Here is a 144179-nt window from a genome sequence, read left to right on the forward strand (position 1 = left end):
AGGTAGTTCCTCAGGAGGAATTAGGGAAGGGGAACTGAGTACCATCAGCATCTTCAGGACAGAGATTGTTCTTCATCTTCATATCCCTCGAGTCCAGGAGAGGGCTTGGTACATGGTTCATATTTTAAAGTCTGTATTAAGCATTAAGAAACCATTTCCTTAAAAGCATACAGTGATAGAGCAGTTTATATACCTGCATGACTGACAAATGCATTAAAATAGAATTGAGGGATTTCTGACCAAGTAAGATGAAGTAAATATATTCCATCCTGTCTACACCTTGGAAAGAATGCATAAAGCAGCTATTTGTGGACTCTCAAATGTAAGTAGCAATAGGCAGACTAAGAAGAAGACCAGAGTTCAAAATACCATCAAATCAATGATGAGTTGAAGTTAAAATTTATATTTCCTCCAGTATCCATTGGCTTAAATCCAGTATACCAGAAATGAGTACCGAGGTGCAGAGAGAGCTCCAAGAGAAACTCTCTAGATCTGGCTCAAGGAGAGGGAAAGGGAAATTCTAATACACTATCACGTAGAAATCTACCCTTTGTTTTCCCCTCTCTTTTGTTTTCCCATGCCATAGACGCCAATCAGTCCTGTGTTGGCGGTAGCAGTCTGCAACAAGGTAAACGTGTAGGATCTAAAACTCTCCTGGAAGGGGGCCTTCCTCTCCATTCAGTGTAGCTGTGGTCCCAAGAGTGTAGAGCCAACTCCCACAGCTTTTACTCTCTGTTCTCCTGCCACTTGGCCCTAGATATGGGCACAGTGGAGAAGGGTAACTAATGCTCTACCTTTCTGGTTGGAGGGCCAAAAAGAGGAGGCTCCAGAGATCCAAAAGTAGTAGGGATTTTGCAGAGAGAGGGAAACCAGAGAAAGCAAAATCATAAAGGTGTTTATGAACTCCAGGGCTCACCATCTGAGCCATACACACATGAATTTGATCTGATTCAGCAAATATTTTGAGAACTGAACTAACAGATAAAACCACAGACTGCATTGCAGACTGTCTGCTGGGAAGGCTCACACGTGAGACAGATCTGATACTGCAAAGGCTCAGACAATTGAACTACATTGGATTCACAACCAACAGCGTGCATATTGGAACTTGCAACCTGACCCTACAATCTTTTTTTATAAGATATAAACAGGTCCCAAAGTTTCAAAATATTCCAAATGACTATGGCACAATGCAAAATTTCTCAGCAGACAAAGAACCAGAAAACCCTCAACTTACCTGGGAAAAGACAATCAACAGATGCCAATGGCACAATGGCAAAATTAGTGGAAATATCTATTGAAGCCTTTAAAGAAGCTCTTATACAAATGGTCCAGAAAGCAACTGAAAACTCTAATTTTTCCATTCTCAAAATGAATAGAAAAATTAAAATTTCAGCAAATAAAGATACAAGAACAAACTGGAAAAAAAAAATAGAACTGGGAAACAAAATGACTGGTGGGCTCAACCATAGAGAAGCAGAGTAGGAGGAAAAAAATCGGTAAACTTGAATATAGGTGAATATAAATGACCAGTCTGTAAAACAGAGAGAAAAAGATTGAAATAAAAATGTGCAGAGCCTTAGGGACCTGTGAGTCAGTAACTAAAGATTTAATATTTGTGTTACCCAGAAGGGAAGGAAAATAATTCAGCTACTAAAAAATTTGAAGAAATAATGGCTGAAGACTCTCCACATTTGGCAGACATAGATTATAGAAAGAGGTAAGAAATAGGAATAAACAGAATAAACAGAAAATAAAACAATAAAAATTAAATAGAAAAAAATGGAGGGAATAAACAGAAAACAAATACTAGAACTAAATATATCATTAATTGCATTAAATGAAAATGGCTTAAATGTATCAATTAAAAGAGCTTGGCAAATGAAATTTTTTTAAAAAAATAAACTGCTTATAAGAAACTAATTTCAAATATAGCACTATAGTTAGGTTAAAAGCTAAAGGATGAAAAATACCATGCACTATACCAAACAATGGGGCTTCCCAGGTGCCTCAATGGTATAGACTCCACCTAATAATGCAGGAGACACAAGACATGTGAGTTTGATCCCTGAGTCAGGAGGATCCCCTGGAGGAGGAAATGGCAACCCACTCCAGTATTCTTTTCTGGAAAACTCCATGGACAGAGGAGTCTGGTGGGTCATAGTCCATGAGGTTGTAAAGAGACAGACACAACTGAATGACTAAGCATGCTTGCATACCAAACACTAGTTAAATGAAACTGGAGTGGCTATATTAATTATATCAGACAGAGTAGAATTCTGAAAACAAAATTGAAAGCAAAAAGAAGAGTTACATAAAAATATTTTTAAATTCACCAAGTGAAAAATAACAGTCATAAATCTTTGTGAGCTTAACAATAGAGCTTTAAAAAATGAAGCAAAAACTGACAGAATTGAAAAGAAATAGAGAAATTCACAATTACTGCTAGACACTTTAATACTCTTCTCTCAGTAATAGAAATCCCAAAGGGAAATATTTAGGGGTATAGTTAAAAGAATGTCTAGAGAAAATTTTTAAGGCTGCAAATGTTTATATATTTTTAGAATTCTCAAAGCAGCTATCTAATCTTTCAGCTTAAGAAATTAGAAAAAGCAGCAAAATATATCTAAAGAGAACAGAATGAAGAAAACAAAAAAAGGTAGAGCAGAGATCAATAAGATAGAAAATAGGAGTAAAAAGAGAAAAATTAATAAAATAGACAGTTATTTCTTTACAAAGATTAAAAGAATCGACAAACCACCAGCAAGAACAACAAGAGGAAAAAGAAGGAAGAAATTACCAATATTAAGAATTAAAAATAAAATAATAATTTCAGACTCCACAAATATTGAAAGGGTAATAAAGGGATACTTTGAGTGACTCTATGCACACAAATTCAATTTGAGACCAAATGAATCAATTTCTTGAAAAACAAATACTACCAAAAGTAGCCCAAGATAAAAATAGATAATATAAATAAGTCTATAACTCTATATTCTTATAACCATATACATAAAATGAACTTAGTTTTTATATAAGGTATAAGGTATATACATAATTTGAAACAGATTATAGATCTTCAGGTAATACATACAGCTATAACACTTTTTTTTGTTTTAATTTTAAAATCTTTAATTCTTACATGCGTTCCCAACATGAACCCCCCTCCCACCTCCCTCCCCATAACATCTCTGTGGGTCATCCCCATGCACCAGCCCCAAGCATGCTGTATCCTGCGTCAGACATAGACTGGTGATTCAATTCTTACATGATAGTATACATGTTAGAATGCCATTCTCCCAAATCATCCCACCCTCTCCCTCTCCCTCTCCCTCTGAGTCCAAAAGTCCATTATACATATCTGTGTCTTTTTTCCTGTCTTGCATACAGGGTCGTCATTGCCATCTTTCTAAATTCCATATATATGTGTTAGTATACTGTATTGGTGTTTTTCTTTCTGACTTACTTCACTCTGTATAATCGGCTCCAGTTTCATTCATCTCATCAGAACTGATTCAAATGAATTCTTTTTAACAGCTGAGTAATACTCCATTGTGTATATGTACCACAGCTTTCTTATCCATTCATCTGCTGATGGACATCTAGGTTGTTTCCATGTCCTGGCTAGTATAAACAGTGCTGCAATGAACATTGGGGTACATGTGTCTCTTTCAATTCTGGTTTCCTTGGTGTGTATGCCCAGAAGTGGGATTGCTGGGTCATAAGGTAGTTCTATTTGCAATTTTTTAAGAAATCTCCACACTGTTCTCCATAGTGGCTGTACTAGTTTGCATTCCCACCAACAGTGTAGGAGGGTTCCCTTTTCTCCACACCCTCTCCAGCATTTATTGCTTGCAGATTTTTGGATCGCAGCCATTCTGACTGGTGTGAAGTGGTACCTCATTGTGGTTTTGATTTGCATTTCTCTAATAATGAGTGATGTTGAGCATCTTTTCATGTGTTTGTTAGCCATCCGAATGTCTTCTTTGGAGAAATGTCTATTTAGTTCTTTGGCCCATTTTTTGATTGGGTCGTTTATTTTTCTGGAATTGAGCTGCATAAGTTGCTTGTATATTTTTGAGATTAGTTGTTTGTCAGTTGCTTCATTTGCTATTATTTTCTCCCATTCAGAAGGCTGTCTTTTCACCTTGCTTATATTTTCCTTTGTTGTGCAGAAGCTTTTAATTTTAATTAGATCCCATTTGTTTATTTTTGCTTTTATTTCCAGAATTCTGGGGGGTGGATCATAGAGGATCCTGCTGTGATTTATGTCTGAGAGTGTTTTGCCTATGTTCTCCTCTAGGAGTTTTATAGTTTCTGGTCTTACATTTAGATCTTTAATCCATTTTGAGTTTATTTTTGTGTGTGGTGTTAGAAAGTGATCTAGTTTCATTCTTTTACAAGTGGTTGACCAGTTTTCCCAGCACCACTTGTTAAAGAGATTGTCTTTTCTCCATTGTATATTCTTGCCTCCTTTGTCAAAGATAAGGTTTCCATATGTGTGTGGATTTATCTCTGGGCTTTCTAGTTTGTTCCATTGATCTATATGTCTGTCTTTGTGCCAGTACCATACTGTCTTGATGACTGTGGCTTTGTAGTAGAGCCTGAAGTCAGGCAAGTTGATTCCTCCAGTTCCATTCTTCTTTCTCAAGATTGCTTTGGAAATTCGAGGGTTTTTGTATTTCCATACAAATCTTGAAATTATTTGTTCTAGTTCTGTGAAAAATATGGCTGGTAGCTTGATAGGGATTGCACCGAATTTGTAAATTGCTTTGGGTAGTATACTCATTTTCACTATATTGATTCTTCCGATCCATGAACATGGTATATTTCTCCATCTATTAGTGTCCTCTTTGATTTCTTTCATCAGTGCTTTATAGTTTTCTATATATAGGTCTTTAGTTTCTTTAGGTAGATATATTCCTAAGTATTTTATTCTTTTCGTTGCAGTGGTGAATGGAATTGTTTCCTTAATTTCTTTTTCTACTTTCTCATTATTCGTGTATAGGAATGCAAGGGATTTCTGTGTGTTGATTTTATATCCTGCAACTTTACTATATTCATTGATTAGCTTTAGTAATTTTCTGGTGGAGTCTTTAGGGTTTTCCATGTAGAGGATCATGTCATCTGCAAACAGTGAGAGTTTTACTTCTTCTTTTCCAATTTGGATTCCTTTTATTTCTTTTTCTGCTCTGATTGCTGTGGCCAAAACTTCCAGAACTATGTTGAATAGTAGCGGTGAAAATGGACATCCTTGTCTTGTTCCTGACTTTAGGGGAAATGCTTTCAATTTTTCACCATTGAGGATAATGTTTGCTGTGGGTTTGTCATAGATAGCTTTTATTATGTTGAGGTATGTTCCTTCTATTCCTGCTTTCTGGAGAGTTTTTATCATAAATGGATGTTGAATTTTGTCAAAGGCCTTCTCTGCATCTATTGAGATAATCATATGGTTTTTATTTTTCAATTTGTTAATGTGGTGAATTACATTGATTGATTTGCGGATATTGAAGAATTCTTGCATCCCTGGGATAAAGCCCACTTGGTCATGGTGTGTGATCTTTTTAATGTGTTGTTGGATTCTGATTGCTAGAATTTTGTTGAGGATTTTTGCATCTATGTTCATCAGTGATATTGGCCTGTAGTTTTCTTTTTTTGTGACATCGTTGTCAGGTTTTGGTATTAGGGTGATGGTGGCCTCATAGAATGAGTTTGGAAGTTTACCTTCCTCTGCAATTTTCTGGAAGAGTTTGAGTAGGATAGGTGTTAGCTCTTCTCAAAATTTTTGGTAGAATTCAGCTGTGAAGCCATCTGGACCTGGGCTTTTGTTTGCTGGAAGATTTCTGATTAGTTTCAATTTCCGTGCTTGTGATGGGTCTGTTAAGATTTTCTATTTCTTCCTGGTTCAATTTTGGAAAATTGTACTTTTCTAAGAATTTGTCCATTTCTTCCACGTTGTCCATTTTATTGGCATACAACTGCTGATAGTAGTCTCTTATGATCCTTTGTATTTCTGTGAGCTATAACACTTTTAGAAGAAAACAAGGGATAAAATATTTGGGGCCTGGCATTAGGCAGGGAGTTCTTACACATTATACCAAAGAAGTTTCCATAAAGGAAAAAAAAAAAAAGGTAAATTAAACTTTATAAAAGTTAGATACCTTTGCTCTCTGAAAGGAAAAAAAAAAAAAACAAGTTATAAGCTGGGAGAAAACATCTGCAAACCAAATATTTGGTAAAGGACTTTGTCTAGTATACTTTTTTAAAAACCTCAAAACTCAATAGTAAGAAAAAAACTTCCAGTTAAAAGATGGAACATTTTACCAACAGTGGCAGCAAATAAGTATATGAAAAATGCTCAGCATCATAAACCATTCAGTTCAGTTCAGTTCAGTTCAGTCACTCAGTCATGTTCAACTCTGCGACCCCATGAGTCGCAGCACTCCAGGCCTCCCTGTCCATCACCAACTCCTGGAGTTCACTCAGACTCACATCCATCAAGTCGGTGATGCCATCCAGCCATCTCATCTTCTGTCGTCCCCTTCTCCTCCTGCCCCCAATCTCTCCCAGCATCAAAGTCTTTTCCAATGAGTCAACTCTTCGCATAAGGTGGCCAAAGTACTGGAGTTTCAGCTTTAGCATCATTCCTTCCAAAGAAATCCCAGGGCTGATATCCTTCAGAATGGACTGGTTGGATCTCCTTGCAGCCCCAAATTCAAATTAAAACTGTGGTGAGGTACCATGAACATCTACTAGAAGGTATACAATTTTAAAAACAAGGAGTTGAACTGCTGGTAGATAAAAGCGGAGTCATCTGACACCCTAAGTACCCTAAAAAAAATGGAATTTGACTTTGACTAATCTCATTGGATGGCTTTCAGATGAATCGAGTGGTAAAGAACCCATCTGCCAATGCAAGAGACATAAGAGATGTGGGTTTGATCCCTGTGTCGGGAAGATCTCTTGAAGGAGGGCATAGCAACACAGACCAGTGTTCTTTCCTGGAGAATCCCATGGACAGAGGAGTCTGGTAGGCTATGGTCCACGGGGTCACAAAGAGCTGGACACGACTGAAGCAACTGAGCACGCACAAATGTAATCTCAATGGATAGTTACCAGGGGAAAAAAAAGAGCCATTTAGTCTTCCCCCCTTGAGACCCAGCTGAATGTAGTATTGATGCTCATTGAAGGTGAGTAGGAATTTAGGAACTACGCACAAAATAGGTAATCCACCCAAATACTTAAAGCCCAGGTTTGCCACATTCTGTATTTTAGTCAAGGCATGGGTATCTGAATTCAGGCTGGTGCATTATAATTAGGTTGTAACTGTCACCTTCATAAATAAAACCAAGGTGTTTCAACTATTTTCATAGTTGAATGTAATATTTCAAAAGCAATGTTCTTGGGGAAGGACTGTAGAGAAAGGCAGATCATTGTGACACCTGTCCCAGGGACCATTATCAAGGCATTCATCCATAAAGAGGAACTAAATATGAGCCCTGCTAGATTTTAATCATACCCAAGTCTGAAGACAAATAAGAAACGTTAAACACACAAAAGAAGCACTACAATAGCTTGGAGTATGACTTAGGAAACAAATTAATACATACAAATTGATTTACATGAAAATATTTCATCTCCTCCAAAACAGGCAAAATATGGGGCAGAAACTGACAAAATAACTGACCTAAAACCCACATGGAGTCACAAAGAGTCGGACACGACTGAGCGACTGAACTGAACTGAAAACCCACATACATCCAAAGTAGAATGTAGTTAAAGACTATAGAATCTAGAGAAGCATTTACAGACAGGAGTGTCTGCTATACCTAAGCTACATCCTGGCTCCAGCACTAACTTGCTGTCCAACCTGGGAAAACAATTTAAGTTTTTTGAGGATCGGTTTCATAACATCTATAAAATGGCATTTTAAAAGTAACTATTTAATTTGGTCATTTGGGTTAAATGAGAAAAAGCATGAGAAACACAACTTAAAATAGCTCCTGGCACACAGCAAGGACTGAAAAGATATTAGCTATTGATTTTATCTTCATCGTCATAGAAGAAACATGCTGATAGCCTTCCAACATCCAAGCTTTAGGAAAGGTTTACAATTTGCAGAACCTCAAAGCTCTAAAAGAACATATATAAATCACTGATTGTTCAGTCCCACTGGGAAGGGTCCACTTTCCTGTGACATTGTACAAGAAACTCTGCCCAGGTGTTAGGAGTTCAGAATAGCTGGCCTGGTTTTGTCACCAGTTGGCTGGGGGACTTTGAAGTAGTCACCTCCCCTTTCTGGACTTCAGTCCATGCCTGCAAATGGTTGAGTTGGCCTCAGTCCTCTCTCTTGTCCTGTACAACACTCACATTTTATTAAATCTGCTATGATGTGCCACAGGCTCCATGTGGTCATCTTACCACCTACTAACCCATCCTTCATTGTTATAGCCCAGCCACACACATCAACTCAAAGGAGTGGGTGCTGCAGCTCAGACACATTCCAGCTTTGTCTTCCTCAGTAACAAAACAGAAGAAACCTGACATCTCCCGTCCCCAGATTAATGACACCCCAGAGGGTATCTGTGAGATTCCTCCAGGTGCTCTGCCGGCTGGTCTTTTGTGCTGGTAATGCTTTTAGTATGACAATGTCTTTACTTTTGTTTCTGGCAAGAATTAATAAATTACTTATGATATTTAATAAGAAGCAGATGCTCCCAATGAGAATGGGGCCTGGTTGCCCATTAATTCTGGTTGGATTTTTCTTGCCATGGTGAATGGAAGCAGACAGAGTAGGTGATCCACACGATATTTTGCAAGACCAAAGTTGTCTGCAGACAGTAGAGCTGAGAACAATTGCTCTGTATAATTCAAAATGGATGGAACAATGATGTGATGTTTAAAATGAGAAAGAGCATTTGGTTTCTATAGTTAAAACTAATGGGCCCTATGGCCCTGAAACTGTTCCAGATGCTAAGAAGTGATATTCTGTAACAGAGATGGTAAAGGTAATGAGTCAATAGTTATTAAAAAGCTGCTCTGAACCACACTTTATCTTAGGATTATAGATGGTACAATGTGAAAAGAATAATATTTATTAGGCACTAACACTGTGTCGAGCACATATTCAGAATAATAAATCCATGGGCCTTGACTCACATATATTAATTTGTCAAATATTTACCTGGTTCAGTTTGATTCTGGTATTTGAATTCTTGTAGATCAACAACGTGTGTGTATGAAGTTTTGTTTTATGTGTTTTGCTTTGTTCTATCTATAAAGCCTTAACCTTCAGGGATGTTACACTCCAGTTAGACAAGTGAAACAAGATGACAGTTTACAACTGTACCTGTAAGTGTTCAAATACAAATAGTAAATGGTATACATAAGCCACTGTGGTAGATAAAATTGCAATTCCAAGCAGTGAATCGATGCCTCCACAACAGGAGTATACATCCCTGTCTCACTGATGTTTGGCCACATGACATGCGTTGGCCTTCTGATACGTGCAAAGTACTTTGCTGAACCTTGACTTTGGGACTGGCCATGTGACTCTGCTTGGCTAATGGAACTTTAACAGACACGTTACTGGCAGAGAACTGATACGCTCAGGGGGTAAGCCTTCTTTCTTGCGCCTATGTGGTTGCCACCAGAAGAGCTTCCTTCCCTGGTATTTGAGTCTTTTGAGACTGGAGCCCAGAATGCACACATGTGCAGCAGACCTGAGCCCAGCCAAGAGCAATGGGACAAGCCCAGCTGGGCCCATAGCTTGAAACAGAGACGTAGAGCAGCCTCACATGAATGAGGATAAATGTTGCTGGGTAAAACCATTCAGTTCAGGTAGCCTATTTGACAGCAATAGCCTTTGCAGCCACCGCAAGGGGAAACTCTGACATAATGGGGAATAGAGTTGTTCTCTGCTCCAACTATAAAATCAATACCATTTGAATTAGAGCAAAAATATTCAAAGTTCCCCTAATGGAAAGAGTGACTTTCAGATCAGACTAATACTTGACAAACAGAATTAATCCTCTAAGGCAATCGGAAGGAGCTGGGTTAAGTTTGAAAGACTCAAGAAAAGATTCAGAGAAGTCTGTGTTGGCAGAATTCACCCCAGGACAGTCGAGGGGAGAGATCCACCCCACACATCCCAGTTTCTACAGGAATTACATCCTTGTTGGGATGAATGCACATCATAACCCTAGAGGGATTCAACAACTGATAACACTTGTCTGGTACAGGGCTCAGCAAACATCCCTCATCCTTCCTGTGGGGATGCAGCTTCCCGTGACCAATGGCCAATGGGGAGAAAATGAACTATTGTGTCAACTGGAGTCTTCAGGTCTGAGAAACATAGCAACAGTTTTGTGGTCAGTGTATATTAACATGTCAGCATTTTGGTAACATGGCAGTCTGCAAATCTAGTTAGTAAGAATCTGACCTTGAAAAACACATCTACTCTCTGTGTGCTGACAAAGTTAAGTTTAACAGACAGAAAAGTAGTGACCAGACTAAGGCAAAATCCACAGGGCAAACCTACTAGTGGCTACTGATGTCTTCTGGAGATATCATGACCTCATCAGCAGGGTCCTTCCCCATTTAAAATGCTATTACAGCTTGGCATATATCCAGAGAAAAATATAATTCAAAAAAGCAAAGGTACCGCAATGTTCATTATGGCACTATTTACAATAGCTAGGACATGGAAGCAAGCTAAATGTACATCAACAGAGGAATGGATAAAGAAGATATGGTACTCACACACACACACACACACACACACACAAACACACACACAATAAAATATTACTCAGCCATATAAAGGAATGAAGCTGAATCATTTGTAGAGATGTGCATGGACCTAGAGTCAGTCATACAGAATGAAGTAAGTCAGAAAGAGAAAACTACTGTATATAAATGCATATGTGTAGGATCTAGAAAAATGGTATCAGTTCAGTTCAGTCGCTCAGTCATGTCCGACTCTTTGCGACCCCATGAATCGCAGCACTCCAGGCCTCCCTGTCCACCACCAACTCCCGGAGTTCACTCAGACTCACGTCCATCGAGTCAGTGATGCCATCCAGACATCTCATCCTCTGTCGTCCCCTGCTCCTCCTGCCCCCAATCCCTCCCAGCATCAGAGTCTTTTCCAATGAGTCAACTCTTCGCATGAGGTGGCCAAAGTACTGGAGTTTCAGCTTTAGCATCATTCCTTCCAAAGAAATCCCAGGGCTGATCTCCTTCAGAATGGACTGGTTGGATCTCCTTGCAGTTCAAGGGACACTCAAGAGTCTTCTCCAACACCAGATCTTATTTACAAAACAGGAATAGAGAAACAGATGTATAGAGAAAACATATGGATACCAAGGGAGGATATGGGGGGGGGGGCGGTTGGGATGAATTGGGATTGACATACATACATTATTGATATTTTGTAAAAAATAGATAATTAATGAGAACCTACTGTATAGGGAACTCTACTCAATGCTCTGTGGTAACCTAAATAGGAAGGAAATCCAGAAAAGAGGGTATATATTTATACACATAGCTGATTCACTTTGCTGTATAGTAGAAACTAATACCACATTGTAAAGCAACTATACTCTAGTAAAATTTTTTTTAAAATGCTAGTACAGCTGGCAAGAAGAAATGCTCATTTAAACATGTTTAATTTTGAAATTTTATGAGTCATCAATATAATTATTGCAAAATAAGTTGTACAGTTAATAAGGGCCAAGCAAATTAGAATATGGAGGATTATTATGACCTGAGGAATCAGGGAAGACTATTTCACAGGAAATGGGAAGACCCACTTGGTAGATGGGTTAAAAATGTGACAAGATAATGGATTCAACATTATGGAGAAAAGTGTGAACTTGGAATCTGGTTTCTTTGTAAATATTTAATGACAAAGGAATCCTACTCATTAGACATGGTAGGAAGTTTCTCTGGAAAGAAAGAAACTCATGAAGGAACTGACAGTAAAAATGAAAAGCTATATGATCAATGCAATATATACATAATATACCTAAAACTTTTCAGAGCATAGAAGTAAATATTCTAGGGAGAAACAGCTGTGGGTGTTCTAAGGGTATATAAAGTGCTTAATGAGAGGTAGGTTCTCACAAAACATTTCTTAGAGCTATTGTTTTCAAATATGCATCCTTTTATGAGGAGACTAAGCTTACATTTTTGGGCCAGACTGGTTAATAAGTAGACATGTATATACTAAATTTGGGGACTTAATCCCCATCATTAATCATAGAAGACTTCCAATTAGTTGGTGTGATTAATATTATAACCCTTCCCTGAGAACCTTCAAATACTTTTGCATCTATTACTTCAATCTGCCATCTTAAAAATTAGCAGACTTATAATTAACTTTATTTTAGAGGTGTGAAACTCAAACATGAAAGAGGGTAAGACTTATTCAAGATTTCTCAGCTAACTAGTCAGAGATAAAGTTAACTAGTAAGTGCTTTCCTGGAACAAGCTCCTGAGAATCTACTTGTGTGCACCTCTTCTCAACTCTGCATTCAGCCATGCGACATTGGTGGCTTGAGACTGGCCACCATGGGAGTATTTACACATCAGTTCATTTACACATCATTTCAGTCGCTCACTAGTGTCCGACTCTTTGCGATCCCATGAATCCCAGCACGCCAGGCCTCCATGTCCATCACCAACTCCCGGAGTTCACTCAAATCACATCCATCAAGTCGGTGATGCCATCCAGCCATCCCATCCTCGGTTGTCCCCTTCTCCTCCTGCCCCCAATCCCTCCCAGATCAGTCTTTTCCAATGAGTCAACTCTTCGCATGAGGTGGCCAAAGTACTGGAATTTCAGCTTTAGCATCATTCCTTCCAAAGAAATCCCAGGGTTGATCTCCTTCAGAATGGACTGGTTGGATCGCCTTGCAGTCCAAGGGACTCTCAAGAGTCTTCTCCAACACCACAGTTCAAAAGCATCTATTCTTCAGTGCTCAGCCTTCTTCACAGTCCAACTCTCACATCCATACTTTACCACTGGAAAAACCATAGCTTTGACTAGACAGACCTTTGTTGGCAAAGCAATGTCTCTGCTTTTGAATATGCTATCTAGGTTGGTCATAACTTTCCTTCCAAGGAGAAAGTATCTTTTAATTTCATGGCTGCAGTCACCATCTGCAGTGATTTTGGAGCCCCCCAAAATAAAGTCTGACACTGTTTCCACTATTTCCCCATCTATTTGCCATGAAGTGATGGGACCAGATGCCATGATCTTTGTTTTCTGAATGTTGAGCTTTAAGCCAACGTTTTCACTCTCCTCTTTCACTTTCACCAAGAGGCTTTTTAATTCCTCTTCACTTTCTGCTATCAGGGTGGTATCATTTGCATATCTGAGATTATTGATATTTCTGCCAGCAATTTTGATTCCAGCTTGTGCTTCTTTCAGCCCAGTGTTTCTCATGATGTACTCGGCATAGAAGTTAAATAAGCAGGGTGACAATATACAGTCTTGATGTACTCCTTTTCCTATTTGGAACCAGTTTGTTGTTCCATGTCCAGTTCTAACTGTTGCTTCCTGACCTGCATATAGGTTTCTCAAGAGGCAGGTCAGGTGGTTTGGTATTCCCATCTCTTTCAGAATTTTCCAGTTTATTGTGATTCACACAGTCAAAGGCTTTGGCATAGTCAATAAAGCAGAAAAACATGTATTTACACATAGAAATAAGCAAATAAACCATACAAATCATGGATTATGCCCCTCTCCTTGAGAGGAGGTTGTTAAACATTTTACCACCCATCATTAACTAGAATACTAGTTGTGTAGACAAATGTTCCATCCTGTCTACCTAAGAGCATCAACGGGCCAAATCTTGTTCTGGTAAAATGCTTCTATCCTGCTGACCCTCTCTCACAGGGGCACTTACAAGAGCCCGCAAATGAACAAGCAGTACCTCTAGGCTAATCTGTAACTCTTTACAGAAATTTAGTGTTACCACTATTCTGTTAATTAATATGAAGACATGCTTTGGGAGGAGGGAATAAAACATTTAGACTTTGTAATTTCATAAAAGTCAAATACCTTGTGGAGCTATAAATTTGGGCTTCCCTGGTAGCTCAGTGGCAAAGAATTTGCCTGCCACCCAGGAGACTTGGGTTCAATCCCTGGGTTGGGAAGAATACCTGGAGAAAGAAATGGCAAACCACTTTAGTATTCTTGCGGGGAAATCCCATGTACAGAGGAGTCTGGTGGGCTGTAGTCCATGGGGTTGCAAAGAGTTGGACCTGACTTAGCGACTTTAAACCTTTGGTTTGCCCACATAGTATAATGAACCTTAACATGTTTGAATCCTGGAGTTGATGACCAAATATTCCAGTCAGGTAAACAGATAAGCATATCATGCTTGGATATTGAATAATTATAATTTTATTCACCTATCATTGTAAGGAGGTAATTGTATTTAAAATATTAATGTCAATTTACTATAAGCCAACGTTTCTCAAAGCTATGCTTTTCCAGCAGTCATGTATGGATGTGAGCTGCTAAGCTGCTAAGTCGCTTTAGTCGTGTCCGACTCTGTTCAACCCCATAGATGGCAGCCCACCAGGCTCCGCCCTCCCTGGGATTCTCCAGGCAAGAACACTGGAGTGGGTTGCTATTTCCTTCTCCAATGCATGAAAGTGAAAAGTGAAAGTGAAGCCGCTCAGTCGTGCCCGACTCTTAGCGACCCCATGGACTGCAGCCTACCAGGCTCCTTCGTCCATGGGATTTTCCAGGCAAGAGTACTGGAGTGGGTTGCCATTGCCTTCTCCGATGGATGTGAGAGTTGGTCCATAAAGAAAGCTGAGTGCCGAAGAATTGATGCTTTTAAACTGTGGTGTTGGAGAAGACTCTTGAGAGTCACTTGGAAAGCAAGGAGATACAACCAGTCAATCCTAAAGGAAATCAGTCCTGAATATTCATTGGAAGGACTGATGCTGAAGTTGAAACTCCAATACTTTGGCCACCTGGTGTGAAGAGCTGACTCATTTGAAAAGACCCTAGTGCTGGGAAAGATTGAAGGTGGGAGAAGAAAGGGATAACAGAGAATGAGATGGTTGGATGGCATCACTGACCCAATGGACATGCTGCTGCTGCTAAGTCGCTTCAGTTGTGTCCGACTCTGTGTGACCCCATAGATGGCAGCCCTGTCCCTGGGATTCTCCAGGCAAGAACACTGGAGTGGGTTGCCATTTCCTTCTCCAATGCATGAATGTGAAAAGTGAAAGGGAAGCTGCTCAGTCATGTCCAACTCTTAGCGACCCCATGGACTGCAGCCTACCAGGCTCCTCCATCAATGGGATTTTCCAGGTAAGAGTACTGGAGTGGGTTGCCATTGCCTTCTCCCAAATGGACGTGAGTTTGAGTAAACTCCAGGAGTTGGTGATGGACAGGGAGGCCTGGCGTGCTGCAGTCGATGGGGTTATAAAGAGTCAGACATGACTGAGTGACTGAACTGAACTGAACTGAATGTTTCTCAAATACTTTAGGCATTTTACTTTTGTCTGCATTGTAAAAACTACAGAGTGAATACTATTTTTCAAAGCATTTATCACAAATGCCACATGGCTAAGTAATAGAATAAAGATAAACTTGTAAATTCAGGTTATTATAATCCTCTGATCCTCCACCATTCAATCTTTAATTGACCATGTCTCTTTCTTCTGCAAAGACTTTATGTAGCCAAAGAGAGTCAACAAAAACACCATCAGTATCAAAAAAAAAAAAAAGAAAGAAAAAGAAAGGAAGCCAGTAAGAAAAGCAGATTGCAGTAGGAATGGAAAGATCTGGAAGTCACAATAATTACATTTTTACTTTAACTTAGTGAGTGCTAAAGAAAACAATATTGCTTGGCCTGGCTGCAAAGCTCACTATATTTTACACAGAAATTGGAAGATAGAGGATTTCCTTTTTAAGCATGTATCCAAGGATTACACCATTATGACAAGGCCTAACTTGCTCTCAAAGAGGGCAAATGATGAGATGAAACTCATCAATTACCTCTTCAATGGTAAGCTGATTCTATATGAAAAAGAAATGAGTAACAAATGTTCAATTCTCAGTGAATGTTCTCTCAAGGCCTCAAATGATGCAGTCTTTCACTGGGCCACCCTCTTTCTTGCCCTTGAGTATGACCTTAGAGGATTCAAGTCACTTGGGAGCATACCCTCATTGTAGAATGCCGGACTTTTAACCATGAAACCTATATGAGGCAAATGAAGGTAAGTCCAGGAGCCACTCTGCCATGTACTAGAGGTCCCCAACATCCAGGTCACAGGATTCATACCTCCTGTCAGATCAGCAGTGGCATTAGGTTAGAAATAAAATGCATAATAAATGCAATATGCTTGCATCATCCAGAAACCAACCCTTCCCCTGTCCATGGGAAAATTGTCTTCCACAAAAACAGTCCCTGGTCCCAAGAAAATTGGGGACTGCTAAGAGGCTTAGAAACAGCCTCAAGCTCTGTAAGATAAGCCAAGGGAGTTTGTAATCAGCATCCCAGGTGAAATGGAGTTGAAGTTAGTTTTGAGCAGCAGTGGTTTAGATGACATGTCTGCCGTGATTGCGTGATAGGTAGGAATCAAGGATTTTGATGTTTAAATCACTAAAATTCCTTCCTTCCATGGGTAGATTGCAGTTTGGATCAGGAACCCTAGTAGAACTGTATCCTTTTTCCAAGGGGAAAGGGATAAAAGAGAAAGAAGTGAGGGAAAAGGAAAAGCAGGTGGTAGAGAAAGGAAGAGGGGTGAGAGAAAGAGAGAAGTTGTATTACGTTCTTTCAGGCACTAGACAACTGCTGCCACTAAGTGGCTTGAGTCATCCCTATGGACCGTAGCTCTCCAGGCTCCTCTGTCCATGGGATTCTCCAGGCACGAGTACTGAAGTGGATTGCCATGCCCTCCACCATGGGCTCTTCCCAACCCAGGGATCAAACCCACGTCTCTTACATCTTCTGCATTGGCAGGCAGGTTCTTTATCACTAATGCCACCTGGGAAGCTAGACAACTAATCCAACCCTAACAAGGGAAGAGTCAGCTCAAATGAGGGGGTTTTCTTTATGCTATAAGACCTAGCTTGGATACCTTAACCTTAACTCTATTTTTAGGACCAATTATTGGCATCTCCAGCAAGTAACTTATACTTATAAGCATCTCTGCATTGTTGTGAGTGAGAAGATATTAATATAAGGGTGAGTCAACTCAATAGACATGAATATCAGCAAACTCTGGGAGATAGTGAAACACAGGGAAGCTGACACGCTGCAGTCCAGGCAGCTGCAGAGTTGGACACGACTGAGTGAATGAACTGAACTGAGCCCCAGTAGAACCATTATCTAAATTCTGTGCCGTTGTTGTATGTACCCTCAATAAGTGACGTATAACCTGGTTATGGCACAAAGTGAAAATTACAGCTTACACTTCATGCTGAAGCTAAACTCCTCAACTAAGAAGAAATAAATTCCATTCTAAACATTGACACTAGGTTAGAATTGCAAAGTGGGGAAAGAAATAAAAGAAGAAATTTAGTTGAGCCCCAGTAAAAAATTTATCCCAGTGACCATGAACAAAAACAGGAGAGAGTGGGGGAAATAAAATCCTCTTTTCTGATGTAATAGCTTTAGTTAATTTTACTGTGCTAAGTAATCTGATTTCCTATAAATTAGCTGCTCTTTTAGCCAAGGCTCACTTTAAAATTAAAAAAAAGGCAAGATAATAAAATGTACAGCATTTATTGTGCAGGCAGCACATCCAGGATTCATGACTTGGAACTCCAAATCAGAACGAGGAATTTGGAACACAAAACATAGATATGTGCAGCATGGCATTACATGGAGCCCAGCCGTGAGAATGCACAGAAACCAAGTACAGTTGGCACTTTATAATTACAAGTGGCACAACACTGTGGCAGAGATCTAGTGTTTTTTAATGCATGTGACTCAATATGGAATGTTTCTGTTCGTGGTGTATAACTACCGACATTGACAACTGGCCAGTTGCTGTATGTGTACTGAATTAGCAGAGGTTGGGGATAGATGTACCTAAGCAATACACAGACACACCTTGCATGGCCAAGAACGGCAAGGTACTGGGATGTCAATTTGCATTTGTATACAAGAGCACACAAACACCTATATATTCAGTTTCATAAAGACAGATACGTCTATATATTTATGTATGTCTGTCTTTACGAAACCATATCTTTTTGAAAAATGTCTCTGCCTTTATGAAATATATATTGTATACACATATTATATATATAGAGAGAGAGAGAAAGAAAGGGAGAACACATTTGTTAGGAGTGATATACTGTGCAGCAAGCAGCGCTTAATTGAAAACGTAATTTTGAGAGCCATTAGGAACAAGGTAGCTGAGTAAAGAAACAGATAAGGCAGTTGAATAAAGAAACAGCAATCCTTTTATCCTCTTTTTTTTTTCTCTCCTATTTCCCTTCAACTTAGTTCTAAGTTCTTGTGACAATAGGTAACTAAACGAGCTTTAGGGTTTTATGGGCAAAATATGAAAGTGTTTCTCCCCTTGGTTCTTTCAGAGTTAATCTACCTAGTAGAGTGGAGGACCAGATTCTGTCCTTGTGTTTCCATAAATCTGAGGCTTTGTAGGTGTTAATCATGAGCACAGACAGTATCAGTCTAAGAAAAAAACATTTGGACTATTTCGTTTACTAATCAAATAAAAATAGTGGAACTGTGATTGGCTTTGAGTTAAATACATAAAATAATTTTGAAACAATATTTTCAGAATATTTAAGTTTTTATCAAATGAACACTGTATCTCTCTCTCCCTCAGAAAGATCTTATAATTTTGTATCTAGTACACAACTTTCTGTACTTCACATTTCTTGTTAGAATTATGAAGAACTTTATGGGAAAATATTTTGGAATTTTAGACATATTTAAAATGTTGTCTCTTATTTTTCTACTTTGTTATATGTTTCAGTGGCCAGAATTCAGAACAGTGTTACATATAAATGGGAATAGCAGACATCTTTAATCCATATCTCCTTATTTTAAAAGGAGTGTTTTCAGTATTTTATTTAAAAAATGCTATTTAATATAAATGTTCTCTACCACATTAGGTAAGTATCTTTCTAATCCCAGTTGCTGAAGTTATTTTTTTCCACACTGTGTTGGGTATTTAATTTTATTAAACGCCATTAAAGAATCTTCTGCGATTATACACGAGGCTTTTCTCATTGGACCTTGGTTGTACTGTGTGCAACATGAAGAAATGTCCTAATGTTTAGCTCCCACCCATTCCTGCATTAACATTCTTGGCAGAAGCAGATTTTTTCTTTTACTAGATATAGTTTAATTCGTTTGCTAATATTTTATTGTTTATAATTTTCTTATGCTATTTCTATCAGGGTTTTATTATAGTTTATAAAATTATCTGGATAGGGCTTCCTTGGTGGCTCAGCGGTAAAGAATCTGCCTGCCAGTGCAGGAGACACAGGTTTGATCCTTGATCCTGGAAGATTCCACATGTTGTGGAGCAACTAAGTCCATGCGCCACAACTATTGAGCCTGGGGCTCTAGAGCCCAGGCTGTTAAACAGGAGAGGACACTGCAACGAGAAGACTTCGGACCACAACTAGAGAGTAGCCCCCTGCTTGCCACAACTAGAGAAAAGCCGGAGCAACGGTGAAGACCCAGAACAGCCGTTAGAAAAAATAAAAGATCTGGGCAGCTTTTCAAACTCTCTCCATGTTCTGGAACAATTTATTAAGTTTATTCTTTAAAACCTTGATTGACAAATCCCAGAGTCTTGAGTAGAAATAATTCCTTGCTAAGTTGGTTTTTTTTTTTTTTTTTCAGTTTTTCTCTAGGTCCACATATTCTGGCTTTTAAATTTTAAGTTTTCCTCACTTACTGTTTTAAACAGTAAATGATTCTGTCTACTAAAATTCTCACATTTGTAAGCATACTTATAGTAGCATTTTTATCACTGTCTGTATTTTTAAAAGTATTATCTGCATTTGTTATATGACCTATATCCATTGCAGCTTTTTCCATATTTTATTTCTATTTTGTAAAAATTAAAATTACTAAAAGCTTATCCTTTTTTCCTTCCCTCTATCCTATAGATGTATTGATGGTTTACTTTTATTATTTTCCTCCGGATATGTTTAATTTTTTGTCATTTCTCCAACTTCTGGGATTGAAAGCTTAGTTCATTTATTTTCATTCTTTCATGTTTAAGTAAGCATAATTAAGGCCATAAATTTAAGCCTACTGTGTTACTTGCCGGAGTTTTTTTTTTTTTTAATTTTCATTGTTTCTAAATCATCATTGTTCATTTATTATATGATTTTTCACTCAGCACCTATCATGTACCAAGCATTGTCATCTTTAAGAAAAAACCTAATACGCCATTTAAATTTTTCTTAGAACAATGAATTTTAAGAAAATTTACCGGTTGTTTAAATTTGTGTTAATAGATGTTAGTCATGTTTCATTACTCAGAAGAATCTATAAAATATTCTAATGGGAAACTTCCTCAGTTTTTTCTTTTGTGGCTAAATATATGATGAACATTTGTATTTCACAGGTGACCAAAAAGAGGATAAAATTTATTAATTATAGTGGTCAGCCATTAATTGATTTTTCAAAGGACAAGAAATGTTAGAACATAGTTAACCATTATGAATCTGACCAATGTGTTCTTTTAAATATTTGTTGCTACATTTTAAGGCACATTATATTATAATTCTAAATTACACTCAGCAATATAGAACAATAGCCTTCATTCCATATTTTTTGGTTAAAACAATGTTTCCTAAAATTAGTATTATCAAATATTTTCTGAGAAGTTCATACCAATCAAGTTATTTTTCACATGTGAATAAATAATAGTAGATCAATGAGACATTTAGAGATAGAACACCACCTCTGTAAGATCCTGCATGGGGTTGTCCCAATTTCTGGCTCTTAATGAGCCTGGGTTTCTGAGTTAGTGGGTAATGGATAAAACTTCTTGTTTACATCATTCTGGAAGGTAGCACTGTTCTGTTTCATTACACAAAAACATAGGCAATCCACTAATTTTCTTTCTCAGCCCAGTTCCTTTTACCTTATTGATGGGGAAGTACGCCTAGACTCTGGCATTAAACAGTTGGTCACTCAACACCCAATTGTTGGTTAAGACTCTGCAATCTCAATGCAGGGGCATGGGTTTGATCCCTGGTTGGGGAAGTAGGATCCCGCATCCCACACAGTGCAGCACCCCCCAAAAAAATGTTGGTCACTCTTAGTTTTCAGGCTGGTGATTTTTCAGTACTTTCCATGCTATCCACAGGAACTGTATCAGGGGCTGCTAATCAGAAGCTATTTTAAAGCTCAGTGAGGGTTAGGCTCAGGTCCTGACATGAAAATTGCATAAATGCTGTGCAAAATAAATGTAACATGATCTGGTTATATTTTGATAATACTATTTCTAATGATCTTGGTATAATCTGAGTTTCAATTTAAAGAGTGAAAAAGTCATTAAGAATGTTACCTGCAAAATCCCTCCACAGAACATTCTTTTCAATTCCAGACAACTTATTAAAAAAAATGAACATAAGGGTTTTCATGTATTCCTAAGAGGAATAATTAGTATATCACTTCAAAATTTAAAATTTATAGAAGGTAAGTAGGAAGACATTTGAAGAGTAACAGTTTATATCCTGTCCAACAGAACCAGAAGTCTGACACACTGCTCAGAGTGACACTAATATTCTAGCCATTTGCTAAATGTCTCATTGACTCATCATATATGAGTGCTAACTCCAACCTGTAGTCAAATAATCCAGACTCTTGTCATAAAACAAATCAAAGGGAATGTGAAATACATTGTAATACCTTGCAGTGATTTTTTCAATTGTTCTAAGTGGATTCTTTACTTTAGTTCTTTAGAAAGATTTTTAGAAATGTTAGAGTAACCCTTAGTAGCTGCAAGGAACATGAGCTCTATTTTTCCCAAATAGTTACAGAGGACTGACTTTCTGAATGCTGTAGATCAACAACTTAGACAAGGAGTGTAGTCAAAGGCCCCACTCACTCAGGCAGAATTGTGTAGTTCTCTCTGATCTCGAAGTGGCTTGAATTATTTCAGAAATTTGGTAAATTGCATGTCAGCAAAATCACAAGCCAGTGAAGTCTTGGCTGGGTTTTGGGGGATGTGTGTGTGTGTGTGTGTGTGTGTGTGTGTGTGTGTGTGTGTATGGCAGGTAGGCAGGCGGGTATGTACAGAGACCAAGCCTCTCCTTCCTCCTTCTTCCTTCCTCTGAGTGGTGGTCACTCAGAGAGAGGAAGAGGCAGAAAGAAGAGTGGTAGATAGAAAACCATGGACAGAAAGTTGAGAGACTGGTGAAACTGGTGAAGGACAGGCATACGCTGGTATGCTCCTTTGTTGAGGGGTGTATTAAGGGTGATGAACAGACAAGTTATACAGTCTGTGTGGAAGGTTCACCTACCCCTGAATATCCAAAGTGGTCAAATAGGCCAAATTCAAAAGTGATGACATGGCCAGGTTGATCCATATGTGGCCAATCTTAATCAAAAGAATGAGTGGCATCTCTAAGAGCATCACTAGGAAGGGGTCTCTAGCTAGACCCTGAAAGAAACAACACTCATTGAAAAGAGTTGTCAAAATGTAGATGGTCATCCATCTTCCAGCCAAAGAATCATGGTCCTGGGAGCAGTTTTCCTAGAGCAGATCTTTTCCACATGTAGACTGTGAAAAAAAGACAAATTTTGAAGTCCTCCAGATCAAACTCACAACCACTGTTCTCTGTGGAGATAAGATGAATGACCTCATGGGAGTTTTTGTGAAATTCATAAATTTCCAAAAATCTTCTCTTTATAGTAATCTATACAAGTCACTATAAGTAATCACTTGCCTCCAAGTTCTCAAACTGACTTAGAAGCATAAATAACTATATGTTGCCTTTAAAGCAATTTTTTCACTGTTTTACTGCTTACAAGATAAAATATGGAAGTTTTTAGAAAATTTAAAAATATAGGAAAGAAAAAAAAGTCTCAAGGCTCTAACCACCAAGAGTCAGCTACTGTCAAAGATTTGATGGACACCCTTCCAAAGCTTGCTCTATAATATATGCATATATATGTATGACCATATATGTATATAATTTGCACATAAATGGGATCAACATATACATGCTGTTTTACAAGCTGTTTTTTTCCAACAATATGTCAAAGAGATTTTTTTTAAGATATGGTACAGACAGATACACACACACACACAGTCCTGTTTAAGACCATGTAGTAATCTATTGTGTGAGATTTTTCATGGTATATTCAACCAGTTTCCTATTGACAAGCAACTGGATTTTGTCCACCTTTCATTATTATAACAATGTGATGACATCTCCTTATAAATACATATTACATACTTGTCTGAGTAGATCCTTTTGAAAGATTTCTAAAAATCGGTTTGCTAAATCAAAGGGCAGCACATACAGCATTTTGGTATTCCAGAAGAGTTTTTTCTCAACACAATTCCTTTGACCTTATTGATAGGGAAGTGTGCCCAGATTCTGGCATTAAATTGCTAGCCACTCTTAAGTTTTCACACTGGTGATTTTTCTGTGTTTTCAGAACATTGAATTAATTTTCATTTATTCATTCATTATTTCTTTTATATCCATGAATGATCACACACTATTTTTGGAAGTAAGGACTCTGAAGTAGTGAAAAAAGAAATAGCCTCTTGACAAATAGTTGACATAGAAGTAAACAGATAATTAACATGCAATATGCTGATGGCCATAATAAGAGTACGAACAGACGTTTAAACTTGAATCTGATAGGCAAAAAGACAAAGACATTTTCCAGGTGGAGAAGGAGGAGCAAAGTGGAACAGCAAGTAACAACAAGTGAAGTGAAGTGAAAGTCTCTCAGTCGTGTCCGACTCTTGGCGACCCCATGGACTGAATAGTCCATGGAATTCTCCAGGCCAGAATACTGGAATGGGTAGCCTTTCCTTTCTCCATGGGATCTTCCCAACCCAGGGATCGAACCTAGATCTCCTGCATTGCAGGTGGATTCTTTTACTAGCTGAGCCACAGGGGAAGCCCAAGAATACTGGAGTGGGTGGCCTATCCCTTCTCCAGTGGATCTTCCCAACCCAGGAATCAAATTGGGGTCTCCTGCATTGCAGCCAGATTCTTTACCAACTGAGCTATGAGGGAAACAACAAGTGGCAGACACTAAAATCTTTTGGAGAAGAATAACATTTCAGTGGGGTGGGGCAGAAGTCGCCTATATGTCCACGTTTCAAAAATGTGTACAATGGTACAGAATCCCTGGAAGAGATGCTCTTGGGAGGAAATAGTCCCACAGACAAATGTGTTTGGGAAATGCAACATATCACATTGGTTCATAATCCTTTACACACAATTCCAAGATCCAAACATGTTTCGTAATTAACTAAGTTGCAAAACCTCACATGAACTTACAAGGTTATTTTTATTATTTATTATTATTTTATTATTTATTATTATTATTATTATAGCCTTGAATTTATCACATTTAATGTGATCACCATATATTTTGAAATAGAAACATCAATATGATTGCTAGGATATCTTATATAATATTTGCTATATGTACCTTATTACCTTTCTAAATGTCCAGTTCCAAGAATCTTTGAATCAGAGTCTGTGGACCTGTATAATCTCCTTTTAGAGAGTCACATGAACATTAACAGTTTCTAAAAAGTTCTCCAGCCAGGAAATTAAATTTCTTTCACCTAGTATTTCCCACATAGATTTCACTTTTCAACACTTAACCCTTCCCATTTTGCTTACAAACAATCTACTAACATCCCAAAGAAAAATTATAATTAATATTTCAAGGAAGGCATTTTGGGAAACATGAGGACAACTGATTCCTACTACAAGTTAGCAGGCTTCTACTGAAATGCAAGCAAGGAATGATATAATCTTGCGCTAGGTATTCCAAATGGCAATATATTAAAGTGTACAGATCCAAATACGGAGATCAATTCAAGGTTCAATTGATAGCCCTTTGGATTTGACAAGATGTAGAATGGAAAGAGAAGAAAGAGGAGACAGCAATTCTAGGTTTTCTGAATTGAGGGAATGGGTGACTGATGGTGTTATCAGTTAGGTTAAGAACCATGAGAGAATCTATCAGTGTACAAGGAGAGATGGCTCTTGAGAGGTAAAATCCCAGGTTTCTCTAAAGTATATGCGCTAAAGCATAGATATCCACTAGGCTAAAGGGATTCAGGCTGTGCTTCTCAGAGAAATATTTGACTTGGAGATATAGATTTAGGACCCATCAAAAACTAGGATGAAAAAGTATAAGAGTCTAAAATGTCACCCTAGGGGACATGCAGAGTATTAGAACCAAGATTAGAATACTGATAAAATGTCAGGATATTAAAAAGCAGAGACCCTACTTTGTCAGCAAAGGTCTGTCTAGTCAAGGCTGTGGTTTTTCCAGTAGTCATGTATGGATGTGAGAGTGGGACTATAAAGAAAGCTGAGTGCCGAAGAATCGATGCTTTTGAACTGTGGGGTTGGAGAAGACTCTTGAGAGTGCCTTGGACTTCAAGGAAATCAGTCCTGGATGTTCATTGGAAGGACTGATGTTGAAGTTAAAACTCCAATACTTTGGCCACCTGATGTGAAGAGCTGACTCATTTGAAAAGACTCTGATGCTGGGAAAGATTGAGGGCAGGAGGAGAAGGGGACGACACAGGATGAGATGGCTGGATGGCATCACTGACTCAATGGTTATGAGTTTGGGTAAACTCTGGGAGTTGGTGATGGACAGGGTGTCCTGCTGTGCTGTTCCTGGGGTCACAAAGAGTCAGATACAACTGAGCGACTGAACTGAAACTGAAACTGAAAAATGTCAGTATTGGCAAGAGGGGAGGACTAGGAGGAAGAGTTACTTAAGGAGAAAAGAATGTTTAGAGCAGAGTTAGGAGAAGCAGAAGAGAGCTGCAAGGGGTGGTTAAGAGCATTCCTCACTGTGTGCGTCAAGGAGGAAGAAGCGTGAAACCAGGTCCTGGCCTTGAAAAATTATGGGAAGCTGCCTCTGCGGTGTAACTGACCCCAAAACTAGATACAAGTGAGTTGCCTAGTGTCTTAGTCCAAGTTGACTTGGACTGTAGCAAATTTGACTTGACTGTATTTGACTTGACAGTAGCAAATACCACAGACTGGGGGATCAAACAATAAAAATTTAGTTTCTTATTTTGGGAGGTTAGAAAGTCCATGATCAAAGTCCAGTAGGCTTTTGTTGATGGAAGCCCTTCTTCCTGACTTTCAGACCATCGTCTCATCATTGTGCCTCTCTTTGGTGCATGTGTGTGTGGTGGGAAAGACTAGATTGCTCTTCCTTTTCCTCTTTTTTATAAGGCCACAAACCCTATAGGATTTGGGCCCCACCCTTACGACCTCACTTAACCTTCATTACCTCTTTAAAGTCGTGTCTCCATATATAGTCACATTGGAGGTTAGAGCTTCATTGTGTAAAATTTTGGCTGGTGGAAGACACAATTCAGTCCATAGCAAGGAGTGAGGAAGTTGAGGTAACAGATCCTGATTATGCAAATAAAGATGAAGAAAAGAGATATTATCTAGTGTAAATATTTCAAAATTACATTTTACTACAATAGAAATGAGCTGAGGAAAGGGGAGAATGGAGAGGGAGAGGCAAACCCCACAGAGGCACAAGCTGGGGAGTGGGAGGCAGTTCTGAGATGGGCTGTATTGGACGAGTGCAGGGATTGGCCTTGGGAATGCAGCAATGTGACAGTTTCTGAGAGGGAAGCGGAGAACCAATGTGGCTCTGTTCTATGTGGCCTAGAAGTGAAGTGGACAGAAAATGAGCTCATTTTTCTTCAACAGCAGCAGTTTCCTTGAACTTGAGGTTTTAGTGAACCTATACTGAATAAGTCAACAGATGACACTTATGTTTTCCTTTCATGTTTTGGAGTGGTTGCCACTATTTCAGAAAGTGAAGAGACAGTGTCTCCAGTATATGGTGGTAGTTCAACTGGCCTGTGCATCCACAGATAATATATATCACTTAAACATTTAAATAGACTTCTCATCAGTCTAACAAACAGATACAGAATGCTGCAAGATTTAAAAGTTACCCCATCATCAACTCAACAGAATGGTCAATATCAACAGATCTACAAATAATAAATGCTGGGGAGGGTATTAGGAAAGGAAACCCTCCTATACCATATGGTTGAAATATAAATTGGTACAGCCACTATGGAGAACAGGAAGGAGGCCCCTTAAAAAATTAAAAATAGAGTTATTATTTACTATAATAGGCTTCCCTGGTGGCTCAGATGGTAAAGAATTTGCCTGCCAATGCAGGAGACCCAGGTTTGATCCCTGGGTTGGGAAGATCCCCTGGAAAAGGAAATATCTACCCTCTCCAGTATTCTTGTCTGGAAAATTTCATGGACAGAGCCTGGGAGCCTACAGTCCATGGGGTCACACAGTCCAACATGAGTGAGAGACTAACACTTTCACTTTCCACTTTCAGAGTTACCATATGGTCCAGAAATCCTGCTCCTGAGCATGCATGTGGAAAAAATGAAAACTCTAATTTGAAAAGATACATGCACCACAAAGTTCATAGCAGCACTGCTTACAATAACCAAGACATAGAAACAACGTAAATGTCCATTGACAGATGAAGAGATAAAAAAAGATATGGTACATATATCCAATGGAATAATACTCAGTCATAAAAAATAATAAAATAATGCCATTTGCAGCAACATGGATGGACCTAGAGATTACTATGTGATGTAAGTCAGAGAAAGACAAATACCGTGTATCACTTATGTGTGGAATCTTAACAAAATGATACAAATGGACTTATTTATAAAATAGAAGTAGACTCACAGACATAAAAAACAAAGGAAAAAAGATGGAGGAGAGAAAAATTAGGAGTCTGGGATTAACAGACATACACTATTTTTCAGTTCAGTTGCTCAGTCATGTTCAACTCTGCGATCCCATGGACTGCAGCATGCCACGCTTCCCTGTCCATCACCAACTCCCAGAGCTTCAAACTCATGTCCATCAAGTCGGTGATGCCATCCAACCATCTCATCCTCTGTCATCCCCTTCTCCTCCTACCTTCAATCTTTCCCAGCATCAGTGTCTTTTCTAATGAGTCAGTTCTTCACATCAGCTGGCCAAAGTATTGGAGTTTCAGCTATTTTTAAAACAGATAAACAGCAAGGACCTGTATAGCGCAGGGAAATATACTGAATATCTCATAATGATCTATAAAGAAAAAGAATCAGAAAAAGAGTATATATATCTTATATAAATATATATAATATATATATGTGTATAGCTGAATCACATGTGTTATACACCTCAAAGTAATACAACATTGTAAATCAACCACACTTCAATAGAAAAAAATTTACTCCACTGCCATAATTTTTAAGAGGAGAGATTATAACAGCATTTCATGGCCTCACATCCCACAATGATCCTGAAGTTATTTCATATCTCTACAGTGGGTCACATCTGAATGGACAGTACCAGCTACCCCAATCCTTATCCTTCTTCAGTGATGAGGTTGGCAGAGAACCAGTCCTTCAGCAAGAGCAAGTGTGAGCATAACTCAGCTACATGGATGGAAAAGCACCTGAGCAGTTGTGTAAGATGTCATGAACAATGGGAACTTTAAGCAGAAAGGAAGGAAGAAAAGTAAACATAAAAAGTAAACGCATTTAGAAGAATCTTTGGAACCACACACCCTTGCTGAGCGGCTCCCTGTCCAGGTGAGAAACAAGACTCACCAGTTCTTCATTCTCTCATTCAGCTCATCATCCATGCAACTAACATTAACTGTGTACCCAGGGCTTGAAAGCACGATGGTGGACACTGGGAAGACAGTGGCAACAAGGTGGATGCTGACTCTGGTCCATAGCTCTCGGAGCAGGCAAGACTGCTATAAACTATGTAGTCACAACAAAATGAGATGTTATGATAAGGATGCCTGGGTATTATGAAAGCATAGAAGAGGGAGATTTAAATAGGATGTGGCATTTAGAATCCAGAGGATAAACATTAGTTAATTAGAAGAAGAGAAAAAGGAAGCCTTCCAGAAATACAGAAGAGCAAATAGAAGCCCAGAAGTGTGAACAACAGAAAGAGTTCACTACCTCTAAGGGGGGAAAAAGAATCTCCAAAACCAAAAACAGCTGGGCCCAATTGTGAGAGAAAGTGAGCAAAGCTGAGACAAGCGAAGCTGGCAACAGCCAGGTCAGAATGACTTTGTTAAAAGAAGGTATTTGAACCGCATCCTACAGATGGTGAGACGGTAAGCACTATGAACTCCTCTGTGCATGTGTGTTTGTATATGTGGGTGGGTGGTGATGCATAAGGAACAGGTAGGGAGGTAGAAGTGTCAGATTTGCTTGGACAAGCTTAGAACTTTATTTTAGGAAAATATCTACCTGCAGCATTTAGGATGCACTGGAATTGAGGAGACCAACCCTAGAGTGAAGGCAGTAGAGAGCTGGGGTGATGTAGAAGATACGATGCAGAATGCTTCAGAGCAAGCAAGTTGTGCCTACTTGTGTAGATCAGGATCCAATGCCAAGACAGATGAAGTGTCCTCTAGACCCATGGCCCTTCTCCTGGGGTCTTACTGGTTCATGGACAGTGCAGGGAGGAGTCTGGAACCCCCTCTGAAGTCCCAATGGCACACTGCTATAGCATCTGTCTCCCTCTGCCCTGCATGTTGTGTGGTCTGGGTGGGTATCTGTTAGTGCGGTTTTCTCTCTCTCCTGCAAATGTTACAGTCTGTTTTGTACCATTAGAAACTTAGTGTGGCTTTAGAGATAGACTCAGAAACAGAGCCTGGGGAGCTACCAAGCTTCAGCCCCCATTTCAACAGAACAGAGCCATCAATAACCTGGCTGGCCAACAGGAGGAAATGCATGACCAGGGCCTGGTTCTGAGCTGGAGTCTTGGTGAAAGAGAGCTGACAGATGCCACTGCTTTCTGCCAAAGACCCATTCCAACCCCATTAGTGCATCCTGCAGGGATGAGCGTGCAAGAATCATGAGGAAAACAAAGGCATTTGGAGGGTTGCCTGCAGGCTGGTGCATGGCTGTGCTTGCTAGGGGCTGGGCTGGGAAGTCTGGTCTGCTCCGGGCTGGCCTCACACCCTCCTGTCCCTCTGCAGGGGCCCTGCAGCTGGCCTGCCTCTTTTGGAGGACAGTGCGAGGATGATCAGGCACTTGGCCTTAGAGACAGAGGCTCTGCAAACAAGTGTACCCCAGGGAAGGGGCAGAGTGATGGAGATTATTCATAGGAGCCAGGAAAAGGCCAGTCCATCTAAATCTGCAAGTGTTTAAACAGAGATACAGAACACATCAGGTTGCCATGAAAAAGAGGGATATTAAAAGCAACTTTATGTTTGACTATTTCAAATTCCCTACTATCACCAGCAGCTGACTTGCTGGTGGCCCTCCCAGGCAGCTTATCCCCATGTAGCCCAGGGGTGGGAGTTATTAGAGGCAAAGTGGAAGGCTTTCATCTTCCAAGACTATTTATTAACACATGGTTAGTACCCTGTAGCCCACTTGCATGGGCTCTCTGGTCCCAAATAGAGGGCAGATGGCATGCCACTGCCCAAGGGACTCCAGGTTTCACCTCACTCAGATTTATCCATAAATTCTGGGATGTGAGGAGTCTGTGGTGCTCTGATAGCATTCCTCAGGGAGGTGCTGGGAAGCAGTCCTGAAAGTCTTACACAGCAACCTGTTAAGAGGCAGGGCTGAGCTCTCCCTGGAAGGAATGATGTTCCAGATCTACTGCCTGCCTTGGAGCCTGTCCCCAGCCATAGAGGGAGGTGGAGGGGCAGGGAGCGGGGAAGGAGGGCTGCCGCAAGCCGGTGCCAGGCTTGGGTGGGGAGAGAGCCTGTCTGCCAAAGGCAGTCCAGCTGCCTGGCCCTCTGCCGGCTGGGGGGCGTTCCCCAGACCTGCTAAGCTCTCTGCTGCCCTATCAGTACTGCCTTGCAGTAAGAGATAGTGGAGAAGGGGCAATCAGGATGCTGATAGCAAAGCAAGGACATCAGGGTCACCACAAATTACGCAGAGGTGTGACAGCATGACCTGGAAGGAGGCTGAAAACAGGGCAGATAAGAGCCTGAGCAAACCCCGCGGATGCCAGCAGCTCCAGCAAACATCATCAGGCCACATGGTCCCAGCAGACACCCACTCTCATGTACAGTGGCCAGTTAGGATTTGGGGGTTTCCTAAAGAGGGTAGGGCCTTGAAAGAATGCTGATAATGGGCCTATCATCAAGCAACAGGGAAGGTCATTTAGTTTAGGCCTCCCATTTAGACTTTAGATGTGTGATTTTATCTCCAAAGGAACCTCTTCATCTAGTCACTGAGATACAATGACCAAGTTGAAAGATGTTTTCTAAAATTCATCCCATTAACAGTCTCTCTCTATTTATAAATATACACATATATAGCTCTTCCAGTGCATGCAAGGTCAATATTTTCATAAGTCTTGGACTAAGTTATACATAACATGCTTCATTTCATTCTTTGAAATGACTCATTTCCCAGTGTAAGTGTGGAAAATGGACTGCAGTTTTTACAATACTCTGTTGGTATATCTTCCTATTTGAATATACCTGGTGTGTCAACAAAGCGGAACTTACCAATGTCTTTCTTGGATTCAGAGATCCTAATAATTCCTCCTTCCCACTCCCCACCCCAAATAAATTAGACATTTTTCACTGTATTCAAAATGAAGGCAATGTCCACCTACATTTAGCACTAACCAACTGATGCCCTAGTTGTGAATCTGAAAACACCAATTTGTGACCAACTTAGCACAGAGCTGCACCTATCCCTCTATAGTGTGGTGGGAAGATGGCTGGAAATAGAAACAAGACACAGCTGTTCTGGCCCTGGCTTTGCCAGCTACCCAGGTGTTTGTCTAGGTGACGCCTTCATGCTTCCCTGGCCCTATGTTTCTCACCTATAAGGTGATGTTGCAAGTGTACCACAGGGAAGGATGAAATTAACTATGTGGAACTCCTTGCACAGGACTGGGCACACAGATGTTAGTATCCCACCCACCCCACCTCCCTTTTCTATTTCTGAAACTCGGTTTTCTATAAGAGGATGGCTTTTCAAACTTTAACACGCTTCTATTTTAACTGATAATTGATTTTCATCCATTTTAATTAGCATGAGAAATACCAAAAGGAAATCCAACTGCAGTGCTTGCTGTGATCTTTTTTTCCCCTCTGTGCCATACATGATGCTATCTATCCATTGTTCTCTAAAGACAGGGAATTTCTGATGGAGATCCTGATCTATGAAATTACAGCCCCAGCCCATACATCAAAGGCAGAATGACCCTCTCATACAGGGACCAATCCCCAGAGGCCGCTCTCATCGGAAAACATGTTCTCACCAAGTCCTCTTGCCACCGACCTCACCTGGCAAAGTCCTGGGTAGTTTTCAAGACATCCCTCAGAAGGTTCCTTCTGTCGTGAGCCTTTGGGCTCACCCGGTTCAGAAACAAATGCCCTCCCCTTCAAAATGGTAGCACCCTACAGATTATCACTGGTGACAGCCAGTGATGACAGGCAGGATCAAGCTGGTGCAGGTGAGTGCCTTGAAGAGGCCAACCAGAATGCACCTCGGTTCCTGTGGCAACTTCTCCTTTCTTCCCCTCCACACTGCAGGCTGCCCCTCCTCCTCCAGTCCACCTCCAAGGACTGGTTTTCTCCAGGACTGCAGACCATGTGAAACACAATGAGGGTGACAGAAAGGAAACCACATACTTTTCTCAGCTGTACTAGGGTATACCTGACAAATAAACTTGTAAGATATTTAAAGTGTACAGAATGGTGATTTGACATACGTAACCATTGTGGAAGGATTCCCACTAGTCAATTAACTAGTTACATCCATCACCTAACATTTCTTTATTTATTTTGGTAAGAACATTTATGTTCTACTGTCTTAACAAATTTCAATTATGTAACAGTGTTTTCAACTAGAGTCACCATGTTACCCCTTACATCCTCAGAACTTCATCTTATAACTGCAAGTGTGTATCCTTTCACCAACCTCTCCCTTTTTTCCTGACCTCCCAGCACCTGGCAAATACTTTTAAATCCCCGTTTCTCTTAATTTGATTTTTCTTTTTAGATTCCACATATAAGCAATATCACACAACATTTATCTTTCTCAGTGTGGCAATATATGTAATTTAAGCATACGCAATGTCATGGTTTATTTGGATACAGGATAAATATGATGTAATAAGCTTTTCTACAACGATGTACAAACAAACTATTGATAGCAGGTGAAAGGGAAAGAATATTTTCTGTTTGTAGGTTCAACACTAAAGAGGCCAAGATAGATTATAAACTCTACATGTATTTTTTAAGAGTGCAAGGTGTTAATTAAAAGCACTATTGTGTAAATGGCTAGAATAAATGAAACATTTCAAGTATGGAAGATAAATGAATGAAGGAGAGGCGGCTGAGATTGCAACAGAGGGACATATATAATTTACTGACATAAAAGATACTCACTGAATAAAGCCAAACCTTTCCACTTTTGTGTTTATAAAAGAGGGTAGAAGCCAGAAATGGACATATGGTGTCCCCAAGGAGGAAAGGAGACAGATGCAAAATAAGTTATGTTCTTGCCACAACAGGTGATCAAGAAATTTATAATTTTTGAATTAATAACCAAGACAACTCCAAGGCCAGAGAGAGAAGAATTGCAGTATTTTGAAGGCAATGGCAAAAGAAAAAAGACTGTCAATGCTTATGAGAAAAAGTCAAAGTTTAACACCTGGAAAAAACATCGCTCCTTTAACCCTGAAGGCGCAGCTGACTTTGTCAAAAAAAGCCCCTTCGGGGTACAGAGTCTTGTACCCCTTCCTCTGTTTCTCTAGTCAAGAGACCAGAGGCGATTCTTAAAGGACTTGAAGACCAGCCAAACTGTCATTGGACCATGGTGAGAGGGAATGAGGGCGGGCTGGGGTGGGGCCATGGCAGCGAGGGACTGTCCCAGGGTTTAAGGAAGATTGAAAAGACAAACAGGAGACAGGGCTGAGGAAAGCGGAAGAGAGAGCCTTTGGGAAGAATGGAATTGACTGGGAAAGTGAAATGCTTTGCTACACGCCTTCCTGAGAATGCAGAGCACAAAATAAAACACAAGTATTTACATTAAAAACAACATGTAACATTTCTATCAGTTACCCGAAATGCATGCCACAACCATTTTAAGAAACATCTGTCGTTTAAAAGTTACCTAAGACTGCTTGAGAGGCCCCTGGGACTGAGCACAGAGTATATGGCCCTCCAGTCTTCAACCCACCTCCAGGAGCAGGGAGTCTTGCTCATTCCCATTTTCCAGATGCAAAGTAAGACTTTTTCTTGCCAGAGAAGGCCATCAAATATTAAGAGGAGAAAATTCCTAAAATGTTTTTCTGTGTCATTTGGAGTTTACTGGACATTCATTCAAAGCCCCAGAAAACAGTGTGACCCCAGGACCCAGTTTACCTTCAGAATCCGCATATCTGGGGCACTGCTTCTTATGGGCGACATCCAGCCTGTGTACTTCTGGGCAGTGAGAGGTTATGCACCCACATTTGAGTGCTCTAAGGTGAAATATCACCAGTTTTAAGGTGATACTTAAACTCCCCTTTCCCTGTTCTTACCTGAATTTCCAAAGGCACTAAGAGAAGCAGGTTAAGTAAGCGCTTCCTACCTTGTAGGAAAGTAGTTCTCTGCCTGGCAATCATTGGAATCCCTACCAGGAATATAAACACCCCAGATTTCCAGGCCCTCATACAGAAGCTCAGAGGGACCAAGTTAGGGCTGCTAAGGCAAGCAATGTGTATTCTGCAGAGCACCCTGGGTGATTCTGCCACTGAGTCACATTTGTTAACTAAACCACAGGCCTGAGGGCAAGGTGAGAAAAATCTTAATTTCACGGAAATTAAACAACAACAAAAACAGTGTTTTTTTTAAACTGAGCATGACCCATAGCATCAAAGGGGAAAGTAAGAGCTGCCATCTCTCAGTTCTTACCTTCAGTACATTCAAGGCACTAAGGTAAGCATTTATATAGATTACCTCATGGAATTGTGATGATAAATTTATGAGGTACTACAATTATTATCCCTCTTGTATCAGTGATGAAATTGGGTCTTAGAGAAGTTAAGTAATTTGGCCAAGGTTACCATTAATTACACACTCAAAATATTCAAGGGAATAGAAATAAAACCTGAAAGGGACTAGTAAAGTATTTATGAAATTGAGACTGTATCTTCCATTAGTTTGAGTTTTTGAGGCACATTCTTGAGCTCTAGTTATTGAAGCTAACCTAAGTTTGTATATCTCCGTTTATAAACTGGATGCAGAATGACCTCATTCTCTGGAATAGGCCTGCCTATTTGAGATGGTTCAGAAGTGTGTAGGGTATACTTTATGCTGTTTGAAAAGCATTTATGCAAAAACCTGGTCTGAAGTCCAGTAAATTTCATCCAAGAACACCGTCAGTTTAAATGAAAGCAAAGGAACCACAACATTGATCTTTTGGGAGGACTTGTTAGATCATCACGCTGGCAATGTTTTGATGACTTTAAAAAAAGATAACAGAACCAATACCTAGTTGGCCAACTGCATTTTTATCCTGTTAGATATAAGTGGGTTTTAAAGGCTTGAAAACAAGTGTTTCCTAGCTGAAAATTGTCCTTGGAGAGGGTGGTCTTAGCAATGAGAAGATTTCCTAATGTAACCCCAGATCTATAAAGCTGTAAATAAATCATGCCTTAATACCACCAGGCCTTTGGTATTATAATACCAAAGTGCTTATAATATTTACCATAGGTCAATTTCCAAGCACTGGTAAATAGAACAGCAACCCCTCCACACTTGTGTGGTATCTCCTTAGGAATTCCAATGGCCTCTCATCCATCCACATTGGCTAAGAATGCCATCTTTCATGGTAGAGTTTTGACAGCTGGAACACAGTCAGTGAATACTTGTAATAGTCCATTTCAGAGAGCAGATGGAAGCTAAAATTTGTAGGAAGCTTCCTCGGGATAGACAAATCCTTTAAAAAGGTAAAACTAGTCCAATAAAAGATAAAATCATAAACAATACTACTTCGGTTAAACTAAGGCAGAGCAGAAGGCTTTCTGGAGTCCCTAGAAGCCTGGAAATGTTGACTGACACCAGGGACCCTGAGGATTTTTCAAGAGATAAGCCCAAGGATGAATCTCCTGCCGTGGTATTTACTCCTATTTATTGTATTAAAAAAACAAAAACAACAAAAAACAAAAAACAAAACAAAAAAAAAACCTTTTCATTCCCAGGTGACTAACAGCAATCCCAGGGATATGTAATGTTAGAGATGGTATCATTTTTGCAACATTGTGGTAGAGAAACATAAGCATTGAAATCAAGTAAATGTATCTGTTTTGCTTGATTTTGCTCCTGAGAAACATCATGTTTTGCTTCAGAAAAACATCTACTTCTGCTTTATTGGCTATGCCAAAGCTGATTGTGTGGATCACAACAAATTGTGGAATATTTTTAGAGAGACAGGAATATCAGACCGCCTTACCTGCCTCCTGAGAAATCTGTATGCAGGCCAGGAAGCAACAGTTAGAACTGGACATGGAACAACAGACTGGTTCCAAATTGGGAAAGGAGTATGTCAATGCTGCATATTGTCACCCTGCTTATTTAACTTATATGCAGAGTACATCATGAGAAACGTTGGGCTGGAGGAAGCACAAGCTAGAATCAAGATTTCTGGGAGAAATATCAATAACCTCACATATGCAGATGACACCACTCTTATGGCAGAAAGCAAAGAAGAACTAAAGAGCCTCTTGATGAAAGTGAAAGAAGAGAGTGAAAAAGCTGGGTTAAAACTCAACATTCAGAAAACTAAGATCATAGCATCTGGTCCCATCACTTCATGGCAAATAGACGGGGAAATAATGGAAACAGTGACATACTTTATTTTGGGGGGCTCCAAAATCACTGTAGATGGTGATTACAGTCTTGAAATTAAAAGACACTTGCTCCTTGGAAGAAAAGTTATGACCAACCTAGACAGCATATTAAAATACAGAGACACTACTTTGTCAATGAAGGTCCATCTAGTCAAGGCTATGGTTTTCCCAGTAGTCATGTATGGATGTGAAAATTAGACCATAAAGAAAGCTGAGTGATGAAGAACTGATGCTTTTGAACTGTGGAGTTGGATAAGACTCTTGAGAGTGTCTTAGACTGCAAGGAGATCCAACCAGTCAATCCTAAAGGAAATCAGTCCTGAATATTCATTGAAAAGACTGATGCTGAAGCTGAAACTCCAATACTTTGACCAGCTGATGTGAAGAACTGACTCATTGGAAAAGACCCTGATGCTGGAAAAGATTGAAGGTGGGAGGAGAAGGGCATGATGATTGGATGGCATCACTGACTCGATGGACATGAGTTTGACTAAGCTCTGGGAGTTGGTGATGGACAGGGAAGCCTAGCATATTGCAGTTCATGGGACTACAAAGAGTCGGACATGACTGAGCAACTGAAATGAACTGAAACATATCTGCTTCTTTTAATTCTAGATTTTATCCCTTCATAAGCATATATGCTTATGGCTATTTTTCTAATCATTAGTCATTTGTTCTGTGGAAACAGAGACAATAATACAGTTATTGAAAGTTCTGATGCAGCGGTGCCTGTGACATGGGCAAATGTTGTTGGCAATTAGTAGATACTCAACTAACATCAGTGCCTTCCTTGGTTTCCTTAGATGCTTCCTATTCTATTCTAACAATGTTAGTGCCCCCACCCCAGATAGATACAACATCTGAGGGATCTAAAAACAAAAAAAGAACTACATATGCTCCTGAGGCTTCAGGGTTCTGGAAACAGTAATAGAATTAAATGAGGTGACAAATTTGAACTGAGACTGAGTGAAAATACTCTCCTACAAAAGCTTCCATTCCATTTTTCTCCAATCTCAAATTACTCAAAAAAGTTGACTTTGGTTAATGTATAACACTTGGAATTTTTCTTTAACATTTAATGTTTCGTTGACACTCAGCCATTTTCAGTCATCTCTGGAATAAATACATATATATTTTCAAGTATTTTAAAATCTGATACACTTTACTTCTCACAACAACTTTTAACATATGTTATTCAACTTTGCTTTCACAATTCATCTTCTTCTAAAAAAGAGAAGAAACAAAATTACCTTAGGACTGAGACAAGACAAGGAAAACTTCCACTCTGGGAAAATAATATTAGCTTTGACATAAATTAGATGCTTGCCAGTAACTCAACTACACCTGTCAAATAAGACATTAAAATATGAAATAGAATATTAACAAAAGTCAATTTCACTAGTGATTAAGCATAAGATTTAACTGTGCTATAAAAGAAAGGAAGGGGAGTCTGAAGGCAGATCTGCTTTAGTTGTAAAAATATATATTCCTCTTATAAAGAGATTTACCAATGGAATTTTCAGTTTTTTTCCTCCAAAGTGCCCTTGGAAGTAAAGAAAAAATGGAGCTCATTTTCCTTAAAAAAGAAAAATGACCATTTAGTTTACAGTACTCTTCCTTAGAAACACCCCTCAAAAATTATTGAGTACAGAAGAATAAAAACAAGAAAATAATCCTAACAGAATGTGATAAGGGTTTCTGTCATTTTATCTGTGCTCTGTTGGGATTAGCTCCAAGGACACCTGACCCTGAGCACAGTGAGAATTGGAATATTTCAGGTGTCACTTTCAAACATAATTTTTTTTACCCGATTTTGAGAATTTTATTAATAAGCTGCAAAAAAAGAGAGAGCGAGAGAAAGAAAGCATACACTGGAATGATTTAGCATTTCCCCTCCTTGGTCTTCCACTGCAGCTTTGTCTCACAATTTTTATTATTAATAATTTTTATTGGAGTATAGTTGCTTTACAGTGTGTTAGTTTCTACTGTACGGCAAAGTGAATTAGCAATACATATACACACATCCTGTATTTTTTTAATTTTCTTTCCATTTAGGTCACCAGATAGCACTGAGTAATGGGCTTCCCTGATAGGTCAGGTAGTAAAGAATCCACCTGCAATGCAGTAGACCCAGGTTTGATTCCTGGGTTGGGAAGATCTGCTTGAAAAGTGAAGGGCTTCCCTCTCCAGAATTCTTAGGCTTTCCTTGTGGCTCAGCTGGTAAAGAATCCGCCCTCAATACAGGAGGCCCGGGTTTGATTCCTGGGTTGGGAAGATCCCCTGGAGAAGGGAAATGCTACCCACTCTAGTATTCTGGCCTGGAGAATTCCATGGTCTGTATCGTCCATGGGGTTGCAAAGAGTTGGACACTACCGAGTGGCTTTCACTTTCACTTTTCACTTTCCTAGCACTAAGTGGAGTTTCCTGTGCTGTACACTAGTTATCTATTTCATGCATAGTATCACTAGTGTGTGTATGTGATTCCCAATCTCTGAATTTACCCCACCTCTTTTTCCCCTTTGGTATCTGTATGTTTGTTCTCTTCCTCTGTCCAAATATATTTTTGTTTTTCTTGAATTTGGGCTTCATTCCCCTAGGACATACAACCAGTGTTTCTCAGATTCCAATGGGCATATGAATCACCTGGGGATCTTGTTAATATGCAAATTCTGATTCCATATGTCTGGGTGGAACCTGAAGTTTTGCATTTCTTTTATTTTATATTGGAGTATAGTTGGCTACCAAAGTTATGTTACTTTTAGGAGTACGGGAAAGTGATTTAGTTATACATATTCATGGATCTGGGCTTCCCTGGTGGCTCAGTTGGTAAAGAATCTGCCCGCAATGCTGCAGACCTGGGTTCAATCCGTGGGTTGTGAAGATCCCCTGGAGAAGGGAAAGGCTACCCACTCCAGTATTCTGGCCTGGAGAATTCCATGGATCGTATAGTCATTGGGGTCGTAAAGAGTCGGACACAACTGAGCAACTCTCACTTCACTTCATACACACATCTATTCTTTTTCAAGTTCTTTTTCCATTTAGTTATTATAGAATATCCAGCAGCCTCCCCTGTGCTATACAGTAGGTCCTGGTTGGTTATCTACTTTCAATACATGGTGTGTGTATGTCAATCCCGATCTCCCGATATAACCATTTCTTATTAGCTGCCCAGTGATGCTGATGCCTCTGCTTTCCTGACCCCTGCTAAGGGCTGTAAACTACACTGCTGACTTTTGCCTGATGTTAAAGTCCCCAAAGCTTTGTATAGAGCTTAGCATATAATAGTGGAGAAGGAAATGGCAATCCACTCCAGTATTATTGCCTGGAAAATCCCACGGACACAGGACCCTGGAAGGCTACAGTCCATGGGGTCGCAGAAAAGTTTGTCAGATATAAGCAGGCTTGTGTGTGTAAATAAGTCTTAGTAATATTAACATTTGGGAAAAAATATGCTATTCATTTATTTTTCTCCTTGTATCTACAAATATAGTTGTTGTTCTGTTGCTCAGTGGTGTCCAACTCTTTGTGACCCCATGGACTGCAGCATGCCAGGCTTTCCTGTCCTTCACTATCTCCCAGAGTTTGCTCAAACTCACATCCATTGAGTTGGTGATGCCATCCAACCATCTTGTCCTCTGTTGTCCCCTTCTTTTCCTGTCCTCAATCTTTCCCAGCATCAGGGTCTTTTTCAATGAGTCAGTTCTTCACATCAGGTGGCCAAAGTATTGGAGCTTCAGCTTCAGCATTATCTACAAATGTATGACCTTCAGATATAGGAGGCAAGTTGGCCAAGTGAACTACGTTGTTTTTAACCAGGGTTTTTACTCCTTCGGGTTTTTACTTCAAGTCAGATGTACTGTGCCTGGCGTTATTTTTCTCAGAAGATTTCCCTCTTTGTGCTGGGATGACAAGCCAGATTTGCTTTAAAATATTAAGTAAAAGCTACAGTAAGTGTTGACTTTAAGAAAACAGTGGGATTTACTGAAATGAAGCCTCAATACCTCTTTGGAAGGAGATATATAAACAGATACAATGCTTTTGTAGAGTCATCTGGCAATATATCTTATAAGCCACACAAAATTTTTACCTTTAACCATAGTAATGTGTACTAAAGAAATCCTAAAATAAAGGGGAAAGCTTTATACACAAAAAAAATGTTCATCGTAATGGTATTATTACTCATAGCAGAAATTTGGAAATATGCCAAAGTTTGAAAAATTATGTAATGGTGAAATGTGATTTCATACAACCACTTAAAAGAATATTATTAATATTTGGTCTCTGAAAAATGTTTTATTTTATTTATTTATATTGGCCATGCTGCATGGTATGTGGGATCTTAGTTCCCAGACTAGGGGTCAAACCCGCACCCCCCTGCATTGGAAGCATGTAGTCTTAACCACTGGGCTTCCAGGGAATTCCCCGAAAAATGTTTTAGAAGCAGTTCTTAACAATGTGTAAGATACTCACAATATCACGTTAAGTAAATCGCAGTGTCATGCAGGCAGCTTTCAGTTATGAGTAAAGAAAATATGCCCATGTATGTATTCTCTGTGGTATGTGGTGCAGCTTTATTGCACGACCCCCCAGAACACGGATCACGCAGGACTTTATGTGGATGGTGCTTCCTGGGGTGACACAGTGTGCTCCTTGCACAACTGAGTGTAGCGACCTGGGAAGGGTCTGAAATGAGCACACCAGGTGTCAGCAATCTTTTGCCTTTGGAAGATAATATGATGGCTTTTTTTTTTTGCCTCATTTTTCCAAACTTTTCTGTAAAGAGGGAGAAAGCCCCAGAACCAGGAGACTTGGAGAGCAATTTAGGTCTGCCCACTGGGGGACCCTGAACTAGTCACTCTGCTGATCCAGGCCTCAGTTTCCTCATCTGCAGAGCAGTCTAAGTCATCAAGACTAAGAGTTCAGTGTTCGCTTCATGGTCTGCTCATGCTTGCCTTTCTGGCTGTCCAGCTGTGTTATATGGGGATCATCACCAAATAATCTGGGGCACAGTTGGTAGAGCTCACATGCTAGTTGTGAGAGCTTTCAAATACCAGTGATGTTTCTAGTAGAATTAGTTATATGGGAAAAGGTATAAACTCACTTTCCCCAGATAGAACATTTTGGTATCTAATGATCTCAAGGGATCAGAAGGAGTTAGTGGGATCCACTAACTCCAAGCTAAATTAATCTCTGCTTTTTGGTAGGGAAGGAAGCCACTGGTCACAGAAGGAGAGGATGCTGTAGCGTGGGGGCTAGGGGATGGGGCAGGTGTTCCAGGTCCTTAGATAGAGGCAGCCATTAAGGAAGAATGAAAAGAGAAAGTTTTTACTTTGACCCAAGGAAAGGGTCAGAATAGAAGAGGGATTTTTATATAGTGGAGTAGCCCGGGCAGATAGGAAAGGAGGAAGCAGGGTAAGAGCTTTCAGAAAGGAAGGAGGTATAAGACTGTGAGCTTCCTGAGAGCAGGAATGCTTTTTGCCCACCAGGATGGAAGAGCCTGCACCACAGCACACAGAAGTATTGGTCCAGTGAATGAAGATGATCGAGAGGACACTGAACATATGCATAACCCCTTAAAAAACTATAAAATGCTCTCTTGCAATCAAGATAGATATAGAAACAGAAAAAACAAATTGGGGACAGTAAGGAAGAAAATTCTAACATCTTCAATGATCAGAAAAGGTAACGAAGGTAAGTTCCCTAAGATCAGAAAGACTATAGAACAGGAAGTCACAGATAAATCCCCTTGTTCCCCTATATGGATTGATTGGATATTTCTCTCTTTATTGTCTGGAAGAGGCAGAAACTTTTGGCAGAACAGAGGATAATCAAAGTCCCAAGAGAAAGTTATGCTCCACGATGCCTCCATCAAACCCAGTACATCTGAACCTCCCTGGTCTCCTTTCACAAACCTATTTCTATTGGTGAGAGTCTGAGCACTGAAATTGGCAGGATTTCAGAAATTGAAGGGCTAGAGTGGGCAGGGCATACTTTTAGAAGACTTAAATGACCCATAAAAACTTTGTAGTGAGTCCACTTCTTTTCATCTCAAAGACCAAGTCATGATTGCTCTAGTTTCTTGAATGAGATCTTACCTGTATCTATGAATTTTATGAATTCTTATTGGTTGGCCAGCAAGAGGAATCCTCTATAACTTAAGATGCATATTTTCAACTGCCTTTTTATGATTAGAGTATCACCATAAAATGTTCCTATTCCATTTTGCTTAAAAAGTTAAACAAAATGCTCCTTAAAAAATATTCCTTAAGCACTTTTTTCTCTTAAAATAGCTCTGATATTTATTTCTTTATATTAAGTGAAATGATTTGAATAAATCTTAAAATTTAACTTGTAAACCTGAATTTAAGCTCAAATTCAAATTTAAAACAGCACATCTCAGTTTTTTATTAGCACATAGACAATTTGTGAGTTTCAAAATCCAGTTTTATTTTCTTTTTATCAGCTACATTCTTAAAAAAAAAAAAGAAACAAAATACAGAAAATTTGCTCAAGTCCATAGCTCTGTCCTTCTGATTTCTAAATCTAGCTGCTGGTTTTAGAAGAATTTGCATACTCTTGAATAAATGCCAGTGAAAGGGGAAAGTGGTTTAGTAAAACTACTTATAGGCAGGGCCCCTCCTAAAGTGCCCTGTGAATAGCTTTTATTAAGCAAGATTAAAATTGCTCATTATCCCAAAATAACTCCGGTGCATGTGATGTTATAAAAAAAGCACACACCGTAATCAGTTTGACATTTTTGGAATTTCGAAAGGTAATTAGGCTCTCCTTCTTGAAAAAAAAAATCTGCTATTGTGAGCATTTCTAGTGAAGCATAATTCTGGTTTTCATAGATCTTGAAGCTTGCATTAGTTTATCTCTAAAGTCACTGACACCAGTATATGGTCAGATATAGGGGAATTCACCTAAAAGGGAAGACTGATGATATAAACTAGAAGGATATTTGAAGACAGACACTTGAGAGATTTAGTGCAGATGCCACTCACTGATCTATCCCAGGATATTGTGACTAAATGTTGGCTTTGGAGTCCAACACTCCTGGAATCAGATCTAGTCTATGTACTAGAATATAGCCTCTGGAAAGCTATTTTGCTTCTCTTGTGTCAGTTTTCTCCTCTGTAAGAGAAGGATGATAACTAAAAGTGTCATACATCCCACTGTGCCCTTGAGAGTCTCGTTTATGTCTGTTTATATCCCATAGACAGAGGAGCCTGGCAGGCCACAGTCCACAGGGTTTCAAAGAGTTGGACATGACTGAGCAACTAACACTACTTTCACTTTCCAGGTCTAATTATTAGTAGTGTTGCTTTCAAGTCTGAAGAGCGTCCCAGTCTGCATGATAAGCTAGTAGCCAACTCTAATGCAAACCTTGGTGACTATCAGGAGGATTTGCTCAGCATGGGTCCTGGCACATAATTATTGTTTTACATATCCTATGAAATAGGGACCCTCATACCAGCCTCCCTCCTAAAACCATTGTGAGGACCAAAATGATATTCCATAAAAAGAACTAGCATGTGGCATATTATAAGTACTCAATAAATAGTAGTAGTACTCATATTGTAGGATTTTACCTATCTTGAAATAACTATGAGTATGGAGTTCACACATAGCTAGAAAACTGGAATTAGTCATAAAGGCTTAGAGATGTAATTACAGATGAGGTGTGCACCCATTCCGAGGTCCAGCAAGTTCACGACAAATGGGCATCTTTAGCTGGATAGAGCATACAGAGCCTGAACCAAATGTTAAAAATGCCCACTGCTGGGCATACACACCGAGGAAACCAGAACTGAAAGAGACACGTGTACCCCAATGTCCATCGCAGCACTGTTTATAATAGCCAGGACATGGAAGCAACCTAGATGTCCATCAGCAGACGAATGGATAAGAAAGCTGCGGTACATATACACAATGGTGTATTACTCAGCCATTAAAAAGAATACATTTGAATCAGTTCCAATAAGGTGGATGAAACTGGAGCCGATTATACAGAGTGAAGTAAGTCAGAAAGAAAAACACCAATACAGTATACTAACGCATATATATGGAATTTAGAAAGATGGTAACAATAACCCTGTATGCGAGACAGCAAAAGAGACACAGATGTATAGAACAGTCTTTTGGACTCTGTGGGAGAGGGAGAGGTTGGGCTGATTTGGGAGAATGGCATTGAAACATGTATAATATCATATATGAAAAGAATCGCCAGTCCAGGTTTGATGCAGGATACAAGATGCCTGGGGCTGGTGCACTGAGACAACCCAGAGGGATGGTATGGGGAAGGAGGAGGGAGGGGGGTTCAGGATGGGGAACACGTGTATACCTGTGGCGGATACATGTTGATGTATGGCAAAACCAATACAGTTTTGTAAAGTAATTAACCTCCAATTAAAATAAATAAATTTATATTTAAAAATGCCTTATATCTAAAGTTAAGAAATTAGATTTGCTCTATGTCTCCTTTGTAGATCTGAATGGCGAAGTGGTTGGTCCTGACTCATAGACTCAAACAGAATATTTCAAAGAAGAAACTCAGCTCTTTGGATCATAACCTAGGTGTTTTTCCCACTGGTCATCATTGTGCTGATGAATTTACATATCTTTAAATAAAATAATTTTTAAAGATCGCAGCTGAAAAATCACTGCATGAACTCTTTCAGTCTCTGGTCCAGCACGTAAGAGGAGCAAAGGAAGTCACTACTCCATCCTAACTATAGGTTAAAAAAAAAAACCCCAAAACCTTGAAAGAACTGATAGATCATTAACTCCTTTTAGACACTTCCCTCTTCCCTGCTGGTACAGTGTTTAAGATTTCATTCATCCAATGCAGGGGGTGCAGGTTTGATCCCTAGTCAGGGAACTAAGATCCCACATGCCATGCAGCATGGCAAAAAAGTAAAAAAATAAAAAATAAATTGGTTCCTCTTCTTAGATCAAATACCAAAACACAATGGAAAAAAAAAAGTCAGTTGCCAACAACATTTTTAAAAGATAAATAAAAAACAACTCCTTTCAGGTCCATCAAACAAGGCAGGTCACAGGGAAAACCACTGCCCCTCCAATTAGACACAAAGAGGAGGACAGAGAGAATCACAACTAGTCAGAGCAGAAAGCCACGAGCAGGAGCCGCCGTAGGAACCAGTCTTGGAGGAAGAGGTCCTGGGATGTAACTGAGGAGGTGCTGGAGGCTCAGGCTGGACATTTGTGAGTTTTAAACTCCAGTGGGAGTTTATGTAAAATGTATGACTGTAAAACCCCTAGAATATAACAGGAAGAAACCTAGATGACTTGGGGGTATGGTGATGACTCTTCTATACAACACCAAAGGCACCATCCATAAGAGAAATAATTTGTAAACTAGACTTCATAAAATGAAAACTTCTGCTCCATGAAGCACAACTGTGAAGGGAATGGGAAGGGAAGCTCTGGATTGGGAAAAAAATATTTGCAGAACACATATTTGGGCAAGAACACTTTTCCAAAATACATAAAGAACTCTTCAATTCAACTTATTCTTACAATATGAAAGTTAAAAGTTTGTATTTTACCATCACTTATACCTTCTTAGGGCTTCCCAGGTGGCTCAGACAGTTAAGAGTCTGCTTGCAGTGCAGGAGACCCTCTCTGAGTCAGGGAGACCCCTTGGAGAAGGAAATGGCAACCCACTCCAGCATTCTTGCCTGGAAAATCCCATGGATGGAGGAGCCCAGCAGGCTACAGTCCATGGGGTTGCAAAGAGTCAGATGCAACTGAGCGACTTCACTTTCTTTCTATACCATCTCAGACACTTTTTCTTTTTTTTCATGAGGATCCAAGTTTTTGATGTCATTTTCCTTCTCTCTGAAGACCTTCTTGTAGCATTTCTTGAAAACCAAGTCTCCTAGCGACAAATTCCTTCAATTTTTATCAACAAATATGGAAAGTCTTTATTTGCTCTTCACTTTTGATGATAATTTCTCAGGGTATGGAAATTTAGTTGGTTGTTTTTTGCTTTGGTTTTTTTACTCAATACTTTATTAATTTCACTCCAATCTGTTCTTTCTTGCATGGTTTTTCATGAGAAGTCGGATGTAATTCTAATCTTTGTTCCTCAGTGGGTAAGGTACTTTCTTTTCTGACTTCTTTCAAGATTATATTTCTTTATATTTGATTTTCTAAAGTTTAAATATGATACGTCTATGTTTTCTGTGTGTCCTCTGAGGTTCCTGGAACTATGGTTTGGTGTCTGACGTTAACCCTCCATCATTATTGCTTTAAATATCTCTTCTGCAACTTTCTCTTCTCCTGCTTGTACTCACATTACACATACATTATAGCTTCTATAGCTGTCCCACAGTTCTTAGATATCCTATACCATTGCCTTTTAAACTTCTTTTTTTCTCTGTGTGTTTCCATTTCCCAGGCCTGACATAGCCAAGTAATACAGAATGAGGAAGGGATTATTCCAAGTTTGGAATCCTCCACCTAGAGGTGTGGGATGAAACACCAGGAAATCAACAGTAAGGAGGCTTGGGGGATTCTCGCATTGATGGAGAGCGTCATGACAGACAGTAAAAAAATACAACTCAGATCACAAAGATCAATGAGCAATATCCAGTCACTCCTGTCCCTCATCATCCCCAAATACTCATATATCTTCTATAATTAACTTCAGCCAAAATATATATGGACATGTGTTCTCACATTAATACAGCCATCACCAATGAACTTGCTTAATTCTTTTCAAAATACCAAGCATAAACTCACCAATGTAAAGTTATTCAGCTTCCCCCCTTTTAATTTGTTTTTAGTGAAGACTGCTGCTGCTGGTGATGCTAAGTCGCTTCAGTCGTGTCTGACTCTGTGAGACCCCATAGACGGCAGCCCGCCAGGCTCCCCCATCCCTGAGATTCTCCAGGCAAGAACACTGGTGTGGGTTGCCATTTCCTTCTCCAGTGCACGAAAGTGAAAAATGAAAGTGAAGTCACTCAGTCATGCCCAACTCTTCGTGACCCCATGGACTGCAGCCTACCAGGCTCTGCCGTCCATGGGAGTTTCCAGGCAAGAGTATTGGAGTGGGTTGCCATTTCCTTCTCAGTAGTGAAGACTAGATAAGAATAATTTGAATTCTCTGGGCTATGAAGTTGAGTCTATCTTTGAGACAAGGAAACTAAATCCCCAAGGTTAAGTTTGATGCACAAGATCATGAACCTGGTTAGTTATAGCTGGGACCAAATGTACAGATCCTGACTCTCAATCGAGATGCCTTTTTCCTGCACCAAAAATTGCTTTAACTCCTCACCACACATTGCCTACTGACAGAGCCAAACATTATATTACCATTCAGAAAATGAGATGCTAATATTCTCAAGGATCTCATTCAACAAGCAATACTTTTTTTTTTTTAAGTACCAGCTGATGTGACTTATTGTAATTAGTTAATGAATCTGAGCCTGTAATTCCTCTGTCAGGCCCTCAGGCTGAACTGTTTGTGTTTTCAAGTTTTATCACACAGACCTGTTCTACAGGAATTGTATGTTTCATGGGAGGGATAGGTTTTTGTTTTCATGAGGAGAAAGTAGGATGATTTTTCTCTCTCAGCATCCCAGTAACAGAGGCATGTTGCCAAGTGGAGCAGAGGCAGCACGAAGGGTAGGGATTGCTGGAGGAGCTGGAGCGCAGGAGGCAAAACTGAAGGACTTGGAGAGAGTCTATTTTCTCTTCTAAAGGGGAGAGCTATGTTTTACATTTCCACGTGATTTTTAATCGTGCAAATTTTGTGGGTTGACTTTTTCTTCTTCTTTTTGGAAATCACCAGTTAATTTCATTAAGCTCTTAATGGACACCTTGAGGGTTGTGAGCATGTTTTGGAAGGTAAGATGTATTCTAAGCTATGTATTTTGTAGAGAGCAGCTCAAGTTGTAAAACTGGAAAGGTCAATGATCCTTCGTCTAATTTCCACACTCTGTTTTGGTGTCATGAGCCCTTTGCAAATACTTAGGAGGCATCTGCGTGTCAGATACCACATGGTAGGTGAACATTCTAGACCTCAACAAAGACATCAAATTCAACATTGAGGTGAAGTCACTCAGTCGTGTCCGACTCTTTGTGACCCCGTGGACTGTAGCCCACCAAGCTCCTCTGTCCATGGGATTCTCCAGGCAACAGTACTGGAGTGGGTTGCCATTTCCTTCTCCAGGGGATCTTCCAGACCCAGGGATTGAACCCAGGTCTCCCACATTTCGGGCAGATGCTTTAACCTCTGAGCCAGCAGGGAAGCTAATTCAACATTATTTCTTCCCAAATCTATTCTTTGCCCATTTTTGGTGTTTTCATAAATAGCATTACCAGTTACCCATTGCCTAAGCCAGAATCTCCCATTGAGTGGGGTATTTGACTCTCATTCTTCTCATCAATGATCAAGTCCCTAGGTTCTATCACCTAAATAATCCTCAATTCCATCCAATCATCTCCTTCTCCACTGTCTCACCCTCCTTGTGAGCCAAGATGATCTCTTCCTTGTTTTGCAAAATAACCAAGGCCAATGTCATGTTCAGCCCTCATTGGTTACAGTGTTGAACCGTACTTGAGTCCTGTACTCCTGGAAAATGGGAGTGGTTATGAAAGCACCTCACTCTTATTTTTTAAAATCTGCCTACCCTTCCATCTTCCACAAAACCTCAAAGGATCACCCTGCCCTGCATAGTCCAAGAAAAGTCTGGTCTCCACCCTTCTTCAAGGATCCCAAAGTGGATGATAGCCTGTTCATTTGCCTTTATAAAAGCCCAGGCTTTCTTCTTTTTCTTTGAAAATTTCCTCATTAATGAAAATTCTCCTTATTGCAATACTCAAATAATCTCCCCACTGTCTAGGGATTTTTTTCTTTCACAGTATTTAGAAGTGGTAAGGAACCACTGACCAAAACCACCCATCCTGGCCAGGAATGATAATAACCACTTGCGTAAGTTGTTCTTTTGAAACAAAAAGTCCTGATAAGGAACATGGTGGTGCTACTGAAAACTAACCAGGATAATCTGAGAGAGGCCAAAAGGAGGGAGGAGACACCAGCCTATAATATGTCCTGACAACCTCTCAAAATCTTCTTGCTGGAATCCATCTTGGCCGAGAGATGCACGTGCCACCAGGAAGGACCCTGAGTCAGACCAAATATGGGCCAAGCAAGATGATTAGCCAGAGACAACCTGGAAATTAACTCCATTACCATAAAACCTGAGACTGCAAGCCACACACCAGAGCAGTTCTCCAGGGTTCCCTTATCCTATTGCTCTCCACTAGCACATTCCTTCCCAATGAAATCTTTTGCTTTGTCTGCATATGTGTCCCCTTGGATAATCCATTTCCCAGTGTGGGACAGGAGTCCACTCTTGGGCCCTGGAAGTGGCCCCCCTTCCTGCAGGGGAGAGCATAATCTCATGGAGAGAAAAGTAATATGAAGTTAGTCTATTCTCAGATGCTACCTCACATGCAAACATTTATCAGCACATAGGAACATGGAACTGCCATCCTATCTGTCTGTGAGGTTGGTAGAACACTGGTCTCTTTCCCCAGGTCCCCCAAAATTTCCCTAGTGAAAGGATCTCCAAAGACAGATGTTACAGTACTGTAGTGGCAGCATCTAGCCTGGTAGTAAATCAGGAAATCATGGGATCCTGAGTTCATCAAAACAGGGCCCCTCAGAAGGATTTCAAGGTTGGGCTCACTGGCCTCCTAACACCCATCAAGTAGGCCAATTCATGTATTTTAATACTGCTCATTTTAAGAATGAAAATGTATTTCTACTGTTCCCTATGCTAATTACCAAATTCTCCAGGGCAGTTCAAAGATTTTTAAATGGAGGAATCTCTAGAAGCTGGTTACTGTCTTTCATACGCTAACTGCTTCCCCTCCCAGAGTGTTCATTCCTAGTAAAGGTAGTTCAGTTCAGTTCAGTTCAGTACAGTTTAATCACTCAGTCATGTCCAACTCTTTGCAACCCCATGGACTGCAGCACTCCAGGCCTCCCTGTCCATCACCAACATCCAGAGCTCACTCAAACTCATGTTCATTGAGTTGGTGATGCCATCCAACCATATCAACCTCTGTCATCCCCTTCTCCTCCCACCTTCAATCTTTTGCAGCTTCAGTGTCCTTTCCAGTGAGTCAGTTCTTTGCATCAGGTGGCTGAAGTATTGGAGTTTCAGCTTCAGCATCAGTCCTTCCAATGAATATTCAGGCCTGATTTCCTTTAGGATGGACTGGTTGGATCTCTTTGCTGGCCATGGGACTCTCAAGTCTTCTCCAACACCACAGTTCAAAAGCATCAAATCTTCAGCCCTCAGTATTCTTTATCACCCAACTCTCACATCCATACATGACTACTGGAAAAACCATAGCTTTGACTAGACAGACCTTTGTTGGTAAAGTAATGTCTTTGCTTTTTAATATGCTGTCTGCTGTTGCTGCTGCTGCTGCTAAGTCGCTTCAGTTATGTCCGTCTCTGTGTGAGCCCATAGATGGCAGCCCACCAGGTTCCCCTGTCCCTGGGATTCTCCAGGCAAGAACACTGGAGTGGGTTGCCATTTCCTTCTCCAATGCATGAAAATGAAAAGTGAAAGGGAAGTACTCAGTCCTGTCTGACTCCTAGAGACCCCATGGACTGCAGCCTACCAGGCTCCTCCATCCATGGGATTTTCCAGGCAAGAGTACTGGGGTGGGTTGCCATTGCCTTCTCCGAATATGCTGTCTAGGTTGGTCATAACTTTTCTTCCAAGGAGCACGAGTCTTTTAAAATCATGGCTGCAGTTACCATCTGCAGTGATTTTGGAGCCCCCCAAAATGAAGTCTGTACTGTTTCCATTTTTTCCCCATCTATTTGTCATGAAGTGATGGGACCAGATGCCATAATCTTAGTTTTCTTAATGTTGAGCTTTAAGCCAACTTTTTCACTCTCCTCTTTCACTTTCATCAAGAGGCTCTTTAGTTCTTCGTTTTTTACCATAAGGGTGGTGTCATCTGCATATCTGAAGTTATTGGTATTTATCCCTGCAATCTTGATTCCAGCTAGTGTTTCATCCAGTCCAGCATTGCTCATGGTGTACTCCGCATGTAAGTTAAATAAGCAGGGTGACAATATACAGCCTTGACGTACTCCTTTCCTGATTTGGAACCAGTCTGTTGTTCTATGTCCAGTTCTAACTGTTGCTTCTTGACCTGCAAACAGATTTCTCAAGAGGTAGATCAGGTGGTCTGGCATTCCATCTCTTTAAGAATTTTCCAGTTTGTTGTGATCCACACAGTCAAAGGCTTTGGCATAGTCAATAAAACAGAAGTAGACATTTTTCTGGAACTATCTTGCTTTTTCGATAATCAAATGGATGTCAGCAATTTGACCTCTGGTTCCTCTGCCTTTTCTAAATCCAACTCCAACATCTGGAAGTTCACAGTTCACATACTGTTGAAGCCTGTCTTGGAGAATTTTGAGCATTACTTTGCTAGCATGTGAGATGAGTTCAATTGTGAAGTAGTCTGAGCATTCTTTGGCATTGCCTTTCTTTGGGATTGGAATGAAAACTGACCTTTTCCAGTCCTGTGGCCACTGTTGAGTTTTCCATATTTGCTGGCAAAATGAGTGCAGCACTTTCACAGCATCATCTTTCAGGATTTGAAATAGCTTAATTGGAATTCTATCACCTCCACTGGCTTTGTTCATTGCGATGCTTGCTAAGACTCACTTGACTTCGCATTCCAGGATGTCTGGTTCTAGGTGAGTGATCACACCATCATGATTATATGGGTTGTGAAGATCTTTTCTGTAAGTTCTTTTGTGTATTCTTGCCACCTCTTCTTAATATCTTCTGCTTCTGTTAGGTCCATGCCATTTCTGTCCTTTATTGTGCCCATCTTTGCATGAAATGTTCCCTTGGTATTTCTAAGTTTCTTGAAGAGATCTTTAGTCTTTCCCATTCTGTTGTTTTCCTCTATTTCTTTGCATTGATCAATGAGGAAGGCTTTCTTATCTCTCCTTGCTATTTGGAACTCTGCATTCAAATGGGTATATCTTTCCTTTTCTCCTTTGCCTTTCGCTTCTCTTCTTTTCACAGCCATTTGTAAGGGCTCTTCAGACAACCATTTTGCCTTTTTGCATTTCTTTTTCTTGGGGATGGTCTTTATCCCTGTCTCCTGTACAATGTTATGAACCTCCATTCATAGTTCTTCAGGCATGCTGTCTATCAGTCCTAATCCCTTTAATCTATTTCTCACTTCCACTGTATAATCATAAGGGATTTGATTTAGGTCATACCTGAATGGTCGAGTGGTTTTCCCTACTTTCTTCAATTTAAGTCTGAATTTGGCAATAAGGATTTCATGACCTTAGCCACAGTCAGCTCCTAGTCTTGTTTTTGCTGACTGTATAGAGCTTCTCCATCTTTGGCTGCAAAGGGTATAATCAATCTGATTTCGGTGTTGACCATCTGGTGATGTCCATGTGTAGGGTCTTCTCTTGTGTTGTTGCAAGAAGGTGTTTCCTATGACCAGTGCGTTGTCTTGGCAAAACTCTATTAGCTTTTGTCCTGCTTCATTCTGTACTCCAAGGCCAAATTTGCCTGTTACTCCAGGTGTTTCTTGACTTTCTACTTTTGCATTCCAGTCCCCTATAATGGAAAGGACATCTTTTTTGGGTGTTAGTTCTAAAAGGTCTTGTAGGTCTTTGTAGAACCATTCAACTTCAGCTTCTTCAGTGTTACTGGTTGGGGCATAGATTTGGATTACTGTGACATTGAATGGTTTACCTTGGAAACAAGCAGAGATCATTCTGTCATTTTTGAGATTGCATCCAAGTACTGCATTTTGGACTCTTTTGTTGACTATGATGGCTATTCCATTTCTTCTATGGGATTCTTGCCCACAGTAGTATATAATGGTCATCTGAGTTAAATTCACCCATTCCAGTCCATTTTAGTTTGCCGATTTCTAAAATGTCAACATTCACTCTTGCCGTCTCCTGTTTGACCACTTCCAATTTGCCTAGTTTCATGGACCTAACATTCCAGGTTCATATGCAATATTGCTCTTTACTGCATCAGACTTTACTTCCATCACCAGTCACATCCACAACTGGGTGCTGTTTTTGCTTTGGCTCTGTCTCTTGTTTCTTTCTAGAGTTATTTCTCCATTGATTTCCTGTACCATATTGGGCACCTACCGACCTCGGGAGTTCACTTTTCAGTGTCCTATCTTTTTGCCTTTTCACACTTTTAATGGCATTCTCAAGGCAAGAATACTGAAGTGGTTTGCGATTCCCTTCTCCAGCCTACCACGTTTTGTCCGAACTCTCCACCATGATCCGTACATCTTGGGTGGCCCTACACGGCATGGCTCATAGTTTCATTGAGTTAGACAAGGCTATTGTCCATGTGATCAGATTGATTAGTTTTCTGTGATTACAGTTTTCATTCTGTCTGCCCTCTAATGGAGAAAGATAAAAGGCTATGGAAGCTTCCTAATGGGAGAGACTATTGTTCTAATGGGCAGGGTCATGCTCAGTAAATCTTTAATCCAATTTTATGTTGATGGGTCCCTCCCTATTACCTGACCTGAGGCCAAACTATGGTGGAGGTGATGAAGATAATGGTGACTTCCTTCAAAAGGTCCCATACACAGACACTACACTCAGTGCCTCCAACCCTGAAGCAGGCCACCTCTGACCCATGCCTCTGCCAGAGACTCCTGGACACTTACAAGCAAGTCTGGGTCAGTCTCTTGTGGGGTCACTGCTTCTTTCTCCTGGGTCCTGGTGGGCACAAGGTTTTGTTTGTGCCCTCTGAGAGTCTGTTTCCCTCAGACCTGTGTAAGTTCTGGTGGTTCTATGATGGGGTTAATGGCGACCTCTTCCAAGAGGGCTTATGCCATACCCAGGTCTACAGCACCCAGAGCCCCTGTCCCTGTGGCAGTCCATGCTGACCTGTACCTCCATAGGAAACACTCAAACACAGTTCTGTCTCAGTCTCTGTGGGGTCTCCAGGCTCTGGTGTGCACAAGGTTTATTTGAGCCCTCTGAGCATCTCTGGCGGGTGTGGGGTTTTATTCTAAACATGATTTCACCCCTCCTACCATCTTGCTGGGGCTTCTCCTTTGCCCTTGGATGGGGCAGGTGTCTCCTCAAAGTCCCTCCAGCACTGTGCAGCTGCACTCCAGTGCCACACAACTGTCAGTTAACCACACTCCTAGGCTGACAGATACATATGACTCAAGGGTAAGGTGAGTGCTGAAGTATTACTATCCCAAGGTAAATAACAGGCAGTAGAATAATCTAGGTCACTGCAGAAAACTTCTGAGATTCTTACTTCCAGGACTGTAACTCTAAGTCATTCACACTATCAGTTCAGTTCAGTCGCTCAGTCGTGTCCGACTCTTTGCGACCCCATGAATCGCAGCACGCCAGGCCTCCCTGTCCATCACCAACTCCCGGAGTTCACTCAGACTCACGTCCATTGAGTCCATGATGCCATCCAGCCATCTCATCCTCTGTCGTCCCCTTCTCCTCCTGCCCCCAATCCCTCCCAGCATCAGAGTCTTTTCCAATGAGTCAACTCTTCGCATGAGGTGGCCAAAGTACTGGAGTTTCAGCTTTAGCATCATTCCCTCCAAAGAAATCCCAGGGCTGATCTCCTTCAGAATGGACTGGTTGGATCTCCTTGCAGTCCAAGGACTCTCAAGAGTCTTCTCCATCACCACAGTTCAAAAGCATCAATTCTTCGGCGCTCAGCCTTCTTCACAGTACAACTCTCACATCCATACATGACTACTGGAAAAACCATAGGCTTGACTAGACGGACCTTAGTCGGGAAAGTAATGTCTCTGCTTTTGAATATGCTATCTAGGTTGGTCATAACTTTTCTTCCAAGGAGTAAGCGTCTTTTAATTTCATGGCTGCAGTCACCATCTGCAGTGATTTTGGAGCCCAAAAAAATAAAGTCTGACACTGTTTCCACTGTTTCCCTATCTATTTCCCATGAAGTGATGGGACCAGATGCCATGATCTTTGTTTTCTGAATGTTGAGTTTTAAGCCAACTTTTTCACTCTCCTCTTTCATAGCTAGAGTGAATTTTTTTTTTTCTCCTAAATCACATACCTGATTGGGTTTTCAGTGACTGCTGAATGATCTGAGGATAAATTTCAAACTGCATAAATGTATATAAGGCCCAGTGTGATTTAACTCTCATTTATCTTTCTAAGATAAACTTTGACCACCTTGCTTTTCTGGGCCTATCTCCAAACTGCCACCATGCCCCAGCTCCCAAATGCCTCCAATCCCCCTACTTAACCACCTATTCTATTTGCCCTCAAATGTATTCCTTTCCCTTCCTCTGCTCTGCTCTATGTCAGTAAATTTCCCCCATCATTTGGCCCTCACAGGCTGTAGGTTCTGGGTGAGCTTCCTGCTTGGTTCAGCGTTAATGTCATTTCTGAGATAGAAAGACTCAGGAACAGCCCCTCTGTCTCTGCCTGGGAAGGCGTATCTGGCAGACGATGCCACTCTTTCTTAGCTTAAGCTTGCATAGGACAGGTCTGAGTTGATTTCAAGCTCCTCCCAGCAGCCCCAGCTCTTGGGCTCCAGTAATGCTGCTTCTTCCCTTTGAAAAGGGATCCTGGCTCCCTGCTGTTGCCAGTCTCTGGGATATATCACCCTCCCTGGAGTGGAGTGGCCTCTCAGCCTCTGCCACCTCTTAGGGAACTAATTCCTCACATTAAACTCCCTCTGCTAATACATATACATATAAACAAATGTTTCGTATGTTCCTTATTGGCTTTGAGCAGCTGCTCAATGATGCAATTTGGTTCTTTGACCAGCATAGCAAACTTTCATCCTTAAAGGCATGCAGGCTTAGTTGCTCAGTCATGTCCAACTCTTTGTGACCCCATGGACTGCAGACCGCCAGGTTCCTTTGTCCATGGGAATTCTCAGGACCTAGATGTAAACAAGACAAAGTCTGTGGAATTTCAACAGTGGTTGATTGTTGCTTTTTACAAATTACCCTTTCCATGGGCCCAGTCATGCTGAACTATTTTTAGTTACTCAAACACATAAAGATTTCACTTGTCATCTGTTTCCCTCCATTTGCATTGCTACCATGCTGGCCCAAGCCACTAGCAATTCTCTTTGGGTTACCCCACTACCCTCAAAGACCTCCCTCTGTGTGCTTTTCCAACTCCACACTCATCATTCAAAATGGTAATTTAATCAGAAAAATCTCTTCTGGTTAGATCACTCTGGTTGACTTGACCTTGTCCTTAGAATAAAATCTCAACTCCATCACCTGATGAGATGCTTGAGCTCTACTCAAGACTCTGACTTCACTTTCCACTGTGATCCTCAGTGCACTGCAGGTCCTATGCCTAGAAAGCTCTCCTCCTTTACATCTGTTTATGTTTGGCTCCTTCTCACAACTGAAGTCTCAGCTCAACGTCACCTCCTCCAAGAAGTCTTCTCTGACCACCCTCATAAGAGCAGCTTCTTTCGAATCATTTCCCTCCCATCCCCATTTATCTTCATGGCGCTTATCATATCTAACATAATTTGTTTCTCTGTGGATGCTAAAAGGGAACTTCTAATATATCTTATTTACCTAATCCATCTCCATCTCTCCAGCAGGCAGAGCACTCCCTGCCTCATATTAGAATCTAACATGTTGCTCTCAGAGTGCAATTAACCCCACCAAGGAAATCAATCCTGAATACTCATTGAAGGACTGATGCTCAAGCTGAAGCTCCAATACATTGTCACATGATGTGAAGAGCCAACTTACTAGAAAAGGCCCGGATGTTGGGAAAGATTAAAGGCAAGAGGTGAAGGGGATGACAGAGGATGAGATGGTTAGATGGCATGACTGACTCAATGGACATGAGTTGGAGCAATCTCTGGGAGACAGTGAACAGGGAAGCCTGGTGTGCTGCAGTCCATGGGGTTACAAAGAGTCAGACATGACTGAGTGACTGAACAACAACAACGAAGTTTACAATCAGATGACAGGAACTTGTCTCTACTCTGAAAAATTTGACCAGGATCAGACAAGGCCAACCATTTCCTTTCCTTGGGGGCCAGGCAGCTTCTTTTGACAGTCTTTTTATGGTGCACCTCAATTTTAGAAAAGCAAAATATATGGAGGAAAAAACACATATACTTTAGGGGCATGGAAAAACAGGCATCAACAATGCTTTGTAAAATGTATAGAATCCAAAACATTTTTTAAAAAAAACAACCAAAGTAAAACAATAGATTACATGGTTATTATATAATATTCCATCATTATCTGGAGAAGGAAATGGCAACCCACTCCAGTACTCTTGCCTGGAGAATCTCATGGAGGGAGGAGCCTGGTAGGCTACAGTCCATGGGGTCACATCATTATCAACTATGCACTTGACTTTACTGGATGGGTAGATGTGGGGTGGTATCTTTACCTGAAATATGATACATCCTTAGTCCCTGACCACCTGAGGGAAAATTCATAGACACACACATTTTCCGCAAGGTCACAGCTCTTCCATCATGTGCATGGAGAATGATCTTCCCTTTTTTCCTATCATCTTGCCAATACTTTACCTTTACCAGAGCTAACTATAATACCCTTCTCCTCTTCTCAAACTTGTTTTAAGTGAGGTACATCCTCAATCATTTTTAAATGACATGAAGACTTCAAGAATGAAAGTAAAGCTACTGGGGGAAAATGGTATCTTCCCCTTTAAAAGTATAGTTATAGGTTTCTGGAAATGGCCCCAAAGATATTTCACAACATATATTACTGTCAACAATCATACATAAAAAATAGTCCTAATTATCTTCATCTTTCATCTTACAGAAATGCTTTTTCTCACTATTTCACCACACACATCTCTAACCCGTGAAAATTGCTCACAATGAATAGAAGGGGACTCAGAATCCCCAGAAGACCATAGATTCAGGAATGTAGTTTCTGCAAACTAACGTCCCTCACTATCTTAGTTCATTTGGACTGCTACAACAAAACACCACAGACTGTGTAATTATTTATAAACAGTAGTAATTTATTTCTCACAGCTCAAGGGGGTGCAAAGGCCAAGATCAAGGTGCCAACATGGCTGTGTTTGGGTGAAGGCCCCCTTCTTCCTTGGTAGCAGGCACCTCTTACCTTGTCCTCACTTGGTAGAAGGGATGAGGGGGTTGTATGGGCTCTCTTTCATAAGAACACTAATCTCATTCAGGAGGCCCCACTCTCAAGACCTAAATACCTCCCCAAAGCCACACCTCCCCAAAGCCTCACCTTCAAATACCATCCATTACAATGGGATTAGGATTCAACAGTTGCATTTTGGGGGGACACAAACATTCAGACCACAACATTCATAAAGACATAGATGAAAGGTGCCATTTCAACATTCAATCTGCTTCTGAATCATCACAACGGTGAATAGGTAGTTCTTCATCACTGCTTTTCTCTGTTCTAAACCACCATTAATGCTAATACTGGCATGTGGAGACATGTGCTTTAGTACTTAAACACTTAACACAAAAGATAAACATAGGAGCTAAGTATAGTTTATCTTCTTAGGCCACTGCAGTGTTCCAAGTAGTTGGTTTGAGTCCATTTCTGGACTGTGTAAATGGGAAAGACCAAAAGCCGACTCAGCTTCAAAGAACTTGTCTGTTGGCCATGTTGACTATTCCTCAGGCATCCGCCCTCCCAAGGTGCCCATCTTGTTTTCTCAAGAGTTCTTTTCTTCTCCAGTACCCATGAATTTTCCAGAAAGCATGTCACCAACTTCTTCCATTAGAATACAACATTTATTTAAATTAACTTTTATTGAAGTGTAGCTGACTTACAATGTTGTGGCAGTTTCTGCTGTACCACAAAGTGAATCAGCTACATTTATACATATATCCATTCTTTTTAAAATTCTTTCCAGTACCCTTGACTTTTCTAGAAAGCAAGTCACCAACTACTTCCATAAGAAAATAAGATTTTGTAAAGATTTATCTTATTTCCTACAAGACAGATTCACTAGTCGTTCCTCCCAATACTTGCCTGTGTCTTCAAAAACCCACATGGGGTTTTACCTTTAGGCTTTTCTTTGACTAGCAAGAATAGAAATGGAGTGAAAAGTACAGCAGGAAAAAGTTCAGGAAGCTTATAGTCTGCACTATATGCAAATTTGAAAGCAAAGGGTTTAACAGATTCTTGAGCAAACAATTTCCCTTCCCATCATTGTTCTGGGATTATCAGGATTTACCTGCTTTATCCTTATCTTCTCTGCTTCAGCAGGCTCATGTGAGTCATATTAAGAAGGATAAAGTAATGGAGATGCATACATATTAGTGTGTGTGTGTGCTGGGATGTAACAAAGTTTTCATTGTCTAGGAGTGTGTTATAGAAAAACATGATAAAAGTCCACTGTGTCTAGAATGAGTAAGTCACATCCTTAAGCAAAACAAACACACATACATTGTTAACATGGCTGGGTGTGAGACGCTGAAATGAATACAAAACACATCTGTGTCTCTGGAGAAGAATTCAGGTAACTAGTTGTAAAAACAAGGATTTGGAAGGGAGAAGGCTTAGTTGATTGTTCTTACATTTCTGTCAAAAATTCACAGCTACCAAAAACAGGACCACAGTCTATATTTAACACATCCTAGAGTTATGAATCCCATCCCCAGGGTGCATCAACACCCAGTAAGATCCTTTCCCCAACTGAGTCACTTGGGGTATTCCCCAGCGAGAGGTTTGAGGTGATTTTCAGTCATTTTGAGGAAGAAAGTGCAATTGACTGTTAGCATCTCTCTCTACAAATGACTTTGAAACTCTCAAAAACCATTTAAAATGTACATTTTATAAATGATTTGTCTCAAAATTATGGATCAAGTAAAAGAAAAAAATTGTATAGCCCACATGTCAAATTTTTTTAGAAAAAGAAAAGAAAACATCTTCTTGGCAAAAACAGTCTTCATAAAGGTAATTTTTTTTCAAGCCATAAACATCACTCAGAGAGAAGAGACAACATCCCCTACGGCTGAAGCATTTAAAGAAAAATGAGAGAGAAGGAGACAGAGTTCCCTTGTGACCACATTTCAAATTATATTCGATCTTCTCTAAACAAAAAACGGTACTTTTTATAACCACTCTTTCATTTAATTCTTGCATAGCCCTTGAGGTAGATATTTGTTATCCTTCCTTTACAGATGGAGAAACTGAACACAAGGCAAAGTCTGCCACATTGCTAGTAAAATCCCTGTGGCTTTGCAATTACGTCACTTGTGTCTTTACTTATCTCCTGCCAAGATTACCTGCTGAGATTACCTGTCATGCACTTTTATATTTTTGTATTCTACCTTACTCCACAAAGGAGTTGAGGAAGATAATTGGACATTTTATGGAAGGAATCCATGCGAAATATTTCCTTATTTTTTTTTTGAAACCCCCGTAGTGCTTTCTGGAAGTATCTGTTCAGCAGAATGGGGGATTATTGTAGAAATGTGGGGTGTTTAGTGACTCAGTTTTGTTCTCTTCTTTCACTACTTCCAAATAGAGTTTCAGATAAATAGCAATGACTGAAAGATGACAAAAGGGCAGAGCTGGCCAAGATAATCTCTTAATTCTACATAATGACCCCAAATGGTAAAAGCATTACTTTAACATGTCTTCCACCAACTGCTTAGATCACATCTACTCTTGAGGTCCCACTAGCCTTAGCAGCCTTTCTCTCCCGCTCTGTGGACATCACTTTAGAAAATGCAACTAGCATGGAGGTTATGCGACTCACTTGGGATGAAGGTGTCTTTGTGTCTGGAGGAAGCCCCTCATTTAGCACAGAAGGGAAAAACAAGTGCTTGAATTCCACTACCTGCCAGGTTGCTAACTTTATACCATGCTAACCTGAAAAGAGAAGGGAGAGGTGGTTGCAGCCTAGAGTAGCAATTTCTGTCTTGAGCTACAGGTGTGTGTGTGTGTGTGTGTGTGTGTGCATGTGTGTGTGCTTCATCGCAACCTAAGCTCCCATGTTCCATCACTATGCTTTTATTTTACTAAAATAAAAAAAAATAGTATCTACTTACTTTTAAAATCAGTTCACCATTGAACTATTAACACCAGAAAGTGTCAGTTGCTTAGTCATGTCTGACTCTTTGCAACCCCATAGACTGTAGCCCATAAGGCTCCTTGTCCATGGGATTTCCCAGGCAAGAATATTGGAGTGAGTTGCCATGCTCTCCTCCATGGGATCTTCTCTACCCGGGGACTGAACCCGGGTTTCCTACATTGTTGGAGGATTCTTTACTGTTTGAGCCACCAGGGAAGCCCTAATACCAGAAAGTTGGAATTATTTCCTGTTTATCTCTGCATCTTTAGGCCTAACATGAAACCAACAATCCATAAATATTTGTTGGAAGGAGAAAAGGGAGCTTAAGAAGAAAGTAAAAAGAGAAATTGTTAGGAAATACACATTAATGCCAGAAGATGATAAAGTCTATAGCAACAAATTGTTTCTAAGATGATAATATAAGAGTTTCAAAAAGTTAATTGTGCATATAATTAATTGTTGGTATAATTAACTCATTGCCATTTCATGCAGAAGTAGTTCTAGGTCTGAGATTTGTTTATTGATTTATTTAGGCATCTACAGTGTTCCAAATACTGTTTCAGGTAGTGGAGGTAGCATGGTAAGAAAGCACCCCAGGTCCCTCTTCTGAATGTGACAACTGAGTGAAATGATATCAACAATCAAGAAGGAAATATACCAACAAACACGGTGATAAGTGTCCTACAGACAGTGCAAATGGTAATGAGATGGAGCGGGTGTAGCTGTTGGTGGATTGCTCAGAGATGAAAAAGCAGGGGCTACTTTAGATAAGGTAACTAGGTAGACCTTAGTGTTTTCTGAGCACAAATTCAGAAGCAGAGAACAGGAAGCAAAGGTGCTATCTCAGGGGGAGAGCTTCCTGGTCAAAAAGTCAAGTTTCAGAGGGGCTGAGTTGAGGGATTTGAAATAGGGCGAGAGCACATGAAGCCACAAGGGTAAAGAGAAAACGTTCTAGGAGACATGGTCAGGTCTCAGAGAGTCAAGGAGCCTTGGGTGAGAAGCTTAGAGATTCATATTCACTCTGATATTCTTGGTTTAATTATTATTTACTGGATCTTCCACACTCATGGCTTATGCCATCCTCAAGTTTCCCTCCCCCCCTCTAAGACTTGGGGGCATGTCTGGACCAGTCTCCAAAGTTTTTATTGGAGTATAGTTGATGCACAATGTTGCATTAGTTTCAGGTGTACAGCAAAGTGAATCAGTTATACATATACATACATCTATTCTTCTATAGATTTTTTTCTCATATAGGCCATTAAAGAGTGTTAAGTAAATCTCCCTCGGCTATACAGTAGGTCCTTATTAGTTATCTATTTTATACATTCCCGACAGACATACCAAACAAAGTGTTATTCCCCACTTCTTAAATTGGGCTATTCCATCTTCAAATGCTACCCAATTACTAAGTAATTTAGCATGTCTGGAGCTGCTCCTATAGGATAAATTCATATGCAGCCACATGCTTCCCTAGATAGTATTTCATGGTAATCTTTGTTGAAATATGTAAATATTAAATGCATGAAAGGGATAATGGAAATCACTTTAAGGCAAGTATCTAGCTTCCATATTAGCAATAGGAAAAAGTTACGTATGTAAGTTGAGACATTCCAATTTATTTGCAGAAAGATTTTTCTATGGGTTGTTGGAAATAATAACCTTCATAGCAAAGGAACCACTTAGAGAAACTGCAAAGAGAATGACATATTTTCAGAATAAAGTTGATTTGATACAATATGTTTTGAAATGTCCATTTTAAGTATCTGGTAGAAAACTCTCTTGAGACAGAATGCTATGCAGGAATGCTTTTAGCTACTGTCTGATCAGCCTGACTCTTTTACACTGCTTTCTCCAGAAGAATCTCTCTTTTGGCGGCTGTTACCTGCTCATCACATGGACTCCATTTGGAAGCTTGGCTGGGACAGTCATCAGAAATAAAAAGGATAGGGTGCACAACAGCCATTTGGAAAAGTCAGGAAGGAGGTGTTGGGAGTGGGAATGGAAAATGGGAAGGGAAAATGGTCATGACTTTTTCCAATATCAGACCACAGCAGTCAGCATCACAAGTATGTAAAGGATGTGTTAAGAAAAGACAAAAAGAGTGGAAGAGTGGAGCATGGATGAGGCTCTCATGAGAGTTATCTCTTTTTAAGTAATATATATATAGTTTTTCTTACAATATAGCTAATACACAGCATGCATTATAGAATGTAGCTTTTTGTTGTTCTTATTTTAAAGAAGTGGAATCACTATACACAAAACTCTGCAGTAACTACTTTATCATTTAAGGATTTAATATGATTATTTCTTCCATGCAATTCAATATGTATCTATATTAATGATTTTATGGAATTTCACCCATCATTTATTTAACTAATATGATGTGTACTCAGTTGCTCAGTCGTGTTCAACTGTTTGTGACCCCATGGACTGTAGCCCACCAGTCTCTTCTGTCCCTTGAATTCTCCAGGCAAGAATACTGGATTTGGTTGCCATTTCATACTCCAGGGCATCTTCCCTACCCAGGGACCAAACCAATGTCTCTTGCATCTCTTGCATTGGCAGGCAGATTCTTCACCACTGTGTCACTTGGGAAGCCCTTATTTAACCAATACCTTATGGCTAAATAGTTAGTTTTGTTTTTTTTTTTTTCCAGATTTTCCAATTATACTGTCTTGAAATCTTGACATGTGTTTGACCAATTTCCTTGAAACCAATTTTCAGGTGTTTAATTTCTGGTCAGGATTCAGTAGGAAGCCATTTTGAGAATTTTCTTCCTAAGTACAGACTGTTCAAACTACCGCACAATTGCACTCATCTCACACACTAGTAAAGTAATGCTCAAAATTCTCCAAGTCAGGCTTCAGCAATACGTGAACTGTGAACTTCCAGATGTTCAAGCTGGTTTTAGAAAAGGCAGAGGAACCAGAGATCAAATTGCCAACATCTGCTGGATCATCAAAAAAGCAAGAGAGTTCCAGAAAAACATCTATTTCTGCTTTATTGACTATGCCAAAGCCTTTGACTGTGTGGATCACAATAAACTATAGAAAACTCTGAAAGAGATGGGAATTCCAGACCACCTGACCTGCCTCTTGAGAAACCTGTATGTAGGTCAGGAAGCAACAGTTAGAACTGGACATGGAACAACAGACTGGTTCCAAATAGGAAAAGGAGTACGTCAAGGCTGTATATTGTCACCCTGCTTATTTAACTTATATGCAGAGTACATCATGAGAAATGCTGGGCTGGAAGAAGCAAGCTGGAATCAAGTTTGCCGGGAGAAATATCAATAAACTCAGATGTGCAGATGACACCACCCTTATGGCAGAAAGTGAGGAGGAACTAAAAAGCCTCTTGATGAAAGTGAAAGAGGAGACTGAAAAAGTTGGCTTAAAGCTCAACGTTCAGAAAACGAAGATCATGGCATCTGGTCCCATCACTTCATGGGAAATAGATGGGGAAACAGTGGAAACAGTAGCTGACTTCATTGTTTTGGGCTCCAAAATCACTGCAGATAGTGATTGCAGCCATGACATTAAAAGATACTTGCTCCTTGGAAGGAAAGTTATGAGCAACCTAGACAGCAAATTAAAAAGCAGAGACATTACTTTGCCAACAAAGGTCCATCTAGTCAAGGCTATGGTTTTTCCAGTAGTCATGTATAGATTTAAGAGTTGGACTATACAAAAAAGCTGAGCATAGAGGAATTGATGCTTTTTTTTTTTTTTTTTTTTTTTTTTTTTTTTAATTTTTAGTTTTTTATTTTTTAAATTTTAAAATCTTTAATTCTTACATGCATTCCCAAACATGAACCCCCCTCCCACCTCCCTCCCCAGAACATCTTTCTGGGTCATCCCCATGCACCAGCCCCAAGCATGTTGCATCCTGCGTCAGACATAGACTGGCGATTCAATTCACATGATAGTATACATGTTAGAATGTCATTCTCCCAAATCATCCCACCCTCTCCCTCTCCCTCTGAGTCCAAAAGTCCATTATACACATCTGTGTCTCTTTCCCTGTCTTGCATACAGGGTCATCATTGCCATCTTCCTAAATTCCATATATATGTGTTAGTATACTGTATTGGTGTTTTTCTTTCTGGCTTACTTCACTCTGTATAATTGGCTCCAGTTTCATCCATCTCATCAGAACTGATTCAAATGAATTCTTTTTAACGGCTGAGTAATACTCCATTGTGTATATGTACCACAGCTTTCTTATCCATTCATCTGCTGATGGACATCTAGGTTGTTTCCATGTCCTGGCTATTATAAACAGTGCTGCGATGAACATTGGGGTACATGTGTCTCTTTCAATTCTGGTTTCCTCGGTGTGTATGCCCAGAAGTGGGATTGCTGGGTCATAAGGTAGTTCTATTTGCAATTTTTTAAGGAATCTCCACACTGTTCTCCATAGTGGCTGTACTAGTTTGCATTCCCACCAACAGTGTAGGAGGGTTCCCTTTTCTCCACACCCTCTCCAGCATTTATTGCTTGCAGATTTTTGGATCGCAGCCATTCTGACTGGTGTGAAGTGGTACCTCATTGTGGTTTTGATTTGCATTTCTCTAATAATGAGTGATGTTGAGCATCTTTTCATGTGTTTGTTAGCCATCCGTATGTCTTCTTTGGAGAAATGTCTATTTAGTTCTTTGGCCCATTTTTTGATTGGGTCGTTTATTTTTCTGGAGTTGAGCTGCAGAAGTTGCTTGTATATTTTTGAGATTAGTTGTTTGTCAGTTGCTTCATTTGCTATTATTTTCTCCCATTCAGATGGCTGTCTTTTCACCTTGCTTATATTTTCCTTTGTTGTGCAGAAGCTTTTAATTTTAATTAGATCCCATTTGTTTATTTTTGCTTTTATTTCCAGAATTCTGGGAGGTGGATCATAGAGGATCCTGCTGTGATTTATGTCTGAGAGTGTTTTGCCTATGTTCTCCTCTAGGAGTTTTATAGTTTCTGATCTTACATTTAGATCTTTAATCCATTTTGAGTTTATTTTTGTGTGCGGTGTTAGAAAGTGATCTAGTTTCATTCTTTTACAAGTGGTTGACCAGTTTTCCCAGCACCACTTGTTAAAGAGATTGTCTTTACTCCATTGTATATTCTTGCCTCCTTTGTCAAAGATAAGGTGTCCATATGTGTGTGGATTTATCTCTGGGCTTTCTATTTTGTTCCATTGATCTATATGTCTGTCTTTGTGCCAGTACCATACTGTCTTGATGACTGTGGCTTTGTAGTAGAGCCTGAAGTCAGGCAAGTTGATTGCTCCAGCTCCATTCTTCTTTCTCAAGATTGCTTTGGCTATTCGAGGTTTTTTGTATTTCCATACAAAGCTTGAAATTATTTGTTCTAGTTCTGTGAAAAATGTGGCTGGTAGCTTGATAGGGATTGCATTGAATTTGTAAATTGCTTTGGGTAGTATACTCATTTTCACTATATTGATTCTTCCAATCCATGAACATGGTATATTTCTCCATCTATTAGTGTCCTCTTTGATTTCTTTCATCAGTGTTTTATAGTTTTCTATATATAGGTCTTTAGTTTCTTTAGGTAGATATATTCCTAAGTATTTTATTCTTTTCGTTGCAATGGTGAATGGAATTGTTTCCTTAATTTCTTTTTCTACTTTCTCATTATTCGTGTATAGGAATGCAAGGGATTTCTGTGTGTTGATTTTATATCCTGCAACTTTACTATATTCATTGATTAGCTCTAGTAATTTTCTGGTGGAGTCTTTAGGGTTTTCCATGTAGAGGATCATGTCATCTGCAAACAGTGAGAGTTTTACTTCTTCTTTTCCAATTTGGATTCCTTTTATTTCTTTTTCTGCTCTGATTGCTGTGGCCAAAACTTCCAGAACTATGTTGAATAGTAGCGGTGAAAGTGGACACCCTTGTCTTGTTCCTGACTATAGGGGAAATGCTTTCAATTTTTCACCATTGAGGATAATGTTTGCTGTGGGTTTGTCATAGATAGCTTTTATTATGTTGAGATATGTTCCTTCTATTCCTGCTTTCTGGAGAGTTTTTATCATAAATGGATGTTGAATTTTGTCAAAGGCCTTCTCTGCATCTATTGAGATAATCATATGGTTTTTATTTTTCAATTTGTTAATGTGGTGAATTACATTGATTGATTTGCGGATATTGAAGAATCCTTGCATCCCTGGGATAAAGCCCACTTGGTCATGATGTATGATCTTTTTAATGTGTTGTTGGATTCTGAGTGCTAGAATTTTGTTGAGGATTTTTGCATCTATGTTCATCAGAGATATTGGCCTGTAGTTTTCTTTTTTTGTGACATCTTTGTCAGGTTTTGGTATTAGGGTGATGGTGGCCTCATAGAATGAGTTTGGAAGTTTACCTTCCTCTGCAATTTTCTGGAAGAGTTTGAGTAGGATAGGTGTTAGCTCTTCTCGAAATTTTTGGTAGAATTCAGCTGTGAAGCCATCTGGACCTGGGCTTTTGTTTGCTGGAAGATTTCTGATTACAGTATCAATTTCCGTGCTTGTGATGGGTCTGTTAAGGTTTTCTATTTCTTCCTGGTTCAGTTTTGGAAAATTGTACTTTTCTAAGAATTTGTCCATTTCTTCCACGTTGTCCATTTTATTGGCATACAACTGCTGATAGTAGTCTCTTATGATCCTTTGTATTTCTGTGTTGTCTGTTGTGATCTCTCCATTTTCATTTCTAATTTTATTGATTTGATTTTTCTCTCTTTGCTTCTTGATGAGTCTGGCTAATGGTTTGTCAATTTTATTTATCCTTTCAAAGAACCAGCTTTTGGCTTTGTTGATTTTTGCTATGGTCTCTTTTGTTTCTTTTGCATTTATTTCTGCCCTAATTTTTAAGATTTCTTTCCTTCTACTAACTCTGGGGTTCTCCAACTCTTCCTTTTCTAGTTGCTTTAGTTGTAGAGTTAGGTTATTTATTTGACTTTTTTCTTGTTTCTTGAGGTATGCCTGTATTGCTATGAACTTTCCTCTTAGCACTGCTTTTATAGTGTCCCACAGGTTTTGGGTTGTTGTGTTTTCATTTTCATTAGTTTCTATGCATATTTTGATTTCTTTTTTGATTTCTTCTGTGATTTGTTGGTTATTCAGAAGTGTGTTGTTCAACCTCCATATGTTGGAATTTTTAATAGTTTTTCTCCTGTAATTGAGATCTAATCTTAATGCATTATGGTCAGAAAAGATGCTTGGAATGATTTCGATTTTTTTGAATTTATCAAGTTTAGATTTATGGCCCAGGATGTGATCTATCCTGGAGAAGGTTCCATGAGCACTTGAAAAAAAGGTGAAATTCGTTGTTTTGGGGTGAAATGTCCTATAGATATCAATTAGGTCTAACTGATCTAATGTATCATTTAAAGTTTGCGTTTCTTTGTTAATTTTCTGTTTAGTTGATCTGTCCATAGGTGTGAGTGGGGTATTAAAGTCTCCCACTATTATTGTGTTATTGTTGATTTCCCCTTTCATACTTGTTAGCATTTGTCTTACATATTGCGGTGCTCCTATATTGGGTGCATATATATTTATAATTGTTATATCTTCTTCTTGGATTGTTCCTTTGATCATTATGTAGTGGCCTTCTTTGTCTCTTTTCACAGCCTTTGTTTTAAAGTCTATTTTATCGGATATGAGTATTGCCACTCCTGCTTTCTTTTGGTCTCTATTCGCGTGGTATATCTTTTTCCAGCCCTTCACTTTCAGTCTGTATGTGTCCCTTGTTTTGAGGTGGGTCTCTTGTAAGCAGCATATAGAGGGGTCTTGTTTTTGTATCCATTCGGCCAGTCTTTGTCTTTTGGTTGGGGCGTTCAACCCATTTACGTTTAAGGTAATTATTGATAAGTATGATCCCGTTGCCATTTACTTTATTGTTTTGGGTTCGGGTTTATACACCCTTTTCGTGTTTCCTGTCTAGAGGATATCCTTTAGAATTTGTTGGAGAGCTGGTTTGGTGGTGCTGAATTCTCTCAGCTTTTGCTTGTCTGTAAAGCTTTTGATTTCTCCTTCGTATTTGAATGAGATCCTTGCTGGGTACAGTAATCTGGGCTGTAGGTTATTGTCTTTCATCACTTTAAGTATGTCTTGCCATTCCCTCCTGGCCTGAAGAGTTTCTATTGACAGATCAGCTGTTATCCTTATGGGAATCCCCTTGTGTGTTATTTGTTGTTTTTCCCTTGCTGCTTTTAATATTTGTTCTTTGTGTTTGATCTTTGTTAATTTGATTAATATGTGTCTTGGGGTGTTTCGCCTTGGGTTTATCCTATTTGGGACTCTCTGTGTTTCTTGGACTTGGGTGATTATTTCCTTCCCCATTTTAGGGAAGTTTTCAACTATTATCTCCTCAAGGATTTTCTCATGATCTTTCTTTCTGTCTTCTTCTTCTGGGACTCCTATAATTCGAATGTTGGAGCGTTTCATATTGTCCTGGAGGTCTCTGAGATTGTCCTCGTTTCTTTTAATTCGTTTTTCTTGTTTCCTCTCTGATTCATTTATTTCTACCATTCTATCTTCTATTTCACTAATCCTATCTTCTGCCTCCGTTATTCTACTATTTGTTGCCTCCAGAGTGTTTCTGATCTCATTTATTGTGTTATTCATTATATTTTGACTCTTTTTTATTTCTTCTAGGTCCTTGTTAAACCTTTCTTGCATCTTCTCAATCCTTGTCTCTAGGCTATTTATCTGTGTTTCCATTTTGATTTCAAGATTTTGGATCATTTTCACTATCAATATTCGGAATTCCTTCTCCGGTAGATTCCCTACTTCTTCCTCTTTTGTTTGGTTTGGTGGGCAACTCTCCTGTTCCTTTACCTGCTGAGTATTCCTCTGTCTCTTCATCTTGGTTATATTGCTGCGTTTGGGGTGGCCTTTTTATATTCTGATAATTTGTGGAGTTCTCTTTATTATGGAGCTTCCTCACTTTGGGTGGGGTTCTACCAGTGGCTTGTCAAGGTTTCCTGGTTAGGGAGGCTTGTGTTGGAGTTTTGGTGGGTGGAGCTGGGTTTCTTCTCTCTGGAGTGCAATGGAGTGACCCGTAATGGGTTATGAGACATCAAAGGTTTTGGGATAATTTTGAGCTGCCTGTATATTGAGGCTCAGGGGAGTGTTCCTGTGTTGCTGGAGAATTTGCGTGGTATGTCTTGTTTTGGAACTTGTTGGCCCTTGGGTGGAGCTTGGTTTCAGTGTAGGTATGAAGGCATTTGATGAGCTCCTATTGCTTAATGTTCCCTGAATTCAAGAGTTCTCTAATGTTTTCAGGCTTTGGGTTTAAGCTTCCTGCTTCTGGTTTTCAGTTTTATTTTCACAGTAGCCTCTAGACTTCTCCATCTATACAGCACCAATGATAAAACATCTAGGTTAAAGATGAAAAGTTTCTCCACCTTGAGGGACACTCAGAGAGGTTCACTGAGTTACAAGGAGAAGAGAAGATGGAGGGGGTAGTTAGAGGTAACTGGAATGAGATGCGGTGAGATCAAGAGAGGAGAGAGCAGGCTAGCCAGTAGTCACTTCCTTATGTACGCTCTATAGTCTGGACCGCTCAGAGGTATTTACAGAGTTATACGGGGAAGAGGAGAGGGAGGAAGTAGACAGAGGTGACCAGGAGGATAAGAGAGAGGAATGAGTAGGAGAGAGACAAATCCTGCCAGTAACCAGTTCCTTAGGTGTTCTCTACCGTCTGGAACACACAGAGATTCACAGAGTTGGATAGAGAAGAGATGGGGGAGAAAAGAGACAGAGGCCACCTGGTGGAGAAAGAGGAGAGGCCAGAGGAGGAGAGAGTGGACAAGTCAGTAATCTCGCTCTCAGGTAAACTTGGGTAGTGAAGTTTGGGTTTTTAAATGTACAAAATTGACAACAAAGATTAAAAATCTGGAGTAGAGGTTGGATTTTCAAAGATACAATATTAAGGAAAAGCAGAAGGAAAAAGGAAGAAAGAAAAAAAAAGAATTATTAAAAAACAAACAAACAAAACAAAACAAAACAAAACAAAACACCAACAACCATCCAAAGAGTATATATGGTGTTTGCCTTAAAAAAAAAAAAAAAGTCTTTTTTTTAAAAAAAATAGTAATACTAGGTTATAGAAATAAAAATTAGAGGAGAAATAGAAGACTTAACAATTAAAAAAAAGCTCGGAAAAAAAAGAAAAAAAAAGCAAAAGGCAAAAAAAAAAAAAGAATGATTTTAAAAATATTAAAAAATTAAAAATATATCTGGCTCTTCTCTGATGTTATGGGCCGTGTGGGCTCACTTCCAAGGTGGTTCCCTCTGTTTAACTTCTTCTGTTTGCTGGTTTTTAGGCTCACTAGTTCAGTCGCGCTGTGGGGAGGGGGGATGCTGCAAACAAATAGCACTGTCGTGTGCACCCAGTATCTCTGCCCCGCTTGACCTGTCCTTTCTCGCGGCGTACAAACCGCTCCGGCTCTACGATGCTCAGCCGGGAACCGTCTGGGGCCGGCCCTAGGCTGCGTGCACTTCCCCGGTCCAAGCCGCTCAGGTTCGGCCCTCAGGCAGCCCTCAGAGGCACAAATGCGGCTGGGACTGCGCTTTGTGCCCTTCCCAGGTCCGAGTAGCTCAGGAGTTTGGCGAGCGCGATCGCCGGGGCTTGTCACCTTTTCCGCCGCTACCGCTCAGCTCTCTGGGTGGACCACTGGCGCACCCCGTGAGGCAGACTGTGACTGTCCAGCACCCCCAGAAGTCTTAGCAAAGGAGCCTGCTTGCAGTTAGGTAAGTAAAGTCTCTCCGGGTCTGCAATTGCCCCTTTCCAGTCCTTACGGCTCTGGCTGCCTGTCCCCGGCGGGGAATGGTCTGCAGCCGGCTTTTTCCGCTCCGTCCTTTGTTCTGTGCTCAGTCCTGGCGGTGTCTTATGTTCGAGCTTTTCGCGTGGTAGCTATCCCACAGTCTGGTTTGCTAGCCCAAGTTAGATCGTTCTGGTGGAGCGTGGGGCGTTCCTGCCCGATTCTTGCAAAGCTCTGCAGCCCGCGCCTCCCGCGCGTCCCTGCCCTGCCCCCACTTCCCAATGGCGGATGCAGGCGTCTGTGCTGCTTTTCCGCTGGGGGAGTTACTGGTGGGCTTGTAATCTCTTGGTTTTAATTATTTATCTATTTTTCCTTCCTGTTATGTTGCCCTCTGTGTTTCCAAGGCTCGCCACAGACTCGGCAGGGAGAGTGTTTCCTGGTGTTTGGAAACCTCTCTTCTTAAAATTCCCTTCCCGGGACGGGCTTCCCTTCCCGGGATGGAGCTCCCTCCCCACCTCCTTTGTCTCCTTTTTCGTCTTTTATATTTTTTCCTACCTGTTTTTGAAGACAATGGTCTGCTTTTCTGGTTGCCTGATGTCCTCTGCCAGCCTACAGAAGTTGTTTTGTGGAGTTTGCTCGGCGTTGAAATGTTCTTTTGAGGAATTTGTGAGGGAGAACGTGATCTTCCCGTCCTATTCCTCCGCCATCTTTTTCTGTCTCCTATAATCCGGAATTGATGCTTTTAAACGATGATGTTGGAGAAGATTCTTGAGAGTCCCTTGGACTGCAAGGAAATCCAACCAGTTCATCCTAAAGGAAATCAGTCCTGGTTGTTCATTGGAAGGACTGATGTTGAAGCTGACACTCCGGTGTTTTGGCCACCTGATGCAAAGAGCTGACTCATTTGAAAAGACCCTGATGTTGGGAAAGATTGAGGGCAGGAGGAGAAGGGGTTGACAGAGGATGAGATGGTTAGATGGCATCACCAACTCAATGGACGTGAGTTTGGGTAAACTCTGGGAGTTGGTGATGGACAGGGAGGCCCGGTATCCTGCAGTTCATGGGGTCGCAAAGAGTCAGACATGACTGAGCAATTGAAGTGAACTGAACTGAACAGACTGTTCAGTAAATCTCAACTGATGATACTGATAATGTTTCAGGCTGTAGTATCAATGAATAAATATAGCATTAAAAGAGTAGATAAGTAAGAAAATGACCCAGGTTCTCCTCTGGTGGGAACTCATTCTTTAGTGAAGTGACGCAGATCATCAGAAAAACACACATAAACAACAAGGTAATATCAGATGATTATCATTATTCAAAGACAATAAAATAGTCATATCACCCAATAGAATAGGTCATATACTATCCAATAGTATAACCAATCCAGATTGGTTATACTAACATATGTTAATATTTACACCACAGGTGAACAAAGATGCTCATTTCCTCACATTTCCACCCAAATTTTGTTATCACTTTAAAAATCTTCACTGAGTGTTTCAATTTACATTTACTTGATTACTAAGGAGGTCATTAGTTTGGTCAGTCCAATATAAATATATATAGTGAAATATGTATTTTTTTCTATTATGCACATTTTTTCTATTATGTTGGATTCTTCTCACTGATTAGAAGAGCTTCACTATATGCTATAAATATTCTATTTTCCTTTTAATTTGATGAGATTTTTGTTATGCAAAAATGTTATATGGCTAAATCCAATTATCTTTTTTCATTATTGTTTCCTAATTTCACTTTTTTTTTTTTTTTTTTTTTTTTGCTGAGACAAGCCCTTATAACTCCCAAGATAACATACTTAGATTCATTTTAGTTATTTTTATGGTTCTATTATTTTTAGTATTTAACTCGAAATATAATTTATTTCTATCATATTGCTATACTTTTACTAGTTCTCAAATAACTAGCCAATTGCTGTAGCATCATTTACTATGAAAAATTTTCCTGGCTGCTTTGGAGCCCTCCCACCATGATAATATTTTCAGCGAGTATATGTACTCAGGCCTGGCTGGCTTTTCTCTGCTGCCTTACAGACTCGTCTAATCTGTAGCCAGAATCACACCTTGGTCTGCCCTTAGTTTAGTCTACTTTCCACTAGGATAAATAGTGTGTTAGAAATAGGTCTTTCAAACTGACTTACTTATCTACCATCTTTTTGCCTTCTAATATGAAGAATGGATCATGAAGTGATTCTTGACTTGTTCACGGACAGAGAGATGGGGGAAAGTGAGAGAAGAAAGGGAAAGGAATTAACACTTTTTGAGTATTTACTTCAAGCTTCACACAATGCTGCTTATAATAAACCTCTTTAATCTTGATAACAATAAGAACATCATCATTCCTATCTTGCTGATAAGGAAATTGCCTTAAAGAGAAATTGCATACTTAATTTAACATACTTAAGTATGTTAATTCAATTAGCCAAGATCACACAATGAATAAATGAAAGAATCAGGATTAAAACTAAAATCTATCTGACTTCAACTTTCATGCAACCTACAGGGACCTCGTGAAAAGGAGGAGGGGGGTGATATCCCCAGGAGCTGGTCCATGAAGGGCTGTGAAGATAGGGTCATCACCAGCTCTGATGCATTGCGAGCTATGACATCATCTCCAGACGCCACTTGCCCTTGCTATGCCAGCAACCTGCATATTACAAAGGACATGGTGTTGTACACACATGGTAAAATTAGCAGCTCCTCATTTCCAAGCTTTGTCCAAAGCCCTTTCCCCTTTCCAAATATGTTTTCCCTTTAATCTGCCAATCTTAGGATCTCCCTACCACTGTACCCAGATTCTGTTTTCTGTTTAGCCTCTGTCTCCTGAAACATTCTGGGACTGGAGAGAAACCCTAGCCTTAGCTATGTGACTTTGTACAGTGTTTCGTTTTATTTATTTATTTTTCATTTTAGTATCACCTGTAAAGTGAGACGAGTAGTAATGGTTCCTACTTTGTGAAGATAAGAGAAATCATGAAATAAAGTGCTTGGAGAATGTCTCTCTAGTAAAGGGTTCGATTCATGTTAATTATTGTTACCACTATTATTATTATGTATTGTTCCCATGAAAAACAAGATGAAAACTATGAAGGAACAGAGGTACTAGAAAGATAAAGGCAGTTAGAGAAAAGCATTGAAGGAGTTTCGAAGCTTAAGAATAATGTGGAGTTATAAGATCTTAAAGAACATATCTAAATTATGGCAATAGGAAAGAATGAGAAAATATCTAGGCAGTTAGATACAGTGCAAAAATCCATATGATATGTGTATTCATTGATGGAAGGGGACTCGTACACAGGACGCTCACCTGTCACTGAAAAGTCAGACAAGGTATCAGATGCTGAGTCTCAAGGACAAATACTGGACACCAGGAGTAAGAGGCCAGGAGGCGCATTCCAGACAGTAGAGTAATCATGTGTGAAGGCTTCGGTATAGGGGTGATTGTGGCCACTGGAGGAATTAGGAATGAAATGCAAAACATTATTATGGCTGGAAACTAGCTGGGGAGGGGCAAGAGTAGTGAAAGGTGAGACATGATCACGAGTGTATGGGGATAGCTCATCAAGACTCCTGTGGACCAAGCTTATGGGCTGGGCATGAGCACAAAGGTTGTGGATCGTATCTACTTACTCCTGCTGAAAGGGAATGGCAGTAGCAGCCTTGGTGCATTTCTGTAGAGTACAAGCTTTTAGACTAGTATAGCGGTTTAGTTTTTGACACCCTTTAAGTCATTCTGAATTTCTGAAATAACCTACTAATGTGTCCTGAGGAATAAGTCAGAAGATTGGACTCTAGCTAGGGCCAGAGGTGAACTTAAACTCTGACCTTATACACCATTAAAAAAACATTTTCACTGGTATCTTGAGGGTTCCTATTAGGACACACCAAAGAAAGCTCTGATGTTGCTTCGGCAGAGAACTTTAAAACCCTTTCCCTGAAATGAGGAAATGCCAGAGATGAAAGCCAGCTCAAATTTGGCCAAGCAACACATATTAATCCTATGGTTTGTGAACAGTGATCTCACTATAAAATATAGCAATAATTCATCTAAGGGAATTATCTTTCAGCAGAAAGTTGAAACTGCACGTGTTTTCAGTAAGCGCTTTTTTGAAACAGGAAGAGGGAAAGAAAAGAAAAAAGTTAAAATGAAGGAAAGAAAAAAGGAAAGGAGAAAAGAAAAGAAAGAGGAAGGAAGGAAGTGGGAAAGGAAAGAAGGGAGGAAGAAAAAGGAGAAAAGGATAGATCTGTATGTATTAAAATCTTGATGAGGTTGGCACATGAAATTGGAGGGGTGTTTTCGGTAATGTAAGCATAACATTGGGGCATATTCTATAATCCCCATAAAATAGAGAGTTCAACAGTTCCTCCCACACCCCAAGGTTTAAGTAAAACCCACAAATGTCATAAGGAATCAAAGGATCTCATCCCCAAAGACTTAAGATGTTATTCCTACTGAAGTGAAACCTGCAATGTTAAGAGGGTCCTTCTGTTAGGTTGTTGCGGTTACTGGGCTATCAGCCTACTAAGGGACTGGCTGTCCTCCATAGAACTCCTCTGAGTCAAAGAGGAAGTGACACATTCATGACACAAGTCTTGCAAATTTCTTTAAGCATAGACATGCTTGTCAAAGGCTAACTACAAACATCTCAACATGTGGGTTGCTATTTCAAAATAAATTTCACAGAAAAATCCTTATCATTGTCCAAAAGTCATCTTCTAAAAAGAGATGATCACAGAAAGGACTCTTGTTTGGAGTTTTTTGATGACAAGAAAGAGAGTAAGTAAACCTGCATCATAAAGAGAGTTTCTTATACAGCTATGCAAGGGCATCAGGAGGGCACCTCTCATCCATGAGGAACTGAGGCTTGGAAAAAGCCAAGCATCTAGGATTTATGAATGAAAAAGAATTGCAGGGTACCTGGACCAGAAGACTTAAAGACTAGGTCATCTCTTTATGTTCTCAGTGGCAGGACTGCTGATAATTTTTCTAGCACTCTACTCTGCAAGCTATCCTGAAATTCCCTTTGTATTTCCTTACCCCTATATTTATCTTCTTCTCCTCTTGCTACCAGTTCAATTATTTATTTCACCATTTCTTAGAAAATCTGATTTGCCACTTTTATCACATAACAAAAATTTGTTTAAAACGTCTGTCTAAAGGAAAATTATATAGTTGAACACACACCAATTAGCAAAATATTCCTTGTACTTTTTAATGCATATAATAATTAAAATTTAAACTTCACATTGGTGAGCCTCTTAAAAAATCGTGCATACCTTCCCCCAGTAAAATTCTGTAATGAATAGGTGTGTTAGGCATAGTACAATATACTATAAAGGTAATTGAACAGTTCTTAGGCAAGTTGACTCTTATTACTACTTTTTAGGTCTTAGAGACCTGCCGAGAATTGCCTTAATGTATTTCTTGTTCTGAGAGAGTATAAGATTGCGGGAATATTTATAATTGTGCTATTTGTTTGATGTGGCTAAAATATTTTATTTTATACTGTTATAGCTTTGCTTATATGATATATTCTATGTATGTTTTAAGGTACCAGATTAGGTTGGACTTTATTTTAACTTTTTCTTGGTGGTGGAGGGTGGAATATGAAGTAATTATTATTGATATCAAGAATATAAAGGCTGCTGGGAATTGGGGGTCAGAGAAACCCCTGAACTTTCTGGTTTGTGAGTGAACACAATTTCTAACCCTACCCTGCTGATTGTAAGCACAGGTTTCCCCAGAGACCTGAAAGCAGAGTATTCTTATGAAGCCTTTAGTAAGCTGGAGTGGAAGAAAGCAAAGAAGCAACTACCTTAAGCCACATCTTGCTAACAGATGGATAGAGTAAAGGGAGATAAAGCACAGATGCTCACAGACACAGTTTAAAGCTATGGTGGCTTGATGCTGAGTGCAGTTTCTGGGGAAGGAGCTTGGCGGTGCCACTCTCCCTGCTCAGAATGTGTGTGTGCTGTGCTTAGTTGCTCAGTCGTGTCCTGCTCTTTGCTACCCCATGGACTGTAGCCCACCAGGCTCGTCTGTCCATGGGGATTCTCTAGGCAAGAATACTGGAGTGGGTTGCTATGCCCTCCTCCAGGGGATCTTCCCAAACCAGAGATCGAACCCAGGTTTCCCTCATTGCAGGCAGGTTCTTTCGCCTCTGAGCCACCAGGGAAGTCCAAGAATACTGGAGTGGCCTATCTCTATTACTGTGCTTGCTGTAAAACAGGCACTGATACCATTTTCAATTTTCACCTTGAAGTAAAAATTCTCTTTAAATTTCTTTCTCGTGGTAAAAACAGGTAGCAGTGAAGGTCCTTCTGTAAAAGTGAAGTAGCATAAGGCATGGACACCTGCACCTGACAGCCTTCCTGTTAGGGAGGAAAAGTAATGATCCTACAGTGAAGTCACAAAAGGATAGAGGTCTAGACGCCACTTGGCCTCTGGCTTAGTCTTGTGGTTGAGGCAGAGTGATTCCAGGTTTTCAGAGAGTGGATTTGGAAACTAATCATGGTGCTGTGCTCCTGGAGGCTGGGTTGGCCTCCAGGAAAGGGCTTCTTGAGAAAGAACCTAAAGAGCTGTCACGAGGAGACCCAGGTCAATTTGCTGTAGAGCAAGGAGGAGGGCTCCTCCACTCTCATACCCATAAGAGCCTCTGTGGCCTTAACAGGAAGCCAGCTCTGACTATGGCAGCAACAGGCACCAAAGTCTCAGCTCCAGATACATGGATTCAGTGATGTCCACTGACACCAAAAGCTTGACTCCAAATGCATGGACTCAGAGGTGTTCACTGACAATTCAATTCAGTTGCTCAGTTGTGTCCAATTCTTTGCAACCCCGTGGACTTCAGCACGCCAGGCTTCCCTGCCCATCACCAATTCCTGGAGCTTGCTCACACTCATGTCCATCGAGTCAGTGATGCCATCCAACCATCTCGTCTTCTGTCATCCCCTGCTCCTCCTGCCTTCAATCTTTCCCAGCATCTTTTCTAAGATGTCAGTTCTTCACATGACTGTAACAAATAAGGACTGAGGAGTTTTTCTTCTCATGGAAGCAAGTGTGAATGACTTCCAGATTCAAATGAGTGGCAAGAAGAAACAGACTAGTTTCTCAGTATTTTTTCAATACCAAGGGCAATTATTTCCTAATAATCTGGGTGGAAAGAAAAGAATAAGAGAGGAAGAGTTTCAATGAGCTTGAATTGCTGCCAATCCGGTCCATGGGAGCTCGCTGATGTGTACATGGGTCACTACAGGGAGGCCATATTTTGCACCCCACAGTGTAACATGAGGCAACCCCACAAACAGGTAGCAAATAAACACTGATGCTCTGTATGGGAGGCTCATCTCACTGTGTCTTGAGCTTCCTGGGAACCCAGAAAGATAAACTCACTAGAAGTCTAAATAAACGGAGATGTGGCAATGTCAATGGAGTGCATTGAATAGACTATGGGATGGGGAAACAAGAAGTACGAGCCAAGATTTGCTGAAGGTATTGGAAAGTTTCACTGCATTATTTGGACATTGAGATTATTTATCAAACAGCCCTAATTATTACAAATCTGTCTCACATATTACATGCTCGCATAGGATGCTAGAATTTTCCCAGGAGTCGTATCCTATGATTTTTATTCATTTATAATGAATTGAACCATTAACTTTAAAAAGACTTTCCAGAAAAACTTATATAGCTAATCATAAACTCTATAGAAGGGCTAATTATTCTTTCTGCAGATAGCTCATTCCCTCTTTCCCTTATTGCATACTCATTATTTATGAGTTGATCAAAAGATGAGCAATTAAATGTAGAGACTATAGAACAATGATTCTTGAATTGCAGTTTTTTAAAAATCACCTAAGATCTTTTCATCAGTGCACATTCACCCATTTTCGGCTTCCATCCCCCAATACCTGCAGAGACCTGACACTGTGGTCCTGAGAAAAGGGTAAAGATTCTGTAGTTTAAATAAACACCCCAGGTGGATTCTCATGCAGATGGTCCCAGGACAGTGCTTGGAAAAACATGGCAGAGGACTTTGATTAAATAGCTTTAGCAGCTCTACTATAAAATTTAGTGAGAAAACAGGGTAAGGAATGCTTAGCCTTGTATTCTGGTATAAGGTTATACATATCCTTATTATCTCCAAGACCAGGTAAGAAAGCTGAGATATGGAAAAATAAGTGGTTAGTAAAATGATATAGAGATACCCTTGTGGGCAGAGGAAAACTGCAGCCTGCTCTTTCTGGGGCCCCCACAAACCTTACACAATATAAACTTTGCACATAATAGGATGACAACGAAGTGTAGATCATCTTATTTTGGTTGGCTCCAGTGAAACCCATTCAGTCCTGCTCATGTGGTAATACCTTCTCAAGAAAAATAACAGCTGTGTATCTCCTGTATTGATGTCTGTAACCCCTTGTAACAGAGCATTATAAAGTGAGTCTTGAGTTTTCTATACTACAAATGAACAGGTTTGCTTAAGAAAGAATTACAAGCTCTTTAATTAATTATACTCCTATTCCTCTTTCTACCTGGAGCATTAAATCTCATTGTTTACAAAATACTGGTCCATAGTTCTGTCTAAGAATAAAAGTAGAATTTTATTTAGGATTTTTGGTCACACATTAAGTATCTTAGGACCCTGGTACCCTCAAGTAATAATCCAGCATTTGATTATACTCTCCTTAACTATTTAGACACTTACTTTGTCCACGCTACTTAAACAACCCTGGTCACAACCATAGTTGGATCTACTGAAGACAATTAACAGGCACATAATTCTCTAGGCTGCAAGAGAACTAGGCAAAGCCCTTTGAACTTAAGCAAGCATTGCACTGGAAAATATTTTTATTACTTTTCATTGTATTAAATCTGGGATTACTTTGAGGGGGCATGGGCTGTTGCATGAGTGGTGGGCTTCTTTAATAATTACTAAATTTAATTTATGTTTATTCATTAATTTGCAAAACACAAAACAAGATTTCTTTTTAACTAGCTCAAACTTCTGGATATGTTCTTTCTTTTTTATTCGTCCAAAAGTTCAGAAGATTTCTGATTCTTCAAATCAAATTATATCATCTTTTGAGCTTACTTAATTTACAGGAAGGAGAGGAAGAAACTTTTCATCAGTTGCCTAATTTAAAGATGTTCTGACACTGTATTTTGTTTACTTATTAAGGTTTTGGTTGAATACCTAAAAATTAATTAAGTTACCACAGCCTGAGGTCAAAAGATATTTCACATTGCCTATTACTTAAGTGGAATCCAATAATGATAGGTTAGTGAATAAAAGAACTATGAGAACAAAACTTGTAAAAGTAAATTAATCAGTGTATCGTATACTGCTTCTATGGAAATTATGTCATTTTTCCAGTGCATAAAACATACTATTGTCTTAGGTTTTCTGTAGGAAAAAAGAAAATGATATAAGAATGCAGAAACAACAAACGTGCATACTTGTTTTTATACCTAGAATCATGGTTTATGTGTAAAAGGTAAAGAAGACATTGAACCCTGGGAACCAGCCCAGATGCCTGGTACACCCTCAGTTTATTCTAAGACTCCTCCCCTCAAAATATTCTGCATAAATTACTGCATTTTTTTTGACTTTTGGATGAATAAAGAGGAAAGAAAATATACAGAATTTTGAGCTAGTTAAAACATCCTATGTCCCTGTTTTTGTAAATTAATGAATAAATAATATAATAGAATCTTAATTGTATTTCTGTGTTCCCTGGAAAATAAAACAAATCTCCTATAGCCAAAAACACAAACAAAAAGAATAGAAACTTGAAACCAGAGCAGAGAGCTGTAAGTTGGGAATGGTGAGCAATATGTAACAAGGAAGGGGAAGACTGTGCTGAAGGCACATTTCTTTATCAGAGCTGTGATTCCAAGATTAAACCTGGCCACAAGATGGAAAAGCTATACTTGAACATTTCCCATTGGGCAGAGACCTTTTAGAAGGTCCAAGAATAGGATTTAGCTTGTTCCAGGATGATAGCATTGTCTGCTTTCTGGCAGAAACAAATACAAATTATATCTATAATCAGGCCTCAAGAGTTCCCCAGATTAAATTATATTCAACACACACAATGGAAAAGAAACTGTGATTGGGGCCAGCAGAAATCACAAGCAATGGATCTATGTCTCCAAAAATATTCTAAAACAAAATATGAGATCATGACAATTGTTAAAGTTATAAAATAAAAATTTATAACATTATTATGAAGAAATGATGAATAATTATTGGAATGTAATGAATGAGTAAGGGGCAAACCAGAAACAAGTGACTATTGAAAAAATAAAGTCCAAATCGGTTTGGAAAAAGAACCATAAAGAAATGCTATGTTTACCAACACAATTCTGTAAAGCAATTATCCTTCAATTAAAAAAAATAATTTAAAGAAAAAGAAATGTTATATTTGAAAAATAAATTGAATTAAAAAGTCAACTGATATATAGCATATTAGACATAGCTGAAAAGACTTTTCATATTAGAAATAGAAAACTGTAAGATCAATTTTAATAGATTATCCAGAATGCAGCCAAAAGAGGTAAGGAAATGAGATGTGCTGTGCTTAATCACTCAGTCATGTCTGACTCTTTGCAGCCACATGGACTGTAGCCTGGCAGCTTCCTCTGTCCATGGAGATTCTCCAGGCAAGAATACTTGAATGGGTTGACATGCCCTCCTACAGGGATCTTCCCAACCTGGGGACTGAGCCCAGGTCTCCTGCATTGCAAGTAGATCCTTAACTGACTGAACCACTACATGTAGAATATTGACAAGTGTTAAAGAGAGAATGATAAAGTCTAAGCAAGATTTTGATAGAGCAGCCTGATTACTCCTGATGCTTACAATAAAATGAGAGAAGGAAGATATGATTTACAAATGAAATTACTCAGAAAAAAAGGAAGTGACACTGAAAGATTTGAAAAGTTGTTGGCCTATCCATACTGTAAAAAATGAGAAATTGTCGGGAAGAGAACACTAAAGGTGTGGCCAAGCTACTGTTTCATAAGATGATAAGTATGGATGAGCCATGTCAATAGACAGATGCTAAGAGTTATTCTCCAAGACAGTAGGAGAATAATTCTATCTTCTGGGAAGATAATTCAGAGATCCGAGGGGCTACCATTTCCAGCAGAGGCTCAGAGACTATGAATCCAGGGCACAGAATGGTTTCAAAAAGGGGGCCCATGCTCTTTCTTTCAACAGGTCAGAAGTCCTCCAACTGAAGTTGGGGAGAAAAGGCTTCCCAGAGCTGTGGGGTCCCACCTAGAAGAGGAAGGTGACTATAAGGAGCTTCAGTGACTTTTTGCAGAAGACACAGGAGAGGAATAAGAGAAGTTGATGATTTATATAGGAAAGGATGAGTATAGGGATCCTATTAGAAATTAGGTTTATCATTGATAGAGAAAATTCTTGGAAGATTTTCATGAAAGAATTAAGCATCTGGATAAAAATGGTTCACAACCAGTGTTTTCAAATGCCTAAAAAGAGGCAGAGATAATTGAGCTACAGTGAAAGACAGGAATACAGAGTGGAAATAAAAGCTCTGCAGTTAGATATTCCACTATATGAGAGATTTTAACTCCAAGTAGTGAAGAACCTCTGATGTGGTGGAGATTGGTGTTATGCAAAGGGAAGAGGTCACAGGTCTATTTGTTACCAAATCTATCTGCAGTTCTAACATTTCTACCCAGACCTCCAATACCATACCTTGGGACTCAGCTCCCTTCTCAGAAACCCAAGTTAGAAATTAAACTCTCTTTTGATATGCTCCCAACTCTTTGACCAAAATAACTACCATCTAGTCTGGTGTGGCAAAAAAAAAAAAGAAAAAAAAAGAAAAATAGTTCTTGGTTGATTGTGTGTACTTTCAAATGTATTGATCAATACCTGAATCTCAGATTTAAGACTCTAAATTCCACGCAATTGAATGCTTACAGCAGTGAGAATTAGCTACCTACAATCAGATAGAGCAAGGCAGATAAATCTCACAAATAATGTTGAATAAAATAAGCCAGGCCAAATGTTCACATACATGTATATTTTATTTATATAAAGTAAAAAAAACAGGCAAAATTAATCTGGCTATTTGAAGTAATTTAGCCTCAGAAGATTAGAAGAACTTCTGGCGAAGTGGCATATTTTCTAAGGCTTAGCCAGTTTTAACTCTGAATTCCTGAATACAGCCGTTCAGCCTTCTCTATCTGTAGAGAGTAAGCAGATAGGTGAGCCAAGGCAGTTCTGTAGGCTTTCAAAGTCTTCAACAGATGCAAAGAATCCAGAGGTTTTCTGTGTTCCGTTGAGAGGACATTTCTGTTGTGGAAAGTGCCAGTGGGTATACAGAGATTGGAATTTGGGTGAAGATGAAGACACTGGGTGTAGTCCTCCAGAAACAGGCAAATGGCCAGGGCCAGCATCCTAAGAGTTGATGCCAGGACAATTTTGCTCAAAGTCAGGGGGCATCAGTTCTTGCAAAGAGCTTGATTATTAATCAAATAATTCCTTTTGGAAGCAGGCATATGCAGATACCCAGAGGAGCCCATGGATATCTAACGTAGATCTGAAGATTTTATCCTTATCATTATGGGTCATTATGAAGCACACTGTGAACCCAGATGCTAGATGATAAGTCCAGGTGTAAGGACAGGAAATTTGAAAGACTGTGCATTTTACCTAAAGAATTGTGCATTTATCTCTATTAAATAGATGGTTTAAGGGATTGCAACGGATTAGTGTTATTGCTTTGGATGGCTTTGGACTGAAATCTAAATGTTTTGCTTTTTTTTTTTTTTTTAATTAACTGATAACCAGGGTGAGGTGAGAGGGATAGGCAGGCACATAAGAGAGATCATAAGAGTTAAAGCTGAAAAAAGAGACCCATTTTATTTTCATTCCTGAGTAAAGTGAGAGAAAATGTGTGGCTCCATTTCACCTAAAAGTTTGTTTCCTAAAGACTGGGCAAGCTCCGCAGTGCACTCAGCATGACAGTAGCAGAGATAAACATTCTAGCTAACCTGAGACAGGGAAGGCAGGTCCCTCTCTGCAGGTCACAGTCCTGAAAGCCTTCTGCCACGTGGCTATTTGGCTGTTGACCACTTTCTCCCTGCTCCATGTCAGTCTCTCAAGAAGGAAGGGGCTCTAATTGCCAAACTACAGGTAAGTGCTGATTCTCTAGTCCTGGTTCAGGTTCCCAGAGAAGGCAATGGCAACCCACTTCAGTACTCTTGCCTGGAAAATCCCATGGATGGAGGAGCCTGGTAGGCTGCAGTCCATGGGGTCTCTAGGAGTCAGACAGAACTGAGTACTTCCCTTTCACTTTTCACTTTCATGCATTGGAGAAGGAAATGGCAACCCACTCCAGTGTTCTTGCCTGGAGAATCCCAGGGACGGGGGAGCCTGGAGGGCTTCTGTCTATGGGGTCGCACAGAGTCAGACACAACTAAAGCAACTTAGCAGCAGCAGCAGCAGTTCAAATTCCATTCAGTGAGATCTGTAGGTTCTACATTCTTGGCTAGGTAACCATGCAAGCTGGTGTTTTTCAAACAGGTGTGAATTTTTCCTGAGGATAGAAAATCCATTAAATACAAAGAGTCTCCTATTAGCATAGCCTTTTTTTTTTTTAATCATTTTGAAGCAATTATTGTGCCTTTTCTAGGTTCATCTGAGCTTTGGTATAACAAATGCACACACCACTATAACATTTATCTCCACCTTGAATTATTCACTTGTTAACTTTAGTCACTAAAATAGTATGCGTTTGTCTGGTCATGAATCCTCTTCCATCATCTCATACTCGCCACTCCACCCTGCATCTTCCCTAATCCACCTTCCCACTGCTCCCCATCTACCCTGCCATTTTGGAAACCACAGTTTCATTGTCTAGAGTTCTCTTTCACCTGCTAACCTCTGCTCCATCTACTTCCCTTATTTAAGTGGGTTGACTCTCCCTTAGTGATACTGTGTCCCTCATAACAGCTAAATCTTCCACAACTACATCTCTCTCAATGAAGGGATGGGATTGACTAGCCCCCCATTCCTCTTATATGTTGTAACCTATCACTCCCATCAGGCTAAGTCCCTGTTTTCTTGAGACTCTGTTTTCTAGTAGAAGCCTCTTAGCCTTCCATGGACACACTTTTTAGGGCTGGTCAGCATTTATCACAGACTTGGAAATTCATAGCCTTCCTCCTCCCCATTCCCAACATTAAAACTCAGTTAACTTTAGGGTTTATAAAATCAGCACAGTGTTATGAACCTCCATCCATAGTCCTGCAGTCAGTTTATCTATCAGATCGAATCCCCTGAATCTATTTGTCACTTGCATTGTATAATTGTAAGAGACTTGATTTAGGTCATACTTGAATTGTCTAGAGGGTTTCCTTACTTTCTTCAATTTAAGTCTGGGTATTGCAATGAGTTCATGATCTGAGCTACAGTCAGCTCCTGGGTCGTTTTTGTTCATAAATAAATTCAAGGGATTAGATCTGATAGATGGAGTGCCTGCAGAACAATGGACATAACATCATATAGGAGGCAGTGATCAAAACCATCCCCAAGAAAAAGAAATGCAAAAAGGCAAAATGGTTGTCTGAGTAGGTACCAGAAATGGTATGGACCTAACAGAATCAGGAGATATTAAGAAGAGGTGGCAAGAATACACAGAAGAACTATACAAAGATCTCCATGACCCAGATAACCATGATGCTGGTGTGATTACTCACCTAGAGCTAGACATTCTGGAGTCCAAAGTCATGTGGGCTTTAGGAAACATCACTACAAATTTGGAGCTGATGGAATTTCAGCTGATCTATTTCAAATCCTAAAAGGTGAGGCTGTTAAAGTGCTGCACTTAATATGCCAACAAATTTGGAAAACTCAGCAGTGGCCACAGGTCTGGAAAAGGCCAGTTTTCATTCCAATCCCCAAAAAAGGGAATGCCAAAGAATATTCAAACTATCACAAAATTGCACTCATCTCACATGATAGCACAGTAATGTTCAAAATTCTCCATGCTAGTCTTCAACAGCACATGAACTGAGAACTTCCAGATATTAAAGCTCAATTTAGAAAAGGCAGAGGAACCAGAGATCAAATTGCCAACATCTGCTGGATCATATAAAAAGCAAGATAATTCTAGAAAAAACATCTACTTCTGCCTCATTGACCATGCTAAAGCCTTTGACTGTGTGTATCACAACAAACTGGAAATTCTTAAGAGATGGGTATACCAGACCACATTACCTGCCTTCTGAGAAATCTGTATGCAGGTCAAGAAGCAAAGTTAGAACTGGATATGGAAAAATGGACTGATTCAAAACTGGGAAAGGAGTACATCAAGGCTGTATATTGTCACCTTGCTTATTTAATTTATATGCAGAGTACATCATGCAAAATGCCAGACTAGATGAAGCACAAGCTGGAATCAAGATTTCAGGGAGAAATATCAATAATCTCAGATATGCAGATGACACCACCCTTATGGCAGAAAATGAAGAGGAACTAAAGAGCCTCTTGATGAAAGTGAAAGAGGAGATTGAAAAATCTGGCTTAATACTCAACATTCATAAAACTAATATGGCTTCTGATCCCATCACTTCATGGAAAATAGATGTGGACACAATGTGACTGACTTTTATTTTCTTGGGCTCCAAAATCACTACAGATGGTGATTGCAGCCATGAAATTAAAGACACTTGTTTCTTGGAAGAAAAGCTATGACAAAACCAGACAGCATATTTAAAAGCAGAGACATTACTTTACTCACAAAGTTATGTATAGTCAAAGCTATGGTTTTTCCAGTCATAATGTATGGATTTGAGAATTGGACCATAAACAAAGCTGAGCACCAAAGAACTGATGTTTTTGAACTATGGTGTCAGAGAAGACTCCTGAGAGTCTCTTCAACTGCAAGGAGATCAAACCAGTCTAAAGGAAAGCAGTCTTGAATATTCATTGAAAAGACTGATGCTAGATCTGAGGCTCTGATACTTGGGCCACCTGATGCACAGAACTGATTCACTGGAAAAGACCCTGATGCTGGGAAAAATTGAAAGCAGGAGAAGAAGGGGACAACAGAGGATGAGATGGCTGGATGGCATCATCAACTCAATGGACATGTATCTGAATAAGCTCTGGGAGTTGGTGATGGACAGGGAGGCCTGGCGTGTTGCAGTTCATGGGGTCACAAAGAGTCAGACACAATTGAGTGACTGAACTGACCTGAAAGATCAGCACACACAGTTCCTTCATATCCTTAACCTCAAACATTTTCTCCTTTAGTCTCTGGCAAGACTAGAGCTCCCACCATCACAGGAAATCTCTCTGTCTAACTATAATCATTGGTCCCATCACTTCAAGGCAAATAGAAGGCAAAAAAGTGGAAGCAGTGACATTTATTTTCTTGGGCTCAAAAATCACTGCAGATAGTGACTGCAGCCATGAAATTTAAAAAATTCATGCTCCTTGTAAGAAAAGTTATGGCTAACCTAGACAGCATGTTAAAAAGCAGAGACATCACTTTGCTGGCAAAGGTCCATATAGTCAAAGCTATGGTTTTTCTAGTAGTCACGAATGGAGCTAACTAGACCATGAAGAAGACTGATCACCAAAGAACTGATGCTTCTGAACTGTGGTGCTGGAGAAGACTTGAGAGTCCTTTGGACAACAAGCAGATTAAACAAGTCAATCCTAAAGGAAATCAACCCTGAATATTCATTGGAAGGACTGATGCTTAAACGGAAGCTCCAATATTTTGACTGCTGCTGCTGCTGCTAAGTCGCTTCAGTCGTGTCTGACTCTGTGCGACCCCATAGACAGCAGCCCATCAGGCTCTGCCATCCCTGGGATTCTCCAGGCAAGAACACTGGAGTGGGTTGCCATTTCCTTCTCCAGTGCATGAAAGTGAAAAGTGAAAGTGAAGTCGCTCAGTCATGTCAGACTCGTAGCGACCTCGTGGACTACAGCCCACCAGGCTTCTCCATCCATGGGATTTTCCAAGCAAGAGTACTGGAGTGGGGTGCCATTGCCTTCCTGATGCAAAGAGACGACTCACTGGAAAAGACCCTGATGCTGTGAAAGACTGAAGGCAAGAAGAGAAGGAGGTGGCAGAAGATGAGATGGTTAGACAGCATCACTGACTTAATGGACATGAATCTGAGCAAACTCCAGGAGATAACAGAGGACAGAGGGGCCTGGCATGCTGCAGTCCATGGGGTCACAAAGAGTTGACTTATCTCACCAGCCCCAGCTATGATACTATTTCATCTGGATTGTCAGTCTACTATCCTTCTGTTTCATTTCCAGGCAAAACTCTTACTCAAATTCAACCCAACTGCCTGCCTTCTCTGCTTCTTTGTCTCCTGCTAGAGATAAATTACTCAACTGCACACACTGAATTCACTAAAAATTCAAGATTTCTGCCCTAAATTGGGTAGGGCTTCCCTGATAGCTCAGTTGGTAAAGAATCTGCCTGCATGCAAGAGACCCCAGTTAGATTCCTGGGTTGAGAAGATCTGCTGGAGAAGGGATACGCTATCCACGCCAGTATTCTTGGGCTTCCCTTGTGGCTCAGCTGGTAAAGAATCCACCTGCAATGCAGGAGACCTGGGTTCAATCCCTGGGTTGGGAAATCCCCTGGAGAAGGGAAAGGCTACCCACTCCAGCTATCTGGCCTGGAGAATTCCATGGTCTGTATAGACCATGGGGTTGCAAAGAATTGGACACGACTGAGGACTTCGCTTTCACCCTAAATTGGGTGCTCAGTGTTGTCTCATTTCTGAGGATGGGTGGTGAGCTTACAGGATCATTGCTCACAGTGGTCATGTTCCACTGCTCCCTTCCCTACCTTGTGATGGTCTTGCTTTCTACTTGACTGAAAAGCAGAAGCTTGCAATTGGAAACTCCATAAGCTTCCTTCCCTTCCCATCTGGGCACCCTCGTGGAAGGACAGACATTCTTCTCTGTGTCATGGTGACTGGTTCACAGCACTTGGCAGAGATTATTCTTTTCTGTAAATATTCTCCAGGTATGATACCTACCACCCCTGATGCTCCCTGTACATCCCAAAATGTAGCTGGAAACTACAACTGCTGGTTGCTGGAAAGTGAAGTGGCAGTGAAGTGCCTTTCTGGATTTCATTACTGAATACTGTCTTTTCCCACTCAACACACTTTGGCTGGGTAATTTAACCTCTCGATAATTCCAAATACCATTTTCATGCTTTGGTTTCCAAATTTATATTTCTGGCCTGAATCTCTTGATCTCATGTTCTCCATGCCACAATGTGTTCCAACAGTTCTAATTTACTTTAACAGGCAGCCCAAGGTCTGCACATGCTACTTACTGCCCCGAGAATCTCTTCTTCCTGTGACCTCCCTTCATCTGCATAACTCCTATTTCTAAGACGTTTTATTCAGTAACACACCTCTGGATCACCTGCCTATTCTATTGTTGTTCCTAGGAAACCTTGCATCACCCCGTGAAAGCATTCATCGTGTCCTCATGATCTGATCCCTCACTAGGAGTTTAGCTGGTTGAGGAAGCATATGTCCCATACCCAGAACAAAGTCTCATTCATAGTAGACATCCCACATATATTTTGAAGTGAATTAATAAATTAACAAACAAGTGAACTTATTAGTATGAGACTTGCCCAGACCTTTGAATTCAGACTAGTGTTCACTTAAGTGAAAAAATCATACTTTCTGATACTAAAAAGGTTATTGTTTAATTAAATGAGTTAAGCCATGTGAAAGTGCTTTGTGAGTAGCACAGTTGCTTTATAGGTAGAGAGCAAAACATGGCATTGCTATGCTTGCTTTCATAAGAGATTTTTTTCACATCATCATGGTTTGAAAACGATAGAATCATTTTTTCAAATGTCTCAATCTTGAGGCCACAGAGCCAAGGAGTTGCAAAGTTAAATCACGGAATTATTTAACAATGAACTTGCCAACTTATGTTTTCATAAAATATTAATTGAGTATTAATTTGGAAAGTTGTGCCCTACAAATCATAGTAGGAATAATCCCACATGTGAATCATTAACATTTGCTATTTTTAATAAATGATTATAAAAGAGATTTTAGTTTTATTAGGAAAAATCAATTTTCTACAAGTTTAAGAAAATCTAAATCTATTAGAATTGAAACTCTGGAAATAATACATTGATGTTTCAGTTCAGTTCAGTTCAGCTGCTCAGTCGTGTCCGACTCTTTGCGACCCCATGAATCACAGCATGCCAGGCTTCCCTGTCCATCACCAACTCCCGGAGTTTACCCAAACTCATGTCCATCGAGTTGGTGATGCCATCCAGCCATCTCATCCTCTGTCGTCCCCTTCTCCTCCTACCCTCAATCCCTCGCAGCAACAGGGTCTTTTCCAATGAGTCAACTCTTCGCATGAGGTGGCCAAAGTATTAGAGTTTCAGCTTCAGCACCAGTCCTTCCAATGAACACCCAGGACTGATCTCCTTTAGGATGGACTGGTTGGATCTCCTTGCAATCCAGGGGACTCTCAAGAGTCTTTTCCAACACCACAGTTCAAAAGCATCAATTCGTTGGTGCTCAGCTTTCTTCACTGTCCAACTCTCACACCCTTACATGACCACTGGAAAAACCATCGCCTTGACTAGACGGACCTTTGTTGGCAACGTAATGTCTCTGCTTTTTATGTTTAGCAAATCATAATTATTTTATGACATGGTTACCTTAAGGGTCATTGATAGACTTTTATAATTTCTTTGCAGTTTAAATATAATGGGCCATGCATTTTACTTCAGAAATTTTGTAAGTTATGATTTTGACCTTTCTATGAGTCATGTGCTTATACATATTGTTACAATCTTTGCTTGTAATGTTTTCAATTTTTTCCAATGAAATAACCTAACCTAAAAGGAGAATTTTTAAAATTAAAATTGTATATAAAAGAAATTGAATTAGTGAATGTTTTTTTCCTTATTATAAGAATAATAATGTAAATGTATCAATAATTCTTTTCCATTTAATTTTTTTAATTGAGTACTTATGCTTATTGAGTAAGATACAGCTCCTTCCTCACTAGCATTTACTAAAGAAAATCAACTTTGGAGCATTCATGGAGTTCCTAATTTATCAAGAGAAAAAAAATCTATTTTTAACTAATTATAAGTCAAAGGTACTAGAGAAAAGGTATATAATACAGTTCTTTGGAGGGAAGAAAAAGTGATAGTTCTGCCTGGAGAAATTGAAAAGTCTCAGGAAGTGGTTCCTTTTAAAATGCTTTCTGAAGGAAGAGTAAGCATTTTGAAAATGGTTAAGTAGAGAAGAGCTCTCAAGATATAAGAAATTTCTAGAACTAAAGTATGAGGGTATAAAGGATGCCATATATCTTTCGTAAAAATGACAAATGACTATGTCTAGAGCAGTAGTCTCCAAACTTCAGAGAGCAGGCTTGTTGAACTGCAGATAGCTGATACAGTAGGTGTGGCGGGGGGCAGGTTTTGAGAATTTGCATTTCTAAGAAGTTTCCTGGTGATTCAGAGGTGACTGTTTTGGCAGGACAGCCACTATATTTGATAAAAGTTGATACTGTCCAGAGAATTTTAGAAGACCACTTTTTTTTTTTAAGGCTGTAGTCAAAATATAAAGATACTTGATATACACGCTAAGGCATTTTTAGTTTGTTTTAGCTAATTGGGAAAAGCAGGAGTAAAAGTATTTTACAATAGATTGGAGTTGGAAAAGCCTGTGGGCCATTGATATAAATGGCCTAGTTGATAAAAGGGGATTGGATGGGATAACCATCAAAAATACACAGTTGGCAGGGCCTTGGAACTTCTTGACTTGGGAAAAATAGAAGTCAGTAGATTCTGTGGGGCAGCATTAATTACCTGTATATGTATCCACCTGCAATTCAAGAGATCCCAGTTCAATTCCTGGGTTGGGAAGATCTGCTGGAGAAAGGATAGGCTACCCACTCCAGTATTCTCGGGCTTCCCTGGTGGCTCAGCTGGTAAAGAATCTACCTGCAATGTAGGAGACCTGGGTTCAGTCCCTGGGTTGGGAAGATCCCCTGGAGAAGGGAACAGCTACTCACTCCAGTATTCTGGCCTAGAGACTTCTATGGACTGTACAGTCAATGGGGTTGCAAAGAGTTGGACACGACTGAGCAACTTTCACTTCACTTCACATTGGTTACTTGAGGTTGGTCATTTGCTGAGCTAGGAGCCCCAGGAGCAGTTGCATTTCTGGACTAGGTGTGGGTGTAAGATAAGGGGAGGGGACTCAGTAGGTGATAGGACTGATTTTAATGTGCTATAGTACACTCAAGGACAGGGGCTAAAGAGTTATTTGGAAATCTGTGTCTAGGATTCAGAAGAGGTGGAAGGAGTTTTGATGGATATGCAGATCAGAAATAAGGAAAGTCAGAAGAGTGGGTGAGATTTCCCAGGGAAATACTGTGACAAGAAAGAGAGGAGGTTAAGGAAAGAAATCTGAATACTACCTAAAAAGCATGCGGAAGAATCCAAGGTAGGTTGCAGAGCCTGGAACTTTCCAAATGTTGATAAAAGATGCACTTAACATTTTGAACCAAAACAAAATTTCCTATGCTTGCTATCCATAAAATTTGGGGAACTTTCCTGAAATCTGGCATTGGTATAACTTTTGCCTATTGCCCCACTGAATGTAAACATGCTATTCTGAGTGTTTGTGGACTTGCTACAGTGAGTTCTATTCAGAAACACAGAATTTGTAACTGAATTTAGAGATTGAGTCTTCCCTAACGGCTCAGCAGTGAAGAATCTGCCTGAAATGCAGGAGATGTGGGCTCAATCCTTGGGTTAGGAAGATCCCCTGAAGAAGGAAATGGCAACCCAAACCACTATTCTTGCCTGAAAAATCCCATGGACAGAGGAGCCTGCTGTGCTATAATCCAAAGGGTCACAAAGAGTTGGACACAAATGAGTGACTGAGAACACACACACAGGTTAGGAGGCTTGTTAAACTATGTCAAGATGTAAGAAGATACTAAAAGTTTTTAAGCAAAGGATGAAATCTTAAAACATTTGTTTACCAAGATTTTTTTGGCCCTTGGAGAGGAAAATGGATCTTGGAGTGTCAACTGGCTACAGGGAAATATCTGACTTAGAGTACACTTGTGGAAGTAGAGAGGTGATGAATTAATTCAAGGGGTACTAGAGATATACGAGCTCCTGGTGGATCAGATGGTAAAAAATCTGCCTGCAATATGGGAGACCTAGGTTTGATCCCTGAGTCTGGAAGATACGCTGGAGAAGGGAACAGTTACCTACTTCAGTATTCTTGCCTGGGGAATCCCAAGGAGAGAGGAGCCTGGCAGGCTAGTCCATGGTCTCGCAAAGAGTTTTCCCTGGTGGCTGAGATGGTAAAGAATTTGCCTGCAATGCAGAGACCCAGATTTAACCCCTGGGTTGGGCAGATCCCCTGGAGAAGGAAATGGCAACCTGCTTCAGTATTCTTGCCTGGAAAATTCCATGGATAGAGGAGCTTGGTGGGCTACAGTCCATGGGATCACAAAGAGTTGGATGCAACTGAGCAACTAAATATCACTTTCAGAGATATATATTTGACCATTTCATATCTTGATGCATTTGACACATGAAGAAAGTCGGACGAAGAATAGCATCTTAGTTTTTTATTTCAGGAATCAGGTGAACAGTACCTCCATTGAGTGAAGGAAAAAGTCTGGTTGACTGAGTGACAGAGCTAAAGAGTAATGTAAAATGTTCGATCTGTTTTCTGAATCTCAGTGCAGAGAATTACTTCAGACACTACAAGGTTATCCATGAATTCACTGTTAGAAAATCAAATGGGAGAAAAAAAAAAAAAAAACTCAGAAAAATTCAGCTATGAACTTAAGTATATATTTTGGTTTTAAATATTTCAATGGAAAAATAAAACTTTAGCAAATGACTCGATCTCTTTTACCTACTTTGGTTTTCAAAAATTGTGGGGAACACAAAGATTTTGAGTGATTTGAGAGTTTTAGACCTAGTATACAGATGTACAGTATAAGATACTTTTAACAATGTTAAGACTAAAGCTAAAATCAAACTCCGGGATTTGTTAAGTTTTTCTTGATGATTTGAAAATGTCCAAATGAATGAGCATCTGATCCCTTCAGGAAGCCTGATGATAACACAGGAGAATTATTCACTCAGAACGAAAGCTCCAGAATGCGTTAGGAGCAGTTGGAAGCAGATACAATTACATCAGGTGAAGTTCTTTTATGACTGCTGGAGTTGCTCCGAGGTGAAAGAGAAAATGCAGAAACTTGGGACTCCAGATGGCAGGAGATCTATTTTTAGGCCAATAGAAACTCATATTTGGTTGGGGCACTTAATAGAATGAGTAGCAGGAATGTGTTGAAAAAGTAATACCTACATTTGAGACTTCAGCATGGAGCAGATGGGAACAGGTGCCATGGAAACGGTCTAGGTCAGCCAGCAAGTAGAAAAATAAAAAGAGAAAAGAGCAAATATTTTAGTGATAAGTTACTCTGAAATTTTGGTTTTCCCTAATCCTTGCTGAGATATTTATAAGTGAAAAAGGGGAAGTAATCAGTATATAGGAAATTTAATTCTGTGCTGGAAAAAAAAAATTAAGGTATAATGGTGGTTAGATTTTCAGACAAGTCAACAAAAAGCTCCTTTAATAACTGCTAATATCCCTACTGTGAGACTGAAGTTAGGTTCCTGGAGGCAAGAGATTCTGGGGAAGATGAGGAAGAGGAAGGAAAAAGAGAAAAAAATGAAGATATTTTTTGCTTTCCCAGGTGCAATTTTTTTTAATGGAAAAACTTAGAACTGTTTCAGTTTCCAGGGTCACTCACTATAGCGCATAAAAGTGTGAGTGTTGTTTTCTCATCATGTTGACTCTTCGTGACCCCATGGACAGTAGCCCGCCAGGATCCTCCGTCCGTGGAATTCTCCAGGCAAGAATACTGGAGTGGGTAGCCATTCCTTTCTCCAGGGGACCTTTCCAACCCAGGCATCAAACCCAGGTCTCCCACATTGCAAGCAGATCTGACCCACCAGGACAGCCCACAGGAATATCTCAAACACTCACAAGACTGCGTGGTCCCCACCTCTGCTTTTCTCACCTGTTCCAACACATTTAGGTATCTCCTCTCTGGTCCTTTCCATTCCCTTCTCCCCAAAAAGAGAAAGAGCTGAGGCCCATTCAGGCACTGTGACAGCTGAGAGTAAATGGGATCTGAAATGAGAAAATCCATGTTCATCTATTGGCTATAAGTTACATGAAATTTAGAACTTGGGTGCCACCTCAAGTTCTCTGATTCTGCTTACACATTAAAAACAAAGTTGTGAATAAACTTAACATCACAGATTAGGGTGATAATTTTTAAAAAACAATGTAAAAGTGCATTGCAAGGTGGAAATTGTAGGGTGCAAATGTTGTTAGTGTTGTTATCAAATTTTATATTAAGAAAAAAGTTGAATGAAATTATCTAAATGTGTGAATTTCTAAATAGCTAACTCCAAAGGCTACAAGGCATGGATTTGTTTGATTAAAAAAATTTTTTAAACCAGAATATCTATTTAATGAAATTTTAAGAATAAAATTAACTGAAGTGAAAAGAAGAAGTTAGAGGAGAAGTATTTTTAGCCACTGAGATCCTGCCAGGAAGTATACCACTGTGGTTACTAAATTTCCCTTTGCGTAAAATTGGAGCAATGTACCTGCTCCTTGCCCAAATGCCAACATTTTGAGGGAAAGTTTGTCCATGTGTATGAGAATACTTGGCACCCTTAAAAGTAGCTGTGCTATGTTATTGTTATTATTCAAGTTCATTTAACTTCAAATTTAAAATTGGATGTCTGAAAAATTAGGTTACATAGAAAATATTTTACTATGCTATACTATTTAATTTTATATTTTCAATGTGATAGCAAGCATTATTGCAAAATATGTCTGATAGCTGATTGCTTACTTGTATGATTTAGTACTTTAACTGGGGGACTGGGTTGTCATCAAACTGGGTAAGTAAAAATTATGCTTCTGCTAAGTAAAGCACTTAAATTCATGTCCCATAGAACCATGGACACTTTATTTCCATTCTTCCTGTATGTGTTTCCTCATCTTAAGAAAGAAAGAAATTTAAAAAATGATGGTATACTTAGGAAAACCTGATCTCTTGTGGGAAAACAGAAAATCCAAACTGACTTTCAAGCTAATAGAACTGAAGTAAAAGAGAGAGTAATTTTCCAAGATCACTAGAAGTCTGTTTTAAAGCTAAGTTGCAACAGGAAGGAAGCTGCGATTTCAAATAGGGCTTTAAAGTTAAGGATCCAATCCAAACTCTATTACTGCACAGATCCTATTGTGATGGTAATGACATGGTGCGTGGGAAGTGGTGGTTTTACTTGGAATGAGGAGAGAGAGAAACTTGCCATGATTGATGTACCATATGCAGGTCAAACCGCAAAATCACTAACTTACTGACTGTCCAGCTAAATGAAATTGTGTTGCTGATTTTCCTAAGAATTCCAATTTTTTTATATATGTCTGTGTTTGTGGGACTACTTCATAAATTGAATGCAGTTTCTTTGTGGGGGAGGGGTGTTATAATTAACATTAAAGTCACTTTCTATGGGTTTATGAGGGGTTACTAATCAAATTAGAATTGTCTACTCATCAGTGCAATAGAAGACCACCCAAGTGGTCTTCCGTGGTTTGCACTAAGTTTCCTACATTTTAGCAACAGGCAACTAATGGGAAATTATGCATCACCCATCCAAGTGTTTCACAATTTGGCTGGGGATCCAAAAGAATAAATTTGAGATTCCATTATTTTCAGAGCATTTATAAGACATTACTAGAACCATTAAGAGGATTAAATATCTTTTTCATATTTCATCTTCATCTTAACCTTTCCAAGCAAATTAAAGTGTATGAACACATTTGAAGGTGAGCCATAGCAGTAGCAAGTAGTTCTGAAGGATGTTCCCAGACATCCTTTTGGAGTAAAATAGGGGAAACTGGTGGTTGAACAAGAAGAGGCCAGAATTTTCCTAAAGAACCATCACCACCAGCCCTGTAGAGTTCAGTAAGGAAAGAAATGTAAACCTGAAATTTCTCAATCCAAGAAGATTAAATTTTCACAGTTACCTTAAAGTTCTGGTAAAATGAAAGAGCCTTCAAAGGAAAAAAAAAAAAATCAAGGTTGCATTTTACTTTCCAGGGAAAATGGATAGATTTCAAATGGAAAAAAAAAAAAAAACCTAAATATAAAATAACTTGTCTTTCCAAAAGAGAAACTTAAAGTCAGATCTGAGACTCTTTTAACTTTTTCTAGAATTCTTAGGAATCCACTTTTCTTCACTAGCTCCAAAACGACAGTTTTCAGAGTGCACTGGTCTAGAATTTTCTGGAGCACTGTAACTGTTTCTTTCAAAATAATTTAAAACAGTCAGACACCAATATAATGAATTATAATAGAAAAAAAGGAAGAAGTCTTTGAAAATCTAATATGTCTTTAATTGATTTTAATTTCTTTAAAGTATGAAAAAACAGTTAATAGAGAACTTGCTATTTAGCACTGTATTTAATGAAGCAAAGCAATCATCTTGAACTTTTCAATTTCCTTTAAGACATTTTGAGTTTTGAAAAGCTTGAAAAATGCTTAATAGCATAGATCACTTTCTCAATGAGGGTTTCTCTTCTGAATCACAGAATATAGAAACTGAATGTGGTGACAACGACCTCAATGCTGTCAAGAATGGTACATACTAATGTTGTTCTCCATCCCAGGAGAAGAGTTAATTCATTAGTACAATGTATAGCTTACAGGCCTTAATGTTTACTTGTCTCCTGGATTTATATTTTCACTGGCTTCTGACTGGGATTTCCCAAGGCAATGGCAACCCACTCCAGTGTTCTCAACTGGAGAATCCCAGGGACGAGGGAGCCTGGTGGGCTGCCATCTATGGGGTCGCACAGAGTCGGACACGACTGAAGCGACTTAGCAGCAGCATGGCACTATTTCAACTTTTAAATTAATTTAATTTCATTTTATCATTTTTTTACTGAGACATGAATCACATATAACATATTAGTTTCAGGTGCACACCACAAGAATTCAGTTTTTATGTATGTTTTGAAAGGATTATCACAGTGGATCATCCTGACCCAGGGATCAAACCTGGGTCTCCCACATTGCTGGCAGACTCTTTACCATCTGAGCCACCAGTGAAACCCAAAATAACTAAAGAAAACTCAAATACTGGGAATAAAACAACAGTTCTAAATAATCCATGAGAAAAATAATAACATAAATTATGAAATATTTTTAACTGAATGATAATGAAAACGTAGCATATCAACATTTGTAGAATGCATATGCATATATGTGGAAAGCATATAAAAACAGTGCTGAGGGTTTTTTTTTTGTTTCGCTTTTTCATTTCTTTTAATTGCTTTATATCCTTATATTAGAAAAGCAAAGTCTAAAATCATGACCTAAAATTTCACTTTAAAAAGCTAGAAAAAGAAGATCAAAGGAAAGTCAAAAGAAATAGAGGAAACGATAGCAATAAAGATAAGAAATAGAAATAGAACCAGAATACACAAAACAATCTTGAAAAGAGCAAATGTAGAGGATTTATATGATTTGGTTTCAAGATCTATTACAAACTATAATTAATCAAGACTCAGTTGTACTGAAGTAATGGTTGACAAATTCATCAGCAGTGACTAGATAGCCTGGAAAAATACCTACTTAAATAGTCACTTGATTTTTGACAATGATAGCAAGGCAATTTGATGGGCGAAAGGAAGGTTTTTTCACCAAATGGTGTGAGAATAAGGGGATATGCATTCCCACTTCATATCAAACCCACTAATTTAAGATGGATCACAGACCTAAACACAAATTCTAAAACTGAATGCTTTTAAGAGGAAATATAAGCAAATATTTTGATCACTTAGAGATAGGCAGATATTTCTTTTTTTATTGAAGTATAGTCAATTTATGACATTGCGTTATTTTCAGGTATAGCACAGATTCTTTTCTCTTATAGGTTATTATCAAATATTGATATGGTTCCTTGTGTTATACAGTAGGTCATTGTTGGTTATCTATTTTATATACAGTAGTGTATACATATTAATCCCAAACTCCTAGTTTATCCCTCCACCTTTTTTCCCTTTGGTAATCATAAGTTTGTTTTCTAGGTCTATAGATCTATTTTTGTTTTGTAAATAAGTTCATTTGTATCTTTTTTCTTTAGAATCCACATAAAAGAAATGTCGTATGATATTTGTCTTTCTCTTTTGGTTTATTTCACTTAGTATGATAATCTCTAAGTCCATTCATGTTGCTACAAGTGGCATTATTTCATTCTTTTTATGGCTAAGTAATATTCTATTGTATTAATATACATATATGTATATACTCACAACATTTTTTTTATCCATTCATCTGTTGGTAAATATTTAGGTTGCTTCCATGTTTTTTCTTTTATAAATAGAGCTGTAGTAAATATTGGGATTCACATAACCATTTGAATTATAGTTTTCTCTAGATATAAGCCAGATATTTCTTAGATGGGTCACAGAAATTAATACCTACAAAAAATATGATAAAATGAGTTTCATCAAAATTAAGTCTGCTATCAAGAAATACCATTAAAAAATGAATATGCAAGCCATGGACTAGAGAAAATATGTGCAGTTTAAATACCAGACAATGGTTGGGCATCTAGGATTAGTCTAAGGAATTCTGATAACCCAATAATAAAAAGACAAATATCCCAATCAAAAATATGGGCAATGATTCAAACACACATCTTACAAAAGAACATAGTCAATAAAAGAAATGTTTAATAATACTTTTCATCAAGGAAAAGCAAATTATAATATAGCCATAAGAATGGATCATTAATAATAATAATAAAGACAACACTAAACACTGGTGAGTCTGTAGTGGGGCTGGTACACTTTAGACATTATTAGTGGTACAATGGTGAACAATTTTTGAAAAATTCTGACATATTTTTATATTTATATATTATATATTTATAATATATATATACTATATATTATATTTATATATTTTATAAAAATCACTTCAGTCATGCCTGACTCTTTGCAAGCCTTTGGACTGTAGCCTACCAGACTCCTCTCTGTCCATGGGATTCTCCAGGCAAGAATATTGGAGTGGGTTGCCATTTCTTCCTCCAGGAGATCTTCCTGACCCAGAGGTTGACGGTCTCTTATGTTTCCAACATTGGCAGTCGGGATTTTTACCACTAGTGACACCTGGTTTTCTATGGAATTGGTTTCCATAGAAGTAAATACACATAATTCCATTCTAGATATTTTGCTTGAGAACAACGAAATGTTCACAGCAGTTATATTTATTATAACCAAGAACTATAAAAACTCAAGTGTCCATAAACAGACTGTAATATAGTCATACAATGAAATATTATTAAGCCATAAAAAGAAAAAAAAAACACAAAAAACCATGGATGAGTCTCAAAAAACTGTATGCTGAATGAAAGAAACCTTACCTGAAAAAGGTTTAAAATTCTAGAACAGACAAAACAAATCTGTGGCGGAAAAACCAGAAACAGTGGTTGACTCCAGGGAGGGTAGAGACAGGGGTTGACTGAGAAGACACATGAGGGAACATTCTGTGGATAACACAGGTGTATGTGTTTGTCAAAACTCAGTGAATTTACACTTAATATTTAGCATTTCATTGTGTAAATCTTAAGTCAAAAGGAAAAGTAAATAAAAAACAAAGAAATTTGTTTAATGACAAAAATCTAAATATTTAGGGGAAATTATATAAGATGTGTAATTTGCTTTTAGTATCAAAGAAATTCCATGGGCTAGATGAGGATGCAAATGGATAGATATGTGATCTTAATAAAGCGAGTATAGTAAAATGCTCATGCTAGAATCTACATGGTATGCATGCATACAAGTTTGCATTATAAAATTCTTTTAACTTTGCTGGATATTTGAAAACAATTATAATAAAATTTGGGGGAAAATAAAGGCATAATAAAATCATTTTCACACACACACAAACACACATATCTGAGAGAATTTACCAACAGACTTCACTAAATAAATCAGCAAATAAATCAATAAATCTGTCCTCTGAGACAGAAGGAAAATGATCCAGGTTGGAAGCATGCAAATTCAAGGAAAGAAGTATAACAGAAAAGGTCAATATTTGGATAAGCCTGGATCATGGAATAAGCAAGAGAGCTCCAGAAAAACATCTACTTCTGCTTTATTGACTATGCCAAAGCCTTTGACCGTGTGGATCACAATAAACTGTGGAAAATTCTGAAAGAGATGGGCATACCAGACCACCTGACCTGCCTCTTGAGAAATCTGTATGCAGGTCAGGAAGCAGCAGTTAGAACTGGACATGGAACAATAGACTGGTTCCAAATAGGAAAAGGAGTGTGTCAAGGCTGTATATTGTCACCCTGCTTATTTAACTTATATGCAGAGTACATCATGAGAAACGCTGGACTGGAAGAAACACAAGCTGGAAACAAGATTGCTGGGAGAAATAGCAATAACCTCAGATATGCAGATGACACCACCCTTATGGCAGAAAGTGAAGAGGAGCTAAAAAGCCTCTTGATGAAAGTGAAAGAGGAGAGTAAAAAAGTTGGCTTAAAGCTCAACATTCAGAAAACAAAGATATGGCATCTGGTCCCATTACTTCATGGCAAATAGATGGGGAAACAGTGGAAACAGTGTTAGACTTTATCTTTTTGGGCTCCAAAATCACTGCAGATGGTGACTGCAGCCATGAAATTAAGACGCTTACTCCTTGGAAGGAAAGTTATGACCAATCTAGAAAGCATATTCAAAAGCAGAGACATTACTTTGCCAACTAAGGTCTGTCTAGTGAAGGCTATGGTTTTTCCAGTAGTCATGTATGGATATGAGAGTTGGACTGTGAAGAAGGCTGAGCGCCGAAGAATTGATGCTTTTGAACTGTGGTGTTGGAGAAGACTCTTGAGAGTCCCTTGGACTGCAAGGAGATCCAACCAGTCCATTCTGAAGGAGATCAGCCCTGGGATTTCTTTGGAAGGAATGATGCTAAAGCTGAAACTCCAGTACTTTGGCCACCTCATGCTAAGAGCTGACTCGTTGGAAAAGACTCTGATGCTGGGAGGGCTTGGGGGCAGGAGGAGAAGGGGACGACAGAGGATGACATGGCTGGATGGCATCACAGACTCGATGGACGTGAGTCTGAGTGAACTCCGGGAGTTGAGGATGGACAGGGAGGCCTGGCGTGCTGCGATTCATGGGGTCACAAAGAGTCGGACACGACTGAGAGACTGAACTGAACTGAACTGAAACTATCATTGACTGAGAAAACAATATATGTGTTCCAAGACAAAACTGGGAGTGAGTAGAGTTAGAAGGTTCTAAGATTCTTTCATGGATTTGGTAATGACACCAATTATTGGACTATGTCAAAGTTATATTTCATAACATCTAGGATAAACACTGTATTAGTTTCCCAGGATTGCCATAACAAATTACCACAAAGTCCTGGGAGCTAGGGGACCAAAATAAAGTCCTGGCCGAGCCACGTTCCCTTTGAAGTCTCCAGAGGAGACTCCTCCCTCATCTCCTCCAGCTTCCGGTGGCTCCTAGCAACGCCTGATGTCTCTTGGGTTGCAGCAGCATTACGCTAATCTCTGCCTCTGTTGCCACATGGTATTCTTCCCTTGTGCCTCTCTATGTGTCTTCTCCTCTTCTTATAAAAACAAAAACCATTGGATGTAGGGCTCACCATGAGTTCAGCATGATCCCATGCTAACTAATTACCATGGCAAAGACGCTATTTTCAAATAAATGTCAAATTCTGAAGCATGGACGTGAATTGTGGGGAAACACTTACCAATCCACTTCAAGCACTAAAAGAAAATGAGAATATATAACAAATAAGCTAACAAAGAGGGCAAAGTAAATATTAAAAATGCAAAATATATTTCCAAAGAAAAGAGATTAAAAGAAATATTGAGGAAATAGATAAATAGTAAATAGGAAGATAGGAGATTAAATCCTAAATATCAGTAATTACATCAAATGGAAACTGACTAAACATCCCTATTTGAAACATAGATTTTTCAGACTAGGGAAAAATTTCAATTACATGTAGAGTTAAATTACCTGAAACAACTGCATTAAGAGCAGAACTATGGTCAGTGGAGTTATATAAAATATAAGAATACAGATTTTTTTTAGATAAAAGGGTAAAGAAATTGTTGTACAAACACTAATCAAAAGAAAGCTGATATTGCCATACTAATATCAGACAAACTAGCTTTTAAAACAAGCAGCATTATTAGAGATATAGATATATTTTATAATAATGAAAGGATTGAGTCACCAAAACCATTTTTAAAATTCCGAATGTATAAGCATTCAGAAGCTCAAACAAGTAAAGTAAGATTTAAAGAATTTTTAAGACTTAGAAAAATCAACAATTTATATATCTCAGTAACTGATGAAAAACTACCAAAAAAGTCAGTAAAGATATGGAAGATTTGAAGAGCAAAATTAACTTGAACAAGTTAATATAGAAAAAAAGCCCCCAATAGTTGCATTACACTTATTCTTTTCAATAACTCTTGGTACATTCACCAAAATTGATCAGATTCAGGGTCATAGCAGTGATCAAAATATTTCAAAGTACTGAACTCATCTAAGAAATGTACTGTGAATACAGTAAAGTTAAATGAGAAGCCAATATAAAAATATAACTAGAAAATCCCTAATATTTAGAAAATGAACAATAGAACTATAAATAATTAATGATTGAAAAAGCAATTCAAGTGAGAGCTAAGTAATGTTTTGAAATGAAGTGATTCATAATATAGCCATGATATACTTTGTGAAATACTGGTAAACTGTACTTAGAAGGAAATATATATTTTATTTATTGGCATGTATCAATATTAATCAATTAAAAAAACTAAATAAAGAAATAAGAAGATAGGAAGAAAAAGAGAAGAAGCAGAAAGTAATAAACTGGAAAATAAACATTCAATAAAGAAGAATACCAAAAGGCTAGTAAATTAACAAAACTTATAAAGCTTTGGCAATATTGAGGATAAAAGAGAAAATACAAATTACCCATGTCAGAGATAAAAAGAGGAACATTACTAGATCCCACTGACATTACAAAGATAAGATATTATTTTTTGCCAATAAATTTGAAAAGTTAAAAAAATGGACAAATTCCTAGAAAAACACAACTGTGAAACTGTCACAAAAAAGAAATAGAAAAATCTGTGTAATTCTATATCTATTAAAGAAATTGAATTTGTAATTTAAAACTTTCCTACAAAGAAACTGAAGGTCCAGATGGCATCACCAGTGAATTTATCCAAATTTTACAAAAACAGGAAATAGGAAAAGAGAGAACACTTCCAATTCATTTTATAAGGCCAGCATAACCTTGATGCAAAAACCTGAAAGGACATTTATGAGAGAAGAAAATGCAGGCCAATGTCTATCAGGGATACAGTTGCAAAATACCACTGAAATAGTAGTAAAGTGAACCTTGCTATACATAAAAACAGAACCAGATCAACTCAGAAGTTTTATTCCAGCAATATAAGGTTATTTAGCATACAGTCAATTGATGTATTAACACTTATCACATTCAGAATAAAAAGAAGAAATATATCATCTCAGCCAATGGATCAAATTTAATAAACATTCATGATTTAGTTGAAAAAAATCTTCAGCAAATTAGAAACAGAAAGGAAATTGTGTAATTGATTTTTTTAAAAATCTACAGATATTAAACTTAAAGTTCCCCATCATGTCCATCCAGGGGTTCAAGAATGGAACAAGGATACTCCCAGCCACTTCTATTCAACACTTTTCTAAATATCCCAGTTAGTGCAAAAAAGCAAGACAAAGAAATAAAAGGTATAACAATTGGAAAGAAATAAAATTATTATTTGTAGACAATTTAAATATAGACAATCTAGATAAACTATTTAGTAAGCAAATACTGCATCTTTGCCAGACACAAGATTTAAAAATTAATAATATTTTAAAATAAACTGTTCCTAAGTAAACCATTAGAAAATGCAATTTAAAGAGAAAATTAACACTTACCTAGCACCTCTAACATCAAATATTAGGAATAAATGTAACAAAAGATGTGAAAAACCTCCATACAGCAAATTGTAAAACAATATGGAGAGGTAGAAAGGAGTACCTAAATAAATGAAATAAACGTACTCCACATGACTCAGAAGAGCTGTTTTCAAATACCAAACTGCCTCAAATTAATCTATATATTCAATGTAATTCTAATCAAAATCTCAGAGGATTTTAATTAAAATAGATAATTACAATATCTATGTGGAAATTAAGTACAATGACAAATACTGGACCAGATATTCTAGAAGAAGAATAAAGTCAATGGTGTACACCAACACAGACAAATGGACTGATGGAACATAAGGCAGAATCTAGGACACCTACTCATATATAGATACCTGACTTATGATAAAGAGCATTTCAGAGTGAAAGAACAATCTCTTCAATAAATAATACTTGGTCAATTACATTTTCAAATAAAAAGAGCTTTTTGATCACTACCTCATACCATAAACAAAAATTCAGTTGTAATTAGATCACTTATTCAAATATGAAAGGTGAAACTGCTGTTTCTAGAAAATAACGAAGAAGTTTATTTTACAATCGCAGGAAAGCCAAAGGATTTTAAATACAACATAAAAATCAACAGATAAAAGATTAATAATTTGAACTATAAGCACTATTAATAAGAACTACTATTTATCAAAAGACACAACGAAAAGGCAAGCCACATATAGCTAGAGAATATCTGTAACATGTACATAAAATAACAGAACCGTATCTAGTATATACTGAAGAACTATAAATCAATAAGAAAGTATGGATAAGCCAGTATTAAAGCTGCACTGAGTAATGACCAACACTATTTTTTTTTTTTACCCACTTAAGGAGGAACAGGAAGAGTCTTTTCATAGAAAAGGATATCTACTTTGCCAATAAATATAGGAAAAAGTGTTCAATCTCAAACATTAAAGAAATGGAAAATAAAACAATGATGCCACCATATTTCCACTAGAACAGCTAAAAATGTAAAACTTAAAAATCCAAAAATTGTCTGTGTGGCATGTAAACTGTTGCAACCACTTGGAGAATTCAAAGTTCCTACTAATCTTGAATATGCACATGACCCAGCAATTCCATCCATAGATATGTACCAAACAGAGATGCCTTCAGTTCAGTTCAGCTCAGTCGCTCAGTCATGTCTGAGTCTTTGGGACCCCATGAATCGAAGCACACCGGGCCTCCCTGTCCATCACCAACTCCTGGAGTTCACTCAGACTCACGTCCATCAACTCAGTGATGCCATCCAGCCATCTCATCCTCTGTCGTCCCCTTCTCCTCCTGCCCCCAAGCCCTCCCAGCATCAGAGTCTTTTCCAACGAGTCAACTCTTCGCATGAGGTGGCCAAAGTACTGGAGTTTCAGCTTTAGCATCATTCCTTCCAAAGAAATCCCAGGGCTGATCTCCTTCAGAATGGACTGGTTGGATCTCCTTGCAGTCCAAGGGGACTCTCAAGAGTCTTCTCCAACACCACAGTTCAAAAGCATCAATTCTTCGGCGTTCAGCCCTCTTCACAGTCCAACTCTCACATCCATACCTTGCTGCTGCTGCTGCTAAGTCGCTTCAGTCGTGTCCGACTCTGTGCAACCCCATAGACGGCAGCCCACTAGGCTCCGTCGTCCCTGGGATTCTCCAGGCAAGAACACTGGAGTGGGTTGCCATTTACTTCTCCAGTGCATGAAAGTGAAAAGTGAAAGTGAAGTCACTGAGTTGTGTCCAACTCTCAGCAACCCCATGGACAGCAGCACACCAGGCTCCTCCATCCATGGGATTTTCCAGGCAAGAGTACTGGAGTGGGGTGCCATTGCCTTCTCCTATCCATACCTTAAACATACACAAAAAATTAATGGAGAAGAATGTTCTTAACAGAATTATTTATAACAACCAAAAGCTAGAAAAAAATGTACTGTCCCTGAAAAAAATAGAATAGACAAATAAACTATGGGATATAAAATCTAATTCTTGACAATAATGAAAACCAGTAACTCACCCACTACACCTAACAATTTGCGTGAATTTCCCAAACATACTGTTGAACAGAAATGTCGGATACAAAAGGCTGCATGATGAATGATTCCATTTATATAAATGTCTAAAAGAGGAAGCGCTGATCTATGGCATTAGAAGTAAAGATGATTATTTTTATATAAATCATTTGAGGCCAAAGAGGATACAGTGACTGGGGTGTTTCAAGGATGATGATGTATAGTTTTTCCTCTGGGTGGTATTTACTCTATGATCATCCTTTGTGAAAATACAAATGAGTTGAACACAACTCAAGCTGCATACAAATCAGCTATATATGTTTCTGAATATATTTTGTACTTTGATAAAAGTTCACTTAAAAATAAAAAATTAAATCCATAAACAGTGCATTTTTTAAATTTTATTTTTTAATTGAAGGATAATTGCTTTACATAATTTTGTTGTTTTCTGTCAAATCTCAACATGAATCAGCCATAGGTATACATTTCTTAACACTTTCCCAAGTCATTAAACTGCTTGGACATAAATAGACTTGTTTTTTCTTTTTTCTTCTATGTGTTATTTTACAACTGCTTTCAATCTTAAAGCAAATATATTCTTTGAAATTTGAAAATGAACATCATTTGCACAGTTCTTGTGTGTGTGTCCGACTCTGTGATCCCATGGACTATAGCCCGCCATGTTCCTCTGTCTATGGAATTCTCCAGGCAAGAATACTGGAGTGGATGGTCATTCCCTTCTCCAGGGGATCAAACCCAGGACTTCTGCATTGCAGGCAGATTCTTTACCATCTGATCTACCAGGGAAGCCCACAGTTCTTAAGAAATCACTTAATCCAATTAAAAATGAAAGCTTCTCATTTGGTTTCACTTTCCCATCTTGAATTAATATAATTGCCATGGTTTATTCCTTGTTAGCCATTCACTGTTCTCCCAATTCTGTTTCTGCAGCCCATTAGACATTTTTTTTTTCTTTAGTTGAAGCTTGGATCCTATACATCCAAACTCCACTGAGCTTGTCTGAAATCCTTGAAAAAGGATGCTGGAAGGTGATAAACTTTGCTCTGTGTATTTCTTTTTTAGGTGTACGGCAGATGGTCTAGTGGTGAGAAGGGAGAGACAGTTTTTTAAGAAATTTCAGATCTAGACTAGTCCACTGTGCTGTGCTGTGCTTAGTTGCTCAATTGTGTCAGAGTCTTTGCGACCCCATGGACTGTAGCCCACCAGGCCCCTCTGTCCATGGGGATTCTCCAAGCAAGAATACTAGAATGGTTGCCATGCTCTCCTCAGATTAGTCCATTAGCAAAGACTGTTGCTGCTGCTGCTGCTGCTAAGTTGCTTCAGTCGTGTCCAACTCTGTGTGGCAGACTCTGTGTGGCAGATAGATGGCAGCCTACCAGGCTCCCCCGTCCCTGGGATTCTCCAGGCAAGAACATTGGAGTGGGTTCCCATTTCCTTCTCCAATGCATGAAAGTGAAAAGTGAAAGTGAAGTCGCTCAGTCGTGTCTGACTCTTTGCGACCCCATGGACTATGCCTACCAGGGTCCTCCATCCATGGGATTTTCCAGGCAAGATTACTGGAGTGGGGTGCCATTGCCTTCTCCGATTACCAAAGACTAAATATTCCTAATTAATGTCTATAATGCATTGTGAAAAGTGAATGTTAGTCACTCAGTCATGTTTGACTCTTTAGGACCCCATGGAATGTAGCCCACCAGGCTCCTCCATCCATGGAATTTCTTTAGGCAAGAATACTGGAGTGGGTAGCTATTCCCTCCTCCAGAGGATCTTACCAACCCAGGGATATTGAACTCAAGTCTCCCACATTGCAGGCAGATTCTTTACCATCAGGGCCACCAGGGAATTGTACTAAAAATTAAAAATACATCTGTTCTATACAATTATTCTCTGGAACTGCAATTCTCAAATGTTTTGGTCTCAGAACCTCTTCACATTCTTAAAAATTATAAAAGACCCCCAGGAAGCTTTGGTTTATGTGGCTTATATCTGTCAATATTTACCAAGTTAGAAACTGAAAATTTTAAATACATACAAATAAATTATTTTAACAATAACAATAAAATACTCATTATATCTCAATATATACAACAAATTTTGATGGAAAATGACTTTTTCCAAACAAAAATGAAGAAAGTAACATTGCTTTACATTTCACAAATCTCTTTAATGTTTATCTCAGTAGAAGACAACTAGATTCTTATATCTGCTTCTGCATTCAATCTGTTGAGATGTAATGTGTCAGGCAGTTTTCAGAAAATTTCAGTGTATCCACATGAGTGGTTGAACGCAAATAAGAAAAATACATCATCTATCATAATGAAAATAGGTTTGGCCTCGAATATGGCCCCAATGTTCTTAGGAGACTGCAGGGATTTTAGGACTTGATCTAGAAAATCTAGCATATTTCTTCTCTGGCTGTTTGTTTTCATTCAATCCCTCAGTTGTGTCTGACTCTTTGTGACCCCATGGACTGCAGCACGCCAGGCTTCCCTGTCCTTCACCATCTCCTGGAGTTTGCTCAAACTCATATCCATAGAGTCAATGATGCCATCCAACCATATTGTCCTCTGTCATTCCTTCATCAATTTTTGTAAATTGATGTTCCATGCGGTGTTGAAAAAAAAGTGTTCATAGGAAATTAATCAGTAATGTAATCAATATAAATGTAATACTGCTTAAATACAAGAGAAGTAAGTTTGCTGACCTTTGATTATGACCTGTTCTTATATGGCCCTTGAGCTAACTATCACTTTACTTTTTTTTAAAGATTATTAAACACTGGAGTAGACTCTTGAGGGTCCCTTGGACAGCAAGATCAAACCAGTCAATCCTAAAGGAAATCAACTCTGAATACTCATTGGAAATACTGATGCTGAAGCTCCAATACTTTGGCCATTTGATGTGAACAGCTGACTCATTGGAAAAGACCCTGATTCTGGGAAAGATTGAAGGTGGGAGGAGAAGGGGACAACAGAGGAAGAGATGGTTGAATGACATCACCTACTCCATGGACATGAGTTTGAGTCAGCTCTGGGAGCTGGTGATGGACAGGAAACCTGGGCGTGCTGCAGTCCATGGGGTTGCAAAGAGTCAGACATGACTGAGCGACTGAGCTGAAACACACACACCAGAAATGTATTCAGCAGAGACCATAATTAGCATGCAAAGCCTAAAATATTTGCTATCTGACTCTTTATAGAAAGTTTGCAGACTCCTAAATAAACAAACCACCAATTGTATTACTCATATCAGATACAACCATACATAATTTTTCTTCTACTTGGAAAACTTTTTTTAAAAATCAAGTTTGTTAAAAGCCTCCCAGTATATATGAATTTTAGAGGTGCTGAATGTTGAACAGGTTCATGAAACTCCCCAGAGAACTTGGGGAGAAGCTCTAGGATTTTAGGTTTTAGGGTTTTAGGTCTGATGGGGGCCAGAAAGGACATGTTTTTCTGAGCTCCCAGCTCACAACTGTCCTTAAACTCCAAACTCAAGCTACACATCTGTGCAGCCCTTGCACCTTATTAGTGCATTTTAAGAGAGCCTTATTGGCCCTCTTAGAAATGAAAGTGTTCAAATTTGCAGTATCTACCTATGTCCAAGGTCTCTGTTTCTTATTATTTTGTTTGCTTTATAATGTGTGGTTTGCTCACCTTTCTCTTTTAGATCATAAACTCCTTGCATCCAAATGTGCCTTTGAAAAAATCCACATCATTCTAAATTCACATGGAGCCAAATAGTTTATAAATGTTCTTGTCTCACTACTCCTTGTAGTTTGTAAAATAATGAGAAATAAATGATGTTTACATATTGTTTGAGTTTTGTCATAAAAGTCAACCTAGTGATGAAAGGACAGATTTTGTCATTTACATTCTTTGTCATACACTTGAATCATACATAACTTTTTCAAACCCCCTACACTTGGTGTTGATCCATGCAGATCCTTCAGTGAGATGGAGCAAAGGGCACCTGAGAGGTGCTGATTCACATGCTGCTCCCAGCACCAGGCTGGCATAAGCCAGCGGGGTGGAAATGGAGGGCCTTGGCTCCCAACAGGAAGAACACCTAAGTGCCTGCTTAGTCTTCGCATCCAGCCCAGAGTCCAGGAAGCCCCACCTCTCGTGCAAACACAACAATGGAGTCTTTCTGGCTGATCCTTCAAGGCTCTGGTTCTCTTTGCCCTGACTGATCAGAGTAAAACTCTGTACAACTGAGTATGGAACTCTTGATAATGTATTATGGCTACAAATCACACCTATTTTAAAAGGAACAGCAAAGGCTGGCTGGTAGGAAGGAGCTCCAGGGTTGCAGTTGGCTTGAATCTCAGTTTTGAGATTTATTAGCTGTGAGATACCACTGTGTCTCAGTTTCTCCACCTATAAAATGGAGTAATAATAGCACCTCCCTCTCAAGGTTGTTGTGAGGACTGAATGAGTTGATTCATGCAAATTACTTCATGTCATTTGACTTAGTGAACATTTAGTAGAAGGTAACCATATTATTATCTTCTTTTCTATTATATTTTTATTGGTTCTTCACCTCCACCCTCCTCACCTCTTCCTTATCCTTCCTGCCCGATTTTCTGTTATTTTTTTTTTCTTTTTATGAGATCCTTGTAAGTTAGCTCATAGCCTTGAGAGCAAGATGGTTTTAGAAATATATTTCCAGGATAACTAAAGAGAGAAAAGGAAGTGGGGTGGGGTGGCGGGGGGAGAGAGGGGGAAGGAGAAAGGGAGAGAGGGAAGAGGAAAAGGGAAGGGTTGTATGGGGCAGAACTTTCACTTATTTTTTATTTAAGGTCATCCACTCTCTAGCTTTCTTATCTAAACCCTCTGGTCTCCTGGAAAAAAGGGAGTGTATTTCTTTGAACCATAGAACCCTGACTCCCAGGACATCTGTCTCTGGCCACAGCGACCTGTCTTTGCCTGCCCCCATAGGCCACACTTGACATGTATGTAGTCATTCCTCCACCTCCCAAGAATTCTTTCCCACTCTTGGAATCACTCTTCGCACAGCACTAGGCTGTTATCACCCATCAGAGCTGACCTGGGACACAGAGCAAAGACACCATCTTCACCTTTCCGTCTTGGTTATGGTACTGCCATCCCAGGAAGCCTTCTCCTCCTCTGGCCTCCCTTATGGTTTAACCTCATTAAACCTGGAGATGTTGCTAAGTCGCTTCAGTGATGTCCGACTCTGTGTGACCCCATAGACGGCAGCCCACCAGGCTCCCCGGTCCCTGGGATTCTCCAGGCAAGAACACTGGAGTGGGTTGCCATTTCCTTCTCCAATGCAGGAAAGTGAAAAGTGAAAGTGAAGTCGCTCAGTCATGCCTGACTCTTAGCAACCCCATAGACTGCAGCCCACCAGGCTCCTCCATCCATGGGATTTTCCAGGCAAGAGTACTGGAGTGGGGTGCCATCGCCTTCTCCCAAAAGGGGTTCGTGATCTCTCTGCACATTTGCCTTAATGCAGAGTCTGGCTGGAGTGGGGCTGAAGTGCAAGCATCGGTGGATGAAGCTCCTCAGATACAGCTAATTAAATATTCCAATAACTATTTATGCCTTGCTTCTTTCTATAAAGGATTTGGAGACTCTGGTTGAGTATTCCTAATAAAGATTTGAAAACTGGTATCCCATTTCCCTTAAAGGAGCTTGCATGTAATTATGTTGCCTTTGAAAAAGGGAACCAAGTAATAAAGAGAGTAAAATTCACCAGTAAAGATGACATGATTGATAATCCTGACATATTTCAGATTGAACACTCTGTGTTATTTGGGAGCCAGGGACAACAAGACCCTGGGAGCAAGAGCTATTCAATTTTAGGAGCCAGTCAGCAAGAATCATACCAGGCAGGATCTGATGTGAGTATCTGACATTCCATGCCGTGTAAACAAGCCAAAGGGCTCATGGAACCTCTTCACTTGCTGTGTGACTTTTAGAGAGTCATTTAATCTTTCTTCCTCAAAATCTTCTTTTCTGTAAAAGGCGGGAGATATTCAATGAAATCGGTAAGAAACCTTCTTTTCTGGGATTTGACCCTTATAAGTCCCACATTACAATTTAATCATATATCTGTTAAATTGATTGACATTCTTTAAAGAGATACTTGAAACTTTTTCTGAGCACCTCTTCTCTCCTTCCCTTAATTTCCAACTCTGTAACAGCTTTAACTCTAAGAATAGAACAGGGCACTGAAATAAGCTGTATACTTCTGCATTTACATGGAAGAATTCTTATAGTGGCTTTAGTTGCCTTGTGTGGCTAGATATTTTGCCCTTTGATTTCAAGGCAATAATTCATCCATTTTATTCAATAATGAGACAAGCGTGTATCTGATTCTTTAATTACAGTCACAAGAGACACCTTTCCAACTGAGCTCTGCTTCCTACTGAGAGGCCATGTTTTTCCCTGCAAGATTATATGTGAACAATGGTTAATGAATTAAGTGGAATCACAGGCTCTAAAAATAGATACAGGTATATTTCTTTCTCCTTGCATTTCACCTACATGGTAGCAATTCTTCTTACAGGTATTAACTCAGTGTGGTTGATCCTTTAAAGAGGCTCTTGATTTGGTTCTTCTTTCAAATTATCCTCAGGAGAAAAATGCCAGAGATAGTTGAAGGTTGCGAATTAACTCAAGCATAGTATCTTTCTCCCGATGTAACTGCCATTTGCTAAATTCCCAATTAATTCTTCACACCCGCCCTCCACCCACCTATACCCTTGCATATGATCTTAGTTATTTGACACAAGCTACTAGAATCAGTATAGTAGCACCTTGATTAGTATTCACAGTAACTGCTTTCCACAGATCCTTCAGTTCCATTCAGTTCAGTTCAGTCACTCAGTCTTGTCCGATTCTTTGTGACCTCATAGACTGCAGCACACGAGGCCTCCCTGTCCATCACTAACTCCTGGAGCTTGCTCAAACTCATGTCCATTAAGTCTGTGATGCTATCCAACCATCTCATCCTCTCTCTTCCCCTTCTCCTCCCACCTTCAGTCATTCCCAGCATCAGGGTCTTTTCCAATGAGTCAGCTCTTCACATCAGGTGGCCAAAATATTGGAGTTTCAGCTTCAACATCAGTCCTTCAAATGAATATTCAGGACCAATCTCCTTTAGGATGAACTGGTTGGATCTCCTTGCAATCCAAGGGACTCACAAGAGTCTTCTCCAACACCACAGTTCAAAAGCATCAATTCTTTGGTGCTCAGTTTTCTTTATAGTCCAACTCTCATCTCCATACATGACTACTGGAAAAACCATAGCCTTGACTAGATGGACCTTTGTTGGCAAAGTGATGTCTCTGCTTTTTAATATGCTGTCTTTGTCCTTAGAATGTACTTATTTTCTTTCAGCAAATTTCCAGGTTGCTTAAGTTCAAGCCCACTTAAATGCAGGAGGAGGTATTTAATAAATACTTTATCCTTAAACACTTAAATAATTCTTCACTTTGTTGAGGTATGATGAATTCCTCAAATTTCATTCAGTGCAGAAGGACCATCTAGAAGGGATCATTGTTTAAAGGGTACAAGGTGATTTGGTGGGAAAAAAAAAAAAAAAGACTAGGAGAGAATATATAATGTCTGACCAAGCAGCAAAGAAGTTCTGAGATGTGGAAGTGCTTCTCATCTGGAAAACCCTAATTTTCCATTAGCAGATGACAAAAGATGTTTGGAAAGAATTAATTTGAGAGGGAGGCTCCAAAATCACTGCAGATGGTGGCTGCAGCCATGAAATTAAATGACACTTGCTCCTTGGAAGGAAAGTTATGACCAACCTAGACAGCATATTCAAAAGCAGAGACATTACTTTGCCAACAATGGTCCATCTGTCAAGGCTATGGTTTTTCCAGTAGTCATACATGGATGTGAGAGTTGGACTATAAAGAAAGCTGAGCACAGAAGAATTGATGCTTTTGAACTGTGGTGTTGGAGAAGACTCTTGAGGTGACTCTTGTGGTGTTGGAGAAGACTCTCCTTGGACTGCAAGGAGATCCAACCAGTCCATCCTAAAGGAGATCAGTCCTGGGTGTTCATTGGAAGGTCTGATGTTGAAGCTGAAACTCCCATACTTTGGCCACCTGCTGAGAAGAACTAACTTATTTGAAAAGACCCTGATCCTGGAAATGACTGAAGGCAGGAGGATAAGGGGACAATGGAGGATGAGATGGTTGGATGGCATCACTGACTCAATGGACATCAGTAGGAGTAAGTTCCAGGAGCTGGTGATGGACAGAGAAGCCTGGTGTGCTGCAGTCTATGGGGTTGCAAAGAGTCGGACATGACTGAGCAACTGAACTGAACTAAACTGATTTCACCTAGGGAGTTCCAGTCCTGCTGTTTCAACATAATCACAAAAATGTCCAAATAAATATGTGAATACATATACTTAAGCACAGAGGGCAGTAACTCAGAACTATAGCAAATATGTCCACAGAATAACTCTACTAAAGATACAAGAGACTTTTCGCCCTCTTTTGACTCCCTGTATGAATTCATCTTGGGCTTTCCAGGTGGCTCAGAGGTAGAGAATATGCCTGCCAGTGCAGGAAACATGGGTTCCATCCCTGGGTCAGGAAGATCCATTGGAGAAGGAAATGCCAACCCACTCCAGTATTCTTACCTAGGAAATCCCATAGACTGGTGGGCTACAGTCCATGGGATTGCAAAGAGTCAGACATGACTTAGCAGCTGAGCACACTGATACATTAGGCAGCAAGCATTGTAAAGACAGAGATTGTATCTTTGACTTTTTGTTCCCAGTGTCTATTATGGCTCTTGGTCTGTAAATGGTGGTCAAAATATACCAAGTAAAGAAAAAGAACAGTAACTAAGGACTGTAATCTCTTGCCTTTATTTAATATAACACTACTAAAGTGGTAAAAGGTCTATATTTTTATTATCCTTATTTTATAGAGAAGGAAACTGAGATTTAAAATAATAATTTACTTGTCTGAGACCTGTCACCTCCAGAGTCCACAATCACTTATATCACTAAGGCTATTTTTCCAAGGTGCTTCCATGAAAACTTTGAAAACCAAATTATTATTTACATTTTCCAAAAGATTTTTGTATAGTCGTTGGAAATTGAAAGCATCTGCTGTTCTCATTTTAAAAACTTGTAAAAGAGGCAAAAGAGTTATTAAATAAATTCCATATACATCCAGCAAAGAATACATGGAAAACAATATCATTTTAAAAGCTTTGTCTCAATGCTCACTCCACAGGACTTGAATTGAAATAATCCTTCCAGCCTCTGTACTGAATATTTTATTAATAATTGCTGTGGGCTCAGTTAAATCATTGGCCTTTGTCAGATTTTCCAGGATCTCATCTTGTCTTTGCTGGCCTTCATTTTGAGCCTGGATTTCTGCTTAATATGATTTCAATTGATTGGGCAGTGCTTTGCTGTCTTTTAGGAAGATCACACAAAAGCCAGTAAGAAGTACAATATTTCAGACTAGGATCTACTGCTGCCTTCTCATCTTCTATATCATTTGTTATATTTCCTGTGTTGACAGTTGAAACCCTAAAGGGTCGGCCTTTACAAGCTTATATTTACTGTTCATTCATCACAGAAGTCTATAAAAAGGGTTATTCCTGAATAATTCAATGTAAAACTCTGAGTTATGTAAAACTTGGGAGAGAAAGACTACTACTGGGGTGGTAAGCTGCTTGATTTAGTCACAGTTACACATAGCATAGAAAAAATAAAACAAATATACTTGGTAATTTCACTCTAAAAGACATTTATTTTCTTTACAGAAATAAAAATCTGCTTAAAATACATTCCTGCTGGGCATTCTGTAGTCTTGTGTTGTTCAAAAACTATACTCAGTTTGTCTCATCTGCAGAGATTTATAGGTTAATCTTTAAGTTTCTGGTTAGAAATTCATATATGTGGGTGAAATGCATGTAGGCCTTTGGCTTTTCATTAAATATTTTTTCTGATTATAAACAAGTACATTCTCATTCTGGAAAATATGGAAAGTGCAAAAAAGAATAATATAGGAAAAGAAAGAAGTTATCATTCTTTCAATTTGTTGAATTAATTAAAATTAAATCTCAGATTGCTTTAATGGGAAAAGAGGAATTTTAGAAATAAAGACATACATACATATACATATGTACACACACACACACACATATATATATATATATATATATATATATATTGGTCTGATGTAGCAGAATCAAATCAGAAGTTAGAATTCAAAAAAAAATATTTATTACACATGGAATCAAGAGTAAGAATGGTGAGGAAAATAAATGGCATTACAAACAATAGGGCTATTTGGGGTTCTGCAGAATCTAAGCCTTGCTCTTGGCCACCAGCAACACTACAGGTGAGAGTTGATCAAAACCAAAAATGGGTTGGAAATACCTATCTTGTTACAGCACTTCTAAATCCACAAGTCACAAACAACTGATGCTATTACATCCTTCTAACAAAGCTATAAAATGGAATTTTATTATCCTTCTAGAGATAAGAACACTGAGTCTCAGAGAGGTGAAATGGTTTACCAAAGCTACAAGACTGATAAATGATCCAACCAGGACTACAAACTAGGTCTTCTAACCCTTAGACTAGTGATTATTCTGTTAGATTTGGATACTTCTAGGTAATGATGATGATGACCATCATAGTTGTGATAAAGCTAATTATTTCTTGTTTTGTCCTCGACACTGTTCTAAATGCTTTACATGCATTAATTCATTTAATAACATGATGTCATAATGCCCCCAAAGTTCACAGTACAAAATTCTTTTTGTGTTTACAAATAGGTAATTCCCCTCGGCATTGTGCACAGTTATCACCTTCACGGTTCTGGAATCCAGAGAATTTATGCTAGATTGTGTGAAATGCTAGACAGAAGCATGGAAGAAGCAGATGGCTACCCTCAGGCCTAGATAGGAGAAAATGGACCCTGACTAGGGAGAGAAAAATCAGTATAATTTCATATAATAAAAAGGCTGATACTGTTTCCCTGACTCAAACACATTTCAAACAAAGTAAACTTGGCATTTTTATCATCTTCTTTTCTAGTTTGGAGCTATCAGGAAGTAGAGTTGCTTTTAAGTTGATTATAGATGAAGTTAGTTTGCAGAGGATTAGTGGTATTTCATTACTTTGAAATCCTGGTTCAATTGTGTCTATGCAAAGCATTTGCTGAGGAATAATATGTGAGTTTTATTTTAGCAAAACCAGCAGAATTTAGTTTTAGTCATGGGTCATAGATGTATATATAAAACCAAATCTACTCTATGAAATATACGTTGAAATTTCATCATTTTTTTCTTTCTTTTTCCCCCCGCCCAGAGATTCCTATATAGCTTTTACAAGCAGGTTCACAATCTCTATGAGACATCTGTTGTGTCCAGTTTCACATCCATTTGGCCCACATTTTCTCCAAACCTTGCTATGGAAACCAGCTACTAACAGGTGTCTAACAGGTGTATCTGGCCCCATAGCACCTCAAAACTTTCACCTTTTGCCCTGGGACATTTTTTTTCTTTAATCACACCACAGGTATGATGGAAACATGCCTGATGTATGGAAGTCATACATCAGCAGCCTGTGTACACGAGAGAATGAACACTCTTGACCAATGAGTAACAAGTATGAATAAATGCTGTTCTCTTCTATTGCTCAGGTGGCCAGTTCTCAAGCAAATTCTCCAAAGCTTTCCTAAAGGGTCTTGAGGAAGGGAGTCCCAGTTGCCCTCAGGAGGACCAATAGGAGAGTACTTTTTTTTTTTTTTTTGCACTGTCTTGAAACCTTTCCCTGGTTCACTCTCTCCAGCCTCCATTCCTGTTCCCTGGAATCACTTCCTAAAACAAACTACCTGCACACAATCCTTGGCTCCAGCTCTGCTCTCTGGAGGACCCCAGACTAAGGCAGTCAACTTTGCAAGTGTCCCTAGAAAACAGAACTTCAGGATGCGGTATGGTTTAGGATCTCTTCCTGGCTAGATTGTGATAAGAGCTGCATTGCTGAGACAGCCTCCTGGGGATACTACGGGCCTGCAGTAGCCCCACAATTCCTAAGATTCTCAGGGTGGCTGAAGGGAAGAAGGTACAGTTAATAGATAAAGCCAAAGGCTGTGGCTCTTGAATGGTACTGGAGCAGAGATCATCAAAGGACTGTGGAGTTGGTTGGCTTTGATTAGTTGCTTTTAAAACCTTAAACTATATAAATAACATGATGAAAGATAGCCAAAAACCAACTCTAAACATGCTGGCAAATCAAGGAGTTTCCATGGAAGTATTTTAAGAGATCTAAATTTTTGAATCTACAAGGCAGACTCATGATAATCAGACTTAGGATTTAATTACAATGGTAGTAGAACAAAAAAGAGACTGCATATACTTCCTCAATAGGCCACCTAGGCAACAGGAGGAAAGGACTGTAATCCTAAGGTCAGAAGAAAAATAATGGAATACTAAGAGCTAGGATGAGGAAAATGTGTGGATGTTCAGTTCAGTTCAGTTCAGTCGCTCAGTCGTGTCTGACTCTTTGCAACCCCATGAACTGCAGCATGCCAGGCCTCCCCGCCCATTACCAACTCCTTGAGTTCACTCAAACTCATGTCCATTGAGTCAGTGATGCCATCCAACCATCTCATCCTCTGTTGTCCTCTTCTTCTCCCGCTTTTAATCTTTCCCAGCATCAGGGTTTTTTCAACTGAGTCAGCTCTTCACATTGGTAGCCAAAGTACTGGAGTTTCAGCTTCAACATCAGTCCTTCCAATGAACAGCCGTGACTGATCTCCTTTAGGATGGACTGGTTGGATCTCCTTGCAGTCCAAGGGACTCTCAAGAGTCTTCTCCAACACCACAGTTCAAAAGCATCAGTTCTTTGGTGCTCAGCTTTCTTCACAGTCCAACTCTCACATCCATACATGACCACTGGAAAAACCATAGCCTTGACTAGACGGACCTTTGTTGGCAAAGTAATGTCTCTGCATTTGAATATGCTGTCTAGGTTGGTCATAACTTTCCTTCCAAGGAGTAAGTGTCTTTTAATTTCATGGCTGCAATCACCATCTGCAGTGATTTTTGGAGCCCCCAAAAATAAAGTCTGACACTGTTTCTACTGTCTCCCCATCTATTTCCCATGAAGTGATGGGGCTAGATGCCATGATCTTAGTTTTCTGAATGTTGAACTTTAAGCCAACTTTTCCTCTCCTCTTTCACTTTCATCAAGAGGCTTTTTAGTTTCTCTTTACTTTTTGCCATAAGGGTGGTGTCATCTGCATATCTGAGGTTATTGATATTTCTCCTGGCAAACTTGATTCCAGCTTGTGCTTCTTCCAGCCCAGTATTTCTCATGACTTACTCTGTATATAAGTTAAATAAGCAGGGTGACAATACACAACCTTGACATACTCCTTTTCCTATTTGGAACCAGTCTGTTGTTCCATATCCAGTTCTAACTGTTGCTTCCTGACCTGCATACAGATTTCTCAAGAGGAAGGTCAGGTTGTCTGATATTCCCACCTCTTTCAGAATTCTCCTCAGTTTATTGTGATCCACAAAGTCAAAGGCTTTGGCATAGTCAATAAGGCAGAAGTAGAGATTTTCTGGAACTCTCTTGCTTTTTCGAACATACAGTGGATGTTGGAGATTTGATCTCTGGTTCCTCTGCCTTTTCTAAAACCAGCTTGAACATCTGGGAGTTCACATTCACATATTGCTGAAGCCTGGCTTGGAGAATTTTGAGCATTACTTACTAGCATGTGAGATGAGTACAACTGTGCCATAGTAAGACTGAACAAATTGAATATACAGATTCTTTTGTACTCTCTGTGAGTTTGAGGGCACAGGCCATGTCATCCAGTACAATGGAAATAGAAATCTTCTGCCCAGTTTCCAGACTAAACCAGTTCACAGAAGCAAGCCCTAAGCTTAAGGGAAGGAAAATGAGTCCCCTCGACCCAGATAATCATGATGATGTGATCACTAATCTAGAGCCAGACATCTTGGAATGTGAAGTCAAGTGGGCCTTAGAAAGCATCACTATGAACAAAGCTAGTGGAGGTCATGGAATTCCAGTGGAGCTGTTTCAAATCCTGAAAGATGATGCTGTGAAAGTGCTGCACTCAATATGCCAGAAAATTTGGAAAACTCAGCAGTGGCCACAGGACTGGAAAAGGTCAGTTTTCATTCCAATTCCAAAGAAAGGCAATGCCAAAGAATGCTCAAACTACCACACAACTGCACTCATCTCACACACTAGTAAAATAATGCTCAAAATTCTCCAAGCCAGGCTTCAGCAATACATGAACCGTGAACTCCCTGATGTTCAAGCTGGTTTTAGAAAAGGCAGAGGAACCAGAGATCAAATGCCAACATCTGCTGGATCATGGAAAAAGCAAGAGAGTTCCAGAAAAACATCTATTTCTGCTTTATTGACTATGCCAAAGCCTTTGACTGTGTGGATCACAATAAACTGTGGAAAATTCTGAAAGAGATGGGAATATCAGATCACCTGACCTGCCTCTTGAGAAATCTGTATGCAGGTCAGGAAGCAACAGTTAGAACTGGACATGGAACAACAGACTGGTTCCAAATAGGAAAAGGAGTGTGTCAAGGCTGTATATTGCACCCTGCTTATTTAACTTATATGCAGAGTACATCATGAGAAACGCTAGACTGGAAGAAACACAAGCTGGAATCAAGGTTGCCGGGAGAAATATCAATAACCTCAGATATGCAGATGACACCACCCTTATGGCAGAAAGTGAAGAGGAGCTAAAAAGCCTCTTGATGAAAGTGAATGAAGAGAGCAAAAATGTTGGCTTAAAGCTCAACATTCAGAAAACAAAGATCATGGCATCTGGTCCTAGCACTTCATGGCAAATAGATGGGGAAACAGTGGCAGACTTTAATTTTTAGGGCTCCAAAATCACTGCAGATGGTGACTGCAGCCATGAAATTAAAAGACGCTTACTCCTTGGAAGAAAAGTTATGACCAACCTAGATAGTATATTCAAAAGCAGAGGCATTACTTTGCCAACTAAGGCCTGTCTAGTCAAGGCTATGGTTTTTCCAGTGGTCATGTATGGATGTGAGAGTTGGACTGTGAAGAAGGCTGAGCACTGAAGAACTGATGCTTTTGAACTGTAGTGTTGGAGAAGACTCTTGAGAGTCCCTTGAACTGCAAGGAGATCCAACCAGTCCATTCTGAAGGAGATCAGCCCTGGGATTTCTTTGGAAGGACTGATGCTAAAGCTGAAACTCCAGTACTTTGGCCACCTCATGGGAAGAGTTGACTCGTTGGAAAAGACTTTGATCCTGGGAGGGATTGGGGCAGGAGGAGAAGGGGACGACCGAGGATGAGATGGCTGGATGGCATCACGGACTCGATGGATGTGAGTCTGAGTGAACTCAGGAGTTGGTGATGGACAGGGAGGCCTGGCATGCTGCGATTCATGGGGTCGCAAAGAGTCGGACATGACTGAGCAACTGAACTGAACTGAACTGAACTGAGAAAGGACCTGCCATGACATCAAAAGTATACACAATAAATATAGCCCCAGCATGTGCATCCCTAGAATAAATACTTTGGGACTTAAGGAGTAGAAGTAGGATTGGTCACTCTCACATAACCCTGTGACCTCTCTTCGTTCCACTGTGCAACATGTGCTCCCATCTCCTAGTGTAGCTCTCTGGGGTCAGGGATGATACTGAATATCCCCAGGATATTCCACTGGGGATACTCACCAATGAGGTTCACTTACCTAAGGCTGTGAACTTACCTAATACCTGGGCATTTCTGTTGGCATGTTGGCCCAACATACTAAGAGAGGGGCTTCCCTGGTAACTCAGATGGTAAGGAATCTGCCTGCAAAGCCAATGACCTGGGTTCAAACTCTGGGTTGGGAAGATTCCTTATATAAGGGATCAGCTACCTACTCCAGTATTCTTTTTTTTTAATATTTATGTTTAATTGATTGATAATTGCTTTATAATATTGGTTTAATTTATGTCATACATCAACAAGAATTAAGCACAGGTGTACATATGACCCCTCCTTGTTGAATCTCCCTCCCACCCCTCTAGGTTATTACAGAGCACCAGTTTCAGTTCCCTGAGTCACACAGCAAATTCCCATGGCACCACATGACCTCAGGAATACCACTTCTAGGCATATACCCTGAAGAAACCAAAACTGGAAAAGCCACATGTACCCCAATGTTCACTCCAGTATTCTTCCCTGGAGAATTCCATGTACAGAGGAGCCTGGTGGGCCCCAGTCCATGGGGTTGCAAAGAGTTGGACACAACTGAAGTGACATTACACACAAGCACATGCCAACAGAGCAGCAAGAAACAGGCTGGCATACTGGAAGGGGTAACTGATACCTTTTACCATGAAAAGTAAGAATTGTTACGACATAGTGAAGGCATGAAGCCTCTAGCTTCTTCTAGGCCTAATAAGAACTGTAAGTGGGCAATCACAGTAACCTTGGTCAGATTTGTGCAAGAATAAAGGAAACCTAGTATGAGCTGTAGTGTAGAGAGACAGTGATGATCAAGTGAAAAGTGTGACCAGCACAGGCCTCTCCTATGTGCCAGGGTCTCCTGTCTTTAAGGCCCATCTCTCACTCTCACCATCACAACTGAGCTAACTTTGCACAGATGTAACCTGACTGCAGCCCACCTCAGCTGCACCCCCTACTTCTAACTTTCCACCAGGAGTCATTCAGATGCCATGAGACATGACTTCTCAGGGAGTTCTTTGGCACTCACCCACACACAGACTGGAATTGTGAGAGAGCTAATGCAGTGTGGGGCAATCCCTAGTAAGTGGAGAAGCGAAAGTTGTGGATAAATGCTCACCCTTTCCTCTCCTTGGACAGACAGGTCTAAGCCATAGTTCAACAGTCATCTCAGAAAGTCCTGGCAGGGCTAAACCCTTGTTGACCTCAAACCAATCTAAGAACAGTCTTTTGTTGCTTTTACTTTCTCACTTATTTTAATCTTCCCTGTGCCTCACTTTCCCCAGAACAAACTACCTGAATGAAAACCTTTATCTGGCCTCAGCAAAGGTGACCCAGGGTTCCCAGGGTTTGCTGACTCAGGCTGGCATGGCTTGTGATCTGCTGGGTTAGGATCACATAATTTCATAGTTGAGCTTGGAATCACCGTGCAAGACAATAATGAAGAGAGAAATCGTTTTTCTTAAATATTCTGCCATGCACAAGATCATTTAAAATATTTAAAATATTTTCAATGCAACAAAATATGGTAGATAAGAACACATGTACTGAGATGGGAAAGAAGCAAAAAGAATCTTTTTTTTTTTTTTTCCTTTTTAGTAATTTTGCATTCAGGGCTCAGAGTAAATTGTGCTTTTTAATACCATAATGAGATAGCTCATGAAGGCCCACATCTTGTTTATTTCTTAAAAAATTTCTCCTAAGTGTTGCTAAATAGTGGAAAAATGTATTTTTCTTCTCAGATTTTGCATTTTTAGAACCTACTTTCTGACATAACTTATCAGACAAGCAAAACAGATACTTTCATCACAATGAGTTTCTTATGGTATAAATATTAGTAGATGCTCACTTGGAGACATTGGGATTTCTCATAGAGCTCACAGAGCTCTTTAGTAGAATGTATTAGGTACACAGTCATAACAGAAGGAAAGAAATACGCACTAAATCCAAACTCAACTTTAACACTAAAGAAGTGAAAGGAATCACTATTTGACAATTTGTTGAAAGATTTCTGAACAACCCAAACCAGTTTGAAATGCAGTGGAAATTAGAAATAACAACATGATAAACTGTAAAAAGGATGCTTAAAAAATATGTATATATATGAATTTGTGTGTGTGTGTATATATATATGTAAATAAATGCATACACATATTATATATACATACACATTATACACACACATACATCTATGGGATTTTGAGTGCCAGTTCTCAGAAAACATGCATATAGGGTTATGGTCTATTCTTTTCTTTTCCAGTGTTGTCAAAAATCATTTTCTTGTTCTAGAATTGAATAGAGGTTGATTTTTTTTTTCCAGAAGGATCCTGAGTTGAGACAAGTAGTGTTAGGGATCCAGATCCTTTAGAAAAATTATTTACTAAAAAATAATAAAGATGATTGCAATGCACCAGAAACAGTAAATATGAACTGTTCTGAGATACTGTCACATACTTACCCTCAGATTCAACTTATTAGGGAAGCAGTGTGAATAGGGTGACTGGGCTTTCTGGGAAGTTGGCTCAGGGCAGTCTCTGTCTATTATTCTTGTTTTCCTGACACTATTATCAACAGGACCCCATTCTACTTCTAAAGTGTCCCAGTCTGGACAACAAACTTTTGGTCACCCAATAGATACCAACTCTGAAGACAAACTGTTAGATTTGTATCACAGATTTGTCTAAAATTTCACCTCATCTACACAAAATAGGCCAATTAAACTCTAAACCTCAGTTTCCTCATCTGTAAAATAGAAATACTCTTATTAATGACAGTCTTTACAGCCTAGTGTTGATATAATGATTGCATGCATTGATTAATAAAGAACCTAGCACTGGTTTAGTTCACAGCTATTGTCCAATAAATACTAGCACAGCTGTTCTTATCATCATTGTGTGATGCTTTCCTGATTTAAATCCGGGAGCGCAGGAGCCTGTCTTCCATTCCAAAGCCATGTCTTGAGGATGCACCTCTCCTCCTCCCCTCCATGTGCCCTGGGTCTCTCTTTTAGAGTGTCCCCAACGGTTGCAGAGCCTGGATCTCTTTCCTTTGTCACAAGTGTAGCCACTTGACTTCTCTTCCAGTTCTAGCTTTATGCATGTCACTTTCAAATTAAACCCCATCATTGCCCACTCATTTTAAACTGAATTTTTGAAAATAGCTTATCATTAGATTTCACAGGGAGTCACATCCGTCAGTCTGGGATTGCCAAGAAGGAGGGTGCTGGAACTCTTCCTAATCTGTCTTCTGTTCTTTTCTGAGTGGGCATTCATGCTTGTACAGCCTGCATCTTGGCCAGGAAGGCCTACCTCTGCTGGGAAGGTTAGGTGGGAAAGTACTGAAATTGTAGCTGGGAGCGGATGCCAGGGAGGCGGTGGCACATTGGTCCAGCAATACCAGAGTTCCCGCCGAGAGAGATGGTGGTGGAAGTAATGCTTTAATTGTCCTCAACACTGCAGCTCAGTTCATGAAGAACATAAAACTATTATTTAAACAGATGGCAAACCTGCCCATCCATAACCAGGCATTTAATGAGATAAAACAGAGCAGCCAGGGCTGTAGGTGTGTGAGTCCAGACCATTTTGGAAGACATCAATTTAATTGCTCTTCTATTTTTGTGAAATCTGTTCCCAGATGCCTTTCTTACCCTCTATTCTACCTTCCTCCTTTATTTTTATCTTTCCTGCCTTTCTGGTGTTTGGATCACAATCAGATGGACGGTTTCCTTTCGTGACTCCCGGTGCCATAGTTTTCAAATCATGAGTGTAATTGGGGCAGCCTGGCAAAGCTGAAGGCATATGGACTCTGATGCCAGGGAGACCTGGGTGTGAATCTCTGCTCAGCTATTTAGTAGAAGCTTCCTTTTCTATAATATAATGATAGCACTTTTGTGAAATCCAAAAAATGTAATATATGAAAAAATGTCAATTATAGCTCCCAACCCTTAGTGGGTGCTCCATTAAAAACAAACAAAAAGAAAGAAACCAAGGGCTGCTATTATTATTAAGCCCAACTTTTCTTACATGATGTTGAATTTAGGCTCTCCTAAGCTACTCTTCTCAGTTCATTTAAGCACAATACCCAGGATCATGCCCAAGGAAACACAATTATATGGTACTTGTGATCACTTTATTGTTTTTCACTCATTGCCCCTTCTGAATTTCTCTTGCTCCTGCATAAAAGCATTGACTGCCCTTTGTACTGTGTCAGGGAATGGAAGACTTACTAGTTGATCCCCATCAGTGATCAAGTCCTTATTCAAATCCATAAAGTTCGTTTCTATGAATGTCTCTATGCATAAAAGCTGAATGCTACAGGTGCACTGAGATAGGCATAGTTATAGCCCCTGCCTTTCAGGTTCAGTTCAGTTCAGTTCAGTTGCTCAGTCATGTCCAATTCTTTGCGATCCCACAGACTGCAGCATACCAGGCCTCCCTGTCCATTACCAACTCCCAGAGTTTATTCAAACTCATGTCCATTGAGTAAGTGATGCCATCCAATCATCTCACCCTCTGCCGTCCCCTTCTCCTCCTGCCTTCAATCTTTCCCAGCATCAGGGTCTTTTCCAATGAGTCAGCTCTTCACATCAGGTGGCCAAACTATTAGAGTTTCAGCTTCAACATCAGTCCTTTCAATGAACATTCAGGACTGATTTCCTCTAAGATGGACTGGTTGGATCTCCTTGCAGTCCAAGGGACTCTCAAGAGTCTTCTCCAACACCACAGTTCAAAAGCATCAATTCTTCAGCGCTCAGCTTTCTTTATAGTCCAACTCTCACATCCATACATGACAACTGGAAAAACCAAAGCCTTGACTAGACTGACTTTTGTTGACAAATCAATGTCTCTAGTTTTTAGCATGCTGTCTAGGTTGGTCATAACTTTTCTTCCAAAGAGTAAGCGTCTTTTTATTTCATGGCTGCAATCACCATCTGCAGTGATTTTGGAGCCCAAAATCACTGCCTTTCAGGTTCTGTGTGTCACACAGTTAATACCTGAATACATGTATAAAAGGATCCTCTAAAAAAAACCAGAAGGTTCTCTGTTGTATAAATAGTGCTGTCTGTTCTTTGAATGTTTTATAATCCCAATGGTACCCTGTGAGGTTTGTAAATGACTAGCATCACTTCTCAAATGCTCTAATTCAGGTTTCTAGAGAAGACGCTCTTCCAGCGTGAAGCTTTAGTACAGCTAGGAACAGAGTAACTAGCTCTACCCTATTTTCCAAAGCATAAAAACAGAAGTTATAAAGTAAACCAGAAGCAAAAAGGAATAAAAGTGGTAACATGAGACAATTAGCTGGGTGTCCAGTTGAGAAGAACTAAGCTGAAAATGAAGCATATGCCAAGGGCAGGAGTCAGCCATGTGAAAGTCTGAAATGAGAGGAGGGGAAGAGGGAGAGGGAAGGGATCTAGGATTCAAGGCTGTTTGAGCATGAGTGGCTAGGTGCCTGCAGGTTCCACGGCATTGTTATCCCATAGGAAGGCAAGCTAGCACCAGGGTCTCCCTCTGGGTGGGTAATTGCAAGGGGAGGGGAGCATGCAACACAGACGGAACGTCAGCTCCGCGTGGTGCTCCATTTTGAACACCCACTCACTGATCTGGCAGGTGTGCTACTGCTGGTCATTAGGTGCTACGCACAGGCAGCATCCAACCCTGAACAAGCCCCACCATCCATTGTTGGTGAATGTGTCTTCTCACTCCCTCTAGTTTGCACTTCTTTAACTAGCAAACCAGGATCCCATCAAAAGTTTCCGTTTTAAGAAATGACTTCATTTCAGCAAAAGAAAGCCCTATAGATACAATATGAAAAAGCATCATGATTTGATTTACATTTTAAGGGCTCAAAGAATTGTAGCTTAGAACAGATTTTTTTTTTTCTATTTTATGTTTTATTATGGGGAAAGGATTTGTGTCCATACTCTCTTTCCAAAACCTGATCTAAACCAAACCAGAGATCTTGCCTCCCTCTATTCAGCTATAGTTTTATCTTAACAGTTTTAGGTTAAGGCTGAGTTCCCTGTAAAATGACACAGATTTTTGCCCTAAGGCTAAGGGGAACCAGATTCAAACACAAATGAATTTAGGGACCAGACATCTATATAAAGGGCAGGGTGTAAGACAGTGGTCCCCAACTTTTTTGGCATCAAGGACTGGTTTTGTGGAAAACAATTTTTCCATGGACTTGGTAGGTAGGAAGGCTTCAGGATGATTCAAGCACAGTAGGGTTGAAGCTCCGATGAGAATCTAATACTGCCCTTAATCTGCAAGGAGGCAGCTCAGGAGTGAGCGACAGGGATAGGCTGTAAATACAGATGATGCTTTTCTCCCTCACTGCTCACCTCCTATGTCACCTCCTGAAAGGTCATGGACCAGGACCAGTCTTGGCCCAGGGGTTGAGGACTGCTGGTTTAAGGACAATAAGGGAATGGCAGAGTTGGTGGCTGTGAAAGTGTTGCGCTCAATATGCCAGCAAATTTGGAAAACTCAGCAGTGGCCACAGGATTGGAAAAGGTCAGTTTTCATTCCAATCCCAAAGAAAGGCAATGCCAAACAATGCTCAAACTACCGCACAGTTGCACTCATCTCACAAGCTAGTAAAGTAATGCTTAAAATTCTCCAAGCCAGGCTTCAGCAATATGTGAACTGTGAACTTCCAGATGTTCAAGCTGGTTTTAGCAAAAGGCAGAGGAACCAGAGATCAAATTGTCAACATCCACTGGATCATCTAAAAAGCCAGAAAGTTCCAGAAAAACATCTATTTCTGCTTTATTGACTATGCCAAAGCCTTTGACTGTGTGGATCACAATAAACTGGGGAAAATTCTGAAATACCAGACCACCTGACCTGCCTCTTGAGAAACCTGTATGCAGGTCAGGAAGCAACAGAACTGGAAATGGAACAACAGACTGGTTCCAAATAGGAAAAGGAGTACATCAAGGCTCTATATTGTCACTCTGCTTATTTAACTTCTATGCAGAGTACATCATGAGAAACGCTGGGCTGGAGGAAGCATAAGCTGGAATCAAGATTGCCAGGAGAAATATCAGTAACCTCAGATATGCAAATGACACCACCCTTATGGCAGAAAGTGAAGAAGAACTAAAGAGCCTCTTGATGAAAGTGAAAGAGGAGAGTGAGAAAGTTGGCTTCAAGCTCAACATTCAGAAAACGAAGATCATGGCATCCGGTCCCATCACTTCATGGCAAATAGATGGGGAAACAGTGTCAGACTTTATTTTTGGGGGCTCCAAAATCACTGCAGATGGTGACTGCAGCCATGAAATTAAAAAATGCTTACTCCTTGGAAGGAAAGTTATGACCAACCTAGACAGCATATTCAAAAGCAGAGACATTACTTCACCAACAAAGGTCCACCTAGTCAAGGCTATGGTTTTTCCAGTGGTCATGTATGGATGTGAGAGTCAGACTATAAGGAAAGCTGAGTGCAGAAGAACTGATGCTTTTGAACTGTGGTGTTGGAGAAGACTCTTGAGAGTCGCTTGGACTGCAAGGAGATCCAACCAGTCCATCCTAAAGGAGATCAGTCCTGGGTGTTCATTGGAAGGTCTGATGAAGCTAAAACTCCAATACTTTGGCCACCTGATGCAAAGAGCTGACTCATTGGAAAAGACCCTGATGCTGGGAAAGATTGAGTGCAGGAGAAGGGGACGACAGAGGATGAGATGGCTGGATGGCATCACCAACTCAATGCACATGGGTTTGAGTGAACTCCTGGAGTTGGTGATGGACAGGGAAGCCTGGCAGGCTGTGATTCATGGGGTCGCAAAGAGCTGGACATGACTGAGTGACTGAACTGAGCTGAACTGAGAGTTGGTGGCTAAACAAGGGAATGCAGGCCCCACCTAATGAGATACAAATGCAACTTTTTTTTTTTAATGTGAAAAATAAAACTTTTGCAGGCTGGTTTGATCACAGGCTTTAACTTGCACACCTTGTTTAAATGATTAAATATATTGCTTATCATCTAAACTTTTAGTACTAGACATTTAAAAACTTTGTTTACAAAACAAAAACATGCTGGCTCCTTTTCAAAATTTTCTTATTTCAGTAGACCTAGCTTTCATAAATTTAGAACTATTTTTGCAAATCTCCATATGACCTCTTTAGTTTCCACTGACTTTTTCACACTGAAATTTGCAGTATAGCTGGTTGAATAGAAGTGCAGTAGGCTCAGAGACAGCTTACTTGATTATATATATTCAAGTACTTTTAAATTTACTTGATTTTGCCATACATCAACATGAATCCGCCATGGTATGGAGAGGGAGGTGGGAGGGGGGTTCAGGATTGGGAACACGTATACACCCATGGTGGATTCATGTTGATGTATGGCAAAACCAATATAATATTGTCAAGTAAAAAATAATAATAATAAATAAAGTAAATAAACAAATTAACTTAAGAGTATAAGGTACACTCATCTCAACACTGAGAAAATTCATTCTTTAAACTGTTACTTTTCTATTAAATCTGAATTCACCAAACATTTAAAGAATACAGTCTATATGAATACATAGCTTACAGGTGACTTCTATTCTACAAAATATAATGTGGTAAGTTCTATAAAGGAGGGATGGATAATTTGATATGATTAGATAAAGTGTTTTTTCTATCAGTTTGCCAAGCTGGCAAGTGCGAGAAAAATGGTTCACACATACAGGAAATTTCTGTAAAGCAATATCTTAGTGCAAAAAAATGGGTTCAACTCTTGGCCTTCATGTATAACCCTCGTTCTTAATGGAAATTGGTGTTGTGGTTTCCAAGACTGAGTGCATAGCATGGTTTCAGAGATCAGGAACTGCTTTGGGAATGACAATGATATGTTCTATGCCAAGACACAGAACAGTACCTTGCACATGGTATATATTCATTCAATATTTGTTGAATAACTAGATGAATGGATCATTCAAGGTTCAGTTAAGAGGACTGGAGGGTTTTGTCTTGTTTTTGACACACGATGCCCCTGAGAAATATGTGGGCAGTTATCACAGTCTCTAATGTGGATCACTGAGCTCACCAGGTTGCTTCCAGGTGTGAAGAGATACCTCTGTAATCATTTGACTTAGTAGGGCAGATGGTCAGTTACAAGTAAGAGTTAAACATGAGCTTCTCCTTGCACTCTTCCCCTTTCAATAACATAAGTGTTTCAACCTATGAGATGAAACTTGCCGTGGTGTCAGAGTCTTCAGTGCATCTCAGAATAGTTATTTTCCAAGTTTTAGAGTGGTAAGGTAAATTCAGTTGCTTAGTATTTGTGTTTAAAATCAAACTGACTATATCAATGCTTTCTCAGTTTCTTTTTTAAGAGAATATTTGGGGACTTCCCTGGTGTCCAGTGGTTAAAACTTCACCTTCCAACACAGAGGATGCAGATTTGACCCCTGGTTGGGGAGCTAATTCCACATGCCTCAGGGCCAAAAAACCAAAACATGTTTTAAGCAATATTGTAACAAATTCAATAAAGACCTTAAAAATGGTCCACAACAAAAAATCTTAAAAAAGGAAAAGAGAGAATATTTAGCTTATCACAATACTAATATGCAGTACCTAGTGCATGCGTGCCTGCTAAGTAACTTCGGTTGTGTATGACTCTGTGTAACCCTATAGACTGTAGCCCACCAGGCTTCTCTGTCCATGAGATTCTCTAGGCAAGAACACTGGAGTGGGTTTCCATGCCCTCGTCCAGAGAAGCTTCCTGACCCAGGGATTGAATCCACGTCTTTTATGTCTCCTGCACTGGCAGATGGGGTATTTACCACTTGCACCACCTGGGAAGCCAGGAGTACCTGGTAGTCAGTAATAATAAGAGCTATATCAATAACCTCAGATATGCAGTGGCCTGGCCTGGCCTCCTCCCCTTATGGCAGAAAGTGAAGAGGAACTGAAGAGCCTCTTGATGAAAGGGAAAGAGGAGAGTGAAAAAGTTGGCTTAAACTCAACATTCAGAAAACGAAGATCATGGCATCTGGTCCCATCACTTCATGGGAAATACATGCGGAAACAGTGTCAGACTTTATTTTGGGGGGCTCCAAAATCACTGCAGATGGTGACTGCAGCCATGAAAGTATAAGACGGTTACTCCTTGGAAGGAAAGTTATGACCAACCTAGATAGTATATTCAAAATCAGAGACATTACTTTGCCGACTAAGGTCCGTCTAGTCAAGGCTATGGTTTTTCCAGTGGTCATGCATGGATGTGAGAGTTGGACTGTGAAGAAAGCTGAGCGCCGAAGAATTGATGCTTTTGAACTGTGGTGTTGGAGAAGACTCTTGAGAGTCCCTTGGACTGCCAGGAGATCCAACCAGTCCATTCTGAAGGAGATCAGCCCTGGGATTTCTTAGGAGGGAATGATGCTAAAGCTGAAACTCCAGTACTTTAGCCACCTCATGCGAAGGGTTGACTCATTGGAAAAGACTCTGATGCTGGGAGGGAATGGGGGCAGGAGGAGAAGGGGACGACCGAGGATGAGATGGCTGGATGGCATCACCAACTTGATGGACGTGAGTTTGATTGAACTCCGGGAGTTGGTGATGGACAGGGATGCCTGGCGTGCTGCAATTCATGGGGTCGCAAAGAGTCAGACACACCTGAGCAACTGAACTTAACTGAACTGAATATGATATAGACCACACTATATATGTTGCAGCTGCAAAGCACATAGCCATGGATCCCAGGCTATCAGGAGACAGTTTCAGTTCACTGCAGTTCAGTTCAGTCGCTCAGTCGTGTCCGACTCTGCGACCCCATGAATCGCAGCACACCAGTCCTCCCTGTCATCTCAAATATTCTGTCCTGGCCTCCTCATAATATTAACTTTCAATGACTGAATGCTACTTTTTATGAGGTCCATGTCAGGGGCTTTATTTGCACTGTCTTTCATTTTAAAGGTGGCTGTTGCTATATATAAATTAAGATGAAATATCTGATGTACAAAGAGAAAAGTGACTTGTCCCAAATCACATACAAAGTACCAAAGACGTTATGCATATTTGCATTTCTTTGATTTTGTCCATTGGCTTCAAGTCCAGAAAGTACTGTTACTCTTAATTTCATTTACTAAGATTTACTTTATCACACACAGTTAAAATAATATAAAAAGTATAAAGTAAAACAGGACTTAAGGGGAAAATGCCCAAGAGGAGCCCACCTGAGTTTTCCCCTGGTGTTTACACTTACAGGCACACAGACCCTCTTGTCAGTTTTCTCCATATGAAACTCTTCCCACTTTCACACATGTCGTTGCCTCTGCCTGGAGTGCTGTTCCCTAAATCATCTCAAGATACCTCAGTCTAAATCAGGTCACCCATTCATGTTTCCTTGGTGTCCTGCTATTTTTCTTTCTAGCACTTTCTACAGTTTTAGTTTGTATTTAATTTTGTGTTTATTTTGTTAATGTCTATTTCTCCCACAAAAGTAGAAACCAGACTTTTTATGTCTTAGTCAGCTGTTACAACAAAATATCATAGACTGAGTGGCTGAAACAACAGATATTTACTTTCCACAGTTCTGAAGACTGGAAAATCTGAGATCAAGGTATTATCATGGTCGGGTTCTGATGAGAGCTGTCTTGCTGTGTCCTCATATGATGAAAGGAGAAAGAGGGAGAAGGGAAAAGAGAGAAAGCTCTTTGGTTTCTTTTTGTAAGGGCACTAATCCTATCAAGAGGATCCCACCCTCACAACCTCATCTAAACCTAATTACCTCCCAAAGACCTCACCTTCAAATACCATCACATAGGGGATTAAGACTTCAACAGGTGGAAAAAAAAAACAACAACAACAACAACACAGACTTCAACACGTGAACTTAAGAGGGCATACTTCAGTCCATAGCAGTTCACATAGGACAGTGTTTGCCATATTATAAGTTCTCAATATTTACCTAATGAATGAATGAATAAAAATGTCCAGATGTATCCAGTTCACTTTGGAAGTTACAAAATTACAACTGGAATCCAGAACAGGGGGAGTGCTCCTATAACAAAGGATGCACAGCCTATTTAAGCCAAGAGACAAGTTCAAGGGCTGCTGAGAAAGCAAGGCTGTAAGTGAAAGCTGCAGGACAGTGATGCTTAAAGAAGTCTGAAGTGAACACAAGTGGAACATTGGGTTACAGCCCACCTCTGGGCTACAGTGAAGCTCTGACTTTTCTTTGTCTTCTCTCTCAAGCAGGGTGATGATTTGCGGGACTCAGTGAAAAATAAGAATTTTTGAATTGTTCAGAAAACAAGGGCAAGTTCCATTAAACTACTAAAATAAGTCTTTTCCTTTTGTTCATGGTAGCTCTCTCAACTTGTGTTATTTTCATTTGCTATTTAACATTTTTGCCTTTTGTGGCTTTTTTTTTTTTAAAGAAAGTTTTGTTTGTTTGTTTCATTGTGTTTTGTTACACTGAGTGGCATGTGGGATCTTAATTTCCCAATGAGGAATCAAACCAGGGCCCATTGCAATGGAAGTGTGGATTCTTAACCACTGGACCACCAAAGAGGTCCCTTAATGTTGTTTAAATAAAAGAAAAATATTAAATATTTTAATTATTATAATGAACCAGTATGCAATGATAATTTTAGATATAAATATAAGAGCTTTTAACTCCTAATTTAAATAATCAAAATTAGACAATTCATATTCTGTACCTTGTATGTGCATATGTACTTCATTCTTAACAGCACTGTAGAAACACTGAGTGAAACTAACTCAACTATTTTTATTTCTTGACATGTGCACACTATACCAACACTTTATATCTTTGGTTTATTGATGAGTAAGGAAGAACAGAAAGAAAAAAGGTCAATATTCTGCCGTATTTTTCCCTCTCCTTCAGAGTCATCATTTTCAGTGTTAAGTGGCTGGCTAGTATAGGAGAATACCAGGATTAAGAAAGAATATGCCAGGATTTCTTGGTTGGTTGTGTCTTAGAACACAATTGCCTTCTTTCTGATTTGAACAGAAAACATGGACTCCTAGGGATGTCAATGTCTCCCCTTAGTCATAAACATAACACACTCACCTTGTCTATACATCTGCCTCATCAAACTCCCAGATATAGTGGATCCACTGGAGGGGGGAGTGTCTGTGTTCATGAGGGATCCAAATGCTGTAAGTGAATGAGGTAGTGAGGAACTCACCATCATTCTCCATTGTCCCCTTTGATTGACTTACAAAACAGAAGTCCACAGTCAACAGTGGACAGAGGACGAAGGTGGGGAAGGGAGGACCAAGTCTAAGCCAGTTGTCTGAAATTCTACATATTCTTTTTTTTATGTCTCCATTTATTTTCTCTACCATTTTTCATTTTTCAGTGGAGACAGAGAATTCTGTTTCTATTTCCTCCCTGAATCACACTGTTCAGAGGCAGCCTGCAATGGTCAAGAGAAGTTGCTACCTTTGGCCCACTTTTCTACCTAAGATCAATAAGGCAGAGATGGCCACAGGGATGGGCATCCAGGAGTTGGCTGCTCTCTGTGATCTTACACACATGACTTTTGCCCTCTGTGGAGCCACACATCTTCAGTGAATGACTTAAACTGTTTTCTTGTAAAGGTCACATGAATTTAGGCATTAAACAAATTGGTAGATTAGCTAATATTAGAACACTTTTTTTTTTTTTGCTAACAGCAAAAACTCTTGCAGTTAACACCCCTAAATAAAGAAGCATTTTAAATTAAAGACACATAGTATAAAATTTTGCCCTATAAATAATAATCATTGTAATTATCCCTCACCAGAAGCCAAAGAATTGGTTTGCTTCCCATGGATAAACATTGGCAACTATTCTATTTGTACAGAGAGCATTACAAAAGCAGAAACACTTCTATTATTTAAATATTATTAAGAAAAATTCTTTGAAAAAAAAAAAAGGATTTCACCACACTTTACATCACATGAAAATGTAAGGTAGCATGTGCAAAACTGTTTAAAGCGCTTGTTAAAGATTCTTATAATAAGAAAGGCTGGGAAAAGTAGAGTCACATCTTATCAAAACAATCTAAGAAATCTTAAGAATGCTGCTTTTCTAGTAATACATAAATATACACGAACATGAGCAAGAATCCAAGTAAAGAAACAGTTCTTATTCATAGGATTGACAGTTTTATTATTACACCAGCCTAAAATAACATATAATGGTGTGTGAGTGTGCACTGGAGTTTCTAAAAGCAGCTTTTAAGATAGGCTTAAAGTGAGAAGGGTTCAACTTTCTTCTTTAAATTCTGGAGGATGGGGTCTCCTGGGGATAAAGGGGGAAAGTGGAGATAAACTTTTAATGCAAGCTCTATTCTTGCCACAGTTTGTTTTATTTATTTGTTCAGCTCTATTTATCATGTAGCTACCATATGCCAGGTCCTATGGATATAGTGAGAGTCTTGACAAATACACACTCTGCCTTGAGGAAGCTCAGAGCACACACAAGAGATAGTCTAGCACAGAGAAGGTCACAGGGAAGTAAAAGGTATTTAGGAATCCTTGGTGGGGGAACCCAGCAAGACCAAGGGTGAGGGGGTCAGGGAAATCTTCCAGGAAGAAGAAACATCAAAATTAAGGGCCCTGGGATAAGTGAAATGTGACTGGTCTGCAGTGGGGGAGTAAAGAATGCTGAATCAGTAGAAATCCTGAGAAATTCCTTTAGGATCCGGCTTTTTCAATTTTTATTAATTATGAGCTGAGGCTCCTTTTAGATGATTAGAAGACAATTGGCTAAATTAGTAGAAATTTCTAGGACTGAAAAACCTAACGGATTGCTATGACCATTACTGTTAAGTGTTGATTTGAATGTGTGTAAATAACAGATGAGGTTGAATCAGAGAGGTAAACCAGCTGGGCACATACAGAGCAGGGACCAGCGGAAACAACAGCTACACCCAAAGGGCTGCACAAAAAGGAAGCGTGATGTCTCTTCTTTGGGCCAAGCCTGCGGGCACCAGGGAATTTTAATCTTTCTGGGTGAGGGAGCTGGCAATAAAAGCTTATGAGTTGGATCTGTATGTGTGTATATGAGGGTTGATTTTTTTTTGGTATTATGTACAAGTAAAGGAACCTAAGACATGCCATTGACATCTGTATTAGTCAGGTTTCTCTAGAGAAACAGAACCAATAAAATATATAAGAGGAGATTTATTATAAGTAATGGTCACACAATTATGGAGACTGAAAAGTGCCATGGCCTGCCATCTGCAAGCTAGAGAACAAGGGAAGCTTGGGAAGAAAGGATAAGTCAGTCCAAATCTAAAAGTCTGAGAACCAGGAATACCTGTGTCTGAAGAAAGAAGATGGCTGTCCAAGCATACAGCAACTTCTCCCTTCCTCAGTCTGTTTTTCTATTCATTTCTTCAACCAACTGGCTGATGTGCTCCCACACTGGGGAACGTGTTTTTCTTTACTCAGTCTACAAATTCAGTGCTTATCTCTTTCAGAAACATCATTGCAGACATATCCAGAAATGTTTCACAGGTTATCTGGGCACCCCTTCGCCCAATCAAGATGACACATAACATTAATCACCACAATGATTCAAATACCAACCGTTGGCATTTCGTTGGCCTTCAAAAACTGTGTTTCAGGCAGAGGGAATAACATATTAAAAGACTCAGAGGCTAAGGGGAAGCAGCATCTCCAGGTGACAGAAGTACTTAAATAAGAGTTGTTTAATCGCTCATCTGTGTCTGACTGTTTTGAGATTCCATAAATTGTAGCCGGCCAGGCTCCTTGTCCATGGGATTTCCCGGGCAAGAACACTAGAGTGTGTTGCCACTTCCTTCTCCAGGGGCTCTTTCTGACCCAGCAATCGAACTCATGTCTCCTGCAATGACAAGTGGATTCTTTACCACTGAGTCATCAGGGAAACCCTTCCTTTCTATGATCTAATCAACTGACCTCTACCGGAGAAGGCAATGGCACCCCACTCCAGTACTCTTGCCTGGAAAATCCCATGGGCGGAGGAGCCTGGTGGGCTGCAGTCCATGGGGTCACTAAGAGTCGGGCATGACTGAGTGACTTCACTTTCACTTTTCACTTTCCTGCATTGGAGAAGGAAATGGCAACCCACTCCAGTGTTCTCGCCTGGAGAATCCCAGGGATGGGGGAGCCTGGTGGGCTGCCGTCTATGTGGTCGCACAGAGTTGGACACGACTGAAGCGTAGCAGCAGCAGCAGCAGCATACCTATAAGAGAGTAAGATCATATTTTGGAAAGAAATGATTTGAAGTAAAGAGATGTGGCAGTGTTTTTGATTCTGTCTTAATCTCTACTTCGAGCCTAAGAGTTTCTACATAAAAGGTTCATGATTACTTAGCAAATGAATATATAATTTATTTTTCATTCACCATTAATACACATTGGGAGTGATCTACTAATGCAAGTAACAACACAGAAAATATTTCATTTTATTGCTGTATTATACTTTACCATATCAACATACCACAACATCCTGGTCAATGGGCAGCTTTTTTCATGCAATTATTTTAAGCCCAGGTCCTTTCACTGTGTGGTGACACAAAATGCTAGCTGTGTCTGACTTTTTGTGACCCCGTAAACTATACAGTCCACGGAATTCTCCAGGTTAGAATGCTGGAGTGGGTAGCCTATCCCTTCTCCAGCAGATTGTCCCAACCCAGGAATCGAACCGGGGTCTCCTGCATTGCAGATGGATTCTTTACCAACTGAGCTATCAGGGAAGCCCTGTGCCTTGAACTGGTAAGCAAATGAGAGAACGTGGAGCTCCACAGTCACCCTGGTCCAGAAATAACCCCCAAACACACACATATTCCATTGGTGAAAAATACTCACGTGGCCTCACCTCAGTAAACATGTTGGAAAATGCAGGTGTTGGACAGTTGCTTCCCAGAAATCTCTCTCTACTACGTAAATAGAAGGCTGAGACTAGTGGAGTGTTTTCTGTCACTGTCACATCAGTCTTTTCCTTTATAGTTTTTAATTTTGGAGGCTTGTTTAAAAAAATAGCTCTTCACTCAGGAATTACAGAAACATTCACCAATATTTTTCTAACATTTAACATTTTTTTAAACCAGGTAGCTCAACCATAACAACATCCATTCTCCTCACTAATTTGAAAGGGCATTTTAATCAAATACTAATATAATACTAACATACACACACATTTGGCGTTCTTTGCACTTGATTGTATTCTATTTGTCTTGGGCTTATACCAGAACTACCTTAACTATAAAAGTTCTGTAAAAAGTTCTGTTTGTTTTTTCTTTTTTTTTAATTCTGTGCCTCTGTCTCCATAACGATCTTATTTAAAAAAAAAAAAAAACTTGCCTATCATATGCTCATTTCTGTATCTACAATAATTATCTCTCTAAATCTCTTCCTCAATTCTAAAATAATCAAAAGAATAGTTCAGTTAGTAGACAGAGACAAAGACAGATGATAGACACATTTAGAGGATAACTTACATATTTTCATTGTTTATTTTTCCTGTTTAATTTAGGAGACTGGTGTTCATATTCAAATTTTCTTATGTGTCCCTCAGTATGTTCTCAATGCTGGAAACTCGGTGTATACTAAACAAATACTTGCTAAGTGGATCGTATTACCATATTGTGTACACCTCTCATTAAATTACTGCCAGACATTTTATATTATACTTTTGTTGCTTAATAAAAATACCTTTTTTCTATTATAGCTTTAAACTGCTTATTGCTAGTATATAACAAAGCTAGCTATTTTGGAGCATCTGACTTGTAATCACTTAGAAGAAATGGATTTCTCTGTAAAACCTTCATGACTAAGAATGAGCTTCTGTTGCTTTCATAAATGAGTGATAGTTTCAATGGTTATAGAATTCTAGGTTAAGAATATTTTCATGGAAAACTGCAAAACATGAATCCTGCTATCTACTATTTATTGTTACTGAGATGTCTGATGCCAACTGGATTTTTCTTCCTTTTATTTAGCAACTTTTGTTTTCTCTTGGATGCTTAAAGAATTTTTACATTATCAGAAATCAAAACATTTCACTCAAATGTGTTTATGTCCGATTACCTTCTTTAATATTTTCCTCTGTCATAAGTAAAAATCAAATCTTCAACTCAAGGACACTTTTTTCAATGACTTAGTAATTTTTGCATTTTTTTTCAAATCAATTGTGAAAATATGATTTCTATAGGTTTACTCCTAGGCATTTCTTCCTTGTTTCTTTATCTTTTCTCCATCATAATTATCTCATACTTCTCCCCTAAAGTACAAAAAGTTTTGAATGCTTGACTACTAATTTCACTAATTTATTTTTCTAAAGTAGTGAATCTGCTCTTCACTGACTCTATGGTATTTTAATTTGGGGAATTTAAAAAATCTGAAGTCAAGTTTAACTTTCTGTAATTGATGTAGTTTAGCATCAGTTAAAAAAAAAACAATTAAATATATTTAAAAAAACATTTCACTGTTAATTTTCTAGTAGATTTATTTCCTGAGTGGGACTGGTGATGGAATATTTCCTCTAAATTCCTTAGATGGTACCCATGTTGGAAATAATAAGTGTTTTCATAAATATTATTTTTAAAAATTAAGGGTTTGTTCCCATCTCCATTCAGTTCAGTTCAGTCACTCAGTCATGAACCGCAGCACGCCAGGCTTTCCTGTCCACAACCAACACCTGAAGTCCACCTAAACCCATGTCCACTGAGTCAGTAATGCCATTCAACCATCTCATCCTCTGCCTTCCCCTTCTCCTCCTGCTTTCAATCTTTCCCAGCATCAGGGTCTTTTCCAATAAGTCAGTTTTACGCATCAGGTGGCCAAAGTATTGGAGTTTCAGCTTCAGCATCAGTCCTTTCAATGAACAACCAGGACTGATCTCCTTTAGGATGGACTGGTTGGATCTCCTGGCAGTCCAAAGGACTCTCAAGAGTCTTCTCCAACACCACAGTTCAAAAGCATTATTGTAGTCCAACTCTCACATCCATACATGACCACTGGAAAAACCATAGCCTTGACTAGGTGGACCTTTGTTGGTAAAATAATGTCTCTGCTTTTTAATATGCTATCTAGGTTGGTCATAACTTTCCTTCCAAGGAGTAAGCATCTTTTAATTTCATGGCTGCACTCACCATCTGCAGTGATTTTGGAGCCCCCAAAAGTAAAGTCTGACACTGTTTCTACTGTTTCCCGATCTATTTGCCATGAATTGATGGGACTAGATGCCATGATCTTCGTTTTCTGAATGTTGAGCTTGAAACCAACTTTTTCACTCTCC

Source organism: Ovis canadensis, chromosome 4, assembly GCF_042477335.2.
Source record: "Ovis canadensis isolate MfBH-ARS-UI-01 breed Bighorn chromosome 4, ARS-UI_OviCan_v2, whole genome shotgun sequence".
NCBI lineage: Eukaryota > Metazoa > Chordata > Mammalia > Artiodactyla > Bovidae > Ovis > Ovis canadensis.